The sequence below is a fragment of the Salmo salar genome, chromosome 12, assembly GCF_965601325.2.
Source record: "Salmo salar chromosome 12, fSalSal1, whole genome shotgun sequence".
Taxonomy (NCBI): Eukaryota; Metazoa; Chordata; class Actinopteri; order Salmoniformes; family Salmonidae; genus Salmo; species Salmo salar.
The window spans coordinates 8061755-8202566 of record NC_138302.1 but is presented as its reverse complement, the minus strand read 5'-3'; the positions used below and the strand labels follow the sequence as shown (position 1 = coordinate 8202566).

At 40.1% G+C, this 140812-nt stretch overlaps 4 protein-coding genes, 2 long non-coding RNA genes and 2 pseudogenes across 9 annotated transcripts; 1 reads left to right on the top strand and 7 right to left on the bottom strand.

Annotated features, from left to right (window-relative positions):
- Window positions 1–956: 956 nt before the first annotated feature.
- Window positions 957–2802, bottom strand: LOC106595914 (uncharacterized; annotated as a pseudogene). The gene is made up of 2 exons (XR_014379574.1): window positions 2578–2802; window positions 957–1814 (listed from the first exon to the last, which is right to left on the bottom strand). The product of XR_014379574.1 is annotated as an uncharacterized LOC106595914 (transcript).
- Window positions 2803–3415: 613 nt separating this feature from the next.
- Window positions 3416–4953, bottom strand: LOC123723915 (uncharacterized; the record flags this gene model as incomplete). The annotated part of the gene is made up of 1 exon (XM_045690605.2): window positions 3416–4953. A coding segment is annotated over one exon (690 nt), but the record flags the coding sequence as incomplete, so codon positions are not given.
- A 1604-nt stretch (window positions 4954–6557) lies between these two features.
- On the bottom strand, window positions 6558–8444 carry LOC145859395 (uncharacterized). The gene is made up of 3 exons (XR_014379582.1): window positions 8088–8444; window positions 7566–7663; window positions 6558–7439 (listed from the first exon to the last, which is right to left on the bottom strand). It is a non-coding gene; the product is annotated as an uncharacterized LOC145859395 (long non-coding RNA).
- A 12227-nt stretch (window positions 8445–20671) lies between these two features.
- On the bottom strand, window positions 20672–45874 carry LOC106593250 (uncharacterized; annotated as a pseudogene). Its single transcript, XR_014379577.1, has 5 exons — window positions 45244–45874; window positions 44735–44832; window positions 44426–44603; window positions 39313–40300; window positions 20672–22012 (listed from the first exon to the last, which is right to left on the bottom strand). The product of XR_014379577.1 is annotated as an uncharacterized LOC106593250 (transcript).
- On the top strand, window positions 28613–31596 carry LOC123725396 (uncharacterized). The gene is made up of 2 exons (XM_082958383.1): window positions 28613–28661; window positions 30566–31596. The coding sequence occupies exons 1-2, from the start codon at window positions 28613–28615 to the stop codon at window positions 31258–31260; spliced, it is 744 nt and encodes a 247-aa protein (XP_082814509.1). The 3' UTR covers window positions 31261–31596.
- A 7382-nt stretch (window positions 45875–53256) lies between the features above and the next one.
- LOC145859393 (uncharacterized) lies at window positions 53257–61958 on the bottom strand. Of its 2 annotated transcripts, none has more exons than XR_014379578.1 (4): window positions 59218–61958; window positions 58665–58759; window positions 58349–58526; window positions 53257–56737 (listed from the first exon to the last, which is right to left on the bottom strand). It is a non-coding gene; the product is annotated as an uncharacterized LOC145859393 (long non-coding RNA). The 2 variants fall into 2 exon arrangements; XR_014379579.1 differs by having other exon boundaries at window positions 53257–56700.
- Window positions 61959–71923: 9965 nt separating this feature from the next.
- Window positions 71924–85768, bottom strand: LOC123725391 (uncharacterized). Its single transcript, XM_045690599.2, has 4 exons — window positions 85264–85768; window positions 84753–84850; window positions 84440–84617; window positions 71924–74042 (listed from the first exon to the last, which is right to left on the bottom strand). Exons 1-4 carry the CDS (start codon window positions 85484–85486, stop codon window positions 73492–73494), a joined length of 1050 nt encoding a protein of 349 aa, XP_045546555.2. The 5' UTR covers window positions 85487–85768; the 3' UTR covers window positions 71924–73491.
- Window positions 85769–101769: 16001 nt separating this feature from the next.
- On the bottom strand, window positions 101770–111548 carry LOC106594406 (uncharacterized). The gene is made up of 4 exons (XM_045690597.2): window positions 110980–111548; window positions 110473–110570; window positions 110164–110341; window positions 101770–104285 (listed from the first exon to the last, which is right to left on the bottom strand). The coding sequence occupies exons 1-4, from the start codon at window positions 111326–111328 to the stop codon at window positions 103573–103575; spliced, it is 1338 nt and encodes a 445-aa protein (XP_045546553.2). The 5' UTR covers window positions 111329–111548; the 3' UTR covers window positions 101770–103572.
- Between the last annotated feature and the right edge of the window lie 29264 nt (window positions 111549–140812).

Sequence of the window (140812 nt, the reverse complement as noted above, 5' to 3'; positions counted from 1 at the left end):
TACAAGACCTGATCCAGAAACAGAGAAGAGGGATAGAAGATGGAATGAGGTCCTGAGCTGTCCCTACAAGTCCCAAAGTTCTTTGTCTCTCAGGAAAATATGAACTTGATAGAACAAAAAATGCATGCATTCTCTAACATAATGTCCTAGGAGTGTCATCTGATGGAGATTGTCAAAGGTTAGTGCATCATTTTAGCTGGTTTTCTGCTTTTGGTGACGCCTGTCTTTGAATTGACAAAACATTACACACAGCTATTGTCAATGTACTCTCCTAACATAATCTAACTTTATGCTTTTGCCGTAAAGCCTTTTTGAAATCGGACAACGTGGTTAGATTAAGGAGATGTTTATCTTTCAAAGGGTGTAAGATAGTTGTATGTTTGAGAAATTTGAATTATGACATTTAATTGTTTTCAAATTTGGCGCTATTGATATTTCACCTGTTGTTGGTAGGGTGTACCAGGGGTGGGACGCTTGCGTCCCACATAGCCCATAGAGGTTAAAAAATAAACACAAAGACTGCATGGGGGCTTTAAAGTCACATTCTCTAAGATACATGTCCATCACATATGTAAACAACAGATCACGCTTAACAACATAAAGTGCTCGATTAACAACATATAGCTCTCGATTAACAACACACACAAAAACAGAGTTAAAAAAAGACTATTTAATCATAGAGTGTGTGTACATAGAATCTACATAAAAACTGCTACACTCCATATTCAATTCATGTCTCTGGATTTAAAAAAACTAAACATACAAATGTATTTTTGAGTAGGCTTTCTCCAATTTAATTTCATATGGCAATAATGGCATAAACAAAACCACAAAGCATCAATTTTCTGTCAAAAATATGAGACAAGAACAGGAGCAATGTGTGTGTTACATCATGAATTGTAAGTATGTGAAATATCGCTCTCCACACTCGAAGCATGGGTAAGGCTTCTCTGCTGAGAGTGTAACCTCAGTCTTTCAGGTGCCTAAACTGGGTAAATATCTTTCTAAACTGAAGGCATTCATAAAGTTTCTCTCGTGTGGATACTTTCATGTGATTTCAGTTGCCTCAACCGGGTAAATTTAATTCCACACTGGGAGCAGTGGAAACTGTGTGTCTTTGCTCATGAATCTTCAGGAAGCCCGATGAGGTTAAACTCTTTCCACACAGAGCAGTGATGGGGCTTTTCATCTGTGTATCCACTCATGTGATTTTAGGTTTCTTAATCGGTTAAAACGCTTTCCACACTGGGAGCATTGGTAAGGCTTTTCTCCTGTGTGTATTCTATTATGCATTTTCAGACTCCCTAGCTGGGTAAAACTCTTTCCACACTGGGAACATTGGTAGGGCTTCTCTCCAGTGTGTGTTCTCTCATGTGCTTTCAGTTGCCTTAACCAGCGGAAACTCTTTTCACAATGGATATAGTGGTAAGGCTTTTCCCCTGTGTGTACTCTTTTATTATCCTTCAGGTTATTTAACCGCTTCAAAGTATTACCACATTGAGGGCGTTTGTGAGGCTTATCTTCTGTGTGTATTATCTCATGTGATTTCAGGTAACTTAACAGTGAAAATCTCTTTCCACACTGGGAGCATTGGTAAGGCTTCTCTCCTGTGTGTATTCTATTATGTATTTTCGCACTCGCTAATTGGGTAAAACTCTTTTCACATTAGGAACATTGGTAGGGCCTCTCTCCAGTGTGTATTCTTTCATGCACCTTCAGTGTCCGTAATTGAGTAAAACTTTTTCCACACTGGGAGCAGTGGTGTCGTCTTGCTGGTTCAGACGTCTCTGGTTCTTCAGAGTCTGGTCTCTCTCCTGCCAAAGACAAAGTGTTTAATTTAACAGAGAGATCATTATTTGTTGTGATGTGTGTTTTGTCCTATATTTATATTGCATTTATTTATTTATTTTAATCCCCCCATCGGAGGCCTTTTGCCTTTTGGTAGACCATCATTGTAAATAAGAATTTGTTCTTAACTGACCAAACAAAAAAACATCTGCTAGCATACATAGACTTCCAGTCATTTTGTTAACGCTAGTTAGCAACTTTCTTCAAACCGCTCACAGAGACATAACATGTATATACACTAGTTCATCTGACTCTGGGGAAGTAGATAAAAGGCCTCATTGCCAAAATCCCGAAGTATCCTTTTAAGGATAATTATGAACGTGGTTTCATTTGGAAATGACTAACTTTAATTGTGCATGCTCAGGTTGACCTTCCCACAGAATCTACCAGTCTCCCCAAAAAGCTTGTCCATTTCATGTAACATCCATAAAGCTTCTATATCTCCAACATGCCAATATTTAGAAGTCCGATTTCCTGGGTATACACCCCGCCCAAGGGGTAATACTGACAAACACATCAAAAGTTCAATTTATATTTTGTCTTTCCATTCTGTGAGACATTAAAGTTGTGATTTTGTGTGCAAATGTAATGTCCATAACGCTGGAATCGCCCATAACTTCAGTAGAATGACCCTTTAAAATCACACATCAGTTCAACAGAAAGAGATATTCAGGGGCATCGGTTCAACAACTGCAGAGTTTGTGCACCTTTTTTTAAGACAGTACTTACTGGTGTTAATCAGATCTCCGTTGTGGTCTTCTTCCTCCTCCAACGTGGCAGAAATCTCCCCCTCCACTCCAAAAACGTGTTTTATTTCTTTCGCTGTGACAGTCATCGCCTCATCCTCCTCTTTCACTACAAAAACTGCATCCATAAGATACATATCCAGTTTAAAAGTAGTATTTTCCCACTTGTTATGATCGTGGAGGGGCTCAGCATTGTCGCTAACATGGAGAAGGGTTCCAGCAGTGGCAAATGCTCCGCCAAAGTCGTCATCAATGACCGTGGAGAGCTCTGAGCACCTTGTCCCTCCCTCTTTCCACTTTCATCCCTCCTTCCCACCCTGCCTCCTTTTACCCAGCTTTTAGCTTTTCATCCCTTGTTCCCTCCCTCCACACATCTCAAAGCATCAACCTCTCCTTCCTTCCTTCCTTCCTTCCTTCCTTCCTTCCTTCCTTCCTTCCTTCCTTCCTTCCTTCAGCTCTCCCCTCCCCAATAATTAGAAACATTCCCTTTAATTGAGATTAGTTTTTTTTACAATTCCTCTCTCCTACCGAACGGTTTGTCTTGTCTGAACTAGTTTCATTTGGTATGTTTCTCAGGTCTCCTAAGATACATATCCAGTTTAAAAGTAGTATTTTCCCACTTGTTATGAACGCAGCAAAAGAAACATTATCAGCCAATGTAAACAATAGAGCATCACATGGAAACAGCAATTGATTATCACACACACAGAAAACACATAAACCATTTAATCACAGTAAGCGTGTACATTGAACACACACACACACACACACACACACACACACACACACACACACACACACACACACACACAGACCATTTAATCACAGTAAGTAAGCCTGTACATTGAATCTGATGTACTACTGTATACATTCAATTCATGTCTTGAGAAAATAAAATAGCAAACGACATACATTTATTTTTGAGCAGGCGTTATCCAATTTGATTTCATATGGCACAAACAAATTCATACATTTTCATTCAAAAATAAGATAATGGGAGTGTGTTCTCATGAATTTCTCATGAATTTTAAGTTAAAGCTATGTGACGTGAACTATCTCTTTCCACAGACTGTCACAACCTGATCTGTTTCACCTGTCTTTGTGCTTGTCTCCACCCCTCTCCAGGTGTCGCCCATCCTCCCCAGTGTACTTATACCTGTGTTCTCTGTTTGTCTGTTGCCAGTTAGTTTTTGTTTCGTCAAGCCTACCAGCGTTTTTTCCTGTGCTCATGTCTGTCTCTAGCTCCTGTTTTCCCGGTTTTTGACTGCCTTGAGCCTGCTTGCCGTTCTGTACCTTACGAACTCTGTTCTGGACTACTGGCCTCCGCCTGCCCTGAACCTGCCTGCCGTTCTGTATCTTTCGAACTCTGTTCTGGACTACTGACCTCTGCCTGCCCTTGACATGTCGTTTGCCTGCCTCCCTGTTTTCATAATAAAAACTTCTGTTACTTCGAAACTGTCTGCATCTGGGTCTTCTCCTGAGCCTTGACACTGACAGCAGCGGTAAGGCATCTCCTCTGTGTTCACTCATGGTCTTTCAGGTCTCCTAACTGGGTAAATAGCTTTTCACAGAGTATTGATAATGCTTTTTTCAGGTGTGGATTTTCACAGTGGGAGAAGTGGGAAAGCTATTTATCCCTTGTGTGTGTTATCTTGTGTCTTCAGGTTCCCTACATCGGTAAAACTCTTTCCACACAGGGATTTTCTCCTGTATGTGTTCTCTCATGTATTTTCATGCTCCCTAACTGGGTAAAACTCTTTTCACAATGTGAGCATTGGAAAGGCTTTTCTCCTGAGTGTGCCCTCTCATGTGATTTCAGGGACCCTGATGAGGAAAAACTCTTTCCACACTGGGAGCAGTGGTGGTACGGCTTCTCTCCAGTGTGTGTTCTCTCATGCTCTTTCAGTTGCCCTGACCAGCTAAAACTCTTTTCACACTGGGAACAGTGGTAAGGCTTTTCTCCTGAGTGTGTCCGCTCGTGTGATTTCAGGCACCTTGATGAGGAAAATCTCTTTTCACATTGGAGACAGTGGTAAGGCTTCTCCCCTGAGTGCAATATCTCATGTTTTTTCAGGTGTCCTAACTGGGTAAAACCCTTTCCACATTGGGAGCAGTGATGAGGCTTATCTTCTGTGTGTATTCTCTTATGTGATTTCAGGCTTCCTAACTGGGTAAAACTCTTTCCACACTGGGAACATTGGTAGGGCTTTTCTCCTGTGTGTATTCTTTCATGGTCTTTCAGGTTCCCTAACTTAGTAATACTCTTTCCACACTGAGAGCAGTGGTGTGGTCTTGCTGGTTTGGATGCCTCTGGTTCCTCTGAGTCTGGTCTCTTTCCTGCCAAAGACAAACAGAGTATTTAGCTTAAGAGTGATCAGGGTCCTATTCATCAAATGAAAACGGAGGAAAACGGGCCGAAATGGGGAGGGACGACTAGCGGAACTTGTACAATAAGAAATGCTTGTTTATGTTGTTTTTTTTGCTAAGATGTGCACTAATTAATACAACCTAGAATTAAATCTCTACATGATTAAATTTGTCTTTGCGCAGCAACAGCTGGAAAAACAATTCAAATCTAGTATTGGCTTCATACACCAACACCTAGCGTGAGTTATATGCTAAGACCACTATGCCTGTTTTTAACCAGTCAGAAAGTGATTGAAATCATATGGAACAACCCACATTCATCTTAATCACAGCTGAAGAGGATATAAAGGCAACATATCAAGAAGCTGTGTGTCTGTTCCACTTCATCCACAGCCACTGATGGACAAGACTCTGTCCAGGACAATATTTAATGTTCCACTCCATCCACAGTGACTGATGGACAAGACTCTGTCCAGAATTCCCCTCCTGGACATTGTGGGCATGTGCATCTTGGTGGTTTATTTGTTTTGGGTCTCTGCTATGTCTAGCCCTCACCCATCTTCACCTCTCTCCCCCGTCACGTGAGAGATCGATAGAATGTGCCCTTAGACAATCATTTAGTAGCCAGCTAGGTTCCTATTGGTCAGTTAGCCCTATGCTCTTACAAGGGTATAAATACAGGCCTCAGCTCGAGACCTCTTTTTCCTCCCGGTATTATCCTTGTGGGAGCATGGCTGGATTTATGCCTTTTGGAGTGCGTGGGAAAATGTTACTGGTTCCTATTATTGGTACTATTACAACGTGTGCTGGAGTAGCTGTGTTCTATTCAGTTTCTCCTGGCTGCTAAAATTAGTCACCATTTTATATTGCCTATTTATCATCTATTCCATTCCTCATGCAGTCCTTATTAATGTGCAATACATACAGTATATACATACAGTTGAAGTCTGAAGTTTACATACACTTATGTTGGAGTCATTAAAACTCATTTTTCAACCACTCCACAAATGTCTTATTTCACTTATAATTCACTGTATCACAATTCCAGTGGGTCAGGAGTTTACATACACTGACTGTGCCTTTAAACAGCTTGGAAAATTCCAGAAAATGATGTTATGGTTTTATAAGCTTCTGATAGGCTAATTGACATCATTTGAGTCAATTGGAGGTGTACCTGTGGATGTATTTCAAAGGCCTACCTTCAAACTCAGCGCCTCTTTGCTTGACATCATGGGAAAATCTAAGGAAATCAGCCAAGACATCAGAATTTTTTTTGTAGACCTCCACAAGTCTGGTCCATCCTTGGGAGCAATTTCCAAACGCCTGAAGGTACCACGTTTATCTGTACAAATAATAGTACGTAAGTATAAACACCATGGGACCACGCAGCCATCATTCCCCTCAGGAAGGAGACTCGTTCTGTCACCTAGAGATGAACGTACTTTGGTGAGAAAAGTGCAAATCAATCCCAGAACAACAGCAAAGGACCTTGTGAAGATGCTGGAGGAAACCGGTACAAAAGTATCTATATCCACAGTAAAACGAGTCTTGTATCGACATAACCTGAAAGGCCACTCAGCATGGAAGAAGCCACTGCTCCAAAACCGCCATAAAAAAGCCAGACTACGGTTTGCAACTGCACATGGGGACAAAGATCGTACTTTTTGGAGAAATGTCCTCTGGTCTGATGAAACAAAAACAGAACTGTTTGGCCATAATGACCATCGTTATGTTTGGAGGAAAAAGGGGGAGGCTTGCAAGCCGAAGAACACCATCCCAACCCTGAAGCACAGGGGTGGCAGCCTCATGTTGTGGGGGTGTTTTGCTGCAGGAGGGACTGGAGCACTTCACAAAATAGATGGCATCATGAGGAAGGCAAATTATGTGGATATATTGAAGCAACATCTCAAGACATCAGGCAGGAAGTTAAAGCTTGGTCGCAAATGGGTCTTCCAAATGGACAATGACCCCAAGAATACAACTGTACATTTGCATGTTTAACAAGTTGTGTAGATCAGATGTTAATGTAGCAATACAGACCACATTGAAGTGTCTGGAGTTTAGTTCTAGAGTCTTGTAAAGATAGGGGGGGTTGACTGGGACAGACAATGTAACAGCCATAATGATTTTAGGAAATGTTTTTGTAAAACATGCACCTTACATCAGATCATCTTGAAACTTTCTCTCTAAAGCTAACTTTCATCAAGGTTTTATATGGTCTATTGGTTTCTCTCTTTTCATTGGCAGAATCCTTTGTCAGTGTTATGATATTCATAACATCCATATCCACCAGTCTATCTTCCTGTCAACTAAGAGATCTGTTTTATTTGTTCAAACTATACTACTGCACTTACTTTGAGTCAAATCTGATCCTTTCTTCTCTTCTCCTCCTCTCACAGTTCCACTCAGCCCCGTTGTTTTCCTGCAGTCCACCAGCAGCACAGACAATCGGGTGGAAGGGGGTGGGCTAGCATTCTCCTGGTAACCATAAAGAGGGGACACAGACACATATCATTATGGATGCTGATGTCATAAAGTGCTTTACAGAAACCCAGCCCAGACCCCGATAGAGCAAGCTGTATGCTCGACCAGACCAAGCTGTACCATCTGGTGTTCTGATCTGGAGAGACTCTTCTCTGCCTCGTCAGCATCAGGATGTTGTTGAGGCTCCCCAGAGGATCCGCAATAGTCATGTCTCTCTCCTGTGTGAATGAGAACATCAAACAGACGGAAAACTTATGACCGTCTATTGCAATCAAGAGGCATGAATATGTCTAAAATGGCCACTTTCATCATGAAATATTGTTTGTGTTGCAAATGTAAAGGGTCATTTACATAAAATGGGTGCCATTTACGTCCCTTTGATATTTTAAGTAGAAATTATGCACCAATTTTAAAGGCCTGTTATATTAGATGAGGTGAAATGTACATGTAGACCACATGGAGAATGAGAATTCAATACATCGAAGTCCCAAAAACATATGTACCAATGGCAGATTGCCCCTTAAACAATTCCTACAGTACTGAACAACATATTCAAGTGTAGAACTTCAGTAGAATGCCCCTTTAAAACAATACATTATTTCAACAACTACATAGTGCCCCCGTTTTTAAGACAGTACTCACTGGTGGTAATCTGATCTTCAGCCTCCTCATTTTTCACTCCCAAAATGTCGTCCTCCTCCTCTTTTATTGAGATAGCCTCTTCTTCCTGTTTTACTCCAAAAGGTTCTTCCTCTTCTTTCACTACATTTTCTTCTTTCAATGTTACGGCATCTTCCTCCTTTTTGATTCTGAAAGCTTCCACTTCCTCCTCTTCCACTCTGACAACCTCTTTCCTATTTTCCCCTTTCAATGTAATATTTACATTTTACATTTACGTCATTTAGCAGACGCTCTTATCCAGAGCGACTTACAAATTTGTGCATTCACCTTATGATATCCAGTGGAACAACCACTTTACAATAGTACATCTATATATTTTTTTTTTGGGGGGGGGGGGGGGGGGTTAGAAGGATTACTATATCCTATCCCAGGTATTCCTTAAAGAGGTGGGGTTTCAGGTGTCTACGGAAGGTGGTGATTGACTCCGCTGTCCTGGCGTCGTGAGGGAGCTTGTTCCACCATTGGGGTGCCAGGGCAGCGAACAGTTTTGACTGGGCTGAGCGGGAACTGTGCTTCTGCAGAGGTAGGGGGGCCAGCAGGCCAGAGGGGGATGAACGCAGTGCCCTTGTTTAGGTGTAGGGCGGTGCCGTTCCCCTCACTGCTCCGTAGGCAAGCACCATGGTCTTGTAGCAGATGCGAGCTTCAACTGGAAGCCAGTGGAGTGTGCGGAGGAGCGGGGTGACTTGAGAGAACTTGGGAAGGTTGAACACCAGACGGGCTGCGGCGTTCTGGATGAGTTGTAGGGGTTTAATGGCACAGGCAGGGAGCCCCGCCAACAGGGAGTTGCAGTAATCCAGACGGGAGATGACAAGTGCCTGGATTAGCACCTGCACCGCTTCCTGTGTAAGGCAGGGTCGTACTCTGCGAATGTTGTATAGCATGAACCAACAGGATCAGGTCTCCGCCTTGATGTAGGGTGTTGTCCAGGGTCACGCCGAGGCTCTTAGCACTCTGGGAGGAGGACACAATGGAGTTGTCCACCGTGATGGCGAGATCATGGAAAGGGCCATCCTTCCCCGGGAGGAAGAGCAGCTCCGTCTTGCCGAGGTTCAGCTTGAGGTGGTGACCCGTCATCCACACTGATATGTCTGCCAGACATGCAGAGATGCGATTCGCCACCTGGTTATCAGAAGAGGGAAAGGAGAAGATTAATTGTGTGCCGTCTGCGTAGCAATGATAGGAGAGACCATGTAAGGATATGACAGAGCCAAGTGACTTGGTGTATAGCGAGAATAGGAGAGGGCCTAGAACTGAGCCCTGGGGGACACCAGTGGTGAGAGCACGTAATATCATCCTCTTCTTCTTTCAATGTGATAGCCTCCTCTTCCTCTCCTTTCATCAGAGCTTCTTTCTCCGTCTTGCTTAGTGAACTCATGCTCCGGGAGATTAGCATAGTGCAGTTCATTATCAATTTAACACATTTACTAATTTAACAAGCAAATTACGTTTAAATGAACTAGTAGATAGGCAACAGAATTATATTCAAAACAATAAGAGTAATACACACAAGATTGGTCTTAAACGCTTCAACGTTTCAGTTTTATGTTCGCTAGCAAACCACCGCGTTGGTTGAATCAGAAGCCTTTTGTCGCTGTTGAAGAAGCCTCCAGTTCCGTCCACTACATTTACATTTTAGTCATTTAGCAGACGCTCTTATCCAGAGCGACTTACAGTAGTGAATTCATACATTTCATTTCATGCATTTTTTGTACTGGCCCCCTGTGGGAATCGAACCCACAACCCTGGCGTTGCACACACCATGCTGGCGTTGCAAACACCATGCTCTACCAACTGAGCCACAGGGAAGGTAGATTGGATTATACGTCACGTCACACAAGAAGCATCACCGGAAAGACTCATATCGCCATCTGCTGACTGGAGTGGGTAACGCAGATTGGAAAGAAAATTATGAAATAGTTTAATCTGGCTAACAATGTCATAAGTAGTAATTTAAAAACAACCAGATGTTATGTTTTCTCTTACTTCTTACAGAAAATACTTTACTCCAGGGCTGACCTGCCCATTAGGTAGGATTAGGTGACAGATTAAAGACTATTCATTTTTTTTCATCGTTATTCTGAACCCACTGCCTGCAAGTCGTCGTTAAATTAGCCTCAGTGATTTGTATTTTCCTTCAACTTTCTGAAGAGGAAAAAGTGCAGAAACCCCCCTGTCTGAGTGCATTTGTCTACCACTATCTGTAGCTGTTAGCGATGATGCTAATGACAACCATCTTCTGGTTGATAGAAAATCTTTCCCAAAAACCTTGTCAATTAAATGTTAACTACAAAGTAGTCTATGCCTACCTGGCAGAATGATATCATGATTATTTGCATCAATCCAGTTGTGATTTGTTCAGCAAACTCTGCAATCACATGTGTGCTACAGAGACACCACTAACCAAGAAAGGCTCTTGCTGGTGCCACTGGAATTAAAGGGTATCTACACACAAAAATGAAAATGTCTTAGATTTTTCTCAGACTTCAAAATTGGTCTCCTGATGTGGCATAACATTTCGTCACGCTAGCGACTCACCTCGACAACATCCAGGGAAATTGCAGAGCGCCAAATTCAAAATACAATAAACGCAATATTAAACATTCATGATAATACAAGTGTCATACCTGATTCTTCAGCTTAGAATCTTGGAAATCTAACCGCATCGTCAGATTTCAAAAAGGCTTTATGGCGAAAGCACAGCATTCGATTATCTGAGGTCAGCACCCCACAACAGCATATTATCCAAAAAAGCACAGGCGTCACAAAATCCCAAATAGCGATAAAATAAGTCACTTACCTTTGAAGATCTTCCTCTGATCACAATCACAAGAGTCCCAGGAACACAATGAATGGCCGTTTTGTTCGATAAAGTCCTTCTTTATATCCCAAATAGTCCAGTTCAGTAATCCACCTGTTCAGAATGCAGACATAGGAGTTCCAAAAGTTACCAGTAAAGTTTGTCCAAACAAATCAAACAACGTTTCTAATTCTTTATTAGGTACTGTAATATCTAAATAAATGATCATATTTCCTACGGAGTGAACTATTTTCAATAGGAAAGGAAAAGAACGCAGCGCGCGACCTCGGTCACACGCTCAATGAGACTCGTTTTGCCATAGAGCTCACTGAGGATAAACAACTATTTCTCGTTGGTTTTTCAGAAAACAAGCCTCAAACCATGTATAAAGACTGTTGACATCTAGTGGAAGCCATTGGAACTGCAATTTGGGAGGCGAAAGTCTTTGTTTTCAATAGCTTAAGGTTGGAATTGACTGGCAGGTCAACAGAAAAAAAATTGGTCCTCGGGTTTTCGCCTGCCAAATCAGTTCTGTTATACTCACAGAAATAATTTTAACAGTTTTAGAAACTTTAGAGTGTTTTCTATCCAATACTACCATGCATATAGCTAGCTTCTGGGCCTGAGTAACAGGCAGTTTACTTTGGACACCTCAGTCATCCAAAATTCAGAATACTGCCCCCTATCCCTAAGAAGTTTTAAGTATTGTTGTGGACTTAGAACATCCAATGTTGTTGTTTTTCTATTAACAGTGTGATTTAGAGAGCAAAAACCAGAAAAATCTTAAACTAAATGAAGAAAATGGAATTAGAGAGAAAAAAATGGATATGATATAAACCTGGAAAAACTAAACGGAGAAAACGGAATTAGAGGGAAAAAAAACGGACTTGATAGGGCCCTAAATATTCTATAAATTTACTCTCATTACTGGATTATCTAGGAATGGTCTAGAGTAACAGCTGTATCCTGAAGTGAACTTTAACCTTCCTGCTCCACAATACTTCTTCCACTGGATCAAAGCTTCAGCCAAGTAGGATACATGATAGTGGAAACACATGGAGTAGAGTTAGATATAGTCCTAGTAGGATACATGATAGTGGTAACACATGGAGTTGGGTTGGATATAGTCATGGTAGGATACATGATAGTGGTAACACATGGAGTAGGGTTGGATATAGTCATGGTAGGATACATGATAGTGGCAACACATGGAGTTGGGTTGGATATAATCATGGTAGGATACATGATAGTGGAAACACATGGAGTTGGGTTGGATATAATCATGGTAGGATACATGATAGTGGAAACACATGGAGTTGGGTTGGATATAATCATGGTAGGATAGATGATAATGGCAACACATGGAGTAGGGTTGGATATAGTCATAGTAGGATACATTGAGCGGCAAGATGTTCTTTACGAGTCGGCCATCAGATTTGCCACCAATGCTCCTCACTGCACTCTATACTCCTCTGTAAACTGGTTATCTCTGTATACCAGTCGCAAGACCCACTGGTTAAAACCTGTTTGGGATAGGGGGCAGCATTGGGAAGTTTGGATGAAAAGCGTGCCCAGAGTAAACTGCCTGTTACTTAGGCCCAGAAGCTAGGATATGCATATAATGTGTACATTTGGCTAGAAAACACTCTAAAGTTTCCAAAACGGTAAAAAGATTATGTCTGTGTGTATAACAGAACTCATATGGCTGGTGAAAACCTGAGAAAAATCCAACCAGGAAGTGGAAAATGTGAGTTTTGTCGTTTTCAAGGGATTGTCTATCCAATATCCTATGTCTGTGGAGTCAAATTGCACTTCCTAAGGCTTCCAGTAGATGTCAACAGTCTTTAGAAGTTGTTTCAGGCTTGAATTGTGAAAGGGGGTTGAATAAGACCACAAATAGGAAGTGGCTCAGATGAAACCAATGATTTGTTGTTCGCGCGGTTTCGCGGGCGCGCCGGTCGTTCTTTTTCCTCTGTAATAAAACGGTATTGTCCTGTTGTATTATTATTGAATATTTATGATAAAACCCTAAGGATTGATTGTAAACATCGTTTGACATGTTTCTACGAACTTTAATTGAACAACCGCGTGTTGTGCCTGTGGAATATTGAACTAAACGCACAAACAATAAGGAGGTTTTTGGCGCTGACCTATCTAGAAGAAAAAGAAACGCACACCTATTAAGGCGAGGTGCTGGCTAGCGGAGTAGAAAACTTGAAAATAAGGGAGAGCCGCACACTCTAGGAGCTCAGATGCAAAAATCTTATATCCAACGTTTCGACAGCCAAGCTGTCTTCATCAGGGTATGATCACAAACACTGCTAGATGACTCGTTTATATAGTGTCAAAAGACACACAGGTGTCTGTAATCATGGCCAAGTTTGGACTAATATCATTGGTTAATTCTCAAATATAAAAATGGCATACAAAGAACACCATACAAAAAAACTAATGGATCGCATACGATCATAGATTCATTTTAGACTACACAAGCTTACAAACAATTACAATTGCAAAGTCACAATAATCACAAGAATGGCTTAAGATCAAAGTCTATGTTGAGACTGAAGGATGCAAGGGTCTTTAAGTTAAAGATCCAGGCAGCCTCTCGTTTTAACAATAAATTATCAAGGTCACCCCCTCTCCTAGGGAGGGTGACATGTTCGATGCCAAAATAACGCAGAGACGAAATCGAGTGGTTTTCTTCCAAAAAGTGGGCCGCAACTGGGTAAGTCAAGTTTTTGCACCTAATGGTGCTACGATGCTCTGAGATACGTACTTTTAATTCATGCTTTGTTTTACCCACATCATTTTTACCACAAGGACAAGTTATAAGATAAATAACTGCCTTAGTGGAACACGTAATAACGCCTTTGATTGGGATCGATTTCCCTGTTTGTGGGTGTTTGAAGGACCTACATTTATAAGTGCCATTGCATTGCAATTTTCAAGTTTTGGCGCTGACCTAACATAATCGCATGGTATGCTTTCGCCGTAAAGCCTTTTTGAAATCGGACACTGTGGTTCGATTAACGAGAAGTTTATCTTTAAAATGGTGTATAATAATTTGAATTATGAGATTTCTGTTGTTTGAATTTGGCACCCTGCAATTTCACTGGCTGTTGGTGAGTGGTTCCGCTAGCTCCTCACTGCACTCTATACTCCTCTGTAAACTGATTATCTCTGTACACCCGTTAAAGACCCACTGGTTTAATGCTTATTTATAAAACCCTCTTAGGCCTCACTCCCCCCTATCTAAGATATCTACTGCAGCACTCATCCTCCACATACAACACCTGTTCTGCCAGTCACATTCTGTTAAAGGTCCCCAAAACATACACATCCCTGGGTCGCTCCTCTTTTCAGTTTGCTGCAGCTAGCGACGGGAACAAGCTGCAAAAAACACTCAAACTGGACAATTTTATCTCCATCTCTTCATTCAAGGACTCAATCATGGACACTCTTACTGACAGTTGTGGTTTCTTCATATGATGTGTTGTTGTCTCTACCTTCTTGCCTTTGTGCTCCTGTCTGTGCCCAATAATGTTTATACCATGTTGTGCTGCTACCATGTTGTGTTGCTACCATGTTGTGTTGCTGCCATGTGGTGTTGCTGCCATGTTGTCATGTGGTGTTGCAACCAAGTTGTGTTGCTGCCATGTTGTGTTGCTGCCATGTTGTTGTTATGTGGTGTTGCTACCATGTTGTTGTTATGTTGTATTGCTGTCATGTTGTGTTTCTACCATGTTGTTGTCATGTTGTGTTGCTACCATGTTGATGTCATGTTGTGTTGCTACCATGTTGTTGTTATGTTGTGTTTCTACCATCTTGTTGTTATGTTGTGTTGCTACCATGTTGTTGTCATGTGGTGTTGCTACCATGTTGTTGTCATGTTGTGATTCTACCATGTTGTTGTTATGTTGTGATCCTACCATGTTGAGTTGCTGCTATGTTGTGTTACTACCATGTTGTTGGTATGTGGTGCTGCTACTATGTTGTTGCATGTGGTGGTTGTACCATGTTGTTGTTATGTTTCTACCATGTTGTTATTATGTGGTGTTACTACCATGTTGTGTTTCTACCATGTTGTTATTATGTGGTGTTACTACCATGTTGTTGTTACGTGGTGTTGCTACCATGTTGTGTTGCTACCATGTTGTGTTTCTACCATGTCGTGTTTCTACCATGTTGTGTTTCTACCATGTTGTGTTACTACCATGTTGTGTTGCAGTCATGTGTTTCTACCATGTTGTTGTCATGTTGTTGTGCTACCATGTTGTTTTACTACCATGTTGTTGTTATGTTGTGTTACTACCATGTTGTTGTTATGTGGTTCTGCTACCATGTTGTTGTCATGTGGTGTTGCTACCATGTTTTTGTTATGTTGTGATGCTACCATGTTGTTGTTATGTTTCTACCATGTTGTGTTGCTGCTATGTTGTGTTTCTACCATGTTGTTGTCATGTTGTGTTTCCACCATGTTGTTGTTAGGTTGTGTTGCTACCATGTTGTTGTCATGTTGTGTTACTACCATGTTGTGTTGCTACCATGTTGTTGTCATGTTGTGTTGCTGTCATGTTGTGTTGCTGTCATGTTGTTGTTATGTTGTGTTTCTACCATGTTGTTGTCATGTTGTGTTGCTGTCATGTTGTTGTTATGTTGTGTTTCTACCATGTTGTTGTTAGGTTGTGTTTCTACCATGTTGTTGTCATGTTGTGTTACTACCATGTTGTGTTGCTACCATGTTGTTGTCATGTTGTGTTGCTGTCATGTTGTGTTGCTGTCATGTTGTTGTTATGTTGTGTTTCTACCATGTTGTTGTCATGTTGTGTTGCTGTCATGTTGTTGTTATGTTGTGTTTCTACCATGTTGTTGTTATGTTGTGTTGCTGTCATGTTGTGTTGTTACCATGTTGTTGTCATGTTGTGTTGCTACTATGTTGTTATGTTGTGTTGCTACCATGTTGTTGTTATGTGGTGCTGCTACTATGTTGTTGTCATGTGGTGATTGCCATGTTGTGTTGCTACCATGTTGTGTTGCTACCATGTCGTGTTCCTACCATGTCGTGTTTCTACCATGTTGTGCTACTACCATGTTGTTGTCATGTGGTGTTGCTACATGTAATAATAACATGTGATTTATATAAAGTTCTTTAGTAATAAAACATTAGTGACATAATTTAGTATTTAATATTACATAGTAAACTTTAATATTTGTAATATGTATGTTTAAATGTCTGTACTACATTTTTGAATAAAATAAAAGCTTTGAAAGAAAATGTAATTTACTTTCAATGAATTACATCTTTCTCTCTCTCTTTCTCCCCCTCTATCTCTCTCCCCTTGGCTGGGAATGTTAACGGTCAAGAAGTTGTGAATCTAGGGGGGCCCTTGCACACAGGGGAACTATATGTCCACAAAATAATTAACAACCTGGACCCCCAGGTGTCTTTGAAAACATATGTTTTACTAACGACCTAAACAGATAATTTTTACCCTTTTAAAAATAGTTATATGGGAGATGTCCAGGGGATGTCTGTCTTTGAAAGGGTCATTGTAATATGTAAGATGTCCCCTTTACTGATGACCTAAACAGATACATTTTACCCCCCATAAAAGAGTGTCCGAGGGATGTCTCAGTCAACCCCCCCCCAAAAAAGCCCCAGAGGCCTCACACCATCATCTTTTAAAGGTTCATTGTACTCTTCAACTATGCTTCTTTTACTGACGACCTACACAGATCACTTTTACCCTTTAAAAAATAGTTGTCAGCTATCCAGATTTAATGGTCAAGAGGTCGTGACCCTAGAGGGGCCCTTGCACACATGTTGTGTTTAGGTACACATGTTTTCTATTTATGAAGGAAGAAAGGATTGAGAGGATATAGACCACAAAACAAAATAAAAGATAACTGTATTGTTAACGATGTGCCCTTTACTAATGACTTAAACAGATCATTTTATCCCATGAATAACCTTTTACTGCAAGGGGCTAAAACAGGGGCCTTCAATGCTGCAGAAATGTTTTACCCTTCCCCAGATCTGTGCCTCAACACAATCCTGTCTCGGAGCTCTACGGACAATTCCTTCAACCTCATGGCTTGGTTTTTGCTCTGACATGCACTGTCAACTGTGGGACCTTATATAGACAGGTGTGTGCCTTTCCAAATCATGTCCAATCAATAGGATTTACCACAGGTGGACTCCAATCTAGTTGTAGAAACATCTCAAGGATGATCAATGGAAACAGGATGCATCCGAGCTCAATTTTGAGTCTCATATAGCAAACGGTCTGAAAACTTATGTAAAACATTTGTGTTTAATACATTTGCAGAAATGTATAAAAAGCCTGTTTCCCATTTGTCATTATGGGGTATTGTGTGTAGATTGCTGAGGAAATTGTTTTATTTAATCCATTTTAGAATAAGGCTGTAATGTAACAAAATGTGAAAAAAGTCAAGGGGTCTGAATACTTTCCAAAGAAACTGTAAGTGATTGAGGAGAGAGCATCATTGCTATATTCTAATTAAAATCATTGACCCATAAGAGAACACATGACCAAAGCAATGTGTGACCCATATAGAATTAAAACAACATTCATCTTATTGAGAAATATAATCTAATAAACAAATGTTTGCATAACTAAAGACATGAAAACTGGTGGGAACATTGTATTTAGCTAGGATTTCATAAGGCCAGGAAGGTCATTGAGAATAACAATAGACAATAGTTATTGTTGCTAGTTTAGGGATGAAGATAGTGAAGGTTCATCAATGTTAAGGATGTTTTTTAATTTGACGTGGAAACAGCGTTTATACAACTAGTGGGAGGCTTGTAAATACCCCCAGGAAAGTGGAATGAGGAAGTGTTCATTGAGACAATGATAAACAGCAATCCGTGGGAGAGTTGTGGTGGATATTATAATATAAGGATCTGCTTGAGTCCAAGTCAAACCAAGATTCTTTATTTCTGAGCTCAGAGAGAATAACAGAGCTTGGTATTTTATAAGGATCCCCCATTAGCTGTGGCAAAAGCAGCAGCTACTCTTCCTGGGGTCCACACAAAACATGACACATAATACAGCACATCAATAGACAAGAACAGCTCAAGGACAGAACTACATACATTTTGTAAAAGGCACAAGTAGCCTACATATCAATGCATACACACAAACTATCTAGGTCAAATAGGGGAGAGGGGTTGTGCCGTGAGGTGTTGCTTTATCTGTTTTTTGAAACCAGGTTTGCATTTTTTTTTTTTGTACTGGCCCCCTGTGGGAATCGAACCCACAACCCTGGCGTTGCACACACCATGCTGGCGTTGCAAACACCATGCTCTACCAACTGAGCCACAGGGAAGGCAGACACCTTGCAAGTGCATGAAAAGGTCAACTGTACAAAGTCAGATGTTTGTGTGTTGAAACTATATTTTAGGTAACAGATGGATAAAGGGAACTAAGAGTTCCTGTTGATACTATGTTCCAGCCTTACTTCCAGTCTGACATGATAGCAATAAGGGGAAGAGTGATTGGGAAACTAACTGCCAATAACACAATAAGCTGAACTCCACCTAGCAGAGACATCTTTGTATTAGCAACTATTAATTATGAGCTTATATGGTATTAAAGTTAAGGGACATCACCCTGGGCGGGGTGATCCTCAGTAGGGGATAAAAAGGGAAAACATCTTTTGAACTGAGTGTCTTGCTGATAAGAGAATTATCTAATAAAGGTAAATGAATCAATAAACCATGATGAATTATTAGTCATACAGCATGGTTAATGAATAATCAATGTAATGATCAATGTAGTGATCGATTGGTCTGATTAGTTCCAGAAAGTCCAGGAACCACTGGAGAGGGAAAGAAATGTGTGTATGTAATTAGTGTAGAGAGCAGGGGACAGATGGTAAAGAGAGTAAAACTTCAAAGGGTTCCTAACCTTGAGGGAAAGGAACAGGCTGAGCTAGGTAGTGATAAACAGTGGGGGATGCAGGTCACCAACAGTTTGTGTGTAAATGCATGTGTAAATGCATGTGCGTAAGTAAGCAAGAACTATAAAATGACTGTTTTGTTATCCTGACCTCAGAACGTTCTCTGAATAAAGCTACAGAAACCTTTTGCAGAAAGCTGAGTCCTTGCCTAATTATTTAACCCATTGTCTTACAAACCTTTGGCATTAGTCAAGGCGAATTGATTATTATCATCAAGATATCAAATTATTCTAACACTTGCTTGCAAATTGCTGTAAGTGTATACTCCGGGTTGCAATCCTTATTAAACAAATTAACCTCTGATCAAATAAGTTTTCCTGTGGTCTCTTCTGTGCATATAGGGCAGAATTCTCTTACACACTATGCAAACAATTTGGGATTTTCAACACATTCATGTTTCTTATAAAAATAAGAAGTGATGCAGTCAGTCTCTCCTCAACTCTTAGCCAAGAGAGACTGGCATGCATAGTATTTATATCAGCCCTCTGATTACAATTAAGAGCAAAACGTGCCGCTCTGTTCTGGGCCAGCTGCAGCTTAACTAGGTCTTTCCTTGCAGCACTGGACCCCACGACTGGACAATAATCAAGATTAGACAAAACTAGAGCCTGCAGAACTTGCTTTTTGGAGTGTGGTGTCAAAAAAGCAGAGCATCTCTTTATTGCGGATAGACCTCTCCCCATCTTCACAACCATTGAATCTATATGTTTTGACCATGACAGTTTACAATCTAAGGTAATGCCAAGTAATTTAGTCTCCTCAACTTGTTCAACAGCCACACAATTCATTACCAGATTCAGCAGAGGTCTATAACTTAAGGAATGATTTGTACCAAATACAATGCTCTTAGTTTTAGAAATGTTCAGGACCAGTATATTACTGGCCAACCATTCCAAAACAGACTGCAACTCTTTGTTAAGAGCTGTGGTTGCTGATGCGTATATGGTTGAATCATCAGCATACATGGACACACATGCTTTGTTTAATGCCAGTGGCAGGTCATTGGTAAAAATAGAAAAGAGTAGAGGGCCTAGAGAGCTGCCCTGCGGTACATCACACTTTACATGTCTGACATTAGAGAAGCTTCCATTAAAAACGACTCTGAGTTCTAGTAGATAGATAGCTCTGAATCCACGATATGGCAGAGGTTGAAAAGCCACAGCACCTACGTTTTTTCAACAACAGGTTATGGTCAATAATATCAAAGGCTGCACTGAAATCTAACAGTACAGCTCCCACAATCTTCTTATTATCAATTTCTCTCAACCAATCATCAGTCATTTGTGGCAGTGCAGTACATGTTGAGTGCCCATCTCTGTAAGCATGCTGAAAGTCTGTTGTTAATTTGTTTACAGAGAAATAGCATTGTACTTGGTCAAACACAATTTTTTCCAGCAGTTTGCTAAGAGCTGGCAGCAAGCTTATAGGTCTGCTGTTAGAACCAGTAAAGGCTGCTTTACCACTCTTGGGTAGTTGAATTACTTCGGCTTCCCTCCAGGCCTGAGGACAAAGACTTTCCTCTTGGCTCAGATTAAAAATATGACAGATAGGAGTGGCTATAGAGTCAGCTACTGTCCTCAGTAGCTTTCCATCTAAGTTGTCAATGCCAGGAGGTTTGTCATTATTGATCGATAACAATTTTTCCACCTCTCCCACACTAACTTTACGAAATTCAATACTTGCACTGCTTTTCTTTCATTCTGTATTTTTACAAGTTCTTTCTCCATCATTCTTTATATCATTGATCAAGAATTCATAATAAAGTTTATTCTTTTGTTGAGTTTGGTCACATAATTTCTCAATTTGCAGTACGTAAGCCAGCCAGACTTATTAGCCATTCCTTTTGCCCCATCTCCTTCAACCATACAGATGATCAATTCCTCATCAATCCATGGAGCAATAACAGTTCTAACAGTCAGTTTCTTAACAGGTACAGGTTTATCAATAATTGGAAGAAGCAATTTCATATGGTAAAAACAGGTAAACACATTATCAGTCAACAATATAAGACAACGGGAGCACTGTGTATGTTCTCTGATGAATTTTAAGTCAATGAGATGTGAAATATCAATATACACAAAGAGAAGTAATTTCTCTCTCCTGTGTGGATTCTCTAATGACGTTTAAGTGACTGTTATGATTAATATGTTTTCCCACAGTCTGAGCTATTGTAAGCATTTTCCTCTGAGTGCAGTCTCATGTGTTCTTTCAGGCTTACTAAATGGGCAAATGCTTTGCACACTGGGAGGAGTGGTAAAGCTTCTCCCCTGTGTGTATTGTCTCATGCCGTTTCAGCTTCCCTGACTGGTTGAAACACTTTCCACAATGGGAGCAGTGGTAAGGCTTCTACCCTGTGTGTATTCTCTCGTGTTTTTTCATGTTCCCTAAATCGTTAAAACTCTTTCCACACTGGGAGCATTGGTAAGGCTTCTCCCCTGTGTGTATTCTTTCATGTTGTTTCAGGGCCCTTAATAGGTTAAAACACTTGCCACACTGGGAGCAGTGGTAAGGCTTCTCCCCTGTGTGTATTCTCTTGTGTTGTTTCAGGGCCCCTAACTGGTTAAAACACTTGCCACACTGGGAGCAGTGGTAAGGCTTCTCTCCTGTGTGTATCCTCTTATGTTTTGTCAGGTTCCCTAAATGGTTAAAACTCTTTCCACACTGAGAGCAGTGGTAAGGCTTCTCCCCTGTGTGAATTCTCTTATGCTGTTTCAGGTCCTTTGACAGGTTAAAACACTTGCCACACTGGGAGCAGTGGTAAGGCTTCTCCCCTGTGTGTATCCTCTTATGTTTTTTCAGGTTACCTAAATGGTTAAAACTCTTTCCACACTGGGAGCAGTGGTAAGGCTTCTCCCCTGTGTGTATTCTCTTATGTTGTTTCAGGGCCCCTAACAGGTTAAAACACTTTCCACACTGAGAGCAGTGGTAAGGCTTCTCCCCTGTGTGTATTACCTCATGTTGTTTCAGGGCCCCTAACAGGTTAAAGCACTTGCCACACTGGGAGCAATGGAAAGGCTTCTCCCCTGTGTGTATCTGCTCATGAGCTTTCATGTTTCCAAAGTGACTAAAACTCTTTCCACATTGGGAGCAGAGGTGTCGACTTGCTGGTTTGGACGACTTTGGTTCCTCCAAGTTTGGTTTTCCTCCTGCCAAAGACAGTGTTTAGTATAAGACAGAGCAGAATTTAATCTCCACGTGATAAAACTGCCTTGCTATGAGGTTTAAACCAAATCAGATCCCTCAATAACCTGAGGCCAGCTTTCAAACATTTCATTATTTAAAACAATCTTTGTGTGATTTTAAAACAAATGTTGTAGAGCATCCTGGTAATTACTGATATGTTTACATTACTTAATTTTATTTCTGTTTTATAAGTCAGAACACAAAACACTAGACAGTTCTATGACACTCAAGATACAAGACATCGCTGGATTCCTATCAAGCAGGTGGTTGTAAATATATAACCTTCATAGCTGTATGATACAGAATGTGACCTACACACCCTCACTAGGGTAGGGGGCACTATTTTCACCTCCGGATGAAAAGCGTGTTCAAAGTAAACTGCCTGCTACTCAGGCCCAGAAGCTAGGATATGCATATAATTAGTAGATTTGGATAGAAAAAACACTTCAAAGGTTCTAAAACTGTTTAAAAAATGTCTGAGTATAACAGAACTGAAATGGCAGGCAAAAACCTGAGGAAAATCCATCCAGGAAGTGCAATTATTTTGAAATGGCTGTTTTTCCAAGGAAAGCCTATCCACCATTTAAAGGGATAGGACCCAGATTCCGTTCCCTATGGCTTCCACTAGTTGTGAACAGTCTTAAGACATTGTTTCAGGCTTTTATTCTGAAAAATTTGGGAGAATGACAACTTTGAGTGAGTGGATAATGGGATGTACACAGAGCTGTTTTCTGCGCACGACCGAGAGCGCGCCATTCTTGTTTTTCTTTTATATTGACAACGCTATTGTCCGGATGAAATATTATTGATTATTTAGGCTAAAAACAACTTGAGGATTGATTATAAACATCGTTTGACATGTTTCTACGAACTTAACGGATACTATTTTGAATTTTGTCTGCCTGTTGTGACCGCATTTGAGCCATTGGATTACTGAACAAAACGCGCAAACAAAATTGAGGTTTTTGGATATAAAGAGGGACTTTATCGAACAAAACAAACATTTATTGTGTAACTGGGAGTCTTGTGAGTGCAACCATATGAAGATCAAAAGGTAAGTGATACATTTTATTACTATTTCTGAGTTTTGTGACTAATCTACTTGGTAACTGTATGTAATGTTTTGTGTGCTGAGTGCTGTCCTCAGATAATCGCATGGTTTGCTTTCGCCGTAAAGCCTTTTTGAAATCTGACACGGCGGCTGGATTAACAACAAGTTAAGCTTTATTTTGATGTATTACACCTGAGATTTCATGAAAGTTAAAGATTTATAGTAATTTAACCTGTTAGGGCTAGGGGGCAGTATTTACACGGCCGGATAAAAAACGTACCCGATTTAATCTGGTTATTACTACTGCCCAGAAACTAGAATATGCATATAATTATTGGCTTTGGATAGAAAACACCCTAAAGTTTCTAAAACTGTTTGAATGGTGTCTGTGAGTATAACAGAACTCATACGGCAGGCAAAAACCTGAGAAGATTCCAAAAAGGAAGTGGCCTGTCTGACAAGTTCTTGTTCTTCTTGACTCTCTTTATTGAAAACTGAGGATCTTTGCTGTAACGTGACACTTCCTACGGCTCCCATAGGCTCTCAGAACCCGGGAAAAAGCTGAATGATGTAATTCCAGCCCCTGGCTGAAAAACATTAGCGCCTTTGGTAAGTGGTCTATCAGAGGACAATGACACTGAGGCGCGTGCACGAGGCGACCCCATGTTTTTATTTTCTCTCTCTTTGTACTAAAACACAGATTCCCGGTCGGAATATTATCGCTTTTTTACGAGAAAAATGGCATAAAAATTGATTTTAAACAGCAGTTGACATGCTTCGAAGTTCGGTAATGGAATATTTAGAAATGTTTTGTCACGAAACGCGTCGGGCGCGTCACCCTTCTTTACCCTTTCGGATAGTGTCTTGAACGCACGAACAAAACGCCGCTATTTGGATATAACTATGGATTATTTTGAACCAAACCAACATTTGTTATTGAAGTAGAAGTCCTGGGAGTGCATTCTGACGAAGAACAGCAAAGGTAATAACATTTTTCTTATAGTAAATCTGACTTTGGTGAGGGCTAAACTTGGTGGGTGTCTAAATAGCTAGCCCTGTGATGCCGGGCTATCTACTCAGAATATTGCAAAATGTGTTTTCACCGAAAAGCTATTTTAAAAACGGACATAGCAAGTGCATAGAGGAGTTCTGTATCTATAATTCTTAAAATAATTGTTATGTTTTTTGTGAACGTTTATCGTGAGTAATTTAGTAAATTCACCGGAAGTTTGCTAGTTCCCTGGAAGGATGCTAGTTCTGAACATCACATGCTAATGTAAAAAGCTGGTTTTTGATATAAATATGAACTTGATTGAACAAAACATGCATGTATTGTATAACATAATGTCCTAAGATTGTCATCTGATGAAGATCATCAAAGGTTAGTGCTGCATTTAGCTGTGGTTTGGGTTTATGTGACATTATATGCTAGCTTGAAAAATGGGTGTCTGATTATTTCTGGCTGGGTACTCTGCTGACATAATCTAATGTTTTGCTTTCGTTGTAAAGCCTTTTTGAAATCGGACAGTATGGTTAGATTAACGAGAGTCTTGTCTTTAAAATGCTGTGAAATAGTCATATGTTTGAAAAATGGAAGTTTTCGGATTTTAGGAGTTTGTATTTCGCGCCACGCCCATCATTGGATATTGGAGCAGGTGATCCGCTAGCGGAACGTCTAGATGTAAGAGGTTAAGCAGCTTGGAAAATTCCAGAAAATTATGTTATGGTTTTATAAGCTTCTGATAGGCTAATTGACATCATTTGAGTCAATTGGAGGTGTACCTGTGGATGTATTTCAAAGGCCTACCTTCAAACTCAGCGCCTCTTTGCTTGACATCATGGGAAAATCTAAGGAAATCAGCCAAGACATCAGAATTTCTTTTGTAGACCTCCACAAGTCTGGTCCATCCTTGGGAGCAATTTCCAAACGCCTGAAGGTACCACGTTTATCTGTACAAATAATAGTACGCAAGTATAAACACCATGGGACCACGCAGCCATCATTCCCCTCAGGAAGGAGACTCGTTCTGTCACCTAGAGTTGAACGTACTTTGGTGAGAAAAGTGCAAATCAATCCCAGAACAACAGCAAAGGACCTTGTGAAGATGCTGGAGGAAACCGGTACAAAAGTATCTATATCCACAGTAAAACGAGTCCTGTATCGTCATAACCTGAAAGGCCACTCAGCATGGAAGAAGCCACTGCTCCAAAACCGCCATAAAAAAGCCAGACTATGGTTTGCAACTGCACATGGGGACAAAGATCGTACTTTTTGGAGAAATGTCCTCTGGTCTGATGAAACAAAAACATAACTGTTTGGCCATAATGACCATCGTTATGTTTGGAGGAAAAAGGGGGAGGCTTGCAAGCCGAAGAACACCATCCCAACCCTGAAGCACAGGGGTGGCAGCCTCAGGTTGTGGGGGTGTTTTGCTGCAGGAGGGACTGGAGCACTTCACAAATATATGGCATCATGAGGAAGGCAAATTATGTGGATATATTGAAGCAACATCTCAAGACATCAGGCAGGAAGTTAAAGCTTGGTCGCAAATGGGTCTTCCAAATGGACAATGACGCCAAGCATACTTCCACAGTTGTGGAAAAATGGCTTAAGGACAACAAAGTCAGGGTATTGGAGTGGCCATCCTTTAGAAAATTTGTGGGGCAGAACTGAAAAAGCGTGTGCGAGCAAGGAGGCCCACAAACCTGACTCAGTTACATCAGCTCTGTCAGGAGGAATGGGCCAAGATTCACCCAACTTATTGTGGGAAGCTTGTGGAAGGCTACCCGAAACATTTGACCCAAGTTAAACAGTTTAAAGGCAATGCTACCAAATACTAATTGAGTGTATGTAAACTTCTGACCCACTGGGAATGTGATGGAAGAAATAAAAGCCGAAATAACTCTACTATTTTCTGACATTTCACATTCTTAAAATAAAGTGGTGATCCTAACTAAGACAGGGAATTTTTACTAGGATTAACCTCTCTAGGGTCGGCGGGACGAAATCGTCCCACCTACTCAACAGCCAGTTGAATCCCGTGGCGCGTTATTCAAATACCTTAGAAATGCTATTACTTCAATTTCTCAAACATATGACTGGGACAGGCAATGTAACATCCACAATGTTTTTAGGGAAAGTTTTTGTAAAATATGCAACTAGCATCAGATCATCTTGAAACGTTCTCTCTAAAGCTAACTTTCAAGGTTTTATATGGTCTATTGGCTTCTCTCTTTTCATTGGCAGAATCCTTTTTCAGTGTTATGATATTCATAACATCCATATCCACCAGTCTATCTTCATGTCAACTAACAGAACTCTGCTGGTTGTCCTGGTAACAGATACCAGTGGGCAGATCTATTGTATTTGTTCAAACTAAACCACAGCACTTACTTTGATGTGTCAAATCTGATCCTTTCTTCTCTTCTCCTCCTCTCACAGTTCCACTCAGCGCCGTTGTTTTCCTGCAGTCCACCAGCAGTACAGACAACCTCTTCATACCCAGCAGTAAGGTGCTACCAGGAGAGGCACGACGCGGGGACTCCGGGAGGGAGGAAGGGCTAGCATTGTCCTGGTAACCATAAAGAGGGGACACAGACACATAACATTATGGATGTTGATGTCACTGTTGTCATGAAGTGCTTTACAGAAACCCAGCCCAGATAGAGCAAGCTGTATGCTAGACCAGACCAAGCTGTACCATCTGGTGTTCTGATCTGGAGAGACTCTTCTCTGCCTCGTCAGCATCAGGATGTTGTTGAGGCTCCCCTGAGGATCCACGATAGTCATGTCTCTCACCTGTGTGAACGAGAACATCAAACAGACGGTAAACTTATCACCGTCTATTGCAATCAAGAGGCATGAATATGTCTAAAATGGCCACTTTCATCATGATTTTGTAAAATATTGTTTGTGTTGCAAATGTAAAGGGTCATTTCCACAAAAAGGGTAATTTCCACAAAATGGGTGCCTTTTACGTCCCTTTGATATTTTAATTAGAAATATTGATCCAATTTTAAAAGCCTGTTATATTAGATGAGGTGAACTTTAATCCAGACCACATGGAGAATGAGAATTCCATACGTCGAGGTCCCAAAAACATATGTACCAATGGCAGATTGTCCCTTAAACAATTCCTACAGTTCTGAACAACATATTCAAGTGTAGAACTGAAGTAGAATGCCCCTTTAAAACAACACATTATTTCAATAACTGCATAGTGCCCCTGTTTTTATGACAGTACTCACTGGTTGAAATCCGATCTTCAGCCTCCTCCTTTTTCACTCCCAAAACGTCTTCCTCCTCATTAATTGAGATAGCCTCCTCTTCCTCTTTTGCTTTAAAAGGTTCTTTCTCTTCTTTCAATGTTATGGCATCTTCTTCCTTTTTGATTCTGAAAGCTTCTACCTCCTCTTCCACTTTGACAACCTCTTTCCCATATTCCTCTTTCACTGTAATATCATTCTCTTTTTCTTTCAATGTGATAGCCTCCTCTTCCTCCTTTTTCATCCTGAAAGCGTCTTCCTCTCCTTTCATCAGAGCTTCTTTCTCCGTCTAGTTTAGTGATCTCATGCTGCGGGCGATTAGTCTAGCGCATTAGCAATTTACCACATTTGCTAATTTAACAAGCAAATTACGTTTAAATGAACTAGTAGATAGGTAAACAGAATAATATACACAAGATTGGTCTAAAGAGCTCCAATGTTTCAGTTTTATGTTCGCTAGCAAACCACCGCGTTGGTTGAATCAGAAGCCTTTTGTCGCTGTTGAAGAAGCCTCCAGTTCCGTCCACTAGATTATACGTCACGGAGAGGCGCTGAAGATGGCGGCGAGTGCAGATGAGATTTCGGCTTGCTCCGAGTAACCTTAACTTTTATCCCTCTCAAACTTACTTAAATGTAACGGAACTTGGCTTATAGTAAACACAATAGAGAACAACGCATAGTTGACCGCTAATTTGATCTGAAACTTTGAGAAATGGAAGAAAAAATGTGCGAAAGAGCAAAGGGAGGAGAAGGCAGTTGCTAACTGAGCACTCATACATTGGAGAAAAGCCGCCACCTGACTCCTCGGGAGAAGAAATGGATTCTGGACATTCGGTTGATTCTGAAAATGCAGTCAATAGTCCTGCACCCAAAAAGACAGAAAGAATTGTCTTTACGCGAACTACAGGTCAACATAATTGACGCTGTCTCTGCAAAGATAAACGAAAGAGCCGAGGGTCTGGAGAAAATGATACGCGAAAACACATCAAAAATAGTTGACCTCGAGACCTCTGAATCATGCATACAAAAGTGTCGAAGAGCTTAAACTTGCAAACACTGCTACATCTGAGAAATGCACTGCTCAGGAGAAGACCTTTGCAGACATGCAAGAGCGCTTAGGACCAGGATGAGAATGTGAAGCGCTTAGTAAGAGACATCTGTAACCGTGTGGCACCGGACTTCCCCGATGGATATATGGATATGGCTGTGGATGTCGCTCGTCGTATTGGGAAGAAACAAGATGCCTTTCGTCAGCCGCTCGATCATCATCCAGTTTGCTTTTCGCACAGCGAGAGATGCAGTTTGGAAGAAAGCAACGGAAAGCGCCTTTCTGAAAGAGAGAACTTAGATTCGATGAGGACTTGACTGCAGCAGACAATGCAGCAAAGGCTAAATTGTGGCCTCTTGTACAACAGGCCCGAAATCAAGGAAAGGGTGGATACTACAGGGGAATCAGAGCCTTTTTCGCCAACGGAAAAGAAATACGACCGGGGTGATTTGTTCTGTCGGTAGGTTTACAAGGTAGCTCCTTCCCCACTGCAAACTGAACGTTCTAGTTTTGAAATATGGTGTTACTGTTTTACAGGTTAACCTCTCTAGGGAACAGCCAGTGGAATCCTGTGGCGCGTTATTCAAATACCTTACAAATGCTATTACTTCAATTTCTCAAACATATGACTATTTTCCACCATTTTAAAGACAAGACTCTCGTTAATCTAACCACACTGTCCGATTTCAAAAAGGCTTTACAACGAAAGCAAAACATTAGATTATGTCAGCAGAGTACCCAGCCAGAAATAATCAGACACCCATTTTTCAAGCTAGCATATAATGTCACATAAACCCAAACCACAGCTAAATGCAGCACTAACCTTTGATGATCTTCATCAGATGACAATGCTAGGACATTATGTTATACAGTACATGCATGTTTTGTTCAATCAAGTTCATATTTATATCAAAAACCAGCTTTTTACATTAGCATGTGACTAGCATGCATCCGTAATGGGTCTGCGGTCAAACGACCACCCCTCATCACTGTCAAACGCTCCCTAAATCACTTCAGCGAGCAGGCCTTTCTAATCGACCTGGCCCGAGTATCCTGGAAGGATATTGACCTCATCCCATCAGTAGAGGATGCCTCGTTATTCTTTAAAAGTGCTTTCCTCACCATCTTAAATAAGCATGCACCATTCAAAAACGATTGAACCAGGAACAGATATAGCCCTTGGTTCTCTCCAGACCTGACTGCCCTTGACCAGCACAAAAACATCCTGTGGCATACTGCATTAGCATCGAATAGCCCTCATAATATGCAACTTTTCAGGGAAGTTAGGAACCAATATACACAGGCAGTTAGGAAAGCAAAGGCTAGCTTTTTCAAACAGAAATTTGCATCCTGTAGCACAAACTCAAAAAAGTTCTGTGACACTGTAAAGTCCATGGAGAATAAGAGCACCTCCGCAAAATTATTTACATTCTCAAAACTTTTGGCCACGACTGTACATTAAATTCCCTGGCAACAGCTCCAGTGGACATTCCTGCAGTCAGCATGCCAATTGCACGCTCCCTCTGAGACATCTGTGGCATTGTGTTGTGTGACAAAACTGCACATTTTAGAGCGGCCTTTCATTGTCCCCAGCACAAGGGGCACCTGTGTAATGATAATGCTGTTTAATCAGCTTCTTGATATGCCACACCTGTCAGGTGGATGGATTATCTTGGCAAATTATAAATGTTGACTAACAGGGATGTACTTTTTGTGCACAATTTGAGAGAAATAAGCTTTGTATACGTATGGAAAAATTCTGTGACCTTTTATTTCATTTAATGAAACATGGGACCAACACTTTACATGTTGCGTTTATATTTTTGTTCATTATAGTTACTATCAGTTTTAGGAACATATGATGTCATAGTGAATATTTGAGTTTTTTTATGAAAATACTTTTTCTTTCACGTCATATATAGACTTACTATATATAGTATATACATATAATCAGGAAGCTCTACAACATCATTTGTTTTAAAATCACACCAAGATTGTTAAAACTGTTATTGAGGAATCTGATTAGGATTTAACCTCGTAGGCAGTTTTATCATGTGGAGGTTTCATTCAGGTCTCTATTTAAATAAACACTTTGTCTTTGGCAGGAGAAAGACCAGACTCGCAGGAACCAGAGCCAGAGACGTCCAAACCATCAAGACGACACCTGTGCTCCCACTGTGGAAAGTGTTGTAACCAGTTACGGGACCTGAAACAACATGAGAGAATACATACAGGAGAAAAGCCATACCACTGCTCCCAGTGTGGAAAGAGTTTTAACCAGAAAGGATACCTGATACAACATGCAAGAATACACACAGGGGAGAAGCTTTACCACTGCTCCAAGTGTGGGAGGGGTTGTAACCAGTTAAGAAACCTGAAAATACATGAGAGAATACATACAGGAGAAAAGCCGTATCACTGCTCCGAGTGTGGAAAGAGTTTTACCCACTTATGTGGCCTAAAAACACACAAGAGAATACACACAGGGGAGAAGCCTTACAACTGCTCCCTGTGCAGAAAGGGTTTTAACCTGTTAGGGGACCTGAAACGGCATGAGAGAATACACACAGGGGAGAAGCCTTACAACTGCGCCCAGTGTGGAAAGAGTTTTACTCACTTATGTAGCCTGAAAACACATGAGAGAATACACACAGGGGAGAAGCCTTACCACTGCTCCCAGTGTGGAAAGGGTTTTATCCAGGTAGGGGCCTTGAAACAACATGAGAGAATACACACACAGGGGAGACGCCTTACCACTGCTCCCAGTGTGGAAATAGTTTTACCCAGTTATTGCACCTGAAAGGCCATAAGAGAGTGCACACGGGAGAAGCCTTATTGCTGGTCCCAGTGCGGAAAGTGTTTTACAGAGTTAAATGATATGTGAGAACACACAGGAGAAGCCTTTGAGTTTTAATCAGTTAGGTAACATGAGAACACATGAGATAAAACACACAGGAGATAAGGATGTAGGCTGCTGCTGAACAATAGGACATAGGACAGGTTCAGGCCCAATACATGGTGGGACAGTAGTCCCCAGAGACTCTTAATGTGTATTGACTTTCCAGTGTTTTCCCTACTGCATGTATTGTAGTGGATTTGTTTGCTGACTTCACAAAATAAATGTCCATGTAAATGGCCTAAGTCTATATTTCCATGTAAATGGGCTAAGTATATTGTATCGTACCACTGCTCTCATTTTGTAAATGAAATCATAAACTTCCGACTTCAACTGTACATATATGGACGGGCGATGTCAGAGAGGAACGGACTAAGATACAACAGAATAGTATAGAAAACAGTATATACATATGAGATGAGTAATGCCAGATATGTAAACATTAAGTGATTAAGGTACCGTAGAATAGTATAGAATACAGTATATACAGTTGAAGTCGGAAGTTTACATACAGTTAGGATGGAGTCATTAGAACTTGTTTTTCAACCACTCCACGAATTTCTTGTTAACAAACTATAGTTTTGGCAAGTCGGTTAGGACATCTACTGCATGACACAAGTAATTCTTACAACAATTGTTTACAGACAGATTATTTCACTTATAATTCACTTTATCACAATTCCAGTGGGTCAGAAGTTTACATACACTAAGTTGACTGTGCCTTTAAACCGCTTGGAAAATTCCAGAAAATTATGTCATGGCTTTAAAAGCTTCTGTTAGGTGAATTGACATAATTTGTGTCAATTGGAGGTGTACCTGTGGATGTATTTCAAGGCCTACCTTCAAACTCAGTGCCTCTGCTTCACATCATGGGAAAATCTAAAGAAATCAGCCAAGACCTATGAAAAAAATTGAAGACCTCCACAAGTCTGGTTCATCCTTGGGAGCAATTTCCAAACACCTGAAGGTACCATGTTCATCTGTACAAACAATAGTACGCAAGTATAAACACCATGGGACCATGCAGCCGTCATACCGCTCAGGAAGGAGACGCGTTCTGTCTCCTAGAGATTAACGTATTTAGGTGCGAAAAGTGCAAATCAATCCCAGAACAACAGCAAAGGACCTTGTGAAGATGCTGGAGGGAACAGGTACAAAAGTATCTATATCCACAGTTGAACGAGTCCTATATTGACATAACCTGAAAGGCCGCTCAGCAAGGAAGAAGCCACTGTTCCAAAACCGCCATAAAAAAAGATAGATTATGGTTTGCAACTGCACATGAGGACACAGATTGTACTTTCTGGAGAAATGTCCTCTGGTCTGATGAAACAAAAATAGAACTGTTTGGCCATAATGACCATCGTTATGTTTGGAGGAAAAAGGGGAGGCTTGCAATCCGAAGAACACCATCCCAACCGTGAAGCACGGGGGTGGCAGCATCATGTTGTGTGGGTGCTTTGCTGCAGGAGGGACTATGGCACTTCACAAAATAGATGGCATCATGAGAGAGGAAAATTACGTGGATATATTGAAGCAACATCTCAAGACATAAGTCAGGAAGTTAAAGCTTGGTCGCAAATGGATCTTCCAAATGGACAATGATCCCAAGCATACTTCCAAAGTTGTGGCAAAATGGCTTAAGGACAACAAAGTCAAGATATTGGAGTGGCAATACAAAGCCCTGACCTCAGTCCTATAGAACATTTGTGGGCAGAACTGAAAAAGTGTATGCGAGCAAGGAGGCCTACAAACCTGACTCAGTTACACCAGCTCTGTCAGGAGGAATGTGCCAAAATTCACCCAACTTATTGTGGGAAGGCTACCCGAAACATTTGACCCAAGTTAAACAATTTAAAGGCAATGCTACCGAATACTAATTGAGTGTATGTAAACTTCTGACCCACTGGGAATGTGATGAAAGAAATAAAAGCTGAAATAAATAATTCTCTCTACTATTATTCTGACATTTCACATTTTTAAAATAAAGTGGTGATCCTAACTGACCAAAGACAGGGAATTTAAATGTATTTGGTTAAGGTCTATGTAAACTTTTGAATTCAACTGTATATCCTACCATGACTATATCCAACCCAGTTCCTTAATATACACTATCGTTCAAAACTTTTAGAACACCTCAGTTTTTCCAGTTTGTATTGAAATTCATACAGTCTTAATATACTCTGAAATTAAAGCATCGAACAAATAAACAATTGGAGACAAACAAAAAATCATGCAGTTGTTTTGTTTAACAACATTTTATCCCCAAAAATTTGACTCATCAAAGTAGCCACCTTTTAACAGCTGAACACACTTGTGGCATTCTTTCTTCAATGGAAATAAAAATAATTTGGAATATTCTTCCAAACACTGTTGCATAAGTTCCCACAATATGTTGCACTTGTACGGTTGCTTTCACCCTAAATGAATAAAAACTGGAAAAATGGGGGTGTTCTAAAACTTTTGACCCGTAGTGTATATATATATATATATATATTACTGAACAAAAATATAAATGCAAAATGCAACAATTTCAAAGATTTTACTCTGTTACAGTTCATAAAAGGAAAAAAGTCAATTGAAATAAATTCATTAGGCCCTAATCTATGGATTTCACATGACTGGGAATACAGAGAGGGAGAGAGAGAGACACACACAGCTGTATGTGAGCATTTTTAAACAGGTTTTTTACAAAAAGATAGATTTGGAGTTAGGGACATATACCGGATGCTAACCTCCACAGCATAACCTTCACTTCAGATTCAAAACTCCAAACCTACAACCTAATTGATGTAATTGAATTAAGATGCTGAGTTGGGGTTTTAGGCTGGGTTTCTGTATAGACGTTAAGCTCTCTTTTAAAACCATATTGATGATTTTTTTTTATTTCACCTTTATTTAACCAGGTAGGCTGGTTGAGAACAAGTTCTCATTTACAACTGCGACCTGGCCAAGATAAAGCAAAGCAGTGCGACACAAACAACAACACAGAGTTACACAAGGAATAAAAAACAGAGTCAATAATATAGTAGAAAAAGTCCATATACAGTGTGTGCAAATGAGGTAAGATAAGGGAGGTAAGGCAATAAATAGGCCATAGTGGCGAAGTAATTACAATATAGTAATTACATACTGGAGTGATAAATATGCAGAAGATGAATGTGCAAGTAGAGATACTAGGGTGCAAAGGTGCAAAATAAATAAACAACTGTATGGGGATGAGGTAGTTGGATGGGCAAAGGAATTGGCTTTGGGGGTGACCAGTGAAATATACCTGCTAGAGCGCGTGCTACGTGTGGGTGCTGCTATGGTGACTAGTGAGCTGAGATAAGGCGGGCCTTTACCTAGCAAAGACTTGTAGATGACCTGGAGCCAGAGAGATTGGCAGAGTCAGGTTGGAGACCTGTGCCAACTCACCCGTGCTTACTGTGGGGGGTGAGTGACCGAGCAAGCATCATGTTATGCTGAGTTACGCACTGTGTCGCCAGTGCGCAGCTACAGCCCGGTGCGCTCGGTGCAAGCTCCTCACAGGTGCCGTGCTAGAGTTGGCATTCAACCAGGAAGGAGTATGCCTGCTCAGCGTTCCTGGTCTCCGGTGTGTCTTTGCGGCCCAGGTTATCCTGCGCCAGCTCTACGCACGGTACCCCCAGTTAACCAACACAAACCTGTGCGACCTGTCACCATGCCTCGCGCTTGTCGGGCTACGGAGGTTATCTAGCCAGGACGGGTTGAGCCAGCCATAAGCTCCAGACCTCCAGTGCGCCTCCACAGCCCAGTACGTCCTGTGCCTGCTCCCCGCACTAGCCCTGAGGTGCGTGTTACCAGTCTGGCGCCACCTATGCCAGCCCACGCATCAGGCCTCCAGTGCGCCTGCCCAGTCCAGAGCTTCCAGCGATAAGACGGCCTACAGTCCGGAACCTACTGAGACGGCCTGCAGCCCGGAACCTACTGAGACGGCCTGCAGCCCGGAACCTCCTGAGACGGCCTGCAGCCCGGAACCTACTGAGACGGCCTGCAGCCCGGAACCTCCTATGACGGCCTGCAGCCCAGAGTCTCCAGCGGCGGCCTGCAGCCCAGAGTCTCCAGCGGCGGCCTGCAGCCCAGAGTCTCCAGCGACGGCCTGCAGCCCAGAGTCTCCAGCGACGGCCTGCAGCCCAGAGTCTCCAGCGACGGCCTGCAGCCCAGAGTCTTCAGCGGCGGCCTATGTGCCTTTCTAAATCATGTCCAATCAATTGAATTTACCACAGGTGGACTCCAATCGAGTTGTAGAAACATCTCAAGGATGATCAATGGAAACAGGACGCACCTGAGCTCAATTTCAAGGCTCATAGCAAAGGGTCAGGGAACTGCAGAAATGTATAAAAAGCTTGTTTCAGCTTTGATATTATGGGGTATTGTGTGTAGATTGCTGAAGAAATTGTTTTATTTAATCCATTTTAGAATAAGATGTAACGTAACAAAATGTGAAAAAAGTCAAGGGGTCTGAATACTTTCCAAAGAAACTGTAAGTGATTGAGGAGAGAGCATCATTGCTATATTCTAATTAAAATCATTGACCCATAAGAGAACACATGACCAAAGCAATGCGTGACCCATATAGAATTAAAACAACATTCATCTTAATGAGAAATATAATGGAATAAACAAATGTTTGCATAACTAAAGACATGAAAACTGGTGGGAACATTGTATTTAGCTAGGATTTCACAAGGTCAGGAAGGTTACTGAGAATAACAATAGACAATAGTAAATGTTACTAGTTTAGGGATGAAGATAGTGAAGGTTCATCAATGTTAAAGATGTTTTTTAATTGGCGTGGAAACAACATTTATTCAACCAGTGGGAGGCTTGTAAATGCCCCCAGGAAAGTGGAATGAGGAAGTCTTCATTGAGACAATGATAAACAGCAATCCATGGGAGAGTTGTGGTGGATATTATACAATAAGGATCTGCTGGAGTCCAAGTCAAACCAAGATTCTTTATTTCTGAGCTCAGAGAGAATAACAGAGTTTGGTATTTCATTAGGATCCCCATTAGCTGTCGCAAAAGCAGCAGCTACTCTTCCTGGGGTCCACACAAAACATGACACATAATACAGCACATCAATAGACAAGAACAGCTCAAGGACAGAACTACATACATTTTGTAAAAGGCACATGTGGCCTACATATCAATGCATACACAAACTATCTAGGTCAAATAGGGGAGAGGGGTTGTACCGTGAGGTGTTGCTTTATCTGTTTTTTGAAACCAGGTTTGCTGTTTATTTGAGCAATATGAGATGGAAGGAAGTTCCATGCAATAAGGGCCCTATATAATACTGTACACTTTCTTGAATTTGTTCTGGAAACTTGGGGACTGTGAAAAGACCCCTGGTGGCATAAGTGTGTGTCAGAGCTGTGTGTAAGTTGACTTGTAAGAACTTTGATGATATCTGTACATGATAGGAACACCTGTGATGACAAAAGTACAATGATTCATGTTTTGCTTGAGATTAAGAATCAGTGGTATATTTACATTTTAGTCATTTAGCAGACGATCTTATCCAGAGCGACTTACAGTAGTGAATGCATACATTTCATTTCATGCACTTTTTTTTTTTTTTTTTGTACTGGCCCCCTGTGGGAATTGAACCCACAACCCTGGCGTTGCACACACCATGCTGGCGTTGCAAACACCATGCTCTACCAACTGAGCCACAGGGAAGGCAGACACCTTGCAAGTGCATGAAAAGGTCAACTGTACAAAGTCAGATGTTTGTGTGTTGAAACTATATTTTAGGTAACAGATGGATAAAGGGAACTAAGAGTTCCTGTTGATACTATGTTCCAGTCTTACTTCTAGTCTGACATGATAGCAATAAGGGGAAGAGTGATTGGGAAACTAACTGCCAATAACACAATAAGCTGAACTCCACCTAGCAGAGACATCTTTGTATTAGCAACTTTTAATTATGAGCTTATATGGTATTAAAGTTAAGGGACATCACCCTGGGCGGGGTGATCCTCAGCAGGGGATAAAAAGGGAAAACACCATCTTTTGAACTGAGTCTCTTGCTTGCAAATTGCTGTAAGTGTATACTCCGGGTTGCAATCCTTACTAAACAAACTAACCTCTGATCAAATAAGTTTTCCTGTGGTCTCTTCTGTGCATATAGGGCAGAATTCCCTTACAGACTATGCAAACAATTTGGGATTTTCAACACATTCATGTTTCTTATAAAAATAAGAAGTGATGCAGTCAGTCTCTCCTCAACTCTTAGCCAAGAGAGACTGGCATGCATAGTATTTATATCAGCCCTCTGATTACAATTAAGAGCAAAACGTGCCGCTCTGTTCTGGGCCAGCTGCAGCTTAACTAGGTCTTTCCTTGAAGCACTGGACCACACGACTGGACAATAATCAAGATTAGACAAAAGTAGAGCCTGCGGAACTTGGTTTTTGGAGTGTGGTGTCAAAAAAAGCAGAGCATCTCTTTATTGCGGCTAGACCTCTCCCCATCTTTGCAACCATTGAATCTATATGTTTTGACCATGACAGTTTACAATCTAAGGTAATGCCAAGTAATTTAGTCTCCTCAACTTGTTCAACAGCCACACAATTCATTACCAGATTCAGCGGAGGTCTATAACTTAAGGAATGATTTGTACCAAATACAATGCTCTTAGTTTGAGATGTTCAGGACCAGTTTATTACTGGCCACCCATTCCAAAACAGACTGCAACTCTTTGTTAAGGGTTTCAGTGACTTCATTAGCTGTGGTTGCTGATGCGTATATGGTTGAATCATCAGCATACATGGACACACATGCTTTGTTTAATGCCAGTGGCAGGTCATTGGTAAAAATAGAAAAGAGTAGAGGGCCTAGAGAGCTGCCCTGCGGTACATCACACTTTACATGTCTGACATTAGAGAAGCTTCCATTAAAAACCCTTTGAGTTCTATTAGATAGATAGCTCTGAATCCACGATATGGCAGAGGTTGAAAAGCCACAGCACAAACATTTTTTCAATAATAGCAGCTCCCACAATCTTCTTATTATCAATTTCTCTCAACCAATCATCAGTCATTTGTGTCAGTGCAGTACATGTTGAGTGCCCTTCTCTGTAAGCATGCTGAAAGTCTGTTGTTAATTTGTTTACAGAGAAATAGCATTGTATTTGGTCAAACACCATTTTTTCCAACACCTTGCTAAGAGCTGGCAGCAAGCTTATAGGTCTGCTGTTAGAACCAGTAAAGGCCCGAGGACAAAGACTTTCCGCTAGGCTCAGATTAAAAATATGACAGATAGGAGTGGCTATAGAGTCAGCTACTGTCCTCAGTAGCATTACATTTAAGTTGTCAAAACCAGGAGGTTTGTCATTATTGATCGATAACAATTTTTCCACCTCTCCCACACTAACTTTACGAAATTCAATACTTGCACTGCTTTTTTTCCATCATTCTTTATATCATTAATCTAGAATTCATAATAAAGTTTATTCTTTTGTTGAGTTTGGTCACATAATTTCTCAATTTGCAGTACGTAAGCCAGCCAGACTTATTAGCCATTCCTTTTGCCCCATCTCCTTCAACCATACAGATGATCAATTCCTCATCAATCCATGGAGCAATAACAGTTCTAACAGTCAGTTTCTTAACAGGTACAGGTTTATCAATAATTGGAAGAAGCAATTTCATATGGTAAAAACAGGTAAACACATTATCAGTCAACAATATAAGACAACGGGAGCACTGTGTATGTTCTCTGATGAATTTTAAGTCAATGAGATGTGAAATATCAATACACAAGTTAAGAGAAGTAATTTCTCTCTCCTGTGTGGATTCTCTAATGACGTTTAAGTGACTGTTATGAGTAATATGTTTTCCCACAGTCTGAGCTATTGTAAGCATTCTCCTCTGTGTGCAGTCTCATGCCTTCTTTCAGGCTTACTAAATGGGCAAATGCTTTGCACACTGGGAGGAGTGGTAAGGCTTCTCCCCTGTGTGTATTGTCTCATGCCGTTTCAGCTTCCCTGACTGGTTGAAACACTTTCCACACTGGGAGCAGTGGTAAGGCTTCTCCCCTGTGTGTATTCTCTCATGTTTTTTCAGGTTCCCTAAATTGTTAAAACTCTTTCCACACTGGGAGCATTGGTAAGGCTTCTCCCCTGTGTGTATTCTCTCATGTTTTTTCAGGTTCCCTAAATCGTTAAAACTCTTTCCACACTGGGGGCAGTGGTAAGGCTTCTCCCCTGTGTGTATTCTCTCATGTTTTTTCAGGGCCCCTAACAGGTTAAACCACTTTCCACACTGGGAGCAGTGATAAGGCTTCTCCCCTGTGTGTATTCTCTCATGTTTTTTCAGGTCCCCTGAATGGTTAAAACTCTTTCCACACTGGGAGCAGTGGTACGGCTTCTCCCCTGTGTGTATTATCTCATGTTTTTTCAGGTTCCCTAAATGGTTAAAACTCTTTCCACACTGGAAACAGTGGTAAGGCTTCTCCCCTGTGTGTATTCTCTCATGCCGTTTCATTACCCCTGACTGGTTGAAACACTTTCCACACTGGGAGCAGTGGTAAGACTTCTCCCCTGTGTGTATTATCTCATGTTGTTTCAGGGCCCCTAACAGATTAAAACACTTGCCACACTGGGAGCAGTGGTAAGGCTTCTCTCCTGTGTGTATTCTCTCATGTCGTTTCAGGGGCCCTAACAGGTTAAAACACTTGCCACACTGGGAGCAGTGGTAAGGCTTCTCCCCTGTGTGTATTATCTCATGTTGTTTCAGTGCCCCTAACAGGTTAAAACACTTGCCACACTGGAGGCAATGGAAAGGCTTCTCCCCTGTGTGTATACGCTCATGAGCTTTCATGTTTCCAAAGTGACTAAAACTCTTTCCACATTGGGAGCAGAGGTGTCGACTTGCTGGTTTGGACGTCTTTGGTTCCTCCAAGTTTGGTTTTCCTCCTGCCAAAGACAGTGTTAATTTTAAGACAGACTAGAATGAAATCTCCACATGATAAAACTGCCTTGCTATGAGGTTTAAACCAAATCAGATCCCTCAATAACCTGAGGCCAGCTTTCAAACATTTCATCATTTAAAACAATCTTTGTGTGATTTTAAAACAAATGTTGTAGAGCTTCCTGGTAATTACTGATATGTTAACATTACTTAATTTTATTTCTGTTTCATAAGTCAGAACACAAAAAACTAAACTGTTCTATGACACTGAAGACACAGACATCGCTGGATTCCTATCAAGCAGGTGGTTGTAAATATATAACCTTCATAGCTGTATGATACAGAATGTGACATACACACTTCCTTAACCTCACTAGGGTAGGGGCACTATTTTCACTTCCGGATGAAAAGCGTGCCCAAAATAAACTGTCTGCTACTCAGGCCCAGAAGCTAGGATATGCATATAATAGATTAGTAGATTTGGATAGAAAACACTCCAAAGTTTCTAAAACTTTTAAAATAATGTCTGTGAGTATAACAGAACTGAAATGGCAGGCGAAAACCTGAGGAAAATCCATCCACGAAGTGCAATAATTTTGAAATGGCTGTTTTTCCAATAAAAGCCTATCCACAACTTAAAGGGATATGACCCAGATTCCGTTCCCTATGGCTTCCTCTAGTTGTGAACAGTCTTAAGACATTGTTTCAGGCTTTTATTCTGAAAAATTAGGGAGAATGACAACTTTGAGTGAGTGGATAGTGAGATGTACCCAGAGCTGTTTACTGCCCGCGAATGAGAGCGTGCCTTTCTTGTTTTTCTTTTATATTGACGACGCTAGTTTACGGTTGAAATATTATCGATTATTTAGGCTAAAAACAACCTGAGGATTCATAATAAATATCGTTTGACATGTTTCTACGAACTTAACAGATACTATTTTGAATTTTTGTCTGCCTGTTGTGACCGCATTTGAGCCATTGGATTACTGAACAAAACGCGCAAACAAAATTGAGGTTTTTGGATATAAAGAGGGACTTTATCGAACAAAACAAACATATATTGTGTAACTGGGAGTCTTGTGAGTGCAACCATACGAAGATCAAAGGTAAGTGATTAATTGTATTGCTATTTCTGACTTTCGTGACTAATCTACTTGGCTGGTAACTGTATGTAATGTTTTGTGTGCGAGTGCTGTCCTCAGAAAATCGCAGTTTGCTTTCGCCGTAAAGCCTTTTTGACATCTGACACGGCGGCTGGATTAACAACAAGTTAAGCTTTATTTTGATGTATTACACTTGTGATTTCATGAAAGTTAAATATTTATAGTAATTTAATTTGAATTTTGCGCTCTGCAATTTCACCGGATATTGGCCAGGTGGGACGGTACCGTCCCACACCTCCTAGAGAGGTTAAAACCTAATTAAAAAATGAATAAATTACATTGGAGACAGACACAAAGCACATCAGTAACGTCTCCCCATTGTCGATAGGGTCGACACAATGGCTTTTCTTTATTTAGACGTTCACACATTTTGACTATCAATAATGTCATGATATTTTGGGTAAAGTAAAAAAGAAGGTGAAATATTGTGGGTAGATGTTCCAAACAATATAAATATGTAAAGTGTTGGTCCCATGTTTCATGAGCTGAAATATCCCAGATTTTTTATCATACGCAGGAAAGCTTATTTCTCTCAAATTTGGTGCACACATTTGTTTATATCCCTGTTAGTTAAAATTTCTCGTTTGCCAAGACAATCCATTTACCTGACAGGTGTGGCCTATTGTTTAACACTGTTTTGGTTACTCTATGATTCCATAAGTGTTATTTAATAGTTTTGATGTCTTCACCATTATTCTACAATGTAGAAAATAGTAAAAATAAAGAAAAACCCTTGAATGAGTAGTTGTGTCCTAACTTTTGACTGGTACTGTATATGGTTGATTCCGTGGGAAAGTCAACCTGAACATGTGTAACGGAGGTAAGAACGTGCCGTAAGATCACTCCACAGCTAGCTTGAAACGTCACAGATGGAGCTATCCAACTGGTACCTTCTGTATAGCTCAATAGGTTTATTGTCAAGGAGAGAGGTCACGCATGTTGAGAAGCAGAGGATCATTAGTTTGAGCCAAGTATGGGGACAGTGGAGGAAGCTAAACTGTAAGCAGTACACTGATGTCAGTTACATGAACAAGAAAAGTTAGTCATTTCCAAATGAAACAATGTTATTTAAAGTCTATATGTTGGAGTTTATTTGACCTGTTAAAGTAGATTTCACAGCTTTTAGAAAAGGCTGACAGTTTTTATATATATATATATATATATATATATATATATATATATATATATATATATATATAAACCGGAGTATATATATATATAGTTGAAGTCGGAAGATCACATACACTTAGGTTGGATACATTAAAACTCGTTTTTCAACCACACCACAAGTGTCTTATTTCACTTATAATTCACTGTATCACAATTCCAGTGGGTCAGGAGTTTACATACACTAAGTTGACTGTGCCTTTAAACAGCTTGGAAAATACCAGAAAATTATGTTATGGCTTTATAAGCTTCTGATAGGCTAATTGACATCATTTGAGTCAATTGGAGGTGTACATGTGGATGTATTTCAAAGGTCTACCTTCAAACTCAGTGCCTCTTTGCTTGACATCATGGAAAAATAAAAATCAGCCAAGACTCCTAGAGATGAACGTACTTTGGTACGAAAAGTGCAAATCAATCCCAGAACAACAGCAAACGACCTTGTGACGATGCTGGAGGAAACAGGTACAAAAGTATCTATATCCACAGTAAAAAAATGTCATATATCGACATAACCTGAAAGGCCGCTCAGCAAGGAAGAAGCCACTGCTCCAAAACCGCCATAAAAAAGCCAGACTCCGGTTTGCAACTGCACACGGGGACAAAGATCGTACTTTTTGGAGAAATGTCCTCTGGTCTGATGAAACAAAAACAGAACTGTTAGGCCATAATGACCATTGTTATGTTTGGAGGAAAAAGGGGGAAGCCTGCAAGCCGAAGAACACCAACCCAACCCTGAAGCACGGGGGTGGCAGCATCATGTTGTGGGGGTGCTTTGCTGCAGGAGGGACTGGTGGCCTTCACAAAATATATGGCATCATGAGGGAGGAAAATGATGTGGATATATTGAAGCAACATCTCAAGACATCAGTCAGGAAGTTAAAGCTTGGTCGCAAATGGGTCTTCCAAATGGACAATGACCCCAAGAATACTTGCACAGTTGTGGATAAATGGCTTAAGGACAATAAAGTCAAGGTATTGGAGTGGCCATCACAAAGCCCTGACCTCAATCCTATAGAAAATTTGTGGGCAGAACTGAAAAAGCATGTGCGAGCAAGGAGACCTAGAAACCTGACTCAGTTACACCAGCTCGGTCAGGAGGAATGGGCCAAAATCCACCCAACTTATTGTGGGAAGCTTGTGGAAGGCATCCCAAAACATTTGACCCAAGTAAAACAATTTAAAGGCAATGCTACCAAATACGAATTGAGTGTACGTAAACTTCTGATCCACTGGGAATGTGATGAAAGAAATAAAAGCTGAAATAAATCTCTCTACTACTACTACTATTCGGACATTTCACATTCTTAAAATAAGGTGGTGATCCTAACTAACCTAAAACAGGGAATTTTTACTAGGATTAAATGTCATGAATTGTAAAAAACGGAGTTTAAAAGTATTTGGCTAAGGTGTATGTAAACTTCTGACTACAACTGTACATTTGCATGTTTAACAAGTTCTGTAGATCAGACGTTAATGAAGCAATACAGACCACATTGAAGTGTCTGGAGTTTAGTTCTAGAGTCTTGTAAAGATAGGGGGGTTGACTGGGACAGGCAATGTAACATCCATAATATTTTTAGGGAAAGTTTTTGTAAAACATGCACCTTACATCAGATCATCTTGAAACTTTCTCTCTAAAGCTAACTTTCATCAAGGTTTTATATGGTCTATTGGTTTCTCTCTTTTCATTGGCAGAATCCTTTTTCAGTGTTATGATATTCATAACATCCATATCCACCAGTCTATCTTCATGTCAACTAAGAGATCTATTTTATTTGTTCAAACTACAGCACTTACTTTGATGAGTTAAATCTGATCCTTTCTTCTCTTCTCCTCCTCTCACAGTTCCACTCAGCCCCGTTGTTTTCCTGCAGTCCACCAGCAGCACAGACAACCTCTTCATACCCAGCAGTAAGGTGCTACCGGGAGAGGCACGACACAGGGACTCCGGGAGGGAGGAAGGGTTAGCGTTGTCCTGGTAACCATAAAGAGGGGACACACATATCATTATGGATGCTGATGTCACTGTTGTCATAAAGTGCTTTACAGAAACCCAGCCCAGACCCCGATAGAGCAAGCTGTATGCTAGACCAGACCAAGCGGTACCATCTGGTGTTCTGATCTGGAGAGACTCTTCTCTGCCTCGTCAGCATCAGGATGTTGTTGAGGCTTCCCAGAGGATCCACAATAGTCATGTCTCTCTCCTGTGTAAATGAGAACAGCAAACAGATGGTAAACTTATGACCGTCTATTGCAATCAAGAGGCATGAATATGTCTAAAATGGCCACTTTCATCGTGATTTTGTAAAATATTGTTTGTGTTGCAAATGTAAAGGGTCATTTACGTCCCTTTGATATTTTAAGTAGAAATTATGCCCCAATTTTAAAAGCCTGTTATATTAGATGAGGTGAACTTTAATGAAGACCACATGGAGAATGAGAATTCAATACATCGAAGTCCCAAAAACATATGTACATATGGCAGATTGCCCCTTAAACAATTCCTACAGTACTGAACAACATATTCAAGTGTAGAACTGATGTAGAATGCCCCTTTAAAACAATACATTGTTTCAATAACTACATAGTGCCCCCGTTTTTAATACAGTACTCACTGGTGGTAATCTGATATTCAGCCTCCTCCTCCTTTTTCACTCCCAAAACGTCGTCCACCTCCTCTTTTATTGAGATAGCCTCCTCTTCCTCTTTTACTCCAAAAGGTTCTTCCTCTTCTTTCACTACATTTTCTTCTTTCAATGTTACAGCATCTTCCTCGTTTTTGATTCTGAAAGCTTCCACTTCCTCCTCTTCCACTACATTTTCTTCTTTCAATGTTACGGCATCTTTCTCGTTTTTGATTCTGAAAGCTTCCACTTCCTCCTCTTCCCCATCTTCCCCTTTCACTGTAATATCATCCTCTTCTTCTTTCAATGTGATAGCCTCCTCTTCCTCCTTTTTCATCCTGAAAGCGTCTTCCTCTCCTTTCATCAGAGCTTCTTTCTCCGTCTAGTTTAGTGACCTCATGCTCCGGTCGATTAGCCTAGTGCTGTATCAATTTACCACATTTGCTAAATTAACAAGCAAATTACGTTTAAATGAACTAGTAGATAGGCAACAGAATTATATTCAAAACACTAAGAGTGATATAGACAAGATTGGTCTAAAGAGCTCCAATATTTCAGTTTTATGTTCGCTAGCAAACCACCACGTTGGTTGAATCAGAAGCCTTTTGTCGCTGTTGAAGAAGCCTCCAGTTCCGTCCACTAGATTATACGTCACGCAAGAAGCATCACCGGAAAGACTCATATCGCCATCTGCTGACTGGAGTGGGTAACGCAGATTGGAAAGAAAATTATGAACTAGTTTCATCTGGCTAACAATGTCATGAGTAGCAATTTAAAAACAGCCAGATGTTATGTTTTCTCTTACTTCTTACAGCCAATACTTTACTCCAGGGCTGACCTGCCCATTAGGTAGGATTAGGTGACAGATTAAAGACTATTCATTTTTTGTCATAGTTATTCTGAACCCACTGCCTGCAAGTCGTCGTTAAATTAGCCTAAGTGATTTGTATTTTCCTTAAACTTTCTGAAGAGGAAACAGCCCAGAAATGTCCCTGTCTGAGTGCATTTGTCTACCACTATGTGTAGCTGGTAGCGATGATGCTAATGACAACCATCTTCTGGTTGATGGAAAAGCTTTCCCCAAAACCTTGTCAATTAAATGTTAACTAAAAAGTAGTCTATGCCTACCTGACAGAATGATATCATGATTATTTGCATCAATCCAGTTGTGATTTGTTCAGCAAACTCTGCAATCACATCTGTGCTACAGAGACACCACTAACCAAGCAAGGCTCTTGCTGGTGCCACTTGAATTAAAGGGTATCTACACACAAAAATGAAAATGTCTTAGATTTTCCTCAGACTTCAAAAGTGGTCTCCTGATGTGGCATAACATTTCGTCCCGCTAGCGACTCACCTCGACAACATCCGGGGAAATTGCAGAGCGCCAAATTCAAAATACAATAAACGCAATATTAAACATTCATGATAATACAAGTGTCATACATGATTCTTCAGCTTAGAATCTTGGAAATCTAACCGCATCGTCAGATTTCAAAAAGGCTTTACGGCGAAAGCACAGCATTCGATTATCTGAGGTCAGCGCCCCACAACAGCATATTATCCAAAAAAGCACAGGCGTCACAAAATCCCAAATAGCGATAAAATAAGTCACTTACCTTTGAAGATCTTCATCTGATCACAATCACAAGAGTCCCAGAAATACAATGAATGGCCGTTTTGTTCGATAAAGTCCTTCTTTATATCCCAAAAAGTCCGTTTAGTGTGCGTCATTGAGTTCAGTAATCCACCTGTTCAGAATGCAGACATAGGAGTTCCAAAAGTTACCCGTAAAGTTTGTCCAAACAAATCAAACAACGTTTCTAATTCATTATTAGGTACTCTAATATCTAAATAAACGATCATATTTCCTACGGAGTGAACTATTTTCAATAGGAAAGGAAAAGAATGCAGCGCGCGACCTCGGTCACACGCTCAATGAGACTCGTTTTGCCATAGAGCTCACTGAGGATAAACAACTATTTCTCGTTGGTTTTTCAGAAAACAAGCCTCAAACCATGTATAAAGACTGTTGACATCTAGTGGAAGCCATTGGAACTGCAATTTGGGAGGCAAAAGTCTTTGTTTTCAATAGCTTAAGGTTGGAATTGACTGGCAGGTCAACAGAAAAAAAATTGGTCCTCAGGTTTTCGCCTGCCAAATCAGTTCTGTTATACTCACAGAAATAATTTTAACAGTTTTAGAAACTTTAGAGTGTTTTCTATCCAATACTACCATGCATATAGCTAGCTTCTGGGCCTGAGTAACAGGCAGTTTACTTTGGACACCTCAGTCATCCAAAATTCAGAATACTGCCCCCTATCCCTAAGAAGTTTTAAGTATTGTTGTGGACTTAGAACATCCAATGTTGTTGTTTTTCTATTAACAGTGTGATTTAGAGAGCAAAAAACAGAAAAATCTTAAACTAAACGAAGAAAATGGAATTAGAGAGAAAAAAATGGATATGATATAAACCTGGAAAAACTAAACAGAGAAAACGGAATTAGAGAAAAAGAAACAGACTTGATAGGGCCCTAAATATTCTATAAATTTACTCTCATTACTGGATTATCTAGGAATGGTCTAGAGTCACAGCTGTATCCTGAAGTGAACTTTAACCTTCCTGCTCCTCAATACTTCTTCCACTGGATCAAAGCTTCAGCCAAGTAGGATACATGATAGTGGAAACACATGGAGTAGGGTTGGATATAGTCATGGTAGGATACATGATAGTGGAAACACATGGAGTTGGGTTGGATATAGTCATGGTAGGATACATGATAGTGGTAACACATGGAGTAGGGTTGGATATAGTCATGGTAGGATACATGATAGTGGAAACACATGGAGTTGGGTTGGATATAGTCATGGTAGGATACATGATAGTGGCAACACATGGAGTAGGGTTGGATATAGTCATGGTAGGATACATGATAGTGGCAACACATGGAGTAGGGTTGGATATAGTCATGGTAGGATACATGATAGTGGCAACACATGGAGTAGGGTTGGATATAGTCATAGTAGGATACATTGAGCGGCAAGATGTTCTTTACGAGTCGGCCATCAGATTTGCCACCAATGCTCCTCACTGCACTCTATACTCTGTAAACTGGTTATCTCTGTATACCAGTCGCAAGACCCACTGGTTAAAACCTGTTTGGGATAGGGGGCAGCATTGGGAAGTTTGGATGAAAAGCGTGCCCAGAGTAAACTGCCTGTTACTCAGGCCCAGAAGCTAGGATATGCATATAATGTGTACATTTGACTAGAAAACACTCTAAAGTTTCCAAAACTGTAAAAAAATTATGTCTGTGTGTATAACAGAACTCATATGGCCGGTGAAAACCTGAGAAAAATCCAACCAGGAAGTGGAAAATTTGAGTTTTGTAGTTTTCAAGGGATTGTTTATCCAATATCCTGTGTCTGTGGGGTCAAATTGCACTTCCTAAGGCTTCCAGTAGATGTCAACAGTCTTTAGAAGTTGTTTCAGGCTTGAATTGTGAAAGGGGGTTGAATAAGACCACAAATAGGAAGTGGCTCAGATGAAACCAATGATTTGTTGTTCGCGCGGTTCCGCGGGCACGCCGGTCGTTCTTTTTCCTCTGTAATAAAACGGTATTGTCCTGTTGTATTATTATTGAATATTTATGATAAAACCCTAAGGATTGATTGTAAACATCGTTTGACATGTTTCTACGAACTTTAATTGAACAACCGCGTGTTGTGCCTTTGGAATATTGAACTAAACGCACAAACAATAAGGAGGTTTTTGGCGCTGACCTATCTAGAAGAAAAAGAAACGCACACCTATTAAGGCGAGGTGCTGGCTAGCGGAGTAGAAAACTTGAAAATAAGGGAGAGCCGCACACTCTAGGAGCTCAGATGCAAAAATCTTATATCCAACGTTTCGACAGCCAAGCTGTCTTCATCAGGGTATGATCACAAACACTGCTAGATGACTCGTTTATATAGTGTCAAAAGACACACAGGTGTCTGTAATCATGGCCAAGTTTGGACTAATATCATTGGTTAATTCTCAAATATAAAAATGGCATACAAAGAACACCATACAAAAAAACTAATGGATAGCATACGATCATAGATTTATTTTAGACTACACAAGCTTACAAACAATTACAATGGGAAAGTCACAATAATCACAAGAATGGTTTAAGATCAAAGTCTATGTTGAGACCGAAGGGTGCAAGGGTCTTTAAGTTAAAGATCCAGGCAGCCTCTCGTTTTAACAATAAATTATCAAGGTCACCCCCTCTCCTAGGGAGGGTGACATGTTCGATGCCAATATAACGCAGAGACGAAATCGAGTGGTTTTCTTCCAAAAAGTGGGCCGCAACTGGGTAAGTCAAGTTTTTGCACCTAATGGTGCTACGATGCTCTGAGATGCGTACTTTTAATTCACGCGTTGTTTTACCCACATCATTTTTACCACAAGGACAAGTTATAAGATAAATAACTGCCTTAGTGGAACACGTAATAACACCTTTGATTGGGATCGATTTCCCTGTTTAGGGGTGTTTGAAGGACCTACATTTATAAGTGCCATTGCATTGCAATTTTCAAGTTTTGGCGCTGACCTAACATAATCGCATGGTATGCTTTCGCCGTAAAGCCTTTTTGAAATCGGACACTGTGGTTGGATTAACGAGAAGTTTATCTTTAAAATGGTGTATAATAATTTGAATTATGAGATTTCTGTTGTTTGAATTTGGCACCCTGCAATTTCACTGGCTGTTTTTGAGGGGTTCCGCTAGCTCCTAACTGCACTCTATACTCCTCTGTAAACTGATTATCTCTGTACACCCGTTACTGTCACGTCCTGACCAGCAGTGGGAGTAATTGTTTATATTTGGTCAGGACATGGCAGAGGGGTATTTGTTTCATATGGTTCGGGTTGTGTGTGTTATTTAAGGGGTGTTTGGTTTATGTAGTCTGGGGTTTGAGTAATTGTTCTAGTGTTGGTTTTCTATGGTTTTCTAGTCTGTCTATTTCTGTGTGGTTTGTGTGGCTCCCGATCAGGAACAGCTGTACGTCGTTGTTCCTGATTGGGAGTCATATATTAGATGCTTGTTTTCACCTGGGGATTTTGTGGGTAGTTGTATTTCGCACTGCTGTTATTATTTAGCCTGTGAAATTGTCGGTCTGTCGTTCTTTGTTTTCTTGTTTTTCTCGTGTTCACAATAAATATAATGAACATGCAACCCGCTGCGCCTTGGTCCTCTCTCTCCTACGACAGCCGTTACAGTTACAAGACCCACTGGTTTAATGCTTATTTATAAAACCCTCTTAGGCCTCGCTCCCCCCTATCTAAGATATCTACTGCAGCCCTCATCCTCCACATACAACACCTGTTCTGCCAGTCACATTCTGTTAAAGGTCCCCAAAGCATACACATCCCTGGGTCGCTCCTCTTTTCAGTTCGCTGCAGCTAGCGACGGGAACAAGCTGCAAGAAACACTCAAACTGGACTGTTTTATCTCCATCTCTTCATTTAAGGACTCAATCATGGACACTCTTACTGACAGTTGTGGCTGCTTCGTATGATGTATTGTCTCTACCTTCTTGCCTTTGTGCTCCTGTCTGTGCCCAATAATGTTTATACCATGTTGTGCTGTTGCCATGTGGTGTTGCTGCCATGTTGTGTTGCTGCCATGTTGTGTTTCTACCATGTTATGTTGTGTTGCTACCATGTTGTTGTGTTGCTGCTATGTTGTGTTGCTACCATGTTGCTGTCATGTTCTTCTTCTACCATGTTGTTGTTGTGCTACCATGATGTTGTTATGTGGTGCCTCTACCATGTTGTTGTCATGTTGTGTTGCTACCATGTTGTTGTCATGTTGTGTTACTACCATGTTGTGTTACTACCATGTTGTGTTGCAACCATGTTGTGTTTCTACCATGTTGTGATGCTACCATGTTGTTGTCGTTGTGCTACCATGTTGTTGTCGTTGTTCTACCATGTTGTTGTTGTTGTCCTACCATGTTGTTGTCGTTGTGCTACCATGTTGTCGTTGTGCTACCATGTTGTTGTTATGTGGTGCTACTACCATGTTATGTGGCTTCCATGTTTTGTTGCTACCATGTTTTGTTGCTACCATGTTATGTCGTGTTGCTACCATGTCGTGTTTCTACCATGTCGTGTTGCTACCATGTTGTTGTCATGTGGTGTTGCTACATGTAATAATAACATGTGATTTATATAAGATCTTTAGTAATAAAACATTAGTGACATAATTTTGAATTTAATATTACATAGTAAAATTTTATATTTGTAATATGTATGTTGTCTGTACTACATTTTTGAATAAAATAAAAGCTTTGAAAGAAAATGTAATTTACTTTCAATGAATTACATCTTTCTCTCTCTTTCTCCCCCTCTATCTCTCTCCCCTTGGCTGGGAATGTTAACGGTCAAGAAGTTGTGAATCTAGGGGGGCCCTTGCACACAGGGAAACTATATGTCCACAAAATAATTAACAACCTGGACCCCCAGGTGTCTTTGGAAACATATGTTTTACTAACGACCTAAACAGATCATTTTTACCCTTTTAAAAATAGTTATATGGGAGATGTCCGGGGGATGTCTGTCTTTGAAAGGGTCATTGTAATATGTATGATGTCCCCTTTACTGATGACCTAAACAGATACATTTTACCCCCCATAAAAGAGTGTCCGAGGGATGTCTCAGTCAACCCCCCCAAAAAAAGCCCCAGAGGCCTCACACCATCCTCGTTTAAAGGTTCATTGTACTCTTCAACTATGCTTCTTTTACTGACGACCTACACAGATCACTTTTACCCTTTAAAAAATAGTTGTCAGCTATCCAGATTTAATGGTCAAGTGGTCGTGACCCTAGAGGGGCCCTTGCACACATGTGTTGAGGTACACATAAGTTTTCTGTTTATGAAGGAAGGATTGAGAGGATATAGACCACAAAATAAAAGAACTGTATTAACGATGTGTCCTTTACTAATGACTTAAACAGATCATTTTACCCCATGAATAACCTTTTACTGCAGGGGGCTAAAACAGGGGCCTTCAATGCTGCAGAAATGTTTTAGCCTTCCCCAGATCTGTGCCTCAACACAATCTTGTCTCGGAGCTCTACGGACAATTCCTTCAACCTCATGCCTAGGTTTTTGCTCTGACATGCACTGTCAACTGAGCGACCTTATATAGACAGGTGTGTGCCTTTCCAAATCATGTCCAATCAATTGAATTTGCCACAGGTGGACTCCAATCTAGTTGTAGAAACATCTCAAGGATGATCAATGGAAACAGGATGCATCTGAGCTCAATTCTGATTCTCATATAGCAAACGGTCTGAATACTTATTTAAAACATTTTTTTTGAGTTTAATACATTTGCAAAAATGTATAAAAAGCTTGTTTCCGCTTCGTCATTATGGGGTATTGTGTGTAGATTGCTGAAGAAATTGTTTAATTTAATCCATTTTAGAATAAGATGTAACGTAACAAAATGTTTAAAAAGTCAAGGGGTCTGAATACTTTCCAAAGAAACTGTAAGTGAATGAGGAGAGAGCATCATTGCTATATTCTAATTAAAATCATTGACCCATAAGAGAACACATGACCAAAGCGATGCGTGACCCATATAGAATTAAAACAACATTCATCTTAATGAGAAATATAATGGAATAAACAAATGTTTGCATAACTAAAGACATGAAAACTGGTGGGAACATTGTATTTAGCTAGGATTTCATAAGGTCAGGAAGGTTACTGAGAATAACAATAGACAATAGTTAATGTTACTAGTTTAGGGATGAAGATAGTGAAGGTTCATCAATGTTAAAGATGTTTTTTAATTTGACATTGAAACAACGTTTATTCAACCAGTGGGAAGCTTGTAAATGCCCCCAGGAAAGTGGAATGAGGAACTCTTCATTGAGACAATGATAAACAGCAATCTGTGGGTGAGTTGTGGTGGATATTATAGAATAAGGATCTGCTGGAGTCCAAGTCAAACCAAGATTCTTTATTTCTGAGCTCAGAGAGAATAACAGAGTTTGGTATTTCATTAGGATCCCCATTAGCTGTCGCAAAAGCAGCAGCTACTCTTCCTGGGGTCCACACAAAACATGACACATAATACAGCACATCAATAGACAAGAACAGCTCAAGGACAGAACTACATACATTTTGTAAAAGGCACATGTGGCCTACATATCAATGCATACACAAACTATCTAGGTCAAATAGGGGAGAGGGGTTGTACCGTGAGGTGTTGCTTTATCTGTTTTTTGAAACCAGGTTTGCTGTTTATTTGAGCAATATGAGATGGAAGGACGTTCCATGCAATAAGGGCCCTATATAATACTGTACACTTTCTTGAATTTGTTCTGGAAACTTGGGGACTGTGAAAAGACCCCCGGTGGCATGTCTGGTGGGATAAGTGTGTGTCAGAGCTGTGTGTAAGTTGACTTGTAAGAACTTTGATGATATCTGTACATTATAGGAACACCTGTGATGACAAAAGTACAATGATTCATCTTTTGCTTTAGCTTGATATTAAGAATCAGTGGTAGACACCTTGCAAGTGCATGAAAAGGTCAACTGTACAAAGTCAGATGTTTGTGTGTTGAAACTATATTTTAGGTAACAGATGGATAAAGGGAACTAAGAGTTCCTGTTGATACTATGTTCCAGTCTTACTTCCAGTCTGACATGATAGCAATAAGGGGAAGAGTGATTGGGAAACTAACTGCCAATAACACAATAAGCTGAACTCCACCTAGCAGAGACATCTTTGTATTAGCAACTATTAATTATGAGCTTATATGGTATTAAAGTTAAGGGACATCACCCTGGGCGGGGTGATCCTCAGTAGAGGATAAAAAGGAAAAACACCATCTTTTGAACTGAGTCTCTTGCTTGCAAATTGCTGTAAGTGTATACTCCGGGTTGCAATCCTTACTAAACAAACTAACCTCTGATCAAATAAGTTTTCCTGTGGTCTCTTGTGTGCATATAGGGCAGAATTCTCTTACAGACCATGCAAACAATTTGGGATTTTCAACACATTCATGTTTCTTATAAAAATAAGAAGTGATGCAGTCAGTCTCTCCTCAACTCTTAGCCAAGAGAGACTGGCATGCATAGTATTTATATCAGCCCTCTGTTTACAATTAAGAGCAAAACGTGCCACTCTGTTCTGGGCCAGCTGCAGCTTAACTAGGTCTTTCCTTGAAGCACTGGACCACACGACTGGACAATAATCAAGATTAGACAAAACTAGAGCCTGCAGAACTTGCTTTTTGGAGTGTGGTGTCAAAAAAGCAGAGCATCTCTTTATTGCGGCTAGACCTCTCCCCATCTTTACAACCATTGAATCTATATGTTTTGACCATGACAGTTGACAATCTAAGGTAATGCCAAGTAATTTAGTCTCCTCAACTTGTTCAACAGCCACACAATTCATTACCAGATTCAGCGGAGGTCTATAACTTAAGGAATGATTTGTACCAAATACAATGCTCTTAGTTTGAGATGTTCAGGACCAGTTTATTACTGGCCACCCATTCCAAAACAGACTGCAACTCTTTGTTAAGGGTTTCAGTGACTTCATTAGCTGTGGTTGCTGATGCGTATATGGTTGAATCATCAGCATACATGGACACACATGCTTTGTTTAATGCCAGTGGCAGGTCACTGGTAAAAATAGAAAAGAGTAGAGGGCCTAGAGAGCTGCCCTGCGGTACATCACACTTTACATGTCTGACATTAGAGAAGCTTCCATTAAAAACCCTTTGAGTTTTATTAGATAGATAGCTCTGAATCCACGATATGGCAGAGGTTGAAAAGCCACAGCACATACATTTTTTCAATAACAGCAGCTCCCACAATCTTCTTATTATCAATTTCTCTCAACCAATCATCAGTCATTTGTGTCAGTGCAGTACATGTTGAGTGCCCATCTCTGTAAGCATGCTGAAAGTCTGTTGTTAATTTGTTTACAGAGAAATAGCATCGTATTTGGTCAAACACAATTTTTTCCATCAGTTTGCTAAGAGCTGGCAGCAAGCTTATAGGTCTGCTGTTAGAACCAGTAAAGGCCGCTTTACCACTCTTGGGGAGTGGAATTACTTCGGCTTTCCTCTAGGCTCAGATTAAAAATATGACAGATAGGAGTGGCTATAGAGTCAGCTACTTTCCTCAGTAGCTTTCCATCTAAGTTGTCAATGCCAGGAGGTTTGTCATTAATGATCGATAACAATTTTTCCACCTCTCCCACACTAACTTTACGAAATTCAATACTTGCACTGCTTTTCTTTCATGATGTTTTTTTACAAGTTTTTTTTCCATCATTTTTTATATCATTGATCTTGTCTTCAAAATAAAGTATATTATTTTTGTTGAGTTTGGTGTCATCATTTCTCAATTTGCAGTACGTAAACCAGCCAGATGTGCAGCCAGACTTATTAGCCACATCTCTTTCAACCATACAGTTTTTCAATTCCTCATCAATCCATGGAGCCTTAACAGCTCTAACAGTCAGTTTCTTAACAGGTACATGTTTATCAATAATTGGAAGAAGCAATTTCATATGGGAAAAACAGGTAAAAACATTATCAGTCAACAATATAAGACAACGGGAGCACTGTGTATGTTCTCTGATGAATTTTAAGTCAATGAGATGTGAAATATCAATATACACGCTAAGAGAAGTAATTCCTCTCTCCTGTGTGGATTCTCTAATGATGTTGAAGTGACTTATGAGTAATATGTTCTCACACATTCTGAGCTTTTCACCCTGGCAGGAGTGGTAAGGCTTCTCCCCTGTGTGTATTCTCTCATGTCGTTTCAGGTTCCCTAAATTGTTAAAACTCTTTCCACACTGGGAGCAGTGGTAAGGCTTCTCCCGTGTGTATTCTCTCATGAGCTTTCAGGTTTCCTAAAATCTTAAAACTCTTTCCACACTGGGAGCAGTGGCAAGGCTTCTCCCCTGTGTGTGTTCTCTCGTGTTGTTTCAGCTCCCCTGACCAGTTGAAACACTTTCCACACTGGGAGAAGTGGCAAGGCTTCTCCCCTGTGTGTGTTCTAAGCCCAAACCAGATGGGATGGCATATCACTGCAGAATGCTGTGGACGCCATGCTGGTTAAGTGTGAGTTGAATTCTAAATAAATCACTGACATTGCCAACAGCAAAGCACCCGCACACCATCACATCTCCTCCTCCATGCTTCACGGTGGGAACCACACATGCGGAGATCATCCGTTCACCTCCCCCGCGTCTCACAAAGACATGACGCATGGAACCATTAGACCAAAGGACAGATATCCACCAGTCTAATGTCCATTGCTCGTGTTTCTTGGCCCAAGCAAGTCTCTTCTTCTTACTGGTGTCCTTTAGTAGTGGTTTCTTTGCAGCAATTCGACCATGAAGGCCTGATTCACGCAGTCTCCTCTGAACAGATGATGTTGAGATGTGTCTGTTACTTGAACTGTTGGGTTTGACATTTTGAACATTGAGATATTAAATAAATGATAGAAAAGAAGCATAGAATCAAAGGAGAAAGTTAAGGGTTCTCGGTGGAAAGCCAGAAGACTTGGAATGTGTTTGATGGAGGAGAGGAGAGCGAGAGCGACGTGTTGATATAGGGAAGACAGATGGATATCTGTGGATTAGGTGAAGGAGGGGTTGAGGTCAGGAAATAAGGGGTTAGGGTTCAGTTCCCCTGAAGGGGGTAATAAAGGTTTGGCATCCTGTTACCCTTTTAACTCTTTTCCTGTTAAACCATAAGAAGGATTGGCGAGAAGGAGGGGTGTCTTAAGTGGGATATATCTGAGTGGGACAAATGTTGAGTTGTCTGATTACAGTTGTACAGAACCTTTGGAAATAATAAAAAATGGGTAAAAGCTTTTCTAGTGTCCGTGGGTTATTTACTCTGAAAAATAAGAACCTAACAAACTGAAACATTTATTTGGGTTGCAATTTCTTAGGCTGGTAACTCTAATGAACTTATCATCTGCATCAGAAGTAACTCTGGGTCTTCCTTTCCTGTGGTGGTCCTCATGAAAGCCAGTTTCATCACAGTGCTTGATGGTTGTTGCGACTGCACTTGAAGAAACTTTCAAAGTCCTTGAAATTTTCCTGATTGACTGACCTTCATATCTTAAAGGAAATGATGGACTGTCATTTCTCTTTGCTTATTTGAGCTGTTCTTGCCATAATATGGACTTGGTATTTTACCAAATAGGGCTATCTTCAGTATACCACCCCTACCTTGTAACAACAACAACTGACTGGCTCAAAAGCATTGAGGAAATAAATTCCACAAATTAACTTCTAACAAGGTACACCTATTAATTGAAATGCATTCCAGCTGACTACCTCATGAAGCTGGTTGAGAGAATGCCAAGAGCGTGCAAAGCTGTCATCAAGGCAAAGGGTGGCTACTTTGAAGAATCTCAAATTTTAAATATATTTTGATTTATTTAACACTTTTTTGGTTACCACATGATTCCATATGTGGTATTTCATAGTTTTGATGCCTTCACGATTATTCTGCGATGCAGAAAATAGTAAAATTTAAGAAAAACCCTTGAATGACTAGGTGTTCTAGAACTTTTGACCAGTAGTGTAGAATAATATATCTGTAGATCAGATGTTAATGAATCAAAACATAGAATTAAAAGATACAATTTGTATGTTAAGTTGTGTAGATCAGATGTTAATGAAGCAATACAGACCACATTGAAGTGTCTTGAGTTTAGTTTGTGTGTCCTAGAGTCTTGTAAAGACAGGGGGGGTTGACTGGGACAGGCAATGTAACATCCATAATGATTTTAGGAAATGTTTTTGTAAAACATGCACCTTACATCAGATCATCTTGAAACTTTCTCTCTAAATCTAACTTTCATCAAGGTTTTATATGGTCTATTGGTTTCTCTCTTTTCATTGGCAGAAACCTTTTTCAGTGTTATGATATTCATAACATCCATATCCACCAGTCTATCTTCCTGTCAACTAACAGAACTCTGTTGGTTGTCCTGGTAACAGATACCAGTGGGCAGATCTATTGTATTTGTTCAAACTAAACTACAAAACTTACTTTGATGAGTCAAATCTGATCCTTTCTTCTCTTCTCCTCCTCTCACAGTACCACTCATCCCCGTTGTTTTCCTGCAGTCCACCAGCAGCACAGACAACCTCTTCATACCCAGCAGTAAGGTGCTACCGGGAGAGGCACGACACGGGGACTCCGGGAGGGAGGAAGGGCTAACGTTGTCCTGGTAACCATAAAGAGGGGACACAGACACATATCATTATGGATGCTGATGTCACCGCTGTCATAAAGTGCTTTACAGAAACCCAGTCCAGACCCTGATAGATCAAGCTGTATGCTAGACCAGACCAAGCTGTACCACCTGGTGTAATGATCTGGAGAGACTCATCTCTGCCTCGACAGGATCAGGATGTTGTTGAGGCTCCCAAGAGGATCCACCATAGTCATGTCTCTCTCCTGTGTGAATGAGAACATCAAACAGATGGTAAACTTATGATCTTCTATTGCAATCATAGGGTCTTACAAGAGGCATTAATATGTCTACAAAGGGCCTAAAAGTGGCCACTTTCATTATGTTTTTTTGAAAATATTGTTTGTGATGCAAATGTAAAAGGGTCGTTCCATGAAATCGGTGCCGTTTGATACGTTCAATAGAAATTATGAACCAATATTTCATTTTAAAAGCCTGTTGTATTAGATGAAGTGTAATTTAATATAGACAACAAGGGTAATGAAATACATCTAATTTAAAAGTCACAAAAATACATGTACCAATGGCAGATTGCCCCTTCAACAATTCCTACAGTACTGAACAACATATTCAAGTGTAGAACTTCAGTAGAATGCCCATTTAAAACCACACATTAGTTCAACAACTGCATAGTTTGTGCCCCTGTGTTTAAGACAGTACTCACTGGTGTTAATCTGATCTTCTGTCTCCTCCTTCACTCCTAAAACGTCTTCCTCCTCCTCTTTTATTGAGATAGCCTCCTCTTCCTCTTTTACTCAAAAAGGTTCTTCCTCTTCTTTCAATGTTATGGTATCTTCCTCCTTTTTGATTCTGAAAGCCACTACCTCCTCTTCCACTCTGACAACCTCTTTCACTGTAATATCATCCTCTTCTTCTTTCAATGTGATAGCCTCCTCTTCCTCCTTTTTCATTCTGAAAGCTTCGTCCTCTCCTTTCATCAGAGCTTCTTTCTCCTTCTAGTTTGGTGACCTCATGCTGCGGGCGATTAGCCTAGCGCAGTATCAATTCAACACATTTGCAAATTTAAGAAGCAAATTACGTTTAAAAGAACGAGTGGATAGGTAAACATAATTAAATTCAAAACACTAAGATTAGCCTAGCGCAGTATCAATTCAACACACTTGCAAATTTAAGAAGCAAATTACGTTTAAATTAACTTGTAGATACGTAATTGTGTTCAAAACACTAAGAATAATATACACAAGATTGGTCTAAAGAGCTCCAATGTTTCAGTTTTATGTTCGCTAGCAAACCACCGCGTTGGTTGAATCAGAAGCCTTTTGTTGCTGTTGAAGAAGCCTCCAGTTCCGTCCACTAGATTATACGTCACGGAGAGGCGCTGAAGATGGCGGCGAGTGCAGACGAGATTTCGGCTTGCTCCGAGTAACCTTAACTTTTATCCCTCTCAAACTTACTTAAATGTAACGGAACTTGGCTTATAGTAAACACAATAGAGAACAACGCTTAGTTGACCGATAATTTGATTCAAAACTTTGAGAAATGGAAGAAAAAATGTGCGAAAGAGCAAAGGGAGGAGAAGGCAGTTGCTAACTGAGCACTCATACATTGGAGAAAAACCGCCACCTGACTCCTCGGGAGAAGAAATGGATTCTGGACATTCGGTTGATTCTGAAAATGCAGTCAATAGTCCTGCACCCAAAAAGACAGAAAGAATTGTCTTTGCGCGAACTACAGGTCAACATAATCGACGCTGTCTCTGCAAAGATAAGCGAAGGGGCCGAGGGTCTGGAGAAAATGATACGCGAAAACACATCAAAAATAGTTGACCTCGAGACCTCTCTGAATCATGCATACAAGAGTATCGAAGAGCTTAAACTTGCAAACACCGCTACATCTGAGAAATGCACTGCTCAGGAGAAGACCATCGCAGACATGCAAGAGCGCTTATCGGAAGCAGAGCGATACCGGAGAAGGTGGGGGCTACGGCTTTACGGTGTCCCCGAGGACCAGGATGAGAATGTGAAGCGCTTAGTAAGAGACATCTGTAACCGTGTGGCACCGGACTTCCCCGATGGATATATGGATATGGCTGTGGATGTCGCTCATCGTATTGGGAAGAAACAAGATGCCCTCGTCAGCCGCTCGATCATCATCCAGTTTGCTTTTCGCACAGCGAGAGATGCAGTTTGGAAGAAAGCAAAGGAAAGCGCCTTTCTGAAAGAGAGAACTTAGATTCGGCGAGGACTTGACTGCAGCAGACAAGGCAGCAAAGGCTAAATTGTGGCCTCTTGTACAACAGGCCCGAAATCAAGGAAAGGGTGGATACTACAGGGGAATCAGAGCCTTTTTCGCCAACGGAAAAGAAATACGACCGGGGTGATTTGTTCTGTCGGTAGGTTTACAAGGTAGCTCCTTCCCCACTGCAAACTGAACGTTCTAGTTTTGAAATATGGTGTTACTGTTTTACAGGTTAAGACTTCTGTTAATACATATATGAAGCAACTTTTTATAGAGAGGGTAAAGTTGAGATTGCATAGGATTTTTCTTTGTATTTTTCTTTGTATTTGTATTCTATAGATATGGACTTGAAGTTTGTCAAGCAATGCCAGGGGGATACTAACCTGTTGAAGAGAAAAGCATTTTTTTTGTTTTGTAAGGACTGCAACGCAGATCTTGTATTCTTTCAAGAAACACATTCATGCAAAGAGGACTATAATTATTGGAAAAATCTGTGGGGCAGTGACATTTTTTTGGCCCACAGGACTAATCATTCAGCTGGGGTTGCAATTTTACCACACAATTTCAAAGGGACATTTTTGTTTACTCAAATGGACTCCAATGGACATTGGCTAGTAGCGGTCATCAACCACATGGACAGATTATTTGTGTTGTGTAATGTATATGGATACTGTTCTAGTCCTCCAAATAACTTACTTCTAGAGGAAATTGAAGAAATTCTTAAGTCTTCTGAAAAAATATCCATCCAGTCAGATTATAGTTGGTGGAGATTTTAATATGGTTTATTCTAATGTGACTGATAGATTGCCCCATAGGCCTAACATTGGTGTGAACAAGTTGTTGAATTTCTGCCAAAGCTTGGACTTAATTGACATATGGAGAGTAAAAAACCCTGGAGAGATACAATACACATGGAGTAATAGAGATTGATCTTTACAATCAAGAATTGATTTGTGGGTGATAACCTCTAGTCTTGAGCCCAACACTGTAGAGGTAAAAATACTGCCTGCAGTCCTGACGGATCATAAAGTCATATGGTTGACTGTAAGAATGTGCAGTAATGATGGTAAGAAATACTCTGGTGGTTATTGGAAATTAAATAACTCATTGTTATTGCATGATGTTTTAAAAAATGTGATTAAGAATCTAATCTCTGTTTACTGGAGTTTAGCTACATCTAATGCAGAATATGGGAATAAAATAAGTAATTTTAAAACAACCAGATGTGATGTTTTCTCTTACTTCTTACAGCCAATATTTTCCTCCAGGGCTGACCTGCCCATTAGGCAGGATTAGGTGACAGATTGAAGAGGCATATTCAGAGATAAATTGATCAAGGCCCATCGCTAACAACACATAATAACACCTCACATAATGCTGCCCAAATACAATGAAAACTTCTCTCACCCAGTGGCATATGGGCTATTTAGGTGAGTGGTGGTGTTGCCACATGAAGTAGTGCCCACTTTGCATAAGGAAACATGGACAGATAGGGCTCTACCTGTGTAGAGCACATGACCCTTTACCCTTCCTGTCTCTAAAGTGCCCTTTTGGGTGGTGGTATAATTTGTATTCATTTTTTCTCATAGTTATACTGAACCCACTGCCTGCAAGTTGTGGTTATCTACACCCCAAAAAATGAAAATATCTTCAATTACTTTAGATTTTTCTCAGACTTCAAAAGTGGTCTCCTGATGTGGTTTAAGTATCGTTGAGGACTTAGAATATCCAATGTGGTTGTTTTTCTATTAACAGTGATGATTTAGAGAGAAAATCTGAAAAACGGACAAATCAGAAACCTGGAAAAACTAAATGGAGAATATATATATAAAAAAAAAAAAAAAACAGAATTAGGTTAAAAAAAATCTAATAAAACGGATTAGATAGAGATGTTATAGGGCCCTAAATATTCTAGACATTTTCTCTCATTAGTGGATTATCTAGGGATACTGTAGAGTAACAGCTGTATCCTGAAGTGACCTTTAACCTCCCTGCTCCTCAATACTTCTTCCACTGGATCAAAGCTTCAGCCAAGTAGGATACATGATAGTGGTAACACATGGAGTAGGGTTGGATATAGTCATGGTAGGATACATGATAGTGGAAACACATGGAGTAGGGTTGGATATAGTCATGGTAGGATACATGATAGTGGTAACACATGGAGTAGGGTTGGATATAGTCATGGTAGGATACATGATAGTGGAAACACATGGAGTAGGGTTGGATATAGTCATGGTAGGATACATGATAGTGGAAACACATGGAGTAGGGTCGGATATAGTCATGGTAGGATACATGATAGTGGAAACACATGGAGTAGGGTCGGATATAGTCATGGTAGGATACATGATAGTGGAAACACATGGAGTAGGGTTGGATATAGTCATGGTAGGATACATGATAGTGGAAACACATGGAGTAGGGTCGGATATAGTCATGGTAGGATACATGATAGTGGAAACACATGGAGTAGGGTTGGATATAGTCATGGTAGGATACATGATAGTGGAAACACATGGAGTAGGGTTGGATATAGTCATGGTAGGATACATGATAGTGGAAACACATGGAGTAGGGTTGGATATAGTCATGGTAGGATACATGATAGTGGAAACACATGGAGTAGGGTTGGATATAGTCATGGTAGGATACATGATAGTGGAAACACATGGAGCTGGGTTTGATATAGTCATGGTAGGATACATGATAGTGGTAACACATGGAGTAGGGTTGGATATAGTCATGGTAGGATACATGATAGTGGAAACACATGGAGTAGGGTTGGATATAGTCATGGTAGGATACATGATAGTGGAAACCCATGGAGTAGGGTTGGATATAGTCATGGTAGGATACATGATAGTGGAAACACATGGAGTAGGGTTGGATATAGTCATGGTAGGATACATGATAGTGGTAACACATGGAGTAGGGTTGGGTATAGTCATGGTAGGATACATGATAGTGGAAACACATGGAGTTGGGTTGGATATAGTCATGGTAGGATACATGATAGTGGAAACACATGGAGTTGGGTTGGATATAGTCATGGTAGGATACATGATAGTGGAAACCCATGGAGTAGGGTTTGATATAGTCATGGTAGGATACATGATAGTGGTAACACATGAAGTAGGGTTGGATATAGTCATGGTAGGATACATGATAGTGGAAACACATGGAGTAGGGTTGGATGTAGTCATGGTAGGATACATGATAGTGGCAACACATGGAGTTGGGTTGGATATAGTCATGGTAGGATACATGATAGTGGCAACACATGGAGTTGGGTTGGATATAGTCATGGTAGGATACATGATAGTGGCAACACATGGAGTTGGGTATGATATAGTCATGGTAGGATACATGATAGTGGAAACACATGGAGTTGGGTTGGATATAGTCATGGTAGGATACATGATAGTGGCAACACATGGAGTTGGGTTAGATATAATGGTAAGCAAAATACTTTACTCAACATATTGTGCAGCTTTCTGTTGCAGGATCTTTTTATGGGGGGGGGGGGGGGTGCCCTTTTTTGTTGACACATCACACACATGGTTATGGGCTTAAAAAAAGAAGACACCAGTACCATGTCAGATATAGTTTAAATGTATTCATGTTTGAGTTTACATCCCAATATGACACTTCAAATACATCACAGAAGACTGAAATGTACCAAAACTCCTATTGTGTTTATTGAGCTGTACACTGAGATGCTCAGTTGGTCAATATTCCCCTCCAGTGATTCCCCAACATCTTGTCAACATGTGCCCCAAAAATGGATCAGATATCTAATACCAGTCTATCTTTATAGGCATTTATCCATAACAAGACTTAGGCCTCCCATATAGTCTGCAGAAACCTCTCCAAAATGACAAATCTTTTAAACATCTTTATTTTCATGTAATCTGTCGTTCTGCCCCTGAACAAGGCAGTTAACCCACTGTTCCTAGGCCGTAATTGAAAATATATTTTTTTCTTAACTGACTTGCCTAGTTAAATAAAAGGTTAAAAAAAACAACTAATAAAACAATATATATCAAATTTAAAAAACGGTCAAAAATAATTGTTATGACCTATTTCACATTCTTTAGTGTAGACTACATTTTTCTCATGTTTTCAGTGTTTGAGATTAGGTCCCCGAATGGTCAAATCTCTTCAAATAGAAGTATGTTTATAACACAAAATATCTCTCTCATCATGTCACAAGCTGACAGGCTCCCAGAAGAAGGGCAATAAAAGGCCCCAGCTCACTCAACTGCTCCTCCCCTCTCCAACAGCCATCAACCCAGAACATCCTGAAGACAGAACATCTAAAGATCATCTGGGAATCCTTTCTTCCTCATGGAGCTTTTTGAAAGTGAGTTGAATATTCAATGTGATGTTTGTACAGTGCCTTCGGAAAATATTCAGACACCATTACTTTTTCCACACTTTGTTACGTTACAGCCTTATTTTAAAATGGATTACATTTTTTATATATATATATATATACTGCTCAAAAAAATAAAGGGAACACTAAAATAACACATCCTAGATCTGAATGAATGAAATAATCTTATTAAATACTTTTTTCTTTACATAGTTGAATGTGCTGACAAACAAAATCACACAAAAATAATCAATGGAAATCCCACCCAGTCACACTCAAAATTAAAGTGGAAAACCACACTACAGGCTGGTCCAACTTTGATGTAATGTCCTACAGGCCTCCACGTGCCTGTATGGCCTCCCTACAACACCTGGGCATGCTCCTGATGAGGTGGCGGATGGTCTCCTGAGGGATCTCCTCCCAGACCTGGACTAAAACATCCGCCAACTCCTGGACAGTCTGTGGTGCAACGTGGCGTTGGTGGATGGAGCGAGACATGATGTCCCAGATGTGCTCAATTGGATTCAGGTCTGGGGAACGAGCGGGCCAGTCCATAGCATCAATGCCTTCCTCTTGCAGGAACTGCTGACACACTCCAGCCACATGAGGTCTAGCATTGTCTTGCATTAAGAGGAACCCAGGGCCAACCGCACCAGCATATGGTCTCACAAGGGGTCTGAGGATCTCATCTCGGTACCTAATGGCAGTCAGGCTACCTCTGGCGAGCACATGGAGGGCTGTGCGGCCCCCCAAAGAAATGCCACACCATGACTGACCCACCGCCAAACCGGTCATGCTGGAGGATGTTGCAGGCAGCAGAACGTTCTCCACGGCGTCTCCAGACTCTGACACGTCTGTCACGTGCTCAGTGTGAACCTGCTTTCATCTGTGAAGAGCACAGGGTGCCAGTGGCGAATTTGCCAATCTTGGTGTTCTCTGGCAAATGCCAAACGTCCTGCACGGTGTTGGGCTGTAAGCACAACCCCCACCTGTGGAAGTCGGGCCCTCATAGAGTCTGTTTCTGACCGTTTGAGCAGACACATGCACATTTGTGGCCTGCTGGAGGTCATTTTGCAGGGCTCTGGCAGTGCTCCTCCTGCTCCTCCTTGCACAAAGGCGGAGGTAGCGGTCCTGCTGCTGGGTTGTTGCCCTCCTACGGCCTCCTCCACGTCTCCTGATGTACTGGCCTGTCTCCTGGTAGCGCCTCCATGCTCTGGACACTACGCTGACAGACACCGCAAACCTTCTTGCCACAGCTCGCATTGATGTGCCATCCTGGATGAGCTGCACTACCTGAGCCACTTGTGTGGGTTGTAGACTCTGTCTCATGCTACCACTAGAGTGAAAGCACCGCCAGCATTCAAAAGTGACCAAAACATCAGCCAGGAAGCATAGGAACTGAGAAGTGGTCTGTGGTCACCACCTGCAGAACCACTCCTTTATTGGGGGTGCCTTGCTAATTGCCTATAATTTCCACCTGTTGTCTATTCCATTTGCACAACAGCATGTGAAATGTATTGTCAATCATTGTTGCTTCCTAAGTGGACAGTTTGATTTCACAGAAGTGTGATTGACTTGGAGTTACATTGTGTTGTTTAAGTGTTCCCTTTATTTTTTTGAGCAGTGTATATATATATATATATTCTGCAATCTACACACAATAGCCCATAATTTGGGGCGGCAGGTAGCCTATTGGTTAAAGTATTGGGCTAGTAACTAAAAGGTTGATGGATCGAATCCCCGAGCTCACAAGGTAAAAATCTGTTGTTCTGCCCTTGGAACAAGGCACTGTTCAGCGGTAGGCCGTCATTGTAAATAAGAATTTGTTCTTAACTGACTTGCCTAGTTAAATATAAAACATTTAACATTTATAAAACATTTAAATGACAAAGCAAAAATGTTTTTAGAAACATTTATTAAAGATAAAAAATATACCTTCTTTACATAACAGTAAGTATTCAGAGTAAAAACAGAGCCATGAGGTAGAAGAAATTGTCTGTAGAGCTCCGAGACAGGATTGGGTCGAGGCACAGATCTCGGGAAGGGTACCAACACATTTCTGCAGCATTGAAGGTCCCCAAGAACACAGTGGCCTCCATCATTCTAAAATGGAAGAAGTTTGGAACGACCAAGACTCTTCCTACAGCTGGCTGCACGGCCAAACTGAGCAGTCGGGGGAGATGGGCCTTGGTCAGGGAGGTGACCAAGAACCAGATGGTCACTCTGACAGAGCTCTAGAGTTCCTCTGTGGAGATGGGAGAACCTTCCAGAAGGACAACCATCTCTGCAGCACTCCACCAATCAGGCCTTTATGGTAGAATGGCCAGACGGAAGCCACTCCTCAGTAAAAGGCACATGACAGCCCACTTGGAGTTTGCCAAAAGGCACCTAAAGGATTCTCACACCATGAGAAACAAGATTCTCTGGTCTGATGAAACCAAGATTGAACTCTTTGGCCTGAATGCCAAGCATCACGTCTGGAGGAAACCTGGCACCATCCCTACAGTGATGCATGGTGGTGGCAGCATCATGCTGTGGGAATGTTTTTCAGCAGCAGGGACTGGGAGATTAGTCAGGATCAAGGGAAAGATGAACCGAGCAAAGTACAGAGAGATCCTTGATGAAAACCTGCTCCAGAGCGCTCAGGACCTCAAACTGAGGGCGAAGGTTCACCTTCCAACAGGACAATGACCCTAAGCACACAGCCAAGACAATGCAGTAGTGGCTTCGGAGCAAGTCTCTGAATGTCCTTGAGTGGCCGAGCCAGAGCCCGGACTTGAACCCGTTCTAACATCTCCGGAGAGACCTGAAAATAGCTGTGCAGCAACGCTCCCCATACAACCTGACAGAGCTTGAGAGGATCTGCAGAGAACAATGTGAGAAACTCTACAAATACAGGTTTGCCAAGCTTGTAGCGTCATACCCAAGAAGACTCAAATCTGTAATCGCCGCCAAAGGTGCTTCAACAAAGCACTGAGTAAAGGGTATGTAAATGTTATTTTTCAGTTTTTGTATTTTTAATAAATTAGCAACAATTTCTAAAGACCTGTTTTTGTTTTGATTGATGAGAGGGAAAAAATTATTTAATACATTTTAGAATTATTATTATTGTAACCTTTATTTAACTAGGCAAGTCAGTTAAGAAAAAAATCTTCTTTTCAATGACGGCCTTGCAACCTTTCGGTTACTAGTCCAACGCTCTAGCCACTAGGCTACCCTGCCGCCCCGGCTGTAAAGGCTGTAACTTAACAAAATTTGGAAAAAGTCAAGGGGTTTGAATACTTTCTGAAGGCACTGTATATAGTGTATATAAAATGTATATAGTGTATATAAAATGTATATAGTGTATATAATAATGTATATAGCCATGTTATGAAGTATGAAAAGTCTTGTTCATTCACATGTCATGAATTCACTATGACATCATCATATTTGTATATATCCTAATTAATAAACTTTGGACAGAAACATGGTTATTATTTATTTAACAAGGCAAGTCAACTGAGAACACATTCTCATTTACAGCAACAACCTGGGGAATAGTCACAGGGGAGAGGGGATGAATGAGCTAATTATAAACTGGGGATGGTTAGATGACCATCAAGGTATGAGACCAGATTGGGAAATAATCCAGGACACCAGGGTTAACACCCCTACTCTTATTATAAGTGCAATGGGATCTTCAGTGACCACAGAGAGTCAAGACACCCCATCCGAAAGATGGCACCCTACACAAGGCAATGTCCCCAATCTGACTACTTTCCAAAGAAACTGTAAGTGATTGAGGAGAGACCATAATTGCTATATTCTAATTAAAATGATTGACCAATAAGAGAACACATAAGCAAGGCATGACCATTTAGAAATAAAACAATATTCCAATTGATTAATCTAATAAACAAATGTTTGCATAACCAACCAGGACCAACCATGCTTAGCTTCAGAAGCAAGCCAGCTGTGGGATGCAGGGTGGTATGCTGCTGTCTCCAAAATCTTGCTATATATACAGCCTAATTATTTTACACTCAGGAAGCTCTGGTAAACAGTGGATGTAGTGCACTGCTGCCACCACGAGGCCTGGAGGGCATTTTGACTTTGTTGATAGCTAGCTGTGTTAGCTAGCTGTGTTAGCTAGCTGTGTTAGCTAGCTGTGTTAGCTAGCTGTGTTAGCTAGCTGTGTTAGCTAGCAGTGCGGCTAAAGATGTAGCAGCTAGCTGGCTACTGACCAACCTATTGTGTGTATTGAACATTCATATTGGACTGTAGCAGCTAGCTAACTGGCTACAGATCAACCTATTGTGTGTATTGAACATTCATATTGGACTGTAACAGCTAGCTAACTGGCTACTGATCAACCTATTGTGTGTATTGAACATGTATATTGGACTGTAGCAGCTAGCTAACTGGCTACCGATCAACCTATTGTGTGTATTGAACATTCATATTGGACTGTAGCAGCTAGCTAACTGGCTAGTGATCAACCTATTGTGTGTATTGAACATTCATATTGGACTGTAGCAGCTAGCTAACTGGCTACTGATCAACCTATTGTGTGTATTGAACATTCATATTGGACAGCCTTACCTATAGAGTAGCACCACCACCCATCAGCCCATTCTCTTCTTGACGTCAAAGCTGCAGTGTATTGTTGCTACAGGAGTTTATGATTAATAATCCTATTTATTTCAAGCAACACTAATATGTCACCATACTATTTTTTTAAAGCCCCACTAAGATATCACTGTACTATTCCTTTAAGCCCCTCTGTCAGTTATAAATCATCAGAGTGGGAAACCAACTGAAATGGAAACAATGGAGCAAATGGATCACTATCAGAGGGGTGTATTATGACATCAGAACTACTCAGACATTCCAAATATCACTTGATTATCAGAGGGGTGTATTATGACATCAGATAGAACTACTCAGACATTCCAAATAGCACTTGATTATCAGAGGGGTTATTATGACATCAGATAGAACTACTCTGACATTCCAAATATCACTTGATTATCAGAGGAGTGTATTATGACATCAGATAGAAGGACTCAGACATTCCAAATCAGGCTTCATCCAAATCATGAAGGTGGATATTGATCCAACCATTTCAAAAGTAATGACCAGGCTAATGGAAACAGGATATGCCTTTCCAATTTTATAAATGCAGACAGACAATTTGTTAGTTAGTTTGACATGGTGGGGTTATTTTGTGTCAGTAAACATTTATGAGCGAGAAATGGTGGTGGAAACTTCTTTATGCGCAAATATTTATATAATAACCATCATATCCCAGTTAACTTGGAGACGCGATGATATATTGTGTGGTCCTCCCACTACGACTTGGGAACCCATGCAGTTTATTAGGCTACAGATGAAATAAGTAATGAACTTCACAGGGTGGTGAAAGTGCATGTGATGAGCTTGATGTTCCTTTCCAATACATTTTGAGGGTCTTATTCTGGTGACATGATGACTGAAGCTTGGTTGCCATTTGACAAATAAAATAATATCTCTCTTATCCATAATAATCTCATCATGTAGGTAGCCTACCAGCACTGTATATGTAAGCTGTTGGCTACAGTGCACGGGACAAGAGCACGTTTTCTATTTCACGCAACAGTGTTTAAAACCAACAGTAGAGTTGAAAATGCGATGGAAACCCATTTAACTTGCATTTTCCATTCGGTACTTGGGAATTTAACAGCAAAAGTATTTTTTTGTCACGTAAAGCCTTTTATCCGCAATAAACCTTTCCGGTGGAAAAAGGAATATATTGTTTTATGCAGATTTTCGAATATTCACATGAAAATCTTTTGCATATTGCACAGAAACTTAGCTACTAAGGTGGATATTGATCCACCACCTGCATTTTATTCAAACCAGCCCACTGGGCACAGACATCAGTTCAACATCTAGATTCTATTTACATTTCTTTGAGTCGTCAACTAAAGTGAATTCAACATGAGATCAACACAAAATGTCACCTGTCATTGGATTTAGGTTGCAAGTCCATGAAAAAAAAATTGTGTTTTGTTGAAATGACGTGGAAACGTTTATTTAACCAGTTTGAGGCTTGTAAATGCCCCCAGGAAAGTCAAACAACAAACTCTTCATTGAGACAATAATAATACCACAATCCGTGGGCTAGTTGTGGTGGATATTATAAAATAAGGATCTCCTGGAGTCCAAGTCAAACCAAGATTCTTTATTTCTGAGCTCAGAGAGAAAAACAGCTACTCATCACAGCGTAGACAGTCTGAATTCCTGAAGCATTGGGTGATGAGCACATATCTTTATAGTTTCCTGTTCCTGGGAGGGACTTTATTCATACAAGGATGCAGGTGCAGCTGGTTAGCAACACAGGAAGATACTCCCAAAAACAGGAGATTATAATAGGACAGTTTCACAAGGTTAGTCACATACTCAGTTATGTGGACACAAACTCAGCAAAAAAAGAAACGTCCCTTTTTCAGGACCCTGTCTCTCAAAGACAATTCGTAAAAATCCAAATAGCTTCCCAGATCTTTATTGTAATGGGTTTAAACACTTTCCCATGCTTGTTCAATGAACCATAAACAATTAATGAACATGCACCTGTAGAACGGTCGTTAAGACACTAACATCTTACAGACGGTAGGCAATTAAGGTCACAGTTATGAAAACTTAGGACACTAAAGAGGCCTTTCTATTGACTCTGAAAAACACCAAAAGAAAGATGCCCAAGGTCCCTGCTCATCTGCGGGAACGTGCCTTATGCATGCTGCAAGGAGGCATGAGGACTGCAGATGTGACCAGGGAAATAAATTGCAATGTCCGTACTGTGAGACGCCTAAGACAGCGCTACAGGGAGACAGGTCGGACAGCTGTTCGTCCTCGCAGTGGCAAACCACGTGTAACAACACCTGCACAGGATCGGTACATCTGAACATCACACCTACGGGACAGGTACAGGATGGCAACAACAACTGCCCGAGTTACACCAGCAACGCGCAATCCATCCATCAGTGCTCAGACTGTCCGGAATAGGCTGAGAGAGGCTGGACTGAGGGCTTGTAGGCCTGTTGTAAGGCAGGTCCTCACCAGACATCACCGTCAACAATGTCGCCTATGGGCATGAACCCTTCGTCGCTGGACCAGACAGGACTGGCAAAAAGTGCTCTCACTGACAAGTTGCGGTTTTGTCTCACCAGGGGCGATGGTCAGATTCGCGTTTATCGTCGAAGGAATGAGCGTTACACCGAGACCTGTACTCTGGAGCGGGATCGATTTGGAGGTGGAGGGGCCGTCATGGTCTGGGCCGGTGTGTCACAGCATCATCGGACTGAGTTTGTTGTGATTGCAGGCAATTTCAACACTGTGCGTTACAGGGAAGACATCCTCCTCCCTCATGTGGTACCCTTACTGCAGGCTCATCCTGACATGACCCTCCAGCATGACAATGCCACCAGCCATACTGCTCCTTCCGTGCGCGATTTCCTGCAAGACAGGAATGTCAGTGTTCTGCCATGGCCAGCGAAGAGCCCGGATCTCAATCCCATTGAGCACGTCTGGGACCTTTTGGATCAGAGGGTGAGGGCTAGGGCCATTCCCCCCAGAAATGTCTGGGAACTTGCAGGTGCCTTGGTGGAAGAGTGGGGTAACATCTCACAGCAAGTACTGGCAAATCTGGTGCAGTCCATGAGGAGGAGATGAATTGCAGTACTCAATGCAGCTGGTGGCCACACCAGATACTGAATGCTACTTTTGATTTTGAGCCCCCCTTTGTTCAGGGACACATTATTCAATTTCTGTTAGTAACAAGTCTGTGGAACTTGTTCAGTTTATGTCTCAGTTGTTGAATCTTATGTTCATACAAATATTTACACATGTTAAGTTCATTGAAAATAAACACACTTGACAGTGAGAGGACGTTTCTTTTTTGCTGAGTTTACAATTACCCTTTTCCATTACCGAGTCTGTGAACATTTTAATTTCATTAAATCATCATTGGGCCAACAATGCAAATGTAAACAATGGAGCAAATACATCACATCCAACTATCACTTGATTATCTGTAGTGCTGGAGGAATGACACTCAGAAAAACACACACAGTCAGAGTTTAGAAAAAGGACCATTTAAACACATGGAATCTGATCTACTTTATATTCAAACTAACATACTCCCTATTCACTTCATGTTTTCTAATAAAAACATACAAATATATGTTTAAGAATATTTTGTACAATTCAATTTCATATGGTAAAGACAGGTAAACACATTCTCAGTCAACAATATAAGACAATGGGAGCATTGTGTATGTTCTCTGATGAATTTTAAGTCAATATGATGTTAAATATCAATTTACACACTAGGAGAAGTAATTATTCTCCCGTGTGGATTCTCACATGACGTTTAAGTGACCGTGATGAGTAATATGTCTTCCCACAGTCTGAGCATTTGCAAGGGTCCTCCCCTGTGTGCAGTCTCATGTGTTCTTTCAGCTTTCCTGAATGGTTAAAACGCTTTCCGCAGTGGGAGCAGCGGTAAGGCTTCTCCCCTGTGTGTATTCGCTTATGAGCGTTCAGGTTTCCTGACTCTCTAAAACTCTTTCCACAATGTGAGCAGTGGTAAGGCTTCTCCCCTGTGTGTATTCGCTCATGAGATTTCATGTTTCCTAACTTGTTAAAACTCTTTCCACACTGGGCACAATGGTGTGGCTTCACTCCTGTGTGTATCCTCTCATGTCTTTTCAGGCTTCCTAATCTGGTAAACCTAGTTCCACACTGGGAGCAGTGGTAAGGCTTCTCCCCTGTGTGTATTCGTTCATGAGCTTTCAGGCTTCCTAACTGGTTAAAACTCTTTCCACACTGGGAGCAGAGGTGTCGTCTTGCTGGTTTGGACATCTTTGGTTCCTCGAAGTTTGGTTTTCCTCCTGCCAAAGACAGCGTTTATTTAAAGAGAGACGTAAATTGAAATAACTGATAATCATAACAATGAGCAATCCATCAGATGGGTTTCCACCCATTCCCCCTCTAATCACTGGACCTTCACCCACGCAAAACTAGATGAATCTGACGAGCTAGCTAGAAACCGGGGCGAGCAACTTGATGCCCTGCAAACGGTTGTGAATGAACCCACTCAAAGCAATAATGTTCTATTCCAAAAGCTGCAGACCAAAGACGATCAGTTAATGAACACAATGATCAAATTGGAGGACAAAACAGCAGAACTCATTGAAGTCACTGATTTAATGAAGGATGACAAAGACCAGGTGAGAAAGTTGGAAAATGTGACCTCTAAACAAAAGGACATCGCATCACTGGATCTCTCACTCCACACTCGAGACCTCTCCCTGCAAACCATGACAGGTAAGTATGAGGCCGAGCGGAGCAAGGGCGACACTTACGTGTCTAAAATAAACACCCTCAACTCCCAGGTGGAATCTGCAATGAAGCAGAACACCACCCTTAGGTATCATCTGGAGGAACTCCAGAACAGTCACGCACTATTGTGGGACAACCAAACCAAGCAACCTAGCTCACATCCGGAGCTCAGAGAACGAGGGAATGTAGACGACAGGAGATTTCAGCCTCTTTCTCTTGGCCATTCGGCCCACAGTGACATGGGGCCTCCTCGTCAACACAACCACAGCTTGACTTTTCCTCTTGACCTTTCGGCTCACAATTCCCAACGTGAGGTTGCAGATGCTCCCCGCGCACTCGGCGGGGATCGCCTTGACAAAATCGTCAAAAACTTCCGCCTCTTTGACCCCGTTCCAGGAAAGCCAAACGACACTGACAAATTCTTAGCAGACATACACGCCTTGGATGGCTACCCAAATGCTACGAATGCCGACAGGCTCTACCTATTGAAGCGAATGTCCAATAGATACGTGACAAGGTTCATCCGTCTACAAGAACAACATGTGCAAAACGACTACGCTAAACTTGCCACGGTTTTGAAAATAGAATTCAGTGGTTCTGCGACTCGCAAACATGACAGCTCGTTGGCTAACAATATCAGACTAGCTCGAAATGAACACCCACAAGCCTGCTATCACCGGCTTCGTTCAGCTTACTTTGGCATGCTCACTGAAACAGGAATGGAAGACCTATTACCATTCAAACAACTGTTTCTGTCAAACGTCTCCCAACTTCATCAACTGCTTGGGCCCTACTGCCGACGTTGGGTTGCCAATCTCGACGCTCCGAGGAGCTTGCAGGCACCGCTTTTGAAGCATCAAAAGCAAGCCGGGCTAAGAGCCCGGACACCTCGACTTTCGAGCTTAGGCGGGAACCATCACTCCAATTAGAAGGTGCAGCATCAGGGACAGGTGCGGTAAAAGATGACGATCAAAGGGGGTGGCAACCAAGTAACGACCACACCGACCGCAGTAACAATAGCTATGATGAACGTCCCCAATCTAACAGGTCCCGTAGAGATCAACCTGGCTGTTATGTCCCTGCGCCTAACCCTCACAAAGGGTCAGGACACAAGGGTAACAAGCGCAACAAGGGCAACAAAGTGTTCAACAATGATCTAAACGCTAACCGAAACGATATAGAAGCTCTGATAAGAGATGTACTGCATCGTAAGAAATTTGAGAAAGAGGACAAGGATAAGTCAGCATGACTAGGCGTAAAAGTTTTGGGAACCAAGTCCGCCGAAACACATGCAATTCGAGAGGATGTCAACATTTCCATTACCCCCGCCCCCACTTCAATCCCTGTTCAGGGCCCACTCGTTCTAGACACAAGCCCGCAGGTTGTCTACAGACCTGTATATGGATGGGGAGATGCACAAGATAAGCACCTTTGCAACAAATGATTCCTCTCCCATTCCGATAGAGGACCCGCTGGGTCACATAGGTGAGTTATCAGTCTTGGAAAGCGACACAGAATACAAACCGCTCGGTACTCCCAACCCACTCCATTTTGTTGGGGATATGACGAGAAAAACCAACTCGAACAGGCCATACATTAGAACAGTCCTGGAGGACAGTTTGACCTATCACACTCTGATATTGTCGAACCCGAATCTTTCACTCATATCCGAAACCTTGCTGGATGAACTAAAAGGGGCAGTGGACCCAACAAAACGTTGGTTGAAAACGGAACGTTGCGACACGAAGCTTAGGGGTTTCACCGAAGCTACCTCGCCACTAACCAAGCGTCTCCTACTTAAACTCAACTTCGAAAGCGTGTCACTGATACACCCCGTGTACGTGACTACCATCGACATCGAACGGATGCTTATTGGGATAGATTTAATTGACCGTTTGGTACCACTAATGGATTGGAAAACCAACCAAGTCTGGTCACAAATATCTATGCCAACTCCGTTGACTTTAGAGGTGGACCGATTTATCGGAATGGCCGATTAATTAGGGCCGAATTCAAGTTTTCATAACAATCGGTAATCGGTATTTTTGGCCACCGATTTGCCGTTTTGCATATAATCGATGCGGTGCCTGTTAATTTTCATTGAATCACAGCCTACTTCGACAAACGGGTGTTGATTTAACCTGTTAGGGCTAGGGGGCAGTATTGACACGGCTGGATAAAAAACGTACCCGATTTAATCTGGTTACTACTCCTGCCCAGTAACTAGAATATGCATATAATTATTGGCTTTGGATAGAAAACACCCTAAAGTTTCTAAAACTGTTTGAATGGTGTCTGTGAGTATAACAGAACTCATATGGCAGGCCAAAACCTGAGAAGATTTCAAGCAGGAAGTGGCCTGTCTGAGAAGTAGTGTTTCATCTTGGCTCTTTTTTTGAAGACTCAGGATCTGTGCAATAACGTGACACTTCCTACGGCTTCCATAGGGTCTCAGAGCCCGGGAAAAAGCTGAACGATATCGAGGCAGGCTCTGGCTGAAACACTTTATCGCTTTTGGCAAGTGGCCACTCAGAGTACTATGGGCTTAGGCGCGTGCCCGCTTCGACCGAATGCTTTCTTTTCCTTTGTCTGTTTACCTAAAAGCAGATTCCCGGTCGGAATATTATCGCTTTATGAGAAAAATGGCATAAAAATTGATTTTAAACAGCGGTTGACATGCTTCGAAGTACGGTAATGGAATATTTAGAATTTTTTTGTCACGAATTGCGCCATGCTCGCCACCCTTATTTACCCTTTAGGATAGTGTCTAGAACGCACGAACAAAACGCCGCTATTTGGATATAACGATGGATTATTTTGGACCAAACCAACATTTGTTATTGAAGTAGAAGTCCTGGGAGTGCATTCTGACGAAGACAACAAAGGTAATAACATTTTTCTTATAGTAAATCTGACTTTGATGAGTGCTAAACTTGCTGGGTGTCTAAATAGCTAGCCCTGTGATGCCGGGCTATCTACTGAGAATATTGCAAAATGTGCTTTCACCGAAAAGCTATTTTAAAATCGGACATATCGAGTGCATAGAGGAGTTCTGTATCTATAATTCTTAAAATAATTGTTATGCTTTTTGTGAACGTTTATCGTGAGAAATTTAGTAAATTCACCGGCAGTGTTCGGTGGGAATGCTAGTCACATGCTAATGTAAAAAGCTGGTTTTTGATATAAATATGAACTTGATTGAACAAAACATGCATGTATTGTATAACATAATGTCCTAGGGTTGTCATCTGATGAAGATCATCAAAGGTTAGTGCTACATTTAGCTGTGGTTTGGGTTTATGTGACATTATATGCTAGCTTGAAAAATGGGTGTCTGATTATTTCTGGCTGGGTACTCTGCTGACATAATCTAATGTTTTGCTTTCGTTGTAAAGCCTTTTTGAAATCGGACAGTGTGGTTAGATTAACGAGAGTCTTATCTTTAAAATTGTGTAAAATAGTCATATTTTTTAAAAATTGAAGTAATAGCATATCTAAGGTATTTGAATAACGCGCCACAGGATTCAACTGGCTGTTGAGTAGGTGGGACGCTTGCCCATAGAGGTTAACAAGCGCATTTGCGAAAAAAGTACTGTCGTTGCACCAATGTACCTAACCATAAACATCAATGCCTAACAGGAATATTTAGACTTAGCCACCCGTTAGATAAAATACGGAACTGTTCTGTATGTCACTGAAAGAAAAAAACTCTTGTTTTCTAGATGATAGTTTCCGGATTCGACCATATTAATGACCTAAGGCTCGTATTTCTGTGTGTTTATTATATTATAATTAAGTCTATGATTTGATAGAGCAGTCTGACTGAGCGGTGGTAGGCAGCTGCAGGCTCGTAAGCATTCATTCAAACAGCCCTTCGCTGTGCTTCAAGCATTGCGCTGTTTATGACTTCAACCTGGGTGGGTATAATTTGTGGAACGTCCCAACAGGAATCTATTGCAAAAACTTTGTAAATAACAAGGTTTCCAAAAAACAACACATACAAAGTTGTATAGCGGCAGAATAAGATACCGGGTAGGGAGTGGTCTATTTCATTGCGTTTTTCACTCATCACGTTTATTCCGAAAAATGTCTGTCCTCACATGTCTGTTTGCCTATGGACAAACATTAAGAATAAGCTACATGGTGAGTTGATGCCTATTCGGCAGCTAGTTAGCTAGGTTTGTATGCGTTGCTACTTTGTATGCGTTGTTGGTTGGCAACCTTTTATTTTACGTTTTTTGGAACAGATTCCTGTTGGAACGTTCCACCCCTTCAAGCCTATCAACTCCCAAGATTAGGCTGGTGTAACCGATGTCAAATGGCTAGCTAGTTAGCCGGGTGCACGCTAATAGCGTTTCAAACGTCACTCGCTCAGACTTGGAGTAGTTGTTTCCCTTCCTCTGCATGGGTAACGCTGCTTCGAGGGTGGCTGTTGTCGATGTGTTCCTGGTTTGAGCCCAGGTAGGAGCGAGGAGAGGGACGGAAGCTATACTGTTACATTGGCAATACTAAAGTGCTTATAAAAACATCCAATAGTCAAAGGTATATGAAATACAAATCGTATAGAGAGAAATAGTCCTATAATAACTACAACCTAAAACTTCTTACCTGGGAATATTGAAGACTCATGTTAAAAGGAACCACTAGCTTTCATATGTTCCCATGTTCTGAGCAAGGCACTTAAACATTAGCTTTCTTACATGGCACATATTGCATTTTTACTTTCTTCTCCAACACTTTGTTTCGCATTATTTAAACCAAAATGAACATGTTTCATTATTTATTTGAGGCTAAATTGATTTCATTGATGTATTATATTAAGTTAACATAAGTGTTCATTCAGTATTGTTGTAATTGTCATTAATACAAAAATAAATCGGACGATTAATCGGTATCGGTTTTTTGGGTCCTTCAATAATCGGTATCGGCGTTGAAAAATCAAAAATCGGTCGACCTCTAGTTGAGTTCACCGCATTCTTCCAAGGCAACCTGTCATACATTGCAAACCTGGTGAACTTGGTCATGAGTCCGCCATTGGTGACAAATGACAAGGCGAGTTCAACTCGGAACTTAGCCGAACATGGGGTTTTCCTGTGTGGCTTGGGTGATTCACCAGTCGACACTTACCGACCTCCTCTGATAGGGGGCGTGTGCCTAAACAGCACTATGGTTGAGGATGCCAGACTGGCAACCTGGTCAGAAAAATCCGCAATTAGTTTGGAAATGTTCAACGAAATTTAGAAAACGGCTAACTGCCATCCCCTTGTGCCGAAAACGTTTAGATTTCCACTGGGAATGACTTCCCAGACAACGCTCACCGCAATAGGGGTGTGTGCGCTATCAATCCTCATTGGAACCGAGGAAGTATCTCACTACCTACTGGTTGTCGCGGACCTCCCACATACAGTCTATGTGGGAGCGGACATTTTGGTAAGATTGGGTGTTAAACTCGATACCATACACCAACTTCTTTGGTCTTTGGCGCAGCCAAACCAACATGCCTTGTCTTTCGACCCGGTGCGAATGGCATCCGGGTAGACTATTCCTGAAGCTTGCAAGGTGATAACTGAGTCCGGCATGATGATTCCGGCAAGAACCAGAGGTTTCTGTAAGACTGAACCTGGTGCCGGATACCGGATGGAAGGCACCACTGCGTTCTTCCAAACCTGTCCGCAACTATTCGACATGGGGCTAACTATCAATGGCAACCCGCTGTTGGAACTAACCGCTAGATCCACTTACCTCCTGCTACAAAATCTGACTCAAGCGGATATTTCCATTCATCGGCACACTCAGCTAGGAACATTGATCGATTACTCCTTCCATGATTTTGAACTGGTTGTTCCTGTGACTGGGCCTCTTCCGTCCTCCCTGACCTAGATGGCGAGGGAGGTACGCCATTTACTTGTCCGTCAAAAGCAATTGCAATAACTCCCGTATTGCCACTTGACGACACATCAACGTTCAGGCTGGATGTCGATTCTGACAGCAAACTGTTAATATACTCCATCGTCACGGAGGAGGATATCGTGTCTCCTCCTGCATGTGAAGTACACTCTTGTGAGGTAACAACCGATGACTTTCCCAACAGTGACATGCCGTCACCACCCGATGAAGACCTGTACAATGTCGCCGAACCATATCCTGGTTTCCATGCACAGGTAATACAACTACTGTCGGAGGCTGATGCTCTTGTCGGAACGCCATCAGTTGAGATAATTATTTAACAAACACAGTGAGATCTGGTCAACAGACTCGCTGGATTGAGGGGGTTACGGGTATCCATGTGGTGCGTATTCCTATGCCACCCGGAGCAACTCCTACGTTTTTGAGACAATACAAAATCCCGCTCGCAGCATACGCAGCGGCACAAAAGATTACCGATTCCTTATTAGCTAAACGGATAATCAGGGAATGTAACAGTACGTATAGCGGTCCCGTGTGGCCTGTTCTGAAACCAACGGGTAAATGGCGTCTTACCGTTGACTATAGACAACTCAACAAACTGGTTCTGTTGTCTCGTTGACCAATGACACAGCTCGACCAAGAGTTGCCAAGGTGGCAAAAGCCAAGTACTTCTTCAACGTGGCGAACGGTTTCTGGACCATGACCGTCGACCGTCGTGACCAACACAAGTTGGCTTTCTCTTTCTCGAACAAGCTCTTCACGTTCAATCGTAGCCCGTTCGGGTACATGAACTCCCCCTCAGTGTTCAACATCTTCCTGCACAAGGCAATGCCAGACGCAGCCTCTAGGGGGACGATAATCTACGTGGACGACGTTCTCATGAGGTGAGACTGTCACATTGCCTCAACGAAATGGACCACGTTCTCACCCAACTCGGGTGAATTTTGGCCCATTCCTCCTGACAGAGCTGGTGTAACTGAGTCAGGTTTGTAAGCCTCCTTGCTCACACATGCTTTTTCAGTTCTGCCCACAAATTGTCTATGGGATTGAGGTCCGGGCTTTGTGATGGCCAACTTTGTTGTCCTTTTCTCCAAAAAGTACAATCTTTGTCCCCATGTGCAGTTGCAAACCGTAGTCTGGCTTTTTAATGGTGGTTTTGGAGCAGTGGCTTCTTCCTTGCTGAGCGGCCTTTCAGGTTATGTCGATATAGGACTCGTTTTGCTGTGGATATAGATACTTTTGTACCCGTTTCCTCCAGCATCTTCACAAGGTCCTTTGCTGATGTTCCTACTGCTGAAAAACATCCCCACAGCATGATGCTGCCACCACCATGCTTCACTGTAGGGATGATGCCAGGTTTCCTCCAGATGTGACGCTGGTGGACTCCAATCTAGTTGTAGAAACATCTCAAAGATGATCAATGGAAACAGGATGCACCTCAGCTCCATTCCGAGTCTCATAACAAAAGGTTTGAATACTTATGTAAATAAGATATATTTTTTTATACATTTGCAAAAATGTCCAAAAACCTGTTTTCGCTTTGTCGTTAAGGGATATTGTGTGTAGATTGAATCAGGCTGTAACGTAACAAAATATGGAAAGGTCAAGGGGTCTGAATACTTTCCAAAGCCATGTTATGAGGTGTGACATGTCATGAATTCATTATGATATCATCATATTTATATACATTTTATGGGTTGAAAAGGTTTTTTTTCTCTCAGACATAAATAAACAATTCCAGGTAAAAGCCAAAGGCCATAGCTATAATAAAATAAATTAACTGACAAAGCAGAAGAGCCAGGACCGCATCCACCAACGTCACGAGTCACGTACATGTTTTTGCAGCTGTTTCAGTACAACACTACAGGGAGAGAGAGGGGGAGAGGGCAAACTACACTGGACTAGTTTCAATGTATGGAATCACTTAGGAGTTTCTGGATTTTGGGTAAACTTCTCCTTTAAAGCATCTTTGAGAAATAATGAATTGAAGTTGGAACATTTGTGAAATTTGTAGACTAGAGATGTTGGGCCAGTAACCAAGAAGTTGCTGGTTCGATTCCGCACAACCGCAAGGTAGAAAAAAGCTGCCGTTCTACCCTTGAGCAAGGCAGTTAACCCCCAACAACTGCACCCCGGGTGCCGATAACGTGGACGTCGATTAAGGCAGCCCCCACACCTCTCTGATTCAGAGGGGTTGGGTTCAATGCGGAAGACATTTAGGGTGAATGGATTCAGTTGTGACTGACTAGACATCCCCTTTCCTTCCATCCCAGTCCTCCTTTAAGACTCCATGATGTTTCATCATTAGATGCTACAGTCCTCCTTTAAGACTCCAAGAGAGATCTTTGATGAAAACCTGCTCCAGAGCAGAACCTGCTGCTTGAACAGTTCTGAGTATAGGGTCTGAATACTTAAGTAAATGTAATATTTCAGTTTTGTATTTTTTGATAAATTAGCAAAAATATCAAACAAAAATGTTTTTGCTTTGTCATTATGGGGTATTGTGTTTTTAGAATAAGGCTGTAACCTAACAAAATGTGGAAAAAGTCAAGTGGTCTGAATACTTTCCGGAGGCACTGTACTCTCCGATGTCAAGTCTAGACAGGATCATCCCTCTGAGGTCTGCCATATAGCTCATATACTCTCTGATGCCAAGTCTAGACAGGATCATCCCTCTGAGGTCTGCCATGGAGCTCATATAATCTCTGATGCCAAGTCTAGACAGGATCATCCCTCAGAGGTCCCCACTCTACTCACCGTATGTGCAGTGATGTCCAGTCAGTAGAACCTCATGAAGGTACATCACCACAACATGCTGCATTACAGATCTCTTGAACAGAGATGCCTTTGAACAATGCCTTTGATGTAGCCATACCTCTGGTGGATTGAGCCATCAAGCCCTCCGGAGGTGTCAGATCCTTGCTACTATAGAAACTCATGAAGGTTTGGGGGTGGAACTCATTATATGGATGTAATGGCTTAAGTAAAGCGGTTTTAAACAAGATAAATCTCATTTCTACTCTTTCCAGCGGCTCCAACAGCAGAAATAGCCTCAAGCACAAGAGAAAAATCCCAAGATGGGACTAGCTGTTTGGGTACTGGGCGTAGGTGACCCTTCATAAAACAACAGATCAGGGGGGTGTTCCCCCACTGTATTGTTGTTGCAGCCTAAATGGCAGCCAAATACACATTTATAGTTGAAAAGGCTTTCCCTTGTCAGAAAGCAGAGTAGCTCTGAAACAGAGAAACAAAGGGACTGATGTTTCTGATCTCACCATCTGTTAAATACACACCACTTATTGTGCTATAGTGAGTGTGTGGCTCTAGCACTCTGAATAGAGTTAATTATCAAGGAGAGCGGTCACGTGTGTTGAGGAGCAGAGGATCACTAGTTTGAGCCCAGTATGGGGACAGTGGAGGAAACTAAACTGTTAGCAGCACACTGGCATCAGTTACACATGAAATCAATAAAGTTAGTCATTTCCAAATGAAACCATGTTCTGTAAGGTCTATATGTTGGAGTTCAGGCTTTATTTGACCTGTTAAAGTAGGAAATGTAATGAATTTTGTCCATTACAGAGACGGAGGCCAAGACCAAAAAAATAAGCCTGTTGTAAAATATATAGTTGCCATTTTTAACAAGTTCTGTAGATCAGATGTTAATGAAGTAATACAGACCACATTGAAGTGTCTGGAGTTTTGTCTGCATCTTCTAGAGTTTTGTAAAGATAGGGGGTTGACTGGGTCAGGAAATGTAACATCCATAATGTTTTAAGGAAAAGGTTTTTGTAAAACATGCACCTTACATCGGTTCATCTTGAAACTTTCTCTCCAAAGCTAACTTTCATCAAGGTTTTATATGGTCTATTGGCTTCTCTCTTTTCATTGGCAGAATCCTTTTTCAGTGTTATGATATTCATAACATCCATATCCACCAGTCTATCTTCATGTCAACTAACAGAACTCTGCTGGTTGTCCTGGTAACAGATACCAGTGGGAAGATCTACTGTATTTGTTCAAACTAAACTACAACACTTACTTTGATGAGTCAAATCTGATCCTTTCTTCTCTTCTCCTCCTCTCACAGTTCCACTCAGCCCCGTTGTTTTCCTGCAGTCCACCAGCAGCACAGACAACCTCTTCATACCCAGCAGTAAGGCGCTACCAGGAGAGGCACAACACAGGGACTCCGGGAGGGAGGAAGAGCTAGCGTTGTCCTGGTAACCATAAAGAGGGGACACAGACACATATCATTATGGATGCTGTTGTCACCGCTGTCATGAAGTGCTTTACAGAAACCCAGCCCAGACCCTGATAGAGCAAGCTGTATGCTAGACTAGACCAAGCTGTACCATCTGGTGTTCTGAACTGGAGAGACTCTTCTCTGCCTCGTCAGCATCAGGATGTTGTTGAGGCTCCCCAGAGGATCCATGATAGTCATGTCTCTCTCCTGTGTGAATGAGAACATCAAACAGATAGTGAACTAAAACTAAAATCATACGGTCTTACAAGAGGCATTAATCTCTCTAAACAGGGCCTAAAATTCAAATGTGAAAGGGTAGTTCCACGAAATGGGTGCCCTTTGCGTCTCTTTGATATTTTAAGTAGAAATTATGCTCCAAAATTCTATTTTAAAAGCCTGTTACACTAGAAATGCACTTTAATGTAGACCACATGGATAATTTAATAAATCTAAGTTAAAAGTCCCAACAATATATGTACCAATGGCAGATTGCTCCTTTAACAATTCCTACAGTACTGAACAACATATTCAAGTGTAGAACTTCAGTAGAATGCCCCTTTAAAACCCCACATTAGTTCAACAACTGCATAGTTTATGCCCCTGTTTAAGACGATACTCACTGGTGGTAATCTGATATTCTGTCTCTTCCTCTTTCACTCCCAAGACGTCTTCCTTCTTCACCTTTATTGAGATAGCATCCTCTTCCTCTCTAAAAGGTTCTTCCTCTGTTTCCTCTATAACATCCTCTTCTTCTTTCACGACAATGTTCAGCCTCAGAGCTTCTTTCTCCATACAGCAGACCCCTTCTTCTTTAGCAGGGGACGAGTAGTTTAGTGAGGTCATGGTCGGGGATGTTAGCTAGCTAGTTAGCATTAGCTACTAGCCTGGTGCAAACCTCAGTATAAATATTTAACACGTTTGCAAATTGAACAAGCAAATTAGGTTAAAGTTAACCAGTTGACACGTCAACAGAACTGTGTTAACAACACTGAGATTAGCTAATGTACATTAACATGGTCTAAAGCGTCAATCTTTCAGTTTTATGTTGGCTAGCAAGCTACCGAGGTGGTAGAAAGAGTAGCCGTGTTGTTGTTCCTGAAGAAGCGTCCCGTCCAGTCCATTATACGTCACGCAAAAAGCGTCACCTGAAAGACGCACATCGCCTTCTGATGGCTGGAGTGAGTAACGCAGTTTGGAAACAACAGTTACAACACTTTTAGTATTGGAAAGAACGTCATAATAATTTAACAATAAGCTGATATATTTTCTCTTACGTCTTACAAATAACACTTTCCTGTACACAGACGTAGAAGCTTAATATGAATATGTAGATGCTGAATAAATACTTATATGAATAGGTTGTGTTTTAATACACATTTGCTCTGTTCAGTTTTTACATTCGTTTTTATCTAGATGTGACGGTACTATTCCCTTAAAGCCACGCTCTATAAGATACAAATCATCCTGTAAACCAGGGGTTGGAAACTCCAGTCCTCGGGGGCCGGATTGATGTCACCCCTTTTCTCCATCCCTAGCAAACACAGCTGATTAATCAAACTGCATTCTAAACTGAAGATCATCATTAGGTGATTATTGGAGTCAGGTGTGTTAGCTGGGGCTGGAAGCTATGATCCCTTATTGATGTCACTAGTTAAATCCACTTCAATCAGTGTACATGAAGGGGGGAGACAGGTTAAATAAGGCATTTTAGGCCTTGAGACAAATGAGACATGGATTGTGTATATGTGCGATTCGGAGGGGGAATTGGGAAGACAAAATAGTTAAGAGCCTTTGAACAGGGTATGGTAGTAGGTCCCAGGTGCCGGTTTGTGTCAAGAATTGCAACGCTGCTGGGTTTTTCCAGCTCAACAGTTTCCCATGTGTACCAAGAATCATCCACCACCCAAACAGTGGCGGTCAGTGCCATTTAAAATGAGGCAGGACAATTTGTTTTTTCATGAACATGGCCTTATTTCTATTACAGCATATTAGATGACTGTCATTCATATTCCACTCACCCTGTTCAATGTAACAGTGATAGGTTTAGGCTACTACATGATACTAACATTTCCCCTATACCCATCATGAGGTTGCTACAACTTAGCCTATGAATTAAAGTTTACAACGTCGGTGCACACAGGTCGAGAAACATTTTTTAGGTGACAGACAGTTACACATGGACAGACAGTCGTGAAGACACCAACTAATTATCATGGTCCAAACACACCAAGACAGTCATGAAGAGGGCACGACAACAACTTTTCCACCTCAGGAGACTGAAAAGATTTGGCATGGGTCCCCAGAACCTCAAAAAGTTATACAGCTGCACCATCGAGAGCATCCTGACTGGTTGCATCACCACCTGGTATGGCAACTGCTCGGCATCTGACCGTAATGCACTACAGAGGGTAGTGAATATCACTGGGGCCAAGCTTCCTGCCATCCAGGACCTATATAAAGAAAGCCCAAAAAATTGTCAGATCCTCCAGTCACCCAAGTCATACGTCAAGTGGTACCGGAGCACCAAGTCTAGAACCAAAAGGCTTCTTAACAGCTTCTACCCCCAAGTCATAAGACTGCTGAACAATGAATTAAATGGCCACCGGACTATTTACATTGACCCCACCTCCATTTGTTTTGTACACTGTTGCTACTCACTGTTTATTATCTATGAAATGTCACTTCACCCCTACCTACATGTACAAATTACCTCGACTAACCTGTACCCCCGCACATTGACTCGGTACCACTCCGGTAAGACGGGGGGGTGGGGGGTGGGGGGGGGGGGGGGGGTGGTCTGTGCATATTTGTAAACAACAGCTGGTGCACGGAATCTAAGGAAGTCTCTAGATTTTGCTCGCCTGAAGTAGAGCATATTGTGATAAATTGCAAGCCACACTACTTGCCTAGAGAGTTCTCAGCTATACTTTTCGTGGCTGTTTATTTACCACCACAGACAGATGCTGGCACTAAGACCGCACTCAGTCAGCTGTATAAGGAAATAAGCAAACAGGAAACCACTCACCCAGAGGCGGCGCTCCTAGTGGACAGAGACTTTAATGCAGGAAAACTTAAATCAGTTCTACGAAATCTCTATCAACATGTTAAATGTGCAACCAGAGGGGGAAAAAAATCGAGATCACCTGTACTCCACACACAGAGACGCATACAAAGCTCTCCCTCGCCCTCCATTTGGTAAATCCGACCAAAACTCTATCCTCCTGATTCCTGCTTACAAGCAAAAATTAAAGCAGGAAGCACCAGTGACTCGGTCTATAAATAAATGATCAGATGAAGCAGATGCTAAACTACAGGACTGTTTTGCTATCACAGACTGGAACATGTTCCGGGATTCTTCCGATGACATTGAGGAATACACCACATCAGTCGCTGGCTTTATCAATAAGTGCATTGTACGTACATACCCCAACCAGAAGCCATGGATTACAGGCAACATTTGCACTGAGCTAAAGGGTAGAGCTGCCGCTTTCAAGGTGAGGGACTCTAACCCGGAAGCTTACAAGAAATCCCGCTATGCCCCGCGACGAACCATCAAACAGGCAAAGCGTCAATACAGGGCTAAGATTGAATCATACTACACCGGCTCCGATGCTCGTCGGATGTGGCAGGGCTTGCAAACTATTACAGACTACAAAGGGAAGCACAGCCGCGAGCCTACCAGGTGAGCTAAATCAATTCTATGCTTGCTTCGAGGCAAGCAACACTGAGGCATGAGAGCATCAGCTGTGATCACGCTATCTGCCGATGTGAGTAAGACCTTTAAACAGGTCAACATTCACAAGGCTGCGGGGCCAGATGGATTACCAGGATGTGTGCTCCGGGCATGTGCTGACCAACTGGCAGGTGTCTTCACTGACATTTTCAACATGTCCCTGATTGAGTCTGTAATACCAACATGCTTGAAGCAGACCACCATAGTCCCTGTGCCTAAGAACACAAAGGCAACCTGCCTAAATGACTACAGCCCCGTAGCACTCACGTCCGTAGCCATGAAGTGCTTTGAAAGGCTGGTAATGGCTCACATCAACACCATTATCCCAGAAACCCTAGACCCACTCCAATTTGCATACCGCCCAAACAGATCCACAGATGATGCAATATCTATTGCACTCCACACTGCCCTTTCCCACCTGGACAAAAGGAACACCTATGTGAGAATGCTATTCATTGACTACAGCTCAGTGTTTAACACCATAGTACCCTCAAAGCTCATCACTAAGCTAAGGACCCTGGGACTAAACACCACCCTCTGCAACTGGATCCTGGACTTCCTAACGGGCCGCCCCCAGGTGGTGAGGGTAGGTAGCAACACGTCTGCCATGCTGATCCTCAACACTGGAGCTCCCCAGGGGTGCGTACTCAGTCCCCTCCTGTACTCCCTGTTCACCCACGACTGCATGGCCAGGCACAACTCCAACACCATCATTAAGTTTGCTGTCGACACAGCAGTGGTAGGCCTGATCACCGACAACGACGAGACAGCCTATAGGGAGGAGGTCAGAGACCTGGCCGGGTGGTGCCAGAATAACAACCTATCCCTCAACGTAACCAAGACTAAGGAGATGTTTGTGGACTACAGGAAAAGGAGCACCGAGCATGTCTCCATTCTCATTGACGGGGCTGTAGTGGAGCAGGTTGAGAGCTTCAAATTCCTTGGTCCAAACACACCAAGACAGTCGTGAAGAGGGCACTACAAATCCTATTTCCCCTCAGGAAACTAAAAAGGTTTGGCATGGGTCCTGAGATCCTCAAAAGGTTCTACAGCTGCAACATCGAGAGCATCCTGACTGGTTGCATCACTGCCTGGTATGGCAATTGCTCGGCCTCCGACCGCAAGGCACTACAGAGGGTAATGCGTACGGCCCAGTACATCACTGGGGCAAAGCTGCCTGCCATCCAGGACCTCTACACCAGGCGGTGTCAGAGGAAGGCCCTGAAAATTGTCAAAGACCCCAGCCACCCCAGTCATAGACTGTTCTCTCTACTACCGCATGGCAAGCGGTACCGGAGAGCCAAGTCTAGGACAAAAAGGCTTCTCAACAGTTTTTACCCCCAAGCCATAAGACTCCTGAACAGGTTACCAAATGGTTACCCGGACTATTTGCATTGTGTGCCCCCCCAACCCCTCTTTTACGCTGCTGCTACTCTCTGTTTATCTTACATGCATATTCACTTTATCTATACATTCATGTACATACTACCACTATTGGCCCAACCAACCAGTGCTCCCTCACATTGGCTAACCGGGCTATCTGCATTGTGTCCCACCACCCGCCAACCCCTCTTTTTACGCTACTGCTACTCTCTGTTCATCATATATGCATAGTCACTTTAACCATATCTACATGTACATACTACCTCAATAAGCCTGACTAACCGGTGTCTGTATATAGCCTTGCTACTCTTATTTTCAAATGTCTTTTTACTGTTGTTTTATTTCTTTACTTACCTACCCACACACACACACACACACACACACACACACACACACACACACACACTTTTTTTATCGCACTATTGGTTAGAGCCTGTAAGTAAGCATTTCACTGTAAGGTCTACACCTGTTGTATTCGGCGCACGTGACAAATAAACTTTGATTTGATTTGATTCGGCGCATGTGACAAATAAAGTTTGATTTTATTTGACAAATTCAGCTATGTTTATCCCATTTTTTTCTGTTTAAGTAACGTTTGTCAACCACTGATCACACGTAAACACAGTTCACTTTCATAACAGCCACGTTTTATTCCTTCTCTCCTCCTCTCACCTTTTCCCCTTTGCTTCTGGACTTCAATGCACAACACATCAGCTGTATGTGACCAGGAGAAAAAACCTTTCCAACCCAAACCATATCATAACTGCTACACACAGCCTACATTGTTGTCACCATATTAGCTAAAGTAACATCATAGTCAACATAGCTAATAGAACTAACGTGTTAGTAAAGCTGCTATAATCATGCAGTAACGTTACAGTGTACAGTCAGTAAGCAGTTTAGCACTTACATTGGCGGGCCCATGTGGCAAGACATTTGTAAAACCAAAAGTTTACCTTGACTTGGAAGAGTTCCAGTGTTGTGTTGGATAGCCATAGTCAGCTAGCATCCCTCTGTTTGAGCCGGGTGTTTGAGTAGGCTAAACTAGCTAGCTGCATTTGCTAGCTAAGTAAGTGAAACTGAAAGTGGCAAATAAATGACAAAATCTCTCTCTCTTGCTTCATTTTGGAATAAATTAATTTGTTCAAAACTGTTCAACAATTATCTTTCTCTCTCTTTGAGTCAACTACTCACAACATTTTATGCACTGCAGTGCTAGCTAGCTGTAGCTTATGCTTTCAGTACTAGATTCATTCTCTGATCCTTTCATTGGGTGGGCAAAATGTCAGTTTATTTATTTATTCATTTTTAAATTTTATTTCACCTTTATTTAACCAGGTAAGCTAGTTGAGAACAGGTTCTCATTTACAACTGCGACCTGGCCAAGATAAAGCAAAGCAGTGCGACAGAAACAACAACACAGAGTTCCACATGGGATAAACAAGCGTACAGTCAATAACACAATAGATAAAAATAAAGTCTATATACAGTGTGTGCAAATGGCATGAGGAGGTAAGGCAATAAATAGGCCATAGTAGCAGAGTAATAACAATTTAGCAGATTAACACTGGAGGGATAGATGAGCAGATGATGATGAGCAGATGAAGGTGTGTAAGTAGTGATACTGGTGTGCAAAAGAGCAGCAAAGTAAATAAAACAATATGGGGATGAGGTGGATGAACGCAGTGCCCTTGTTTGGCCCTACACCCAAACAAGGGCACTGCGTTCATCCACCTCTGGCCTGCTGGCCCCCTACCTCTGCGGAAGCACAGTTCCCGCTCAGCCCAGTCAAAACTGTTCGCTGCTCTGGCACCCCAATGGTGGAACAAGCTCCCTCACGACGCCAGGACAGCGGAGTCAATCACCACCTTCCGTAGACACCTGAAACCCCACCTCTTTAAGGAATACCTGGGATAGGATATAGTAATCCTTCTAACCCCCCCCCCCCCCCAACAAAAAAAAATATAGATGTACTATTCTAAAGTGGTTGTTCCACTGGATATCATAAGGTGAATGCACCAATTTGTAAGTCGCTCTGGATAAGAGCGTCTGCTAAATGACGTAAATGTAAATGTAGGTAGGTAGATTGGGTGGGCTATTTACAGATGGACTATGTACAGCTGCAGCGATCAGTTAGCTGCTCAGAGAGCTGATGTTTAAAGTTAGTGAGTCTCCAGCTTCAGCGATTTTTGCAATTCGTTCCAGTCAGTGGCAGCAGAGAACTGGAAGGAAAGGCGGCCAAAGGAGGTGTTGGCTTTGGGGATGACCAGTGATATATACCTGCTGGAGCCTGCTGGAGCGTGTGCTACGGGTGGGTGTTGTTATCGTGACCAGTGAGCTGAGATAAAGCGGAGCTTTACCTAGCATAGACTTATAGATGACCTGGAGCCAGTGGGTTTGGCGACGAATATGTAGCGAGGGCCAGCGAACTAGAGCATACAGGTCACAGTGGTGGGTGGTATAAGGGGCTTTGGTAACAAAACGGATGGCACTGTGATAGACTATATCCAATTTGCTAAGTAGAGTATAGGAAGCTATTTTGTAGATCGCCAAAGTCGAGGATAGGTAGGATATTTAGTTTTACTAAGGTAAGTTTGGCGGCGTGAGTGCAGGAGGCTTTGTTGCGAAATAGAAAGCCGATTCTAGATTTAATTTTGGATTGTAGATGTTTGATATGAGTCTGGAAGGAGAGTTTACAGTCTAGCCAGACACCTAGGTATTTGTAGTTGTCCACGTATTCTAGGTCAGAACCGTCCAGAGTAGTGATGCTAGTCGGGCGGGCGGGTGCGGGCAGCGAACAGTTGAAAAGCATGCATTTGGTTTTATTAGCATTTAAGAGCAGTTGGAGGCCACGGAAGGAGTGTTGTATGGCATTGAAGCTCGTTTGGAGGTTAGTTAACACAGTGTCCAAAGAAGGGCCAGATGTATACAGAATGGTGTCGTCTGCGTAAAGGTGGATCAGGGAATCACCCGCAGCAAGAGCGACATCGTTGATATATACAGAGAAAAGAGTCGGCCCGAGAATTTAATCCTGTGGTAACCCCCATAGAGACTGCCAGAGGTCCAGACAACAGGCCCTCCGATTTGACACACTGAACTCTATCTGAGAAGTAGTTGGTGAACCAGGCGAGGCAGTCATTTGAGAAACCAAGGCTATTGAGTCTGCCGATAAGAATGTGGTGATTGACAGAGTCAAAAGCCTTGGCCAGGTCAATGAAGAAGGCTGCACAGTACTGTCTTTTATCGATGGCGGTTATGATATCGTTTAGTACCTTGAGCGTGGCTGAGGTGCACCCATGACCAGCTCAGAAACTGGATTGCACAGCGGAGAAGGTTCATGCTGAAAGAGCTCTGATAGGTTGGAGGACGTCCTCCGGAAGTTGTCATAATTACTGTTTAAGTCTATAGAAGGGCTTGAGAACCATGAGCCTCCTAGGTTTTGTATTGAAGTCAATGTACCCAGAGGAGGACGCAAAATATTATGTTTTATTCAATTATTTGGTGATGTGATTATATTTAGTATAGTTTTATCCAAAAAGGATAATTATTTTAATGTTTTACCAATTTATTTTCTTCTGAAAATCACTCAGGAGGATGGTCCTCACCTTCCTCCTCTGAGGAGCCTCCACTGCACCCAAAGGACATCCAGCCAACTTGACACAATTGTGGGAAGCACTGGAGTCAACATGAGCCAGCATCCCTGTGGAACGCTTTGGACACCTTGAAGAGTTCATGCCCCGACGAATTGAGGCTCTTCTAAGGGAAAAGGAGGAGATTCCTGTTTGATATTAGGATGTTTTGTTCTCTCCAAATGTTTGGTATGATCAGTGTGTATATGTCAAGAAAATATTGCATGACCAAAAGCACAATTCTATTTTTGTAAAAATGAGACAAGAGTAAGAGCATATGTGTGTTCTCTCAAGAACTTTAAGTAGCCTATATTCGATGTGATCTATTATTTTCAGACAGGATTGTGTCACGGCACAGATCTGGGGAAGTGTACCAAATCATTTCTGCAGCATTGAAGGTCCACATCATTCTTAAAAGGAAGAAGTTTGAAACCACCAAGACCCTTCCTACTGCTGGCTGCCCGGCCAAACTGAACAATCGGGGGAGAAGGGCCTTGGTCAGGGAGGTGACCAAGAACCCAATGGTCACTCTGACAGAGCTCCTCTTTGGAGATGGGAGAACCTTCTAGAAGAACAACCATCTCTACATCACTCCACCAATCAGGCCTTTATGGTGGCCAGACGGAAGCCACTCCTCAGTAAAAGGCACATGAAAGCCAGCTTGGAGTTTACCAAAAGGCACCTAAAGGACTCTCAGACCATGAGTAACAAGATTCTCTGGTCTGATGAAACCAAGACTGAACTCTTTGGCCTAAATGCCAAGCGTCACGTCTTGAGGAAACCTGGCACCATTCCTACGGTGAAGCATGGGGTTGGCAGCATCATGCTGTGGGGATGTTTTTCAGCGGCATGGACTGGGAGACTCGTCAGGACCGAGGGAAAGATGAACGGAGCAAAATACAGAGAGATCATTTTTAAAAACTTGCTCCAGCCTTACCTATAGAGTAGCACCACCACCCATCAGCCCATTCTCTTCTTGACTTCAAAGCTGCAGTGTATTGTTGATGTAGGAGTTTATGATTAATAATAATTCAAATTGTGAAAATAGAAGTGTATAATTATTTATTTTTTATCAACTTTAAGATACTGTTTGTGTCTAGGCAGATGTAGAATCTGAATAGGAAAGTACATTATCAATAAATAGGTGATTGTTCTTTTTTTCACATCAAAGTATACTGAGCCACAATCTGTAAAATGTGACCATACTATTTATTTAAAGCCCCACTAAGATATCACTGTACTATTCCTTTAAGCCCCTCTGTCAGATATAAATCATCAGAGTGGGAAACCAACTGAAATGGAAACAATGGAGCAAATGGATCACTATCAGAGGGGTGTATTATGACATCAGATAGAACTACTCAGACATTCCAAATATCACTTGATTATCAGAGGGGTGTATTATGACATCAGATAGAACTACTCAGACATTCCAAATATCACTTGATTATCAGAGGGGTTATTATGACATCAGATAGAACTACTCAGACATTCCAAATATCACTTGATTATCAGAGGGGTGTATTATGACATCAGATAGAACTACTCAGACATTCCAAATATCACTTGATTATCAGAGGGGTGTATTATGACATCAGATAGAACTACTCAGACATTCCAAATATCACTTGATTATCAGAGGGGTTATTATGACATCAGATAGAACTACTCAGACATTCCAAATCAGGCTTACATTTACATTTACATTTTAGTCATTTAGCAGACGCTCTTATCCAGAGCGACTTACAGTAGTGAATGCATACATTTCATACAATATCATACATTTTTTTTCTGTGCTGGCCCCCCGTGGGAATCGAACCCACAACCCTGGCGTTGCAAACACCATGCTCTACCAACTGAGCTACAGGGAAGGCTAATATATAATGTCTGCTCTAACATACGGAGGATTGCAAACGATGCCGACAATTACATTGACGAAGCTACAATCTATCTACAATATTAAAGCTGATCAACCCATCACAAATATATATTATAAAACAAATAATAATACTGACCTGCTCCAATCCCACTGATCACAGGAGAGGAAATGCGAAGAGAAAGGAAGAAGAGGGAGGATGCTAGCTAGGGGATGAAGACTAGGCTAACTTTATGTTGTAGTGATACTGACCTGCTAGCTAGGGGATGAAGACTAGGCTAACTTTATGTTGGAGTGATACCGACCTGCTAGCTAGGGGATGAAGACGAGGCTAACTTTATGTTGTAGTGATACTGACCTGCTAGCTAGGGGATGAAGACTAGGCTAACTTTATGTTGTAGTGATACTGACCTGCTAGTTAGGGGATGAAGACTAGGCTAACTTTATGTTGTAGTGATACTGACCTGCTAGCTAGGGGATGAAGACTAGGCTAACTTTATGTTGTAGTGATACTGACCTGCTAGTTAGGGGATGAAGACTAGGCTAACTTTATGTTGTAGTGATACTGACCTGCTAGCTAGGGGATGAAGACTAGGCTAACTTTATGTTGTAGTGATACTGACCTGCTAGCTAGGGGATGAAGACTAGGCTAACTTTATGTTGGAGTGATACCGACCTGCTAGCTAGGGGATGAAGACGAGGCTAACTTTATGTTGTAGTGATACTGACCTGCTAGCTAGGGGATGAAGACTAGGCTAACTTTATGTTGTAGTGATACTGACCTGCTAGTTAGGGGATGAAGACTAGGCTAACTTTATGTTGTAGTGATACTGACCTGCTAGCTAGGGGATGAAGACTAGGCTAACTTTATGTTGTAGTGATACTGACCTGCTAGCTAGGGGATGAAGACTAGGCTAACTTTATGTTGTAGTGATACTGACCTGCTAGCTAGGGGATGAAGACTAGGCTAACTTTATGTTGTAGTGATACTGACCTGCTAGCTAGGGGATGAAGACTAGGCTAACTTTATGTTGTAGTGATACTGACCTGCTAGCTAGGGGATGAAGACTAGGCTAACTTTATGTTGTAGTGATACTGACCTGCTAGTTAGGGGATGAAGACTAGGCTAACTTTATGTTGTAGTGATACTGACCTGCTAGTTAGGGGATGAAGACTAGGCTAACTTTATGTTGTAGTGATAATGACCTGCTAGCTAGGGGATGAAGACTAGGCTAACTTTATGTTGTAGTGATACTGACCTGCTAGCTAGGGGATGAAGACTAGGCTAACTTTATGTTGTAGTGATACTGACCTGCTAGCTAGGGGATGAAGACGAGGCTAACTTTATGTTGTAGTGATACTGACCTGCTAGTTATGGGATGAAGACTAGGCTAACTTTATGTTGTAGTGATACTGACCTGCTAGCTAGGGGATGAAGACTAGGCTAACTTTATGTTGTAGTGATACTGACCTGCTAGTTAGGGGATGAAGACTAGGCTAACTTTATGTTGTAGTGATACTGACCTGCTAGCTAGGGGATGAAGACTAGGCTAACTTTATGTTGTAGTGATACTGACCTGCTAGCTAGGGGATGAAGACGAGGCTAACTTTATGTTGTAGTGATACTGACCTGCTAGTTAGGGGATGAAGACTAGGCTAACTTTATGTTGTAGTGATACTGACCTGCTAGCTAGGGGATGAAGACTAGGCTAACTTTATGTTGTAGTGATACTGACCTGCTAGCTAGGGGATGAAGACTAGGCTAACTTTATGTTGTAGTGATACTGACCTGCTAGTTAGGGGATGAAGACTAGGCTAACTTTATGTTTTAGTGGTACTGACCTGCTAGTTAGGGGATGAAGACTAGGCTAACTTTATGTTGTAGTGATACTGACCTGCTAGCTAGGGGATGAAGACTAGGCTTCATCCATATCATGAAGGTGGATATTGATCCAACCATTTCAAAAGTAATGACCGAGCTGATGGAAACAGGATGTGTCTTTACAATTGTATAAATCCGGGCAGACAATTTGTACGTTCGTTTTACAGTGTGGGATCCTTTTGTGTCAGTAAAAACTTATAAGCAGGAAATGGCGGTGGAAACTCCTTTATGCACAAATATTTATATAATTGTCAAGGTATGCGTGAAGGGCTGTAGGAGGTCAGGCGCAGGAGAGCAGATATGTGATAACAAAACGGAGCCTTTTATTTGGCAAACCAAAAGCACACGGCACAAACAAACACGAAATACAAATACGGGTTGAACATAACCCAGCGCAACCAGCCTAACGTGCGCATACATGAAAACAGATAAACAATACCACACAAAGACATGGGGGAAACAGAGGGTTAAATACACAACACATAATGAGGGAAATGAGAACCAGATGTGTGGGAAAACGAGACAAAACAAATGGAAAATGTATGGAAAATGACGCCCGATGTCTCGAATCCAGTATGGAACGAACGGAGTAATCCGGGGCCCCCTCGATGTCCAGAGGGGGCGGAGGAACCTCCCACACCTCAGACTCCTGGAGCGGGCCATCCACCACCGGCCTGAGGAGAGACACATGGAACGAGGGGTTAATACGGTAATCGGAGGGAAGCTGTAACCTGTAACAAACCTCGTTCACTCTCCTCAGGACTTTAAATGGCCCCACAATCCGCAGACCCAGCTTCCGGCAGGGCAGGCGGAGGGGCAGGTTTCGGGTCGAGAGCCAGACCCGGTCCCCGGTGTTCACTACGGTGACGGTCTGCGCCAACTTTCTGGCGCAGCACGGCGCGCTGAAGGTGAACATGGGCGGCGTCCCATGTTTCCTCCACGTGCCGGAACCAGTCGTCCACCGCAGGAGCCTCGGTCTGACTCTGATGCCAAGGAGCCAGAACCAGCTGATACCCCAATACACACTGGAAGGGGGTGAGGTTAGTGGAGGAGTAGCGGAGCGAGTTCTGGGCCATCTCTGCCCAGGGCACGAACGCTGCCCACTCCCCCGGCTGGTCCTGGCAATAGTACCTCAGAAACCTACCCACATCCTGGTTAACTCTCTCCACTTGTCCATTACTCTCGGGATGAAACCCTGGGTTAAGGCTGATTGAGACCCCCAGACGTTCCATGAACGCCTTCCAGACCCTCGAAGTGAACTGGGGACCTCGATCAGACACTATATCCTCAGGCACCCCGTAGGGCCGGAAGACGTGTGTAAACAAGGCCTCCGCAGTCTGTAAGGCCGTAGGGAGACCGGGCAGAGGGAGGAGATGGCAGGACTTAGAGAAACGATCCACAATGACCAGGATCGTGGTGTTTCCCTGTGATGAAGGAAGATCGGTCAGGAAATCGATTGACAGGTGTGACCATGGCCGCTGTGGAACGGGTAAGGGGTGTAACTTACCTATGGGCAGGTGCCTTGGAGCCTTACACTGGGCGCACACCAAGCAGGAGGAAACATAAACCCTCACGTCCTTAGCCAAAGTGGGCCACCAGTACTTCCCGCTCAGACAGCGCACCGTCCGACCAATGCCTGGATGACCAGAGGAGGGTGACGTGTGGGCCCAATAGATCAGCCGGTCACGGACAGCAGACGGAACATACAGACGCCCAGCTGTACACTGGAGGGGAGCGGGCTCTGCACACAACGCCCGCTCAATGTCCGCGTCCAGCTCCCACACTACCGGCGCCACCAGGCAGGAGGCCGGGAGTATGGCAGTGGGATCCATGGGCCGCTCCTCTGTGTCATACAGCCGGGACAGTGCGTCTGCCTTCACGTTCTGGGAACCTGGTCTGTAAGAAAGGGTGAAAACAAAACGGGTGAAAAACATGGCCCACCTTGCCTGGCGAGGGTTCAGTCTCCTCGCCGCCCGGATGTACTCCAGATTGCGGTGGTCAGTCCAGATGAGAAAAGGGTGTTTAGCCCCCTCAAGCCAATGTCTCCACGCCTTCAAAGCCTTGACGACAGCCAACAACTCCCGGTCCCCCACATCATAGTTTCGCTCCGCCGGGCTGAGTTTCCTCGAGAAGAAGGCACAGGGGCGGAGCTTCGGTGACGTACCCGAGCACTGAAAGAGCACAGCTCCTATCCCAGCCTCGGGCGCGTCCACCTCCACTATGAACGCCAAAGAGGGATCTGGATGAGCCAGCATGGGAGCCAAGGTAAACAGAGCCCTCAGGTGACTAAAAGCCCTGTCCGCCTCAGCTGTCCACTGCAAGTGCACCGGGCCCCCCTTCAGCAGTGAAGTAATGGGAGCCGCTACCTGACCAAAACCTCGGATTAACCTCCGGTAGTAGTTGGCAAACCCTAAGAACCGCTGCACCTCCTTTACCGTGGTGGGAGTCGGTCAATTACGCACAGCTGCAATGCGGTCACTCTCCATCTCCACCCCTGAGGTGGAAATGCGGTACCCTAGGAAGGAGACGGACTGTTGAAAGAACAGGCATTTCTCAGCCTTGGTGTACAGGTCATGCTCCAACAGTCGACCAAGCACCTTGAGCACCAGGGACACATGCTCGGCGCGTGTAGAGGAGTATATCAGAATGTCATCAATATACACCACTACACCCTGCCTGAAAATCTCATCTACAAAGGCTTGGAAGACTGATGGCGCATTCATCAACCCGTACGGCATGACGAGGTACTCATAGTGTCCAGAGGTGGTACTGAAAGCCGTCTTCCACTCATCTCCCTCCCGGATACGCACCAGGTTGTAAGCGCTCCTGAGATCTAGTTTGGTGAAGAAGCGCGCCCCGTGCATTGACTCTATTGCTGGGCCTATGAGCGGTAGCGGGTAACTATACCTCACAGTGATCTGATTCAGACCCGATAGTCAATATACGGGCGCAGACCTCCCTCCTTCTTCTTCACAAAAAAGAAACTCGAGGAGGCGGGTGAAGTGGAGGACCGAATGTATCCCTGACGCAGGAATTCGGAGACATATGTTTCCATAGCCTCCGTCTCCGCCTGTGAGAGGGGATACACGTGACTCCTGGGAAGTGCAGCGTCTACCAGGAGATTTATCGCACAATCGCCCTGTCAATGAGGTGGTAATTGAGTCGTCTTCTTTTTGGAGAAGGCGAGAGCCAAATCTGCATATTCAGGGAGAATGCGCACGGTCGAGACCTGGTCTGGACTCTCCACCGTAGTAGCACCAACGGAAACCCCTAAACACCTCCCCGAGCACTCTCTGTGGCCAAGAAACAGTGGGGTTATGACAAGCTAACCAGGGTAGGCCCAGCACCACGGGAAATGCAGGAGAGTCAATAAGTAAGAGACTAATTCTCTCCGTATGACCTCCCTGCGTCACCATGCCCAAAGGAGCGGTGACCTCCCTAATCAACCCTGACCCTAATGGTCGACTATCTAAGGTGTGAACGGGGAAGGGCACATTCACGGGAATGATGGGGATCCCTAGACTATGGGCAAATGATCTGTCAATAAAATTCCCAGCCGCGCCTGAATCAACGAGCACCTTATGCTGGGAATGTGGGGAAAACTCAGGAAAAGTAACAAACAAAAATGTGTGTGCTCTGGGCTCTGGGTGAGAATGGTGCCTTCTCACCTGGCGTGACGCCAGAGTGCCCTGCCTGCTGCCTCGAACCCTAGAGGAACCAACACGTCACCGACCAGCAGTGTGACCTCTGCTGCCACAGATGGTACACGTGAAAGCCCCTCCTCCGGTCTCCCTGTGCGTAGCACCTCCCAGCTCCATAGGCACCGGAGCGGTGGTGCTGGGAACGGAAATCGACAGAGCCCTTTCTGGACGTCCGCGGGTGACCAGCAGGTTATCCAACCAAATGGACATGTCCACCAGCTGGTTGAAGGTAAGAGTGGTATCCCTGCAGGCCAACCCCGAAGAACATCCTCGCGCAGGCTGCAACGGTAGTGGTCGATGAGGGCCCTGTCGTTCCATCCCGCTCCGGCGGCCAAGGTCTGAAATTCCAGTGCGAACTCCTGGGCGTTCCTCGTCCCCTGCCTCAGGTGGAACAGACATTCACCCGCCGCTCTACCCTTGGGCGGGTGGTCGAATACTGGGCTGGTGAACTCTGCGAAGTCCTCCAACGCCGCATCTCCTTCTCCCCACACGGCGTTGGCCTACTCCAGAGCTTTCCCTGAGAGGCACGAGACGAGGGCGGACACCCAATCCCTTCCCGAGGGAGCTGGATAAACGGTGTCCAGGTAGAGGTCCAGCTGTAGCAGGAAGCCCTGGCACCATGCCGCCGACCCATCATACTCCCTGGGAAGGGCGAGACGCATCCCACTGGAACCGGGTACAGGAGGGACGGGTAGTGAGGACCCCTGTTGTGCTGGGGGAGGTACTGGAGGACCTCCCTGTCTCTCCCAGCAATCCATCGTCTGGACGACACGGTCCATGGCGGTGCCGAGATGGTGAATCAACTCCGTGTGCTCCTGGACACGCTCCTCGACTCCGCTACCATCGGTACCTGCTCCTGCTGTGGTATTCTGTCAAGGTATGCGTGAAGGGCTGTAGGAAGTCAGGCGCAGGAGAGCAGATATGTGGTAGCAAAACGGAGCCTTTTATTTGGTGAACCAAAAGCACACGGCAGAAACGAACACGGGGTTGAACATAACCCAGCGCAACCAGCCTAACGTGCGCATACATGGAAACAGATAAACAATACCACACAAAGACATGGGGGAAACAGAGGGTTAAATACACAACACATAATGAGGGAAATGAGAACCAGGTGTGTGGGAAAACGAGACAAAACAAATGTAAAATGGATCGGCGATGGCTAGAAGACCGGTGACGTCGACCGCAGAACACCGCCCGAACAAGGAGAGGCATCGACTTCGGCAGAAGTCGTGACACTAATAACCATCACATCTTAGTTACCTTGGAGTCACATGATGATATATTGTGTGGTCCTCCCACTATGACTTGGGAACCCATGCAGTTTATTAGGCTACATATTAAATACGTTATAAACTTCACAGGGTGGTGAAACTTCAAGTGATGAGCTTGATGCTCCTTTCCAATACATTTTGAGGGTCTGGTAACATGATGATCGATGCTTGGCTGCCATTTGACAAAAAAAAAAAATGTTGCGCTCTTATCCATAATAATCTCATCATGTAGGTAGCCTCCCAGCACTGTATCTGTGAGCTGCTGGCTACAGTGCACAGGACAAGAGCACGTTTTCTATATAACTCAACAGCTTTTAAAACCATCAGTAGAGTTGAAAATGTGATGGAAACCCATTTAACTTGTATTTTTCATTCGGTACATGGGAATTTAACAGCAAAAGCTATGTATTTGTCACGCAAAGCCTTTTTTCCGCAATAAGTCTGTTTAATGCAAACATTTCTGGTGGGAAAATGCGTATATTGTTTTATGCAGATTTTTAGAATATCTTCATGAAAATCTGTCGCAAATTGCATGGAAACTTAGCTACTAAGGTGGATATTGATCCAACACCTGCTGCTTATTCAAACCATCACACGGCACACACGTCAGTTCAACATCTAGTTTCTATTTACATTTCTTTGAGTTGTCAACTAAAGGGAATTCAATATGAAAACAACACAAAATGTCACCTTTCACTGGATTTACGTTGCAAGTTTAGTGAATAAAAAAAAAAAGCACCTTATGTTGTTTTTTTACAAATCCATTCTACATTGATCTAACATCATGACATGGATTTATTTTGTTGAAATGACGCAGAAACGTTTATTCAACCAGTGGGAGGCTTGTAAATGCCCCCAGGAAAGTGGAACGAGGAACTCTTCATTGAGACAATGATAAACAGCAATCCGTGGGAGAGTCAGTGAACATTTTCATTTCATTAAATCATCAGTGGGCCAACAATGCAAATGTAAACAATGGAGCAAATGCGTCACATCCAAATATCACTGTATTATCTATCTTGATTATCTGTAGTGCTGGAGGAATGACATACCCAGATAAACACACCCAGATAAACACACACACAGAGTTTAAAAAAGGACCATTTAAAACAGAAGGAATCTGATCTACTTTATATTCAAACTGACATACTCCATATTTAATTCATGTTTTCTAATAAAAACATACACATATATGTTTGAATATTCTTTGTATAATTACATTTCATATGGTAAAAACAGGTAAACACATTATCAGTCAACAATATAAGACAACGGAGCACTGTGCAAGTTCTCTGATGAATTTTAAGTCAATGTGAAGTGAAATATCAATTTACACACTAGGAGAAGTAATTAAGTCAATGTGAAGTGAAATATCAATTTACACACTAGGAGAAGTAATTAAGTCAATGTGATGTGAAATATAAATTTACACACTAGGAGAAGTAATTATTCTATCCTGTGTGGATTTTCACATGACTTTTAAGTGACTGTGATGAGTAATATGTCTTCCCACAGTCTGAGCATTTGTAAGGCTTCTCCCCTGTGTGCAGTCTCATGTGTTCTTTCAGCTTTCCTAACCGGTTAAAACGCTTTCCACACTGGGAACAGTGGTAAGGTTTCTCCCCTGTGTGGATTCGCCCATGGGCTTTCAGGCTTCCTAACTGGCTAAAGCTCTTTCCACACTGAGAGCAATGGAAAGGCTTCTCCCCTGTGTGTATTCGCTCATGAGATTTCATGTTTCCTAACTGGTTAAAACTCTTTCCACACTGGGCGCAATGGTGTGGCTTCGACCCCGTGTGTGTCCTCTGATGTCTTTTCAGGCTTCCTAACTTGGTAAACCTAGTTCCACACTGGGAGCAGTGGTAAGGCTTCTCCCCTGTGTGTATTCGCTCATGAGATTTCATGTTTCCTAACTTGTTAAAACTCTTTTCACACTGGGTGCAATGAAAAAGCTTCTCCCCTGTGTGTATTCGCTCATGAACTTTCAGCTTTCCTAACTGGTTAAAACTCTTTCCACACTGTGCGCAATTGTATGGCTTCTCTCCTGTTTGTGTCCTCGCATGTCTTTTCAGGCTTCCTAACTTCGTAAAACTCTTTCCAATCTGGGAGCAGAGGTGTCGTCTTGCTGGTTTGGACATTTCCAGTTCCAAGTTTGGTTTTCCTCCTGCCAAAGACAGTGTTTATTTAAAGAGAGACCTGAATGAAATCTCCACATGATAAAACTGCCTTGCTATGAGGTTTAATCTAAATTAGATCCCTCAATAACCTGAGGCCAGTTTTCAAACATTTCATAATTTAAAACAATCTTTGTGTGATTTTAAAACAAATGTTGTAGAGCATCCTGGTAATTACTGATAGGTTTACATTACTTATTTTTATTTCTGTTTCATAAGTCAGAACACAAAACACTAGACAGTTCTATGGCACAAGATTCCTATCAAGCAGGTGGTTGTAAATATATAACCTTCATAGCTGTATGATACAGAATGCGACCTACACACTTCCTTAAACCTAAAATATGGGGAATTTAACCAATTAAAAAAATATATATATACTGTCATTAATGTCACGATATTTTGAGTAAAGTAAAAAAGGATGTGAAATATTTTGGAAAGATTAAAAATATAAATATGTAAAGTGTTGGTCCCATGTTTCATGACCTGAAATAAAATATCCCCGAATATTTCCATGAAGCATGAAAGCTTGTTTATCTCAAATATGGTGTACAAATTTGTTTACACCCCTGTTAGTTAACATTTCTCCTTTGCCAAGATAATCCATTCACCTGACAGGTGAGGCATTTCAAGAACCTGATTAAACAGCATGATCATTACACAGGTGCACCTTGCGCTGGAGCCAATAAAAAGGCCAATCTAAACAATGCCACAGACGTCTCAGAGGGAGCGTGCATTTGGCATGCTGACTGCAGGAATATCCACTGGAGCAGTTGCCAGAGAATGTAATGTTTATTTCTCTACCATAAGCTTAGGCAGCTTATGGTAGAGAAATTAACATTCAATTCAGTATAGAGAATTTGGCACCCAACCGGCTTCACAACCACAGACCACGTATAACCACGCCAGTCCAGGACCTCCACATTGTCTTAGACCTGCCACCCGGACAGCTTCATTGTCTGGGCTGGGCTTGGCTCCCCAGCGGGTAGGCCTGTCTTCCAAGTCAGTGGGCTTATGACCTCCCATTCACAACAATGGCTGCACCCCTGCCCAGTAATGTGAAGCCCATAGATTAGGGCCAAATTAATTTATTTCCTTATATGAACTGTAACTCGTTGAAAATTGTATATGTTGCGTTTATACTTTTGTTCAGTACATAGTACCAGACAAAAGTTTGGACACACCTACTCATTCCAAGGTTTTTCTTCATTTTTACTATTTTCTACATTAATGTTATACAAAGACATCAAAAATATGAAATAAAACATGGAATCATGTAGTAACCAAAAAAGTATAGCCAACTATATATTTTATATTTGAGATTCTTCAATGTAGCCACCCTTTGCCTTGATGACAGCTTTGCACACTCTTGGCATTCTCTCAAACAGCTTCATGAGGTAAAATCAAATCAAATGTTAATTGGTCACATACACGTGTTTAGCAGATGTTATTGCGGGTGTAGCAGTGCAGTAATGACTAACAAGTAATATCTAACAATTTCACAACAATGCACACAAATCTAAAGTAAAGGAATGGAAAAAATAATATATAAATATTTGGACGAGCAATATCAGAGCGGCATAGACTAAGATACAATATAATAGTATAGAATACAGTATATACATATGAGATGAGTAATGCAAAGACAGATACAGTAGAATAGAATAGAATACAGTATATACATATGAGATGAGTAATGCCAGATATGTTAACATTATTCAAGTGACTAGTGTTCCATTATTAAAGTGGCCAGTGATTTCAAGTCTATGTACATAGGGCAGCAGCCTCTAAGATGCTAGTGATGGCTATTTAACAGTCTGATGGCCTTGAGATAGAAGCTGTTTTTCAGTCTCTCGGTCCCAGCTTTGATGCACCTGTACTGACCTCACCTTCTGGATGAGAGCGGGGTGAACAGGCAGTGGCTCAGGTGGTTGTCTTTGATGATCTTTTTGGCCTTCCTGTGACATCGGGTGCTGTAGGTGTCCTGGAGGGCAGGTAGTTTCCCTTCGGTGATGCGTTGGGCAGACCGCATCACCCTCTGGAGAGCCCTGCGGTTGCGGGGGGTGCAGTTGCCGTACCAGGCGGTGATACAGCCTTACAGGATGCTCTCAATTGTGCATCTGTAAAGATTTGTGAGGGTTTAAGGTGCTGTTGTGCCTTCTTCACCACACTGTCTGTGTGGGTGGACCATTTCAGTTTGTCAGTGATGTGTATGCTGAGGAACTTGAAGCTTTACACCTTCTCCACTGTGGTCCCATCGATGTGGATAGGGGTGTGCTCCCTCTCTCTACTGTTTCCTGAAGTCCACGATCAGCTCCTTTGTTTTGTTGACTTTGGGTGTGAGGTTAATTTCCTGGCACCACACTCCCAGGTCCCTCAGCTCCTCCCTGTAGGCTGTCTCGTCATTGTTGGTAATCAAGCCCACTACTGTTGTGTCGTCTGCAAACTTGATGATTGAGTAGGAGGCGTGCGTGACTACGCAGTCATGGGTGAACAGGGAGTACAGGAGGGGGCTGAGAAAGCATCCTTGTGGGGCCCAGTGTTGAGGGTCAGCGGAGTGGAGGTGATGTTTCCTACCTTCACCACCTGGGGGCGAAGGGTACTATGGTGTTGAATGCTAAGCTACAGTCAATGAACAGCATTCTCACATAGGTATTCCTCTTGTCCAGATGGGATAGTGCAGTGGGATGGCGATTGCATCATCTGTGGATCTATTTGGGTGGTAAGTAAATTGAAGTGGCTGTAGGGTGTCTGGTAGAGGTGATGTGAACCTTGACTAGTCTCTCAAAGCAGTTCATGATGACAGAACGCTACAGGACAATAGTTACCTTTGCTTTCTTGGGTACGGGAACAATGGTGGACATATTGAAGCAGGTGGGGACAACAGACTGGGATAGGGACAGATTGAATATATTCATAAACACTTCAGCCAGCTGGTCTGCGTATACGGCTTGGGACGCCGTCTGGGCCGGCAGTTTTGCAAGGGTTAACATGCTTAAATGTCTTACTGGTTAAATGTGATGGTCTGCGCTTTCAGTTTAGCGCGAATGCTGCCATCTATCCATGGTTTCTGGTTAGGGTAGGTTTTAATAGTCACAGTGGGTACATCTCCTATACACTTCCTGATAGACAAATACATTGATTCGGTGACTGAGTTGATGTTATTCTCGGAACATATCCCAGTCCGCGTGAACAAAATCTTGAAGTATGGATTCCGATTGGTCAGACCAGCGTTGAATAGTCCTTAGCATGGGTACTTCCCGTTTGAGTTTCTGCCTATTGGAAGGGAGGAGCAAAATTGAGTCGTAGGCATCACGGAAGTTGGGAGTGACGTTAGGAGCGAGTGTTTAAGCAGCGCAAGTACTACAGTCAATGTGTTGATAGAACTTCGGAAGAATTTTTCTCAAATTTGCATTGTTAAAATCTCCAGCTACAATAAATGTGGTTTCCAGTTTGCATAAAGTCCAGTGAAGTACTCTGAGGACCGTTGTGGTATCGGCTTGAGGGGGAATATACAGGGCTGTGACTACAACCGAAGAGAATTCTCTTGGGAGGTAATAGGGTCAGCATTTGATTGAGGTATTCTAGGTCGGGTGAACAAAAGGACTTGAGTTCCTGTATATTATCACAATCACACCATGCGTAGTTAATCATGAAACATACAATGCTGCCCTTCTTCCTGGAGAGATATTTATTCCGGTCTGTGTGATGAACTGAGAACCTAACTGGCTGTACGGACTAAGACAGTATATCCCGAGAGAGCCATGTTTCCGTGAAACAGATTATGCTATAATCCCCAATGTCTCTCTGGAAGGAAATCCTCACCCTGAGCTCATCAACTTTATTATCCAGAGACTGAACATTTGCGATGTTCACTCGGAAGCAGTGAGTGGTGTGCGTGCCTCCTGAGTCAGACTAGAAGCCCACTCTAAGAACCTCTTTTCCGCCGGCCTTTTTTTGGGACAGCCTCTGGAATCAGTTCAATTGCGGGGTTCGAACAAAGGATCTGATTCAGGAAAGTCAAATTCCTGGTCATAATGCTGGTGAGTTACCGCCGCTCTGATATCCAAAAGTTCATCCCGGCTGTATGTAACAACACCCCAAACATTCTGGCCAAATAATGTAAGAAATAACACATAAAAAATAAATAGTGCAAAGTTTCCTAAGAGCTAGAAGCATGGCAGCCCTATCGGTCATTTTCCCCTGGAATGCATTTCAATCAACAGGTGTGAAGACTATGAAAGGTGTGAAGACTATCAACTATGAAATAACACATACGGAATAATATAGGTATCAAAAAAGTGTTAAACAAATCAAAATATATTTTATATTTGAGATTCTTCAAAGTAGCCACCCTTTGCCTTGATGACAGCTTTGCACACTCTTGGCATTCTCTCAACCTGCTTCATGAGGTAGTCACCTGGAATGCATTTCAATTAACAGGTGTGCCTTGTTAAAAGTTAATTGGTGGAATTTCTTTCCTTCTTAATGCATTTGAGCCAATCAGTTACAAGGTAGAGTTGGTATACAGAAGATATTTGGCAAAAGACCAAGTCCATATAATGGCAAGAACAGCACAAATAAGCAAAGAGAAACAACAGTTCATCATTACTTGATGACATGAAGGTCAGGCAATCCAGAAAATCTCAAGAACTTCAGTCACAAAAACTTCAAGCACTATGATGAAACTGGCTCACATGAGGACCGCCACAGGAAAGGAAGACCCAGTTATCCCTGCTGCAGAGGACAAGTTCATTAGCGTTAACGCCCCCTTCAGATTGCAGCCCAAATAAATGCTTCACAGAATTCCAGTAACAGACACATCTCAACATCAACTGTTCAGAGGCGACTGCGTGAATCAGGCATTCATGATTGAATTGCTGCAAAGAAACCACTACTAAAGGACACCAACAAGAAGAAGAGACTTGCTTGGGCCAAGAAACACGAGCAATGGACATTAGACAGCTGGAAATTTGTCCTTTGGTCTGATGAGTCCAAATTTGAGATTTTTGGTTCCAACCGCTGTGTCTTTGTGAGACGGAGAGTAGGTGAACGGATGATCTCTGCATGTGTGGTTCCCACCGTGAATCATGGAGGAAGAGGTGTGATGGTTTGGGGGTGCTTTTCTGGTGACATTCTTTTTTATTTATTTAGAATTCAAGGTGCACATAAACAGCATGGCTCCTAAAGCATTCAGCAGCGATACACCATCATGTCTGGTTTGCGCTTAGTGGGACTATCATTTGTTTTTCAACAGGACAATGAACCAACACACCTCCAGGCTGTGTTAGGGCTATTTGACCAAGAAGGAGAGTGATGGAGTGCTGCATCAGATGACCTGGCCTCCACAAATCAACCGACCTAAGCCCAATTCAGATGGTTTTGGATGAGTTGGACGGCAGAGTGAAGGAAAAGCACCCAACAAGTGCCCAGCATATGTGGGAACTCCTAAAATTGTCAGAGACTCCAGTCACCCAAGTTATAGACTGTTTTCTCTGCTACCCCAAGGCAAGCGGTACCAGAGCGCCAAGTCTAGGACCAAAAGACTCCTCAACAGCTTCTACCCCAAGCCATTAGACTGCTGAACAATTCATAAAAATCCCCACTGGACAATTTATATTTAACTGCACTGTTGGTTAAAAGCTTGTAAGTAAGCATTTCAGGGTAAAGTCAACACTTGTTGTATTCAGTGCATGTGGCAAATAAAATTTGCTTTGATTTGAAGACTGTTGGAAAAGCATTCCAGGTGAAGCTGGTTGAGAGAATGCCAAGAGTCTTCAAAGCTGTATTTGTATTAGTTGGGGACAGCCCTACTGGGAACAACCACCACCACTATTTCATTTGTTCAAACTAAACTACAGCACTTACTTTGATGAGTCAAATCTGATCCTTTCTTCTCTTCTCCTCCTCTCACAGTTCCACTCAGCCCCGTTGTTTTCCTGCAGTCCACCAGCAGCACAGACACCCTCTTCATACCCAGCAGTAAGGTGCTACCGGGAGAGGCACGACACAGGGACTCCGGGAGGGAGGAAGGGTTAGCGTTGTCCTGGTAACCATAAAGAGGGGACACACATATCATTATGGATGCTGATGTCACTGTTGTCATAAAGTGCTTTACAGAAACCCAGCCCAGACCCCGATAGAGCAAGCTGTATGCTAGACCAGACCAAGCTGTACCATCTGGTGTTCTGATCTGGAGAGACTCTTCTCTGCCTCGTCAGCATCAGGATGTTGTTGAGGCTTCCCAGAGGATCGACAATAGTCATGTCTCTCTCCTGTGTAAATGAGAACAGCAAACAGATGGTAAACTTATGACCGTCTATTGCAATCAAGAGGCATGAATGTCTAAAATGGCCACTTTCATCGTGATTTTGTAAAATATTGTTTGTGTTGCAAATGTAAAGGGTCATTTACGTCCCTTTGATATTTTAAGTAGAAAATATGCCCCAATTTTAAAAGCCTGTTATATTAGATGAGGTGAACTTTAATGAAGACTACATGGAGAATGAGAATTCAATACATCGAAGTCCCAAAAACATATGTACCAATGGCAGTTTGCCCCTTAAACAATTCCTACAGTACTGAACAACATATTCAAGTGTAGAACTGATGTAGAATGCCCCTTTAAAACAATACATTGTTTCAATAACTACATAGTGCCCCCGTTTTTAATACAGTACTCACTGGTGGTAATCTGATATTCAGCCTCCTCCTCCTTTTTCACTCCCAAAACGTCGTCCTCCTCCTCTTTTATTGAGATAGCCTCTTCTTCCTGTTTTACTCCAAAAGGTTCTTCCTCTTCTTTCACTACATTCTCTTCTTGTATTGTTATGGCACCTTCCTCCTTTTTGATTCTGAAAGATTCTACCTCCTCCTCATCCACTCTGACAACCTCTTTCCCATCTTCCTCTTTCACTGTAATATCATCCTCTTCTTTCAATGTGACAGCCGCCTCTTCCTCCTTTTTCATTCTGAAAGCTTCTACCTCTTCTTTCATTAGAGCTTCTTTCTCCGTAAAGTTTAGTGAGCTCATGCTCCGGGAGATTAGACTAGTGCTGTATCAATTTAACACATTTGCTAATTTAACAAGCAAATTACGTATAAATGAACTAGTAGAAAGGTAAAGAGAATTATGTTTAAAACACTAAGAGTAATATACACAAGATTGGTCTAAAGAGCTTCAATGTTTCAGTTTTATGTTCGCTAGCAAACCACTGCGATGGTTGAATCAGAAGCCTTTTGTCGCTGTTGAAGAAGCCTCCTGTCCACTAGATTATACGTCACGCAAGAAGCATCACCTGAAATACTCACATCGCCATCTGCTGACTGGAGTGAGCAACACAGATTGGAAAAAAATCTCCAATATAATGTTTATTCTGGCAAGCAATGTCATAAGTAGTAATTTAAAAACAACCAGATGTTATGTTTTCTCTTACTTCTTACAGCCAATAGTTTCCTCCAGGGCTGACCTGCCCATTAGGCAGGATTAGGTGACAGATTGAAGAGGGTGGCATATTCCTAGCTAAATTGATCAAGGCTCATCGCAAACAACACATAATAACACATCACATAATGCTGCCCAAATACAATGAAAACTTCTCTCACCCAGTGGCATATGGACTATTTATGTGAGTGGTGGTGTTACCACATGAAGCAGTGCCCACTTTGCATAAGGAAACATGGACAGATAGGGCTCTACCTGTGTAGAACACATGACCCTTTACCCTTCCTGTCTCTAAAGTGTCCTTTCGGGTGGTGGTATAATTTGTATTCATTTTTTCTCATAGTTATACTGAACCCACTGCAAGTCGTTGTTAAATTCAAGTGATTTGTATTTTCCTTCAACTTTCTGAATAGGAAACAGCCCAGAAATGCCCGTCTGAGTGTGTGCACTTGTCTACCACTATGAGCAGCTGTTTTTATTTATTTTATTTTTATTTAACCTTTATTTAACTAGTCAAGTCAGTTAAGAACAAATTCTTATTTACATTGACGGCCTACCCCGGCCAAACCCCAATGCTGTGCTGCCCTATGGGACTCCCAATCACGGCCGGTTGTGATACAGCCCAGGATCAAACCAGGGTCTGTAGTGACACTTCTAGCACTGAGATGCAGTGCCTTAGACCGCTGCGCCACTCGGGAGCCCTATTAGTGATGATGCTTATGACAACCATCTTCTGGTTGATAGAAAAGCTTTCCCAAAACCTTGTCAATTAAATGTTAACTAAAAAGTAGTCTATGCCTACCTGGCAGAATGATATCATGATTATTTGCATCAATCCAGTTGTGATTTGTTCAGCAAACTCTGCAATCACATGTGTGCTACAGAGACACCACTAACCAAGCAAGGCTCTTGCTGGTGCCACTTGAATTAAAGGGTATCTACATCCCAAAATGAAAATGTCTTAGATTTTTCTCAGACTTCAAAAGTGGTCTCCTGATGTGGTTTAAGTATTGTTGAGGACTTAGAACATCCAATGTTGTTGTTTTTCTATTAACAGTGTGATTTAGAGAGAAAAACAGAAAACTAAACGGAGAAAACGGAATTAGAGAAAAAAACAAACACAGAATTAGGTAAAAAAAAAGATTTAAGTCTTTACTGATATCCTGAAGTGACCTTTAACCTCCCTGCTCCTCAATACTTCTTCCACTGGATCAAAGCTTCAGCCAAGTAGGATACATGATAGTGGAAACACATGGAGTAGGGTTGGATATAGTCATGGTAGGATACATGATAGTGGCAACACATGGAGTAGGGTTGGATATAGTCATGGTAGGATACATGATAGTGGCAACACATGGAGTAGGGTTGGATATAATCATGGTAGGATACATGATAGTGGAAACACATGGAGTTGGGTTGGATATAGTCCTGGTAGGATACATGATAGTGGCAACACATGGAGTAGGGTTGGATATAGTCATGGTAGGATACATGATAGTGGAAACACATGGAGTAGGGTTGGATATAGCCATGGTAGGATACATGATAGTGGAAACACATGGAGTAGGGTTGGATATAGTCATGGTAGGATACATGATAGTGGTAACACATGGAGTAGGGTTGGATATAGTCATGGTAGGATACATGATAGTGGCAACCCATGGAGTTGGGTTGGATATAGTCATGGTAGGATACATGATAGTGGAAACACATGGAGTTGGGCTGGATATAGTCATGGTAGGATACATGATAGTGGCAGAGAGAACAGTCTATGACTTGGGTGACTGGATTCTTTGACAATTTTTTGGTCCTTCCTCTGACACCGCCTAGTATATAGGTCCTGGATGGCAGGAAGCTTGGCACCAGTGATTACAGTACAAGAGGAGACTAAGGACGCACCCCTGAGGGGCTCCTGTGTTGAGGATACGCGTGGCAGATGTGTTGTTGCCTACCCTTATATGGCCCCCAAAAGGTCTGCTCACAGCCCTGGGCAAGAGTTACAGACATATTTATGCTGTCCATACCTCATCTTACAATTGCCAATCAAAAAGGGGGTCTTGACTGTACCTAGCTGTCAGTATTATCACTGATCTACACTATTTAAGTTCATCTCTGAGTGGAATGATCAACACCTAAACTCATGCACATACACAAAGAAACACACACACACACACACACACACACACACACACACACACACACACACACACACACACACACACACACACACACACACACACACACACACACACACACACACACACACACACACACACACACACACACACACACACACACACACACACACACTTGATATTGTGTCTTCTAAGCCGGGCACCAATTGGTGTACGACACTTAAATAAAATAAATAAATCTATTACTCTTAGCACAGGATTGTATAACATTATATTTGTTATTTTGACACTTAAATTAAATAAATACGTCTATTACTGTTAGAAAAGGATTGTAAAACATTTCAATCTGTTCTTTCTTCACACTAAAGACAAGATAAATATCCATCACTGATGATGAACACACTCTGTTAGATAAATATCCATCACTGATGATAAACACACTCTGTTAGATAAATATCCATCACTGATGATAAACACACTCTGTTAGATAAATATCCACTGATGATAAACACACTCTGTTAGATAAATATCCACTGATGATAAACACACTCTGTTAGATAAATATCCATCACTGATGATAAACCCACTCTGTTAGATAAATATCCACTGATGATAAACACACTCTGTTAGATAAATATCCATCACTGATGATAAACACACTGTTAGACAAATATCCATCACTGATGATAAACACACTCTGTTAGATAAATATCCATCACTGATGATAAACACACTCTGTTAGATAAATATCCATCTCTGATGATAAACACACTCTGTTAGATAAGTATCCATCACTGATGATAAACACACTCTGTTAGATAAATATCCATCACTGATGATAAACACACTCTGTTAGATAAATATCCATCACTGATGATAAACACACTCTGTTAGATAAATATCCACTGATGATAAACACACTCTGTTAGATAAATATCCATCACTGATGATAAACACACTCTGTTAGATAAATATCCACTGATGATAAACACACTCTGTTAGATAAATATCCATCACTGATGATAAACACACTGTTAGATAAATATCCATCACTGATGATAAACACACTCTGTTAGATAAATATCCAATGATGATTAACACACTCTGTTAGATAAATATCCATCACTGATGATAAACACACTCTGTTAGATAAATATCCATCACTGATGATAAACACACTCTGTTAGATAAATATCCATCACTGATGATAAACACACTATGTTAGATAAATATCCACTGATGATAAACACACTCTGTTAGATAAATATCCACTGATGATAAACACACTCTGTTAGATAAATATCCATCACTGATGATAAACACACTCTGTTAGATAAATATCCATCACTGATGATAAACACACTCTGTTAGATAAATATCCATCACTGATGAAAAAACACACTCTGTTAGATAAATATCCACTGATGATAAACACACTCTGTTAGATAAATATCCATCACTGATGATAAACACACTCTGTTAGATAAATATCCACTGATGATAAACATACTCTGTTAGATAAATATCCATCACTGATGATAAACACACTCTGTTAGATAAATATCCACTGATGATAAACACACTCTGTTAGATAAATATCCATCACTGATGATAAACACACTCTGTTAGATAAATATCCACTGATGATAAACACACTCTGTTAGATAAATATCCACTGATGATAAACACACTCTGTTAGATAAATATCCACTGATGATAAACACACTCTGTTAGATAAATATCCATCACTGATGATAAACACACTCTGTTAGATAAATATCCATCACTGATGATAAACACACTCTGTTAGATAAATATCCATCACTGATGATAAACACACTCTGTTAGATAAATATCCATCACTGATGATAAACACACTGTTAGATAAATATCCACTGATGATAAAAACACTCTGTTAGATAAATATTCACTGATGATAAACACACTCTGTTAGATAAATATACATCACTGATGATAAACACACTCTGTTAGATAAATATCCATCACTGATGATAAACACACTCTGTTAGATAAATATCCACTGATGATATACACACTCTGTTAGATAAATATCCACTGATGATAAACACACTCTGTTAGATAAATATCCATCACTGATGATAAACACACTCTGTTAGATAAATATCCATCACTGATGATAAACACACTCTGTTAGATAAATATCCATCACTGATGATAAACACACTATGTTAGATAAATATCCACTGATGATAAACACACTCTGTTAGATAAATATCCACTGATGATAAACACACTCTGTTAGATAAATATCCATCACTGATGATAAACACACTCTGTTAGATAAATATCCATCACTGATGATAAACACACTCTGTTAGATAAATATCCACTGATGATAAACACACTCTGTTAGATAAATATCCATCACTGATGATAAACACACTCTGTTAGATAAATATCCATCACTGATGATAAACACACTCTGTTAGATAAATATCCACTGATGATAAACACACTCTGTTAGATAAATATCCATCACTGATGATAAACACACTCTGTTAGATAAATATCCACTGATGATAAACATACTCTGTTAGATAAATATCCATCACTGATGATAAACACACTCTGTTAGATAAATATCCACTGATGATAAACACACTCTGTTAGATAAATATCCATCACTGATGATAAACACACTCTGTTAGATAAATATCCACTGATGATAAACATACTCTGTTAGATAAATATCCATCACTGATGATAAACACACTCTGTTAGATAAATATCCATCACTGATGATAAACACACTCTGTTAGATAAATATCCACTGATGATAAACACACTCTGTTAGATAAATATCCACTGATGATAAACACACTCTGTTAGATAAATATCCACTGATGATAAACACACTCTGTTAGATAAATATCCACTGATGATAAACACACTCTGTTAGATAAATATCCATCACTGATGATAAACACACTCTGTTAGATAAATATCCATCACTGATGATAAACACACTCTGTTAGATAAATATCCATCACTGATGATAAACACACTGTTAGATAAATATCCACTGATGATAAAAACACTCTGTTAGATAAATATTCACTGATGATAAACACACTCTGTTAGATAAATATCCATCACTGATGATAAACACACTCTGTTAGATAAATATCCACTGATGATAAACACACTCTGTTAGATAAATATCCACTGATGATAAACACACTCTGTTAGATAAATATCCACTGATGATAAACACACTCTGTTAGATAAATATCCATCACTGATGATAAACACACTCTGTTAGATAAATATCCACTGATGATAAACACACTCTGTTAGATAAATATCCATCACTGATGATAAACACACTCTGTTAGATAAATATCCATCACTGATGATAAACACACTCTGTTAGATAAATATCCACTGATGATAAACACACTCTGTTAGATAAATATCCATCACTGATGATAAACACACTCTGTTAGATAAATATCCATCACTGATGATAAACACACTCTGTTAGATAAATATCCACTGATGATATACACACTCTGTTAGATAAATATCCACTGATGATAAACACACTCTGTTAGATAAATATCCATCACTGATGATAAACACACTCTGTTAGATAAATATCCATCACTGATGATAAACACACTCTGTTAGATAAATATCCATCACTGATGATAAACACACTCTGTTAGATAAATATCCATCACTGATGATAAACACACTGTTAGATAAATATCCATCACTGATGATAAACACACTCTGTTAGATAAATATCCATCACTGATGATAAACACACTCTGTTAGATAAATATCCATCACTGATGATAAACACACTCTGTTAGATAAATATCCATCACTGATGATAAACACACTCTGTTAGATAAATATCCATCACTGATGATAAACACACTCTGTTAGATAAATATCCATCACTGATGATAAACACACTCTGTTAGATTAATATCCACTGATGATAAACACACTCTGTTAGATAAATATCCATCACTGATGATAAACACACTCTGTTAGATAAATATCCATCACTGATGATAAACACACTCTGTTAGATAAATATCCACTGATGATAAACACACTCTGTTAGATAAATATCCATCACTGATGATAAACACACTCTGTTAGATAAATATCCATCACTGATGATAAACACACTCTGTTAGATAAATATACACTGATGATAAACACACTCTGTTAGATAAATATCCATCACTGATGATAAACACACTCTGTTAGATAAATATCCACTGATGATAAACACACTCTGTTAGATAAATATCCATCACTGATGATAAACACACTCTGTTAGATAAATATCCATCACTGATGATAAACACACTCTGTTAGATAAATATCCATCACTGATGATAAACACACTCTGTTAGATAAATATCCATCACTGATGATAAACACACTCTGTTAGATAAATATCCACTGATGATAAACACACTCTGTTAGATAAATATCCATCACTGATGATAAACACACTCTGTTAGATAAATATCCATCACTGATGATAAACACACTCTGTTAGATAAATATCCATCACTGATGATAAACACACTCTGTTAGATAAATATCCACTGATGATAAACACACTCTGTTAGATAAATATCCACTGATGATAAACACACTCTGTTAGATAAATATCCACTGATGATAAACACACTCTGTTAGATAAATATCCCACTGATGATAAACACACTCTGTTAGATAAATATCCATCACTGATGATAAACACACTCTGTTAGATAAATATCCATCACTGATGATAAACACACTCTGTTAGATAAATATCCATCACTGATGATAAACACACTCTGTTAGATAAATATCCATCACTGATGATAAACACACTCTGTTAGATAAATATCCACTGATGATAAACACACTCTGTTAGATAAATATCCATCACTGATGATAAACACACTCTGTTAGATAAATATCCATCACTGATGATAAACACACTCTGTTAGATAAATATCCATCACTGATGATAAACACACTCTGTTAGATAAATATCCACTGATGATAAACACACTCTGTTAGATAAATATCCATCACTGATGATAAACACACTCTGTTAGATAAATATCCACTGATGATAAACACACTCTGTTAGATAAATATCCATCACTGATGATAAACACACTCTGTTAGATAAATATCCATCACTGATGATAAACACACTCTGTTAGATAAATATCCATCACTGATGATAAACACACTCTGTTAGATAAATATCCACTGATGATAAACACACTCTGTTAGATAAATATCCATCACTGATGATAAACACACTCTGTTAGATAAATATCCATCACTGATGATAAACACACTCTGTTAGATAAATATCCATCACTGATGATAAACACACTCTGTTAGATAAATATCCATCACTGATGATAAACACACTCTGTTAGATAAATATCCATCACTGATGATAAACACACTCTGTTAGATAAATATCCACTGATGATAAACACACTCTGTTAGATAAATATCTCACTGATGATAAACACACTCTGTTAGATAAATATCCATCACTGATGATAAACACACTCTGTTAGATAAATATCCATCACTGATGATAAACACACTCTGTTAGATAAATATCCACTGATGATAAACACACTCTGTTAGATAAATATCCACTGATGATAAACACACTCTGTTAGATAAATATCCATCACTGATGATAAACACACTCTGTTAGATAAATATCCATCACTGATGATAAACACACTCTGTTAGATAAATATCCATCACTGATGATAAACACACTCTGTTAGATAAATATCCACTGATGATAAACACACTCTGTTAGATAAATATCCACTGATGATAAACACACTCTGTTAGATAAATATCCATCACTGATGATAAACACACTCTGTTAGATAAATATCCATCACTGATGATAAACACACTCTGTTAGATAAATATCCACTGATGATAAACACACTCTGTTAGATAAATATCCATCACTGATGATAAACACACTCTGTTAGATAAATATCCATCACTGATGATAAACACACTCTGTTAGATAAATATCCACTGATGATAAACACACTCTGTTAGATAAATATCCATCACTGATGATAAACACACTCTGTTAGATAAATATCCACTGATGATAAACACACTCTGTTAGATAAATATCCATCACTGATGATAAACACACTCTGTTAGATAAATATCCACTGATGATAAACACACTCTGTTAGATAAATATCCATCACTGATGATAAACACACTCTGTTAGATAAATATCCACTGATGATAAACACACTCTGTTAGATAAATATCCATCACTGATGATAAACACACTCTGTTAGATAAATATCCATCACTGATGATAAACACACTCTGTTAGATAAATATCCACTGATGATAAACACACTCTGTTAGATAAATATCCACTGATGATAAACACACTCTGTTAGATAAATATCCACTGATGATAAACACACTCTGTTAGATAAATATCCACTGATGATAAACACACTCTGTTAGATAAATATCCATCACTGATGATAAACACACTCTGTTAGATAAATATCCATCACTGATGATAAACACACTCTGTTAGATAAATATCCATCACTGATGATAAACACACTCTGTTAGATAAATATCCACTGATGATAAACACACTCTGTTAGATAAATATCTCACTGATGATAAACACACTCTGTTAGATAAATATCCATCACTGATGATAAACACACTCTGTTAGATAAATATCCACTGATGATAAACACACTCTGTTAGATAAATATCCACTGATGATAAACACACTCTGTTAGATAAATATCCACCTGATGATAAACACACTCTGTTAGATAAATATCCATCACTGATGATAAACACACTCTGTTAGATAAATATCCACTGATGATAAACACACTCTGTTAGATAAATATCCATCACTGATGATAAACACACTCTGTTAGATAAATATCCATCACTGATGATAAACACACTCTGTTAGATAAATATCCACTGATGATAAACACACTCTGTTAGATAAATATCCATCACTGATGATAAACACACTCTGTTAGATAAATATCCATCACTGATGATAAACACACTCTGTTAGATAAATATCCACTGATGATAAACACACTCTGTTAGATAAATATCCACTGATGATAAACACACTCTGTTAGATAAATATCCATCACTGATGATAAACACACTCTGTTAGATAAATATCCATCACTGATGATAAACACACTCTGTTAGATAAATATCCATCACTGATGATAAACACACTCTGTTAGATAAATATCCATCACTGATGATAAACACACTCTGTTAGATAAATATCCATCACTGATGATAAACACACTCTGTTAGATAAATATCCATCACTGATGATAAACACACTCTGTTAGATAAATATCCATCACTGATGATAAACACACTCTGTTAGATAAATATCCATCACTGATGATAAACACACTCTGTTAGATAAATATCCATCACTGATGATAAACACACTCTGTTAGATAAATATCCATCACTGATGATAAACACACTCTGTTAGATAAATATCCACTGATGATAAACACACTCTGTTAGATAAATATCCATCACTGATGATAAACACACTCTGTTAGATAAATATCCATCACTGATGATAAACACACTCTGTTAGATAAATATCCACTGATGATAAACACACTCTGTTAGATAAATATCCATCACTGATGATAAACACACTCTGTTAGATAAATATCCATCACTGATGATAAACACACTCTGTTAGATAAATATCACACTGATGATAAACACACTCTGTTAGATAAATATCCATCACTGATGATAAACACACTCTGTTAGATAAATATCCACTGATGATAAACACACTCTGTTAGATAAATATCCATCACTGATGATAAACACACTCTGTTAGATAAATATCCATCACTGATGATAAACACACTCTGTTAGATAAATATCCATCACTGATGATAAACACACTCTGTTAGATAAATATCCATCACTGATGATAAACACACTCTGTTAGATAAATATCCACTGATGATAAACACACTCTGTTAGATAAATATCCATCACTGATGATAAACACACTCTGTTAGATAAATATCCATCACTGATGATAAACACACTCTGTTAGATAAATATCCATCACTGATGATAAACACACTCTGTTAGATAAATATCCATCACTGATGATAAACACACTCTGTTAGATAAATATCCACTGATGATAAACACACTCTGTTAGATAAATATCCTCACTGATGATAAACACACTCTGTTAGATAAATATCCACTGATGATAAACACACTCTGTTAGATAAATATCCATCACTGATGATAAACACACTCTGTTAGATAAATATCCATCACTGATGATAAACACACTCTGTTAGATAAATATCCATCACTGATGATAAACACACTCTGTTAGATAAATATCCATCACTGATGATAAACACACTCTGTTAGATAAATATCCACTGATGATAAACACACTCTGTTAGATAAATATCCATCACTGATGATAAACACACTCTGTTAGATAAATATCCATCACTGATGATAAACACACTCTGTTAGATAAATATCCATCACTGATGATAAACACACTCTGTTAGATAAATATCCATCACTGATGATAAACACACTCTGTTAGATAAATATCCATCACTGATGATAAACACACTCTGTTAGATAAATATCCATCACTGATGATAAACACACTCTGTTAGATAAATATCCATCACTGATGATAAACACACTCTGTTAGATAAATATCCATCACTGATGATAAACACACTCTGTTAGATAAATATCCATCACTGATGATAAACACACTCTGTTAGATAAATATCCACTGATGATAAACACACTCTGTTAGATAAATATCCATCACTGATGATAAACACACTCTGTTAGATAAATATCCATCACTGATGATAAACACACTCTGTTAGATAAATATCCATCACTGATGATAAACACACTCTGTTAGATAAATATCCATCACTGATGATAAACACACTCTGTTAGATAAATATCCACTGATGATAAACACACTCTGTTAGATAAATATCCATCACTGATGATAAACACACTCTGTTAGATAAATATCCATCACTGATGATAAACACACTCTGTTAGATAAATATCCATCACTGATGATAAACACACTCTGTTAGATAAATATCCATCCTGATGATAAACACACTCTGTTAGATAAATATCCATCACTGATGATAAACACACTCTGTTAGATAAATATCATCACTGATGATAAACACACTCTGTTAGATAAATATCCATCACTGATGATAAACACACTCTGTTAGATAAATATCCACTGATGATAAACACACTCTGTTAGATAAATATCCATCACTGATGATAAACACACTCTGTTAGATAAATATCCACTGATGATAAACACACTCTGTTAGATAAATATCCATCACTGATGATAAACACACTCTGTTAGATAAATATCCATCACTGATGATAAACACACTCTGTTAGATAAATATCCATCACTGATGATAAACACACTCTGTTAGATAAATATCCATCACTGATGATAAACACACTCTGTTAGATAAATATCCCACTGATGATAAACACACTCTGTTAGATAAATATCCATCACTGATGATAAACACACTCTGTTAGATAAATATCCATCACTGATGATAAACACACTCTGTTAGATAAATATCCATCACTGATGATAAACACACTCTGTTAGATAAATATCCATCACTGATGATAAACACACTCTGTTAGATAAATATCCATCACTGATGATAAACACACTCTGTTAGATAAATATCCATCACTGATGATAAACACACTCTGTTAGATAAATATCCATCACTGATGATAAACACACTCTGTTAGATAAATATCTCACTGATGATAAACACACTCTGTTAGATAAATATCCATCACTGATGATAAACACACTCTGTTAGATAAATATCCACTGATGATAAACACACTCTGTTAGATAAATATCCATCACTGATGATAAACACACTCTGTTAGATAAATATCCACCTGATGATAAACACACTCTGTTAGATAAATATCCATCACTGATGATAAACACACTCTGTTAGATAAATATCCATCACTGATGATAAACACACTCTGTTAGATAAATATCCATCACTGATGATAAACACACTCTGTTAGATAAATATCCATCACTGATGATAAACACACTCTGTTAGATAAATATCCATCACTGATGATAAACACACTCTGTTAGATAAATATCCATCACTGATGATAAACACACTCTGTTAGATAAATATCCATCACTGATGATAAACACACTCTGTTAGATAAATATCCATCACTGATGATAAACACACTCTGTTAGATAAATATCCATCACTGATGATAAACACACTCTGTTAGATAAATATCCATCACTGATGATAAACACACTCTGTTAGATAAATATCCATCACTGATGATAAACACACTCTGTTAGATAAATATCCATCACTGATGATAAACACACTCTGTTAGATAAATATCCACTGATGATAAACACACTCTGTTAGATAAATATCCATCACTGATGATAAACACACTCTGTTAGATAAATATCCATCACTGATGATAAACACACTCTGTTAGATAAATATCCATCACTGATGATAAACACACTCTGTTAGATAAATATCCACTGATGATAAACACACTCTGTTAGATAAATATCCATCACTGATGATAAACACACTCTGTTAGATAAATATCCATCACTGATGATAAACACACTCTGTTAGATAAATATCCATCACTGATGATAAACACACTCTGTTAGATAAATATCCATCACTGATGATAAACACACTCTGTTAGATAAATATCCACTGATGATAAACACACTCTGTTAGATAAATATCCATCACTGATGATAAACACACTCTGTTAGATAAATATCCACTGATGATAAACACACTCTGTTAGATAAATATCCATCACTGATGATAAACACACTCTGTTAGATAAATATCCATCACTGATGATAAACACACTCTGTTAGATAAATATCCATCACTGATGATAAACACACTCTGTTAGATAAATATCCATCACTGATGATAAACACACTCTGTTAGATAAATATCCATCACTGATGATAAACACACTCTGTTAGATAAATATCCATCACTGATGATAAACACACTCTGTTAGATAAATATCCATCACTGATGATAAACACACTCTGTTAGATAAATATCCATCACTGATGATAAACACACTCTGTTAGATAAATATCATCACTGATGATAAACACACTCTGTTAGATAAATATCCATCACTGATGATAAACACACTCTGTTAGATAAATATCCATCACTGATGATAAACACACTCTGTTAGATAAATATCCATCACTGATGATAAACACACTCTGTTAGATAAATATCCATCACTGATGATAAACACACTCTGTTAGATAAATATCCATCACTGATGATAAACACACTCTGTTAGATAAATATCCATCACTGATGATAAACACACTCTGTTAGATAAATATCCATCACTGATGATAAACACACTCTGTTAGATAAATATCCACTGATGATAAACACACTCTGTTAGATAAATATCCATCACTGATGATAAACACACTCTGTTAGATAAATATCCATCACTGATGATAAACACACTCTGTTAGATAAATATCCATCACTGATGATAAACACACTCTGTTAGATAAATATCCACTGATGATAAACACACTCTGTTAGATAAATATCCATCACTGATGATAAACACACTCTGTTAGATAAATATCCATCACTGATGATAAACACACTCTGTTAGATAAATATCCATCACTGATGATAAACACACTCTGTTAGATAAATATCCATCACTGATGATAAACACACTCTGTTAGATAAATATCCATCACTGATGATAAACACACTCTGTTAGATAAATATCCACTGATGATAAACACACTCTGTTAGATAAATATCCATCACTGATGATAAACACACTCTGTTAGATAAATATCCATCACTGATGATAAACACACTCTGTTAGATAAATATCCATCACTGATGATAAACACACTCTGTTAGATAAATATCATCACTGATGATAAACACACTCTGTTAGATAAATATCCATCACTGATGATAAACACACTCTGTTAGATAAATATCCATCACTGATGATAAACACACTCTGTTAGATAAATATCCATCACTGATGATAAACACACTCTGTTAGATAAATATCCATCACTGATGATAAACACACTCTGTTAGATAAATATCCATCACTGATGATAAACACACTCTGTTAGATAAATATCCATCACTGATGATAAACACACTCTGTTAGATAAATATCCATCACTGATGATAAACACACTCTGTTAGATAAATATCATCACTGATGATAAACACACTCTGTTAGATAAATATCCATCACTGATGATAAACACACTCTGTTAGATAAATATCCATCACTGATGATAAACACACTCTGTTAGATAAATATCCATCACTGATGATAAACACACTCTGTTAGATAAATATCCATCACTGATGATAAACACACTCTGTTAGATAAATATCCATCACTGATGATAAACACACTCTGTTAGATAAATATCCATCACTGATGATAAACACACTCTGTTAGATAAATATCCACTGATGATAAACACACTCTGTTAGATAAATATCCATCACTGATGATAAACACACTCTGTTAGATAAATATCCATCACTGATGATAAACACACTCTGTTAGATAAATATCCATCACTGATGATAAACACACTCTGTTAGATAAATATCCATCACTGATGATAAACACACTCTGTTAGATAAATATCCATCACTGATGATAAACACACTCTGTTAGATAAATATCCATCACTGATGATAAACACACTCTGTTAGATAAATATCCATCACTGATGATAAACACACTCTGTTAGATAAATATCCATCACTGATGATAAACACACTCTGTTAGATAAATATCCATCACTGATGATAAACACACTCTGTTAGATAAATATCCACTGATGATAAACACACTCTGTTAGATAAATATCCATCACTGATGATAAACACACTCTGTTAGATAAATATCCATCACTGATGATAAACACACTCTGTTAGATAAATATCCATCACTGATGATAAACACACTCTGTTAGATAAATATCCATCACTGATGATAAACACACTCTGTTAGATAAATATCCATCACTGATGATAAACACACTCTGTTAGATAAATATCCATCACTGATGATAAACACACTCTGTTAGATAAATATCCATCACTGATGATAAACACACTCTGTTAGATAAATATCCACTGATGATAAACACACTCTGTTAGATAAATATCCATCACTGATGATAAACACACTCTGTTAGATAAATATCCATCACTGATGATAAACACACTCTGTTAGATAAATATCCATCACTGATGATAAACACACTCTGTTAGATAAATATCCATCACTGATGATAAACACACTCTGTTAGATAAATATCCATCACTGATGATAAACACACTCTGTTAGATAAATATCCATCACTGATGATAAACACACTCTGTTAGATAAATATCCATCACTGATGATAAACACACTCTGTTAGATAAATATCCATCACTGATGATAAACACACTCTGTTAGATAAATATCCATCACTGATGATAAACACACTCTGTTAGATAAATATCCATCACTGATGATAAACACACTCTGTTAGATAAATATCCATCACTGATGATAAACACACTCTGTTAGATAAATATCCACTGATGATAAACACACTCTGTTAGATAAATATCCATCACTGATGATAAACACACTCTGTTAGATAAATATCCATCACTGATGATAAACACACTCTGTTAGATAAATATCCATCACTGATGATAAACACACTCTGTTAGATAAATATCCATCACTGATGATAAACACACTCTGTTAGATAAATATCCATCACTGATGATAAACACACTCTGTTAGATAAATATCCATCACTGATGATAAACACACTCTGTTAGATAAATATCCACTGATGATAAACACACTCTGTTAGATAAATATCCATCACTGATGATAAACACACTCTGTTAGATAAATATCCATCACTGATGATAAACACACTCTGTTAGATAAATATCCATCACTGATGATAAACACACTCTGTTAGATAAATATCCACTGATGATAAACACACTCTGTTAGATAAATATCCATCACTGATGATAAACACACTCTGTTAGATAAATATCCATCACTGATGATAAACACACTCTGTTAGATAAATATCCATCACTGATGATAAACACACTCTGTTAGATAAATATCCACTGATGATAAACACACTCTGTTAGATAAATATCCATCACTGATGATAAACACACTCTGTTAGATAAATATCCATCACTGATGATAAACACACTCTGTTAGATAAATATCCACTGATGATAAACACACTCTGTTAGATAAATATCCATCACTGATGATAAACACACTCTGTTAGATAAATATCCATCACTGATGATAAACACACTCTGTTAGATAAATATCCATCACTGATGATAAACACACTCTGTTAGATAAATATCCATCTGATGATAAACACACTCTGTTAGATAAATATCCATCACTGATGATAAACACACTCTGTTAGATAAATATCCATCACTGATGATAAACACACTCTGTTAGATAAATATCCACTGATGATAAACACACTCTGTTAGATAAATATCCACTGATGATAAACACACTCTGTTAGATAAATATCCATCACTGATGATAAACACACTCTGTTAGATAAATATCCATCACTGATGATAAACACACTCTGTTAGATAAATATCCACTGATGATAAACACACTCTGTTAGATAAATATCCATCACTGATGATAAACACACTCTGTTAGATAAATATCCATCACTGATGATAAACACACTCTGTTAGATAAATATCCATCACTGATGATAAACACACTCTGTTAGATAAATATCCACTGATGATAAACACACTCTGTTAGATAAATATCCATCACTGATGATAAACACACTCTGTTAGATAAATATCCACTGATGATAAACACACTCTGTTAGATAAATATCCATCACTGATGATAAACACACTCTGTTAGATAAATATCCATCACTGATGATAAACACACTCTGTTAGATAAATATCCATCACTGATGATAAACACACTCTGTTAGATAAATATCCATCACTGATGATAAACACACTCTGTTAGATAAATATCCACTGATGATAAACACACTCTGTTAGATAAATATCCATCACTGATGATAAACACACTCTGTTAGATAAATATCCATCACTGATGATAAACACACTCTGTTAGATAAATATCCATCACTGATGATAAACACACTCTGTTAGATAAATATCCATCACTGATGATAAACACACTCTGTTAGATAAATATCCATCACTGATGATAAACACACTCTGTTAGATAAATATCCATCACTGATGATAAACACACTCTGTTAGATAAATATCCACTGATGATAAACACACTCTGTTAGATAAATATCCACTGATGATAAACACACTCTGTTAGATAAATATCCATCACTGATGATAAACACACTCTGTTAGATAAATATCCATCACTGATGATAAACACACTCTGTTAGATAAATATCCATCACTGATGATAAACACACTCTGTTAGATAAATATCCATCACTGATGATAAACACACTCTGTTAGATAAATATCCATCACTGATGATAAACACACTCTGTTAGATAAATATCCATCACTGATGATAAACACACTCTGTTAGATAAATATCCATCACTGATGATAAACACACTCTGTTAGATAAATATCCATCACTGATGATAAACACACTCTGTTAGATAAATATCCATCACTGATGATAAACACACTCTGTTAGATAAATATCCACTGATGATAAACACACTCTGTTAGATAAATATCCATCACTGATGATAAACACACTCTGTTAGATAAATATCCATCACTGATGATAAACACACTCTGTTAGATAAATATCCATCACTGATGATAAACACACTCTGTTAGATAAATATCCACTGATGATAAACACACTCTGTTAGATAAATATCCATCACTGATGATAAACACACTCTGTTAGATAAATATCCATCACTGATGATAAACACACTCTGTTAGATAAATATCCACTGATGATAAACACACTCTGTTAGATAAATATCCATCCTGATGATAAACACACTCTGTTAGATAAATATCCATCACTGATGATAAACACACTCTGTTAGATAAATATCCATCACTGATGATAAACACACTCTGTTAGATAAATATCCACCTGATGATAAACACACTCTGTTAGATAAATATCCATCACTGATGATAAACACACTCTGTTAGATAAATATCCATCACTGATGATAAACACACTCTGTTAGATAAATATCCACTGATGATAAACACACTCTGTTAGATAAATATCCATCACTGATGATAAACACACTCTGTTAGATAAATATCCATCACTGATGATAAACACACTCTGTTAGATAAATATCCATCACTGATGATAAACACACTCTGTTAGATAAATATCCACTGATGATAAACACACTCTGTTAGATAAATATCCATCACTGATGATAAACACACTCTGTTAGATAAATATCCATCACTGATGATAAACACACTCTGTTAGATAAATATCCATCACTGATGATAAACACACTCTGTTAGATAAATATCCACTGATGATAAACACACTCTGTTAGATAAATATCCATCACTGATGATAAACACACTCTGTTAGATAAATATCCATCACTGATGATAAACACACTCTGTTAGATAAATATCCATCACTGATGATAAACACACTCTGTTAGATAAATATCCATCACTGATGATAAACACACTCTGTTAGATAAATATCCATCACTGATGATAAACACACTCTGTTAGATAAATATCCATCACTGATGATAAACACACTCTGTTAGATAAATATCCACTGATGATAAACACACTCTGTTAGATAAATATCCATCACTGATGATAAACACACTCTGTTAGATAAATATCCATCACTGATGATAAACACACTCTGTTAGATAAATATCCATCACTGATGATAAACACACTCTGTTAGATAAATATCCATCACTGATGATAAACACACTCTGTTAGATAAATATCCATCACTGATGATAAACACACTCTGTTAGATAAATATCCATCACTGATGATAAACACACTCTGTTAGATAAATATCCATCACTGATGATAAACACACTCTGTTAGATAAATATCCACTGATGATAAACACACTCTGTTAGATAAATATCCATCACTGATGATAAACACACTCTGTTAGATAAATATCCATCACTGATGATAAACACACTCTGTTAGATAAATATCCATCACTGATGATAAACACACTCTGTTAGATAAATATCCATCACTGATGATAAACACACTCTGTTAGATAAATATCCATCACTGATGATAAACACACTCTGTTAGATAAATATCCACCTGATGATAAACACACTCTGTTAGATAAATATCCACTGATGATAAACACACTCTGTTAGATAAATATCCATCACTGATGATAAACACACTCTGTTAGATAAATATCCATCACTGATGATAAACACACTCTGTTAGATAAATATCCACTGATGATAAACACACTCTGTTAGATAAATATCCACTGATGATAAACACACTCTGTTAGATAAATATCCATCACTGATGATAAACACACTCTGTTAGATAAATATCCATCACTGATGATAAACACACTCTGTTAGATAAATATCCACTGATGATAAACACACTCTGTTAGATAAATATCCATCACTGATGATAAACACACTCTGTTAGATAAATATCCATCACTGATGATAAACACACTCTGTTAGATAAATATCCACTGATGATAAACACACTCTGTTAGATAAATATCCATCACTGATGATAAACACACTCTGTTAGATAAATATCCATCACTGATGATAAACACACTCTGTTAGATAAATATCCATCACTGATGATAAACACACTCTGTTAGATAAATATCCACTGATGATAAACACACTCTGTTAGATAAATATCCATCACTGATGATAAACACACTCTGTTAGATAAATATCCATCACTGATGATAAACACACTCTGTTAGATAAATATCCACTGATGATAAACACACTCTGTTAGATAAATATCCATCACTGATGATAAACACACTCTGTTAGATAAATATCCATCACTGATGATAAACACACTCTGTTAGATAAATATCCACTGATGATAAACACACTCTGTTAGATAAATATCCATCACTGATGATAAACACACTCTGTTAGATAAATATCCATCACTGATGATAAACACACTCTGTTAGATAAATATCCATCACTGATGATAAACACACTCTGTTAGATAAATATCCATCACTGATGATAAACACACTCTGTTAGATAAATATCCATCACTGATGATAAACACACTCTGTTAGATAAATATCCATCACTGATGATAAACACACTCTGTTAGATAAATATCCACTGATGATAAACACACTCTGTTAGATAAATATCCATCACTGATGATAAACACACTCTGTTAGATAAATATCCATCACTGATGATAAACACACTCTGTTAGATAAATATCCACTGATGATAAACACACTCTGTTAGATAAATATCCATCACTGATGATAAACACACTCTGTTAGATAAATATCCATCACTGATGATAAACACACTCTGTTAGATAAATATCCATCACTGATGATAAACACACTCTGTTAGATAAATATCCATCACTGATGATAAACACACTCTGTTAGATAAATATCCATCACTGATGATAAACACACTCTGTTAGATAAATATCCATCACTGATGATAAACACACTCTGTTAGATAAATATCCATCACTGATGATAAACACACTCTGTTAGATAAATATCCATCACTGATGATAAACACACTCTGTTAGATAAATATCCATCACTGATGATAAACACACTCTGTTAGATAAATATCCACTGATGATAAACACACTCTGTTAGATAAATATCCATCACTGATGATAAACACACTCTGTTAGATAAATATCCATCACTGATGATAAACACACTCTGTTAGATAAATATCCATCACTGATGATAAACACACTCTGTTAGATAAATATCCATCACTGATGATAAACACACTCTGTTAGATAAATATCCATCACTGATGATAAACACACTCTGTTAGATAAATATCCATCACTGATGATAAACACACTCTGTTAGATAAATATCCACTGATGATAAACACACTCTGTTAGATAAATATCCATCACTGATGATAAACACACTCTGTTAGATAAATATCCATCACTGATGATAAACACACTCTGTTAGATAAATATCCACTGATGATAAACACACTCTGTTAGATAAATATCCATCACTGATGATAAACACACTCTGTTAGATAAATATCCATCACTGATGATAAACACACTCTGTTAGATAAATATCCATCACTGATGATAAACACACTCTGTTAGATAAATATCCATCACTGATGATAAACACACTCTGTTAGATAAATATCCATCACTGATGATAAACACACTCTGTTAGATAAATATCCATCACTGATGATAAACACACTCTGTTAGATAAATATCCATCACTGATGATAAACACACTCTGTTAGATAAATATCCATCACTGATGATAAACACACTCTGTTAGATAAATATCCATCACTGATGATAAACACACTCTGTTAGATAAATATCCATCACTGATGATAAACACACTCTGTTAGATAAATATCATCACTGATGATAAACACACTCTGTTAGATAAATATCCATCACTGATGATAAACACACTCTGTTAGATAAATATCCATCACTGATGATAAACACACTCTGTTAGATAAATATCCATCACTGATGATAAACACACTCTGTTAGATAAATATCCACTGATGATAAACACACTCTGTTAGATAAATATCCATCACTGATGATAAACACACTCTGTTAGATAAATATCCATCACTGATGATAAACACACTCTGTTAGATAAATATCCACTGATGATAAACACACTCTGTTAGATAAATATCCATCACTGATGATAAACACACTCTGTTAGATAAATATCCATCACTGATGATAAACACACTCTGTTAGATAAATATCCACTGATGATAAACACACTCTGTTAGATAAATATCCATCACTGATGATAAACACACTCTGTTAGATAAATATCCATCACTGATGATAAACACACTCTGTTAGATAAATATCCATCACTGATGATAAACACACTCTGTTAGATAAATATCCATCACTGATGATAAACACACTCTGTTAGATAAATATCCATCACTGATGATAAACACACTCTGTTAGATAAATATCCACTGATGATAAACACACTCTGTTAGATAAATATCCATCACTGATGATAAACACACTCTGTTAGATAAATATCCATCACTGATGATAAACACACTCTGTTAGATAAATATCCACTGATGATAAACACACTCTGTTAGATAAATATCCATCACTGATGATAAACACACTCTGTTAGATAAATATCCATCACTGATGATAAACACACTCTGTTAGATAAATATCCACCTGATGATAAACACACTCTGTTAGATAAATATCCATCACTGATGATAAACACACTCTGTTAGATAAATATCCATCACTGATGATAAACACACTCTGTTAGATAAATATCCATCACTGATGATAAACACACTCTGTTAGATAAATATCCATCACTGATGATAAACACACTCTGTTAGATAAATATCCACTGATGATAAACACACTCTGTTAGATAAATATCCATCACTGATGATAAACACACTCTGTTAGATAAATATCCATCACTGATGATAAACACACTCTGTTAGATAAATATCCACTGATGATAAACACACTCTGTTAGATAAATATCCATCACTGATGATAAACACACTCTGTTAGATAAATATCCATCACTGATGATAAACACACTCTGTTAGATAAATATCCACTGATGATAAACACACTCTGTTAGATAAATATCCATCACTGATGATAAACACACTCTGTTAGATAAATATCCATCACTGATGATAAACACACTCTGTTAGATAAATATCCATCACTGATGATAAACACACTCTGTTAGATAAATATCCATCACTGATGATAAACACACTCTGTTAGATAAATATCCATCACTGATGATAAACACACTCTGTTAGATAAATATCCATCACTGATGATAAACACACTCTGTTAGATAAATATCCATCACTGATGATAAACACACTCTGTTAGATAAATATCCATCACTGATGATAAACACACTCTGTTAGATAAATATCCATCACTGATGATAAACACACTCTGTTAGATAAATATCCACTGATGATAAACACACTCTGTTAGATAAATATCCATCACTGATGATAAACACACTCTGTTAGATAAATATCCATCACTGATGATAAACACACTCTGTTAGATAAATATCCACTGATGATAAACACACTCTGTTAGATAAATATCCATCACTGATGATAAACACACTCTGTTAGATAAATATCCATCACTGATGATAAACACACTCTGTTAGATAAATATCCATCACTGATGATAAACACACTCTGTTAGATAAATATCCATCACTGATGATAAACACACTCTGTTAGATAAATATCCACTGATGATAAACACACTCTGTTAGATAAATATCCACTGATGATAAACACACTCTGTTAGATAAATATCCATCACTGATGATAAACACACTCTGTTAGATAAATATCCATCACTGATGATAAACACACTCTGTTAGATAAATATCCATCACTGATGATAAACACACTCTGTTAGATAAATATCCATCACTGATGATAAACACACTCTGTTAGATAAATATCCACTGATGATAAACACACTCTGTTAGATAAATATCCATCACTGATGATAAACACACTCTGTTAGATAAATATCCATCACTGATGATAAACACACTCTGTTAGATAAATATCCATCACTGATGATAAACACACTCTGTTAGATAAATATCCATCACTGATGATAAACACACTCTGTTAGATAAATATCCATCACTGATGATAAACACACTCTGTTAGATAAATATCCACTGATGATAAACACACTCTGTTAGATAAATATCCATCACTGATGATAAACACACTCTGTTAGATAAATATCCATCACTGATGATAAACACACTCTGTTAGATAAATATCCACTGATGATAAACACACTCTGTTAGATAAATATCCACTGATGATAAACACACTCTGTTAGATAAATATCCATCACTGATGATAAACACACTCTGTTAGATAAATATCCATCACTGATGATAAACACACTCTGTTAGATAAATATCCACTGATGATAAACACACTCTGTTAGATAAATATCCACTGATGATAAACACACTCTGTTAGATAAATATCCATCACTGATGATAAACACACTCTGTTAGATAAATATCCATCACTGATGATAAACACACTCTGTTAGATAAATATCCATCACTGATGATAAACACACTCTGTTAGATAAATATCCATCACTGATGATAAACACACTCTGTTAGATAAATATCCATCACTGATGATAAACACACTCTGTTAGATAAATATCCACTGATGATAAACACACTCTGTTAGATAAATATCCATCACTGATGATAAACACACTCTGTTAGATAAATATCCATCACTGATGATAAACACACTCTGTTAGATAAATATCCATCACTGATGATAAACACACTCTGTTAGATAAATATCCATCACTGATGATAAACACACTCTGTTAGATAAATATCCATCACTGATGATAAACACACTCTGTTAGATAAATATCCATCACTGATGATAAACACACTCTGTTAGATAAATATCCATCACTGATGATAAACACACTCTGTTAGATAAATATCCATCACTGATGATAAACACACTCTGTTAGATAAATATCCATCACTGATGATAAACACACTCTGTTAGATAAATATCCATCTGATGATAAACACACTCTGTTAGATAAATATCCACTGATGATAAACACACTCTGTTAGATAAATATCCATCACTGATGATAAACACACTCTGTTAGATAAATATCCATCACTGATGATAAACACACTCTGTTAGATAAATATCCATCACTGATGATAAACACACTCTGTTAGATAAATATCCATCACTGATGATAAACACACTCTGTTAGATAAATATCCATCACTGATGATAAACACACTCTGTTAGATAAATATCCATCACTGATGATAAACACACTCTGTTAGATAAATATCCATCACTGATGATAAACACACTCTGTTAGATAAATATCCACTGATGATAAACACACTCTGTTAGATAAATATCCATCACTGATGATAAACACACTCTGTTAGATAAATATCCATCACTGATGATAAACACACTCTGTTAGATAAATATCCATCACTGATGATAAACACACTCTGTTAGATAAATATCCATCACTGATGATAAACACACTCTGTTAGATAAATATCCACTGATGATAAACACACTCTGTTAGATAAATATCCATCACTGATGATAAACACACTCTGTTAGATAAATATCCATCACTGATGATAAACACACTCTGTTAGATAAATATCCATCACTGATGATAAACACACTCTGTTAGATAAATATCCATCACTGATGATAAACACACTCTGTTAGATAAATATCCACTGATGATAAACACACTCTGTTAGATAAATATCCACTGATGATAAACACACTCTGTTAGATAAATATCCATCACTGATGATAAACACACTCTGTTAGATAAATATCCATCACTGATGATAAACACACTCTGTTAGATAAATATCCCACTGATGATAAACACACTCTGTTAGATAAATATCCACTGATGATAAACACACTCTGTTAGATAAATATCCATCACTGATGATAAACACACTCTGTTAGATAAATATCCATCACTGATGATAAACACACTCTGTTAGATAAATATCCACTGATGATAAACACACTCTGTTAGATAAATATCCACTGATGATAAACACACTCTGTTAGATAAATATCCATCACTGATGATAAACACACTCTGTTAGATAAATATCCACTGATGATAAACACACTCTGTTAGATAAATATCCATCACTGATGATAAACACACTCTGTTAGATAAATATCCATCACTGATGATAAACACACTCTGTTAGATAAATATCCATCACTGATGATAAACACACTCTGTTAGATAAATATCCACTGATGATAAACACACTCTGTTAGATAAATATCCATCACTGATGATAAACACACTCTGTTAGATAAATATCCATCACTGATGATAAACACACTCTGTTAGATAAATATCCACTGATGATAAACACACTCTGTTAGATAAATATCCACTGATGATAAACACACTCTGTTAGATAAATATCCATCACTGATGATAAACACACTCTGTTAGATAAATATCCATCACTGATGATAAACACACTCTGTTAGATAAATATCCATCACTGATGATAAACACACTCTGTTAGATAAATATCCACTGATGATAAACACACTCTGTTAGATAAATATCCATCACTGATGATAAACACACTCTGTTAGATAAATATCCATCACTGATGATAAACACACTCTGTTAGATAAATATCCATCACTGATGATAAACACACTCTGTTAGATAAATATCCATCACTGATGATAAACACACTCTGTTAGATAAATATCCATCACTGATGATAAACACACTCTGTTAGATAAATATCCATCACTGATGATAAACACACTCTGTTAGATAAATATCCACTGATGATAAACACACTCTGTTAGATAAATATCCATCACTGATGATAAACACACTCTGTTAGATAAATATCCATCACTGATGATAAACACACTCTGTTAGATAAATATCCACTGATGATAAACACACTCTGTTAGATAAATATCCATCACTGATGATAAACACACTCTGTTAGATAAATATCCATCACTGATGATAAACACACTCTGTTAGATAAATATCCATCACTGATGATAAACACACTCTGTTAGATAAATATCCATCACTGATGATAAACACACTCTGTTAGATAAATATCCATCACTGATGATAAACACACTCTGTTAGATAAATATCCATCACTGATGATAAACACACTCTGTTAGATAAATATCCATCACTGATGATAAACACACTCTGTTAGATAAATATCCATCACTGATGATAAACACACTCTGTTAGATAAATATCCATCACTGATGATAAACACACTCTGTTAGATAAATATCCACTGATGATAAACACACTCTGTTAGATAAATATCCATCACTGATGATAAACACACTCTGTTAGATAAATATCCATCACTGATGATAAACACACTCTGTTAGATAAATATCACACTGATGATAAACACACTCTGTTAGATAAATATCCATCACTGATGATAAACACACTCTGTTAGATAAATATCCATCACTGATGATAAACACACTCTGTTAGATAAATATCCATCACTGATGATAAACACACTCTGTTAGATAAATATCCATCACTGATGATAAACACACTCTGTTAGATAAATATCCACTGATGATAAACACACTCTGTTAGATAAATATCCATCCTGATGATAAACACACTCTGTTAGATAAATATCCATCACTGATGATAAACACACTCTGTTAGATAAATATCCATCACTGATGATAAACACACTCTGTTAGATAAATATCCATCACTGATGATAAACACACTCTGTTAGATAAATATCCATCACTGATGATAAACACACTCTGTTAGATAAATATCCACTGATGATAAACACACTCTGTTAGATAAATATCCATCACTGATGATAAACACACTCTGTTAGATAAATATCCATCACTGATGATAAACACACTCTGTTAGATAAATATCCATCACTGATGATAAACACACTCTGTTAGATAAATATCCATCACTGATGATAAACACACTCTGTTAGATAAATATCCATCACTGATGATAAACACACTCTGTTAGATAAATATCCATCACTGATGATAAACACACTCTGTTAGATAAATATCCACTGATGATAAACACACTCTGTTAGATAAATATCCACTGATGATAAACACACTCTGTTAGATAAATATCCATCACTGATGATAAACACACTCTGTTAGATAAATATCCATCACTGATGATAAACACACTCTGTTAGATAAATATCATCACTGATGATAAACACACTCTGTTAGATAAATATCCATCACTGATGATAAACACACTCTGTTAGATAAATATCCATCACTGATGATAAACACACTCTGTTAGATAAATATCCACTGATGATAAACACACTCTGTTAGATAAATATCCATCACTGATGATAAACACACTCTGTTAGATAAATATCCATCACTGATGATAAACACACTCTGTTAGATAAATATCCATCACTGATGATAAACACACTCTGTTAGATAAATATCCATCACTGATGATAAACACACTCTGTTAGATAAATATCCATCACTGATGATAAACACACTCTGTTAGATAAATATCCATCACTGATGATAAACACACTCTGTTAGATAAATATCCATCACTGATGATAAACACACTCTGTTAGATAAATATCCATCACTGATGATAAACACACTCTGTTAGATAAATATCCATCACTGATGATAAACACACTCTGTTAGATAAATATCCACTGATGATAA

Bases quoted from the DNA above. Each gene is read 5' to 3' on its own strand.
- LOC123725396 (XM_082958383.1), top strand. From the start codon at position 28,613: ATGGCTGTGGATGTCGCTCGTCGTATTGGGAAGAAACAAGATGCCTTT. The intron at 28,662-30,565 runs GTCAGCCGCTCG...TGTCTTTGGCAG, and splicing joins GAAGAAACAAGATGCCTTTC to GAGAAAGACCAGACTCGCAG.
- LOC123725391 (XM_045690599.2), bottom strand. From the start codon at position 85,486: ATGACCTCACTAAACTACTCGTCCCCTGCTAAAGAAGAAGGGGTCTGC. The intron at 84,618-84,752 runs GTACAGCTTGGT...TATGGTTACCAG, and splicing joins CCAGTTCAGAACACCAGATG to GACAACGCTAGCTCTTCCTC. The intron at 74,043-84,439 runs GTAAGTGTTGTA...TGTCTTTGGCAG, and splicing joins ATCAGATTTGACTCATCAAA to GAGGAAAACCAAACTTCGAG.
- LOC106594406 (XM_045690597.2), bottom strand. From the start codon at position 111,328: ATGAGCTCACTAAACTTTACGGAGAAAGAAGCTCTAATGAAAGAAGAG. The intron at 110,571-110,979 runs GTGAGTACTGTA...TCATTTACACAG, and splicing joins TGAATATCAGATTACCACCA to GAGAGAGACATGACTATTGT. The intron at 110,342-110,472 runs GTACAGCTTGGT...TATGGTTACCAG, and splicing joins CCAGATCAGAACACCAGATG to GACAACGCTAACCCTTCCTC.